Consider the following 144179-nt stretch of genomic DNA (forward strand, 5'->3'; position numbering starts at 1 on the left):
ATGTATGAGCTAATGAAGGTTAATGGAAAAAAAGAAGGAACAGCATCAAGGTAGACTGTAATTCAGAATGTTGTTTCATCTAATTTTTCTTAATTATTTAAAAAAATACTACTTCTACCATTTCTTTTATTTTGGAAAGAAAATAATGGAAATTCATTGCAAACATATCAGTGCCCTTATAGAATAATGGACCTTTTTCAATAACAAAAACTTCAGTGACACAGTAGCTTTTCAAACAAAAATGTATAAATTGATACCATACCTGCCATGGTTCCATTGTTTGCAAAGTAGCACAGCTGTGCCCTCTGAAGGGTCCTGTTCCTGGCTTGCAATGCAACATGTCATTAAGAGCATATGCGAGAGAATACACGGCCTTGTACACATTGTAGTCAGGCCTGAGATTAGAAAGATCAAAAAACTCAGTGTCCACATTTTCAATATGCTCCTGCCCAGTGCATAGCGCTCCTCCACCTTCCAGCCAGCCTGCAGGAGCTGGTGCAAATCTGCACTGAAATGTGAATTCCCAAAACTGATTTACCTGTAATGGAATAAAAGTATTGAGAGATAATAGAAAATATTTATTTATTTCATGTCTCATTCTCATTCATTTTAGATATACTTTCAAATTATATTTATTTCAGAATTATTACCAAATTATTGTTGTATCTTCCATTGTCACTTTGGTCTGGGTGTATTTTTAACAGGAATTCCCTCAGCCCTGGTAATTCGCCTCTGCGGATGGCAATGCCCAATGTGCCACGCAGGTACGGAGTGAGGTGGGCTGTTTGGAGCACTGATGCTGTTGTCCATGTTTCACTTGCAATCCATTGGCGACCTATCACATTCTGCTTCGCTACCTATGATAATAAATTTAGAATACAAAATTTATGTAGGTTCTCACTATAGCTATTAAGTTATCAAGTTATTGATATGAAGTTAGTTAAATAAACAATGTTTATTTTTCTTGCACATTTGGGGCATTTTGATAACATAAAACTGATTAAGTTTCATTGTGATGTTTCTGCTTTTTAATGTTATCAGTTTAATCTAATTATTAGAATACCTATTTTACCTTCAATGGCAGTCATTTTTGTCTAGACAAATAAAGTACAATGCTGCAATAAAAATTATCTATGTGAACATTTTTTTATTTCCAACCTCTTCCATTAGTTGAATCAAGTGTATCTCATGTGCAAACACTATGACCACACGAGCTGTTGATGTCTTTATCAAATGTACAATCCTCTTCAGTTCACTTGGGTCACTGTCCCAGGGCAAAATCTCTAAGTAGGCCAGACAACCATCACCAGATTTAGCCAGGTCAGATTGGAAGGATTGGGCAACATGGAGTCCGTAATCATCATCACTGACTAGAAGACCTATCCAAGTCCAGCCAAAGTGTTTTAGAATCTGAATCATAGCACGCACCTAAGTGGATATGAGATGAGTGTATTATTTTAAAAAAATTATAAATATACATCTGAAACCAATTAATGCAACCTCTATAATTTATCTTATTCATTAAATACATCAAAGTCATTAGAAATAATTTCAAAGTCCTTTCCTGAAACTATGGTATATTTCATTTAACTTGGTAATTATGTTTTACCTGGAAAGCATCACTTGGGATGGTTCTGAAAAAAGTTGGAAAACGCTGACGATCACTGAGGCAGGAGCATGTGGCAAAATAACTCACCTATTACAAATATACAAGAGACATATTAACACATCATACAAGTAAAAGCCAGTCCAAATGCTATTATAAGTACCGCCAAAATGTACCGCAGGGGATCAATACTACACTTAAATGAAATGCACAGTGCAAGCATAAAAATATGAAACTTAAAACTTACAATAGGTATATTGTATAAACTTAGCACACTGGAAATAGCAATAGAAAATGTTGAGTAGTGATCACCAACAAGCCCAAGGACTGGAGGGATCCCTGAACAGTTCTCCTGAAGCAGAAACTGCTCCTCCTGGCCACTGGCTAGTGATAAGGCACCGCTGAGTGCAACAACAAGGGCACCACAGTTGTCATAAAGACTGTATCCAAGAGTCACATTAGGTAGCAAATTTAAATTCTTGTTGATCTCTTCAATAGCAAATACCATAGTCATTGCATTCCTGAACCCTACAATATCAAAGCTAACAAACAAGCAAACGTTACGTCAGTATTGTTCACTAAAAGAGATCTGCAAACATGAAAACAAGCAGAGATATACAAAATGAACCCTAAAACGAGTGTATGTTAATACAAAATAAGAAGTGTAATTAATATTTTGACATATGTACGCTAAGATAGAGAAGTTATCTTGTATATAATTTAGATCTGTCATGAATATTTTGAATAGTTATTATTTGTACATGTCTCTGCTGATGTCATATTTGTGTGACACTTACCCAGTGCAGTGAGGCTGTTGAGGCTCTGAGGTAAATGTTCTCTCTGGGTAGACAGAAGTGTAATGGACCTCAAACAACCCACCCAGTACCACATCGCCAGGCTTGTGCATTTCATTGAGATGAAACTTTCTTTCTAACTTACAAGATAAAGAAAGTGAAGAAGACACAAAGCATAAAAAGAAAAAAGGGAAAAAAAGTAAGACCAAAGAGACACCTGTGAAAATATATGTGACCTGGAAGCCCCCCATAACTGATCTCCACCTTCAGTATCATTGTTTCTTTTATAAGGTCTCTCTACTTTATATGAGGGGTGTGTTATCCCTTTAACATGCTTTGCGTCATTGTTTAATTTTTTTCAGCACTCTCAAGGGTATGGCTGCAGACATGTCACCACACTGAAATAAATATGAATATATAAACATAGTCTGAATGCTGTGCTGTATTAATAAATGTATAAAAGCACTGAACCATATATTTTGTAAAATGTACTTTAAAGATTTTGTACTTTTGGATTTGGAAAATGAATGTCAATCTTGCTTAATATTCAAATACATTTTTGATGTGTTTAATGACAAATAGCCTAGCAGGGTCTTTTGTTTGAGTATATCCTATTTGTATGAATAAACCTACATATATGTACTGGTGCTATCACTATATTTGACTGTTTGACTATCAGGTATTTGTTTTAGTAGAGCATGTCACTTAGGAGGTAGAGCAGATCACCTACTCATCGGAAGGTTGATTTGATCCCTGTCTGTTTTAGTATGCTTGCAAAATACCCTTGGGCAATATACTAACCCCAAGTTCCTCCCTGATGCATCCACCGGAGTATGAATGAGTATGCATGTGAACTTTAGATGGAAGAGGCATGTTGTGTCTCTGTACCACTCTGAGCTTTGAGTGCTCAGAGTAGGAAAGCACTATTAGAACTATAAGAACCAGCCCATTTTCCTTTATCATTAGACAGATCGATATTTGGTTTAATTATCAGGAAGGGATATGTAACTGGTTCCATTTGCTTGTCTGTCAGTCAGTTTTTAGGGACATTTTCAAACTTAACAATGATATACTAGGCATTGGGGGACATGACTTCACTCTTCATTGTTAGAGTCCGAGGATAGAATTGACCTTGAAAAAACTTTCAAGAAAACAATGAGTTTCTTGAAAATTTTTTCACAGATAAAAAAAACCTTTACAACACACTTTTTTAAATACAACACCCAATGTATCACAATGATGCCACAATGTTTTGCAAAATTACCCACTGCATAAATATATCTTAAAATATCAATATACAAGCCAAATATACCAACAAACCAGTTCTGTGGTAAAGAAATTTAACTATTTAATATGTAATCATTCAAATCATAGGTCAAAGGTCAGACACCAGCAAAATAAAAACAACATAAAACAAAGTTTTAGCATAGACCTTGGCCTTCACGGAGAGTTGTGCTCTCTGAGTGCTCTGACTAACCATATCTTAAGAAAGAAAGGGGTTATTCTAAGTAAATACCATTCCTGTGGCAATGGAATCATTCAAGTTGATATGTCCTCATTTAATATTAACATTTTTCATTGCTGAAAATTTACATTTAAAATGGTGAAAATGAGTCACGTTTTGATATAGTCATCTTTTTCTAAAATCAAAGCATATGTGAATTCTGTGACAATAGGTTCTCTTCTTTGAAAAGCCTACACTGACAGATATATATCTGTCATCTATATCGATATATATAGATGTAGACCATAATAAGTGGGCTTGATAAAAGCTGTGAAGTATTCAACCAGTTAACTATTATAATATCATTAGAGACGTAAAACAAGAGGTCACTGCACTTAAAGAATCATGGGTGGAATTCATTAGAAGAATTCTGACCATGAAGATTGTAGATGTTTACATAACAAGCTAAGGAGCAGCCAAAATTGACACACAGCGCCAATAATGTTGTGCACTGAGAGATATTCAGAGACGTTTTCAATGATGTGGGAGATATGCATGGGTACTTGTTATAGTACAAATAAAGTACAAATAAACAATACTAATGTGTAAAACTGTATAAAAACATTTAAAGGACAAATTATGGCTGCATTAATATGAATATATTTTTGGTCATTATCCTACAGATGTTGGTTTTATGGCTTGGTGGTCTCTCGACCCATGATTGCCTTCTTTGTGTTTCGCTCTGGTTTCAGCAGAATTATGTAACATTTGGGTCCAAACAGTGCCACCAATAGCCCGAAACTTGAGGCCAAGATGGCAAATACTTCTACTGCATCTGCATATTTTCCAGGAGAATTTACATAAGCAGGGACAAAGGCCGCCCACACGGCACAGAAGATCAGCATGCTGAATGTGATGAATTTGGCCTCATTGAAATTATCTGGAAGATTCCTGGCTAGAAATGCTAGCAGAAAGCTAAGGAAAGCCAGCACACCAATGTAACCCAGTAACACTCCAAAGCCAATTGTAGACCCAACAGCACACTCATACACCACTTTGTCATTGTAGTATTGGGTGTTTTTATGTGGAGTTGGAGAGGAAGAGACAAGCCAGGCAGTGCAGATTGCAGCTTGAATGGAAGTAAGAACCAGAACTGTCCCTCTCTGCTGCATAGCACCAAACCACTTAAGATTGGTTCCCCCTCCTGGCTTGGAGGCTTTGAACACAGCCAAAACAACCATAGTTTTCACCAGGATACATGAGACACAAAGCACAAAGCTGATCCCAAATGCTGCATGTCTCAGTTGGCATGTCCAAAGTCTGGGTCTTCCGATGAATAACAGTGAACAAAGGAAACACAGCTTAAGTGACACTAAAAGCAGAAAGCTCAATTCTGAATTGTTTGCACGCACCATAGGTGTGCTGCGATGATATGTGAAAATTCCTAGAACAACAGTACAGATAAATGTGCCCAACAGTGAGGTGGTTGTCAAGCAGATTCCCAGGGGCTCATGGTAGGAGAGGAACTCTGTTCTCTTAAGAACACAGTGATCTCTCTGGGGGCTTGACCAGAAGTCCTCTGGACAACTGGTGCACTCTAAGGAATCTAAAAAAAATGGGAAGAATTGAGATTGATTTCTTCATTTGGTTTCACACTGTTTTGTCATATTATGAGTGTCTTGTACAATAAAATGGACAGTCAGTATTTTCATCTAGTAATATTTTCATTGATGTGTAACTGGAAACCACTCTCACAATAATTTTGACTTGGTGTTAATAAAAGCCACCATAGGACCGTACACTGCTAAACACAAAGAAACATCGCACATCTCATGCATTATAATGTCAAATGATACAAACCAGTGTTATTGCTGATCTTTCCCTCAGAGCAAGGGATGCAGTCATAGCAACACACAGGCTTTCCCCGCTTCCTTGCTATATGTGTTCCTGGAGGGCAGTTATTACTGCAAACTGATGTAGTTGGCTTAAGGGTAAAAATTATTATTTTTAAAAAGTTATTTAACACCAATTATACTTGTATTGTGTACTCTACTATCCTTTTGTTTGAAAGCAAATTGTATGAATAGGAGAATTTACCTCTTTTGATTTAAAGTTCCAGAAGATTTTGTTTTCATCAAGTGTGACTTCTTCACCTTTGAAAGCTGACATCTTAACCTCACCCACATTCTGAACTTTAGTGCTTCCATCAGGGAGCCACAGCCAGTTCATGATATCATAGATAGGTAAGGCATCACCATTCTCGTCAAAAAATACTTGATCACCAAATGGAGTTGTGAAATTGACTTTTTCCAAGTAATACATCAGCTATAAAAGTGATAGATAAAGGCTTATGAACTTTTTTCTTCTTTTATACACCAATTATTGGAGCAACCTGGAATTAAGTCTATTACTTAGTTCATCAATGTACAATCATACAGTAATTAATAATAAAACTTCTTGCTATTGTCTCTTTAAAGCAGCGAGACATGAAACTATATTATTAGTTGCTACACAATTATCTTTCTTCCATAAAGTTTTGGTAAAATATGAATGACTGGAGTATAAAATGACATCAAACCTGCCATGGCTCTAATTTTTGCAAAGTGGCACAGCTGTGCCCAATAAAAGGTCCTCTCCCTGGAACACAGTGCAGCATGTCATCAAGGGCATGTGCAAGAGCATACACAGCTTTATAAATATTATACTCAGGCCTGAGTTCAGTCACATCCAAAAGTTCAGTCTCAGCATTCCTAAGCTCTTCTTCTCCAGTGCAAAGTGTCCCACCATCTTCCAACCAGTCTGCTGAAAATCTACAGTGAAATGTATCTTCCCAAAACTGCTTCACCTAAAATGCACAACAACCAGAGAAACAAAAACAGGTCAACAAAAATAACCTACAGAAAATTTGACTTGAAGTTTATTAAGTTACCCTCTCACCATGTTGTTTGCACTATTCTGTTCTGCGGGATTAATTTTTAACAAGTAGTCTCTAAAGCCTGGTATTTCTCCTCGTCGGATGGCAATGCCTAGTGTTCCACCAAGGAATGGCATAAATTCAGGGGTATGGAGTCCACCAACTACTGTCCAAGCTTCACTGGCAATCCACTGCAAGCCTGTCACATTTTGTTTCACCACCTGTGGATTGCATTGCAGTTATGTTTTTACTCTCTTGTAATACATTACCTGCAATGTGTTTTATGATATTTTCCCTAACCTCTGTCATGAGATGAATCAGGTGTATTTGATGTGCAAACACAATGACAACACGAGCTGTGGATCTGGCCATCAGATCCACAATTTTCTTATATTCATTTGGATGATCTTCCCAAGGTAAAATCTCTGAGTAGGCCAAACAACCTCCACTTAATTGAAGAAAGTCAGACTTGAAGGATCTGGAAACATGGAGGCCATAATCATCATCACTGACTAGCAGACCTACCCATGTCCAGCCAAAGTGTTTTAGAATCTGAATCATAGCACGGACCTACATGAAAAGAGATTGAAGTTGTTAGTGTACATGTGTAAATATTCTTTTAGTGAAAATTTGCTTGTTCATGTCTAATATCAAAAAGTTAATTTAATGAAAGTTTAAAAAATAACATTAAATAAAAGTTAACTTCTCATGATAACACTTTTTACCTAAATACATTGTATTTTTATTTAAAGAAATACTTTTTGCAAATATGCAAAATTTTGCAAAAAGTATTTCTTTGACTGGTTTGGCTCATGTCTAAGTTTTCTGTCAGTAATTAACCTCAGATAAAAACTTAATTCTTATTGTGCAACTTTCTACCTGGAAAGCATCACTTGGGATTGTTCTAAAGAAGGATGGAAACCTCTGTCGATCACTCAGACAGGAGCAAGTGGCAAAATAACTCACCTGTCAAGAAGCATATATTATAAAATCCAATTGTGCAAATTGCAAGGGACATTCAGATAATTTTATTTAACAATGTAGATCAATTAAAATGCAGTATATCAGAAGCACACAAAAAAGTAGAATTGGGAAACTCACAATAGGAAGCTTGAATAAACCAAGAACACTTGAGGCAGCAATAGAAAATGTGGAGAAAGGATCACCCACAATCCCCACAACTGAAGGGGTCCCTGAACAGTTCTCCAGAAGCCAAAATTGCTCCTCTTGACCGCTGGCTAATGACAATGCTGCACTGAACCCAATCTCAAGTGTAGCACAATTGTCATAAAGGCTGTATCCCAGAGTCACATTAGGAAGTATCTTCAAATTCTTGTTTATCTCATCAATAGCAAAGGCCATGGTCATGGCATGTCTGAATCCAGGGGTGTCAAATCTAAAATACACAAAAAATGAAAAAGAGTAACTAAATTCTAAGCAATAATAGTAATGAGAGAATTTTGTCAGCTACATGGATGAGACTTACCCACGGCAGTTAGGCTGATCTGGCTCTGAGGTGAACGTCCGCTCAGGGAATACAGAACTGTAATGGACTTCAAATAACCCTCCCAGAATTACATCCCCAGGCCTGTGTATGCCATTGAGATTAAATTTATTTTGCAATTTACAGGATGAAGGTGGAAAGGAAGACTCCAGAAAAGAAGACAATAAAATCATTAACAGACAGATAAACATAAGCAAATATCTGACAAGAAAGCCCCCCATAACTGCCTCATTCTTTTTTATTTGTATTCATGGCTCCTTGATTTTATATAGAAGCCTATGTCAACCCCTTTCATCACTTTTTGATCCACACCCACCAGGGCATGGACAGTAATGTGGGATGGGCATAATAGAAATTTCATAATAACTGTGCTACATCAGCAGGTATTGTGAAAAATCCAAGCTCTTAGCAATATTACACATTTTATAAATAAGGTTAATTTTTAAAAACTGTTGCTTTGAAAATCAGAAGACTATTCTTAATCTACCTGTATTTCTTTGAAAATACATGCCAGTCACTGGTTATATAAATCCTATGATTTACAGTTCACAAGAAAATATAAGGCTCTCACCTTAGGTGGCACTTAGGTGGAAAGAGATCTTTAGAAAAAATTTTCTTGCATTGCCAAGGAAATGCACACTACATTGAATTTTGAAAATGATGACATACTTATTTTCAGTAAATTAAAAAAAATACTTTATTTACTACTACATTTACTGCAATTCCCCTATGCAAGGGCGTAGATTTGATTTTGGCATTGGTGGGGACAGATGATTCAACCATCGAACAGTGCCTTGTTTCTTTTTTTTCCCTTTTTCTCTTTGCTTCTTGATAAAAAAAGGAGAAATATACTTGCCTACATATCCTATTCTACATGCTTTTAAACCATTTAAAATTACAATTCATGGTTTTATATGTGAATTAGATAATGTTAAATTACTATTAAACAAATGGCTGACTAAGTATTTTAGACTTTAGTTTACTTCAGTCATATTCCATATAAATCAGGTATCATACAAAAATAAAAATGGCTTCAAATACAGTCATGACAATAAAAGAATATGACTTTGAGGACTTAACAACATTACTTCAGTTATACTGCACCAACATCTCTGATACATTAGCACTAAGGGAACACTGAATGACCTGGTGGTTTTTGTCCTTAAAACTACTCATCTAAGATTACCACAAAGTAAAAGATCTCTCAGCAAAATTATGCAACATTTTAGGCACCATTGCCCCGATCAGATCAGTGAGCTGAGATGTTTTATTCTAAACATGAACTACTGTTACAGCAACAGACATGGACTACTGGTGTCCCACACCACAACTCAATGTCCGCTATGTGAAGGAGCCAAACACATGCCTTCTCCTCTCGTTAACTGAGATAAACTGCTGGCATATTGGTTTTACATCTATACTGTCCAGTGTCTCCTGGTGGACATACAGCAGCATTGTTTAATCTCATTTGAGTCATTGTTGACCTTACCCATCTTTTTAGTCTTCTGAGAGCACTGAAGCTTCTTTTAGCCTCAGTACATGCGTTTTATCCTCAGATTAAAATTATTACTATGTGCTTGATGTAATAATAATGGATTGGATTTATATAGCGCTTTTCAAGGCACCCAAAGCGCTTTACAATACCACTATTCATTCACTCTCACATTCATACACTGGTGGAGGCAGCTACAGTTGTAGCCACAGCTGCCCTGGGGCAGACTGACAGAAGTGAGGCTGCCATATCGCGCCATCGGCCCCTCTGGCCAACACCAGTAGGTAAGTAGGGTAAAGTGTCTTGCCCAAGGACACAACGACCAGGACAGAGAGCCCAGGGATCAAACCGGCGACCTTCCGGTCACAGATGCGATTTCCAACCCCCTGAGCCACGGTCGCCCAACATGTACCTCACCTTTGGCCCTGGCTCTTCCCCTCTGACTGCACTAGGACATATTGCCACCTGATAAAATAACACATTGATTCGTGCCATATAAAAAGTGAGACATGTCAATTCAGATTCTTTGTCAAATATACACTAATAAATCAATTTACTTCAGCAGCCTAACAATTGTCATGATAATAAATACTAGTTAATCTATAGCACCAAATCATCAGTCAGTCGCCTGTGACCTCGCATCTTCACCTCTGTCTGAGCTACAACATGGCAGAGCTGCCTCTGTCACCTGATAAATAACAGTGAGACATTCCAAATACATGCAGTCACATATGTGCTTCAAATACAGTAATGAACCAATAAGTCATCATCCAATTTCACCTGTGATCTTGTATCACCATTATTTTCTATCACCTGACAAATAGGACATACCTGACAATAAGAATAAAATGTGGAGCTGCTTCAGTGTTTCTGTCAATTTGTGCAGATCTTGACTCATCAGTAATGTTTGTAGGGTGAGTGCATTTTTAAAACAATTTGTGTAAACTGCACTACAAGATGAAATATTTGCAAAATCATGACTACCTCATGATATTTTGTCTCAAAAATTAACCCTATGAATATGTCAGTACCATTAGGATGAAATTATTGTCTCACCAACATTTTAACGTTAGACATACAATTTTAACAGCCTCTGTAAACTAATATCCTGGCTTGCTCGAGGCTGCCGTTTTCTCTGACAGTTTCAATCAAAATTAGAAATGCTACTCTGAGACTGAGAGAACTAATGCATGTTGTGCAGTTACTTTCCAAAACACGTTATTCATGGTTACATTTTTAGACTGATGTGGGCCAAAGCCTAGCACAGCCTGTAACATTATTATGACGGACACATTTTATGAGTGAACTTGGCTTTAAGTGACTTACAGGTTTCTTTGAAAAATACTTTCTTATATCCAGGTTCTTCCTTTTTGCTGCCATCCTCCTCTCCTCCTCGCGGCGCAGGCTTGCCGCTGCTAAAACTAAACAGAGCTCCTTGAAAGGCACAACCAGTCACATTGGCCATATTTGTCACATGAGGTAGGACTCCAATAGAGAACGTAATTTAACTCTATCTGCACCGCTGGGTGAATGAGACGTTGACAGATCGTTTTTTCTTTCTATCAGGTTTGTTTTTCTTTACTCGAAGAGATCAAATTATTGGTGGGGACAATTCAATAATCGCTGGATATTGGTGGGGACATGTCCCTTCCGTCCATGCCAAATCTATGCCCTTGCCCCTTTGCAAAATAATCTAATCAAACTATAAAAATTCACCTCTCGCTCCTGGAGGCGGAATATCCTTCAAGCTTAGGACCTCTACCGGAGGCCTAGGAGCTTGAGGGTCTTGTGCAGTATCTTAGCTGTTTCTAAAACGACGCTCTTTTACCCAGCAATCTCAGATGTTTTTCCTGGGATCTGCTGGAGCCACTCACCAAGCTTGGGAGTCAGTGCTCCGATTATCACTGGGACCACTGTTACTCTGACCCTCCAAATCTTCTCGAGTTTGACACTTCTTCAGCTTCTTGTTCTTTCTTCTATGTTGCTTTCATTTTGGATCACTATGTCTGTCTTTAAAGCGGTCTTCTTCTGCTTGTCTACCACTACTATGTCCAGTTGGTTAGCCACCACCATTTTGTTTTTTGTTTTTTTGGGGGGGTTTTGGTTTTTGGTTTGTTTGGGGGCTTTTTGCCTTTCCCCGTGAAGCGGGGAGCCAGTTAGCAGGAGATAGCGCTGAATGGAAGTTTCTGTATACTCTTGGGGCACTTTTTCATAGTTGACACTATATGTGTTGAGATTGATATTTGTGTAATACTGTGTTGCACTTTACACTTTGATGACAACTTTGTGGTCCTACTAAGCGTTACTTGCATTTTGTGCATATGTGTTTTAAAAAGGACAAATGTGTAATGTGTTTGACCAAAAGCTGTGTTGGTTGCCATAAAGGTAATACTTTATTACATTTATACAATAAAGCATTAAAAAAAAAAACATTGGATTTTGAATTTTTGAAAAATATTTTCAGCCAACTTAAAAATTTGATTTAAGCTTTATTAAACAAACTAAAATTTCATTTTAGAGTCACTACAAAAAGTAATTTACACTAAACCACATTATTAGGTTAGCAAAGAGCAAAGAGCAAGTTGAAATGTCTTAATTTTAAGTTGGATTAATGCAAAATGTTTATTTGACAACAATTAATTTATTAAGTACATGTAACTTAAATCAGTTGTGTTAATCTAATGTATTAACTTCATTTCAAAGAACTTAATTAAATTTGGTGTTACCAATTGAAATAATTCAATTAAGTTGGTTCAACTATTTTCTTTTTTCAGTGTAGCCAGTGACACAACAAAAAGTAGTCTCGAGTTCTTGCCGTTCTGTCTGCCTGTAGTTTGGGGGTGGTAACCGGAGCTTAAACAGGCTTTGGCTCCTAAGGCAGTACAGAACATTTGCCGCAAGTGGGAGGTAAATGCACTGTAAAAAATCAAACTTGCAGTTGTTGAGCTTACAGTCATTTCTTTCACAATTCAACAATAAAAGTTCAGTTGGCCCATAAACTCAAATACATTAAGGGTTTCAACTAATCATTTAACGTTTTGGAGCAAAAGTTGGTCTCAGATGAAATTTATTGCTGGCAAAATGAATGAATTCAAGTTTTACATGAGTTGAAGCTGTTGGCGCCTTTCTGTGCCTGAGTACGCATGCGCATCTCATATTTTTGGATGCTACGGGGTCTACTTTGCGCTTTTGCAAGGACTGAAAGCCACCTGCCCGTCTGCCTTAATGAGAACGTGAGGCTTTTTATACCAGGAGCTGGATAGATCGTTCATCTCAAGTTTCTAAAGGCAAGTAATGTTTCTTTTATTATATCAGACAGTATATGTTTGAACAGTCTCAATTTGTCTTTTAGAAATATCACAACTGAAGTTCTTCGTATTTTTCCGAAACTTAGCATAGCATTACTTTCTTGGCTAAGAAGCCTTGTGGCTAATGGGTATGTGTTTACTATATCATTTAAGATTCCATGTCACAAACTACGTGCCATGTCACAAAGCAATGAAAATCCGACAAACTTCGCTACTAAAGAGGCGCGCTCATATCTGACAAGCCTCCGCGACACCCCCTATGCGTATTTCATGAAGTGCAGTCTGTGGCCGCCATACCACCGAACGAAACAAAATAGGCTGGCTCACTCATGACCAACGGCAGCAACCCCCCGCCGCTATTTAAATAAAATAAAATAAAGTTCGGGGGCGCCTGCTGCCATGTCATTTAATTTGTTCGAATCACATTTAGCCAATAAAATGTGTGCTTTAGTTTCTGTGTCAATGGGGTGGTGGAGTCCTCATGGCCAGCGAGCTCCACTACCCATATGGAAAAGATATATATAAATCTTATAAAGTTTGTATCTGTCTTGTGTGAAACTTGTATGAAAAGCATATAAGTGTGAAAACAGATATAAGATCCCTTGAAAAATTATATAATGAAACTTGTATGTTTTGGATACTTACTAAAACAATGTATGAAAGTAATGCGAAAGTGGCCACTTTCATGAGTAAATCATGTAAGCCTTATGTGATTTACTCATGAAAGTGGCCACTTTCATGAGTAATCACATATAAGTTTTTACTATTTCTTTTCTGTATGGGTAAATGAACTAAATGAAATATGAGATGTGACAATATCGTTTATATCGATATAGTCTGTTACATTATAATTATACTCGTGGAGCCGCAAGTTTGCCTCTCTTTCGTCCACTTTTGTCTCTACGCTGTGTTACTCCGCCTCTCTCCTTCACTGAACACAACTCCCCCTCCCCCATCGCTTCACCTGCAGGCAACGACAAGATGGACACGGCAGCTATCAAAGAGGAGCTGGTCGGTAAAAAGAAAACATTTGAAGATTACTATTTTAGTGCTGTCAGCGTAAAGTTAATGCCATAACTGCATTAACGGGGCAAATCTCCGTTAACTAGTCACCGCGGATCACCCCGTGCGTGGGGCTGGGTGGCGTTAGTGAGCTAACCGGGCTAACGCGTTGACGCACGGCCTAAAATCCTTTCATCTCAAAAATCGACAGTCGGCCTTATGTATGAATTCTGGTTGTGCTTACTGACCTCGAACCAATTTTATGTGGTACACAGCTTAAAAAAATATGTCAAAAAATGTTTTGGTACGACTTTGGTAAGCTATGAAGCTGCACTGCTTGATGGATTGTTGGAGCATTACGGCTACCGAGGAGCCTCGCAGAGTGATACTACTCTGCTTCAACGTAATATTACCATATTATGTGTGTAAGGACCATAAATGGCACCTGTAAGAGACACGGTTACAAAGAGGATTTCAAACTCCAGGCTGTCAGTTGCGCAGTAGAACTTGGAAACAGAGCAGCTGCGAAATCTGTCTTTGTTATTATGCTCAGCATCTTTTATTTTACATTTTGACTGCACAATTGTGAGCTTTTTGTTATGCACAAAACAACATTGTTTTGGTTTATTTATGGAGCACCATTAATAAATGCACTGATAATTTAAACAGATGCTTCAGGAGTTTTATCCCACTCATACTCTCAATCCAATGTTTGTCATTCTAAGTTGTAAAACCAATCACACAAAATTATCCTTGGCTTACATAATACATCCCAGTATACTGTTGGTGCATTCCATGTAGAATACAATTTGTTAATAATAAATTAAACATTTGATGTAATGTATGTTTTGTAAATTATTTGTTTTACTGTGTTTCACATGGCATTTTACAAGGCAGAATCAGCTCACTTTAGTGAGCCAAAAAAATTAGGACAGGAGAAAAAAAAATCCTAAGTAATGTCAGGAAGCTGGTATTTTATTTTAAAACTAATTGCTATTTTTATTTATTTAGAGAATTAAAAGCCAACTCCAGACCACTGCTTGTCCTGATTTTATGAGGGACTGATGAGGAGTTGGTAAGGAGAGGAATCAGAACAGGAGTGCCTGCCCCCTGCCCCAAACACATTATCAGGTAATGTAACTTTGGTAATTTGAGATTAATTCAGGTTTCTTTTGAATTGTTGACACTGTCCTCTCCTCTCTTCTCATTATAGCTTTTGTATGCAGTGCCAGTTCTGCTCTTTTGTCTGTTCAAGCCAAGAAGTACTCTTAAGACATCACCAGCTACGACATAGAAGAGGATTTCATTTGCCCTGTGTTTACAGTGACTGCGTCTGTTCGTTTAGGACACGAGGGGCATTGAAGTCTCACCTCAGCAGATCACACAACAGGGCTAAGAAAAGGCAGGAGATCTCAACATTTTTTTGTGATTTTTGTGAATTTAAGGAAAACTGCTCACAGCATACATTTATTTCACATATTTTAAGGCACTTAAAAAAAATCAGACTGTATCCTGTCCTTTCCAAAAATGTGACTATGCTACCAACAATTTATCAACCTTTACGTCACACACAAGCAGAAAGCACAAAAACTCAAAAGATATAAAAAACTGTATTAGACTGATTTCTCATGCAAATGCATGTCCTAGTGAAAGTAGCTCCCCTGATAAATCCTTAAATACCTCTCAGGAGCCAGAGACCAAGTGGTTCAGGTGTAGCATCAAGTGATAAAGAGGACAATGAGTTTGTAGATTACCAATGTCTTGAACATAAAATAGCTAGACTTTTTCTATGCATGCAAACATTGTTACATGTTTCTAAAAGTGCTTTGCAGAGAATTATTGAGGAAATTAGTGACATTTTAAAATTTTCTCAGGTTCATTCATTTCAAAGAATCAAAGAGGTGCTTGCTGAACAGAACATTGAGGCAGATGATGATGTAATTAAAAATATAAATGATGCACTTTTCAAAACCAACCCATTAATTATCTCAACAGAACCAAAAGGTGCATTATCTACTGATTACAAGAGAAATATTTATTTCAAGAATAATTTTCATGTAATTGAGCCTACAGAGTACATCTACAAAGCGAGAACTAGAAATACATTTGTTTATGTCTCAGTAAACCAGGTCTTGGAGAACTTATTGAAAGAGAAAAGTTTCTTTGAAAAGTTAGCATTTGATAAAGAAATTAGTGAAGGTTACAGATCATTTAGAGATGGGCAGTATTTCAAAAACAACAAGCTTTTAGGATTGCAAGATACTTGCATTAGTTTAGCTTTGTATATTGACGACTTTGAAATATGCAACCCTTTAGGAACATCTCGAAAAATTCATAAAATAACTGCTGTCTATTGGGTTGTACTCAACTTATCTGCAAGGTTTCGTTCTACATTACACTCAATACAGCTTGCTCTTCTTGGTAAAAGTGTAGACGTTAAACAGTTTGGGTATGATGCTTTTCTTTTTCCACTCATTGAGGATTTAAAATGTCTTGAAAGCACAGGGGTGTATGTTGAATCTTTAAATAGTTTTTTAAAGGGAACTGTATTTTGTGTCTGTGCAGATAACCTTGGGGCTCACAGCCTTGCAGGCTTTTTGGAGTCCTTTAATGTCGACAAATTTTGTCGATTTTGTAGTATTGATAAACATCAGATTGCAGCTCTTGATCCTACAGAATTTCCATTAAGAACTGTGGAACAGCATAACATTTTTCTAGAAGAGCTTGAGGATGGTCAAAGACAAAGTGTGTGTGGTGTCAAAGGTTCCTGTGCCTTAAGTGCGTTGTCCTATTTTCATCCAGTCACTGGATTTCCTCCAGATATATTACATGATTTCTTTGAAGGTGTTGTCCCTGTGGAATTGTGTTTGTGTCTTCAAGATTTAATCAGAAAGGGTTTTATTACATTTGAAGGACTAAACAAACGTATAAAATCATTTCCATATAAATTCTCTGATAAGCTCAACAAGCCACAACAAATTACAAAAGCCAGTTTTGGAACAGGAAGAGTGAGTGGCAATGGACATGAAAACTGGACACTTTTGCGTTTGCTGCCTTTTATCATTGGGACCCGTATACCAGAACATGAGCCATCATGGGAAGTATTGATGGACCTTAAGGAGCTTGTTGAAATTGTTGTCTCGACAACTCTATCAGAAGAAATATTGTCATACTTGGACACCAAAATATTGGATCATCGACGATTACTGATAGAGACTTTTCCTGATTTTAATTTGAAGCCAAAACACCACTATATTGAACATTATAGTCATCTTGTGCGTTGTTTTGGTCCCTTAGTTGATTTGTGGACTATTCGATTTGAATCTAAGCACAACTTTTTCAAGAAAACTGTGCATGATGTCCAATGTTTTAAGAATATACTACTAACACTTTCTTCAAAGCATCAACAAATGATGGCATACTTCTTAGATGGTCACAGTCTTTTTAAACCAAGTCTGCATGTTGATAATATTGACACAGTTGACATCTGTTTCTTGAATGAAAATCTTCAGAAGTGCTTGAAACTGAAATATCCACAGGTAAAAGCTGTGTCATTTGCTAAATGTGTTTATCTGTATGGGACCCAGTATGTTAAAGGCATGATCATTTCATCAGGACAACTGAGTGGACTACCTGAATTCTACAAGATACTGAACATTTTGGTAGACTCTGGGAAAGTGTCATTTGTTGCTACAAAGCTCTCCTCTTGGTTTATGGAACACTACAGATCATATCGGCTTGACAGCAGCTACAAAGATCTGGAAATACTTGACCCAGAAGATTTGAATGATTACCACCCTTTAGCTGAATACTGCGTAGATGGACAACTGATGGTGACACCTGTTACGTGCCTCCTGCATTGAAAGTGATGGTATGTATTATTCATAAATAGTTTTCAGTTGATTACTTTGAATTTGTCAATTATTTAGAATTGCGCCCTTTTTTTTTTTTTGGTTTGTCTTCACAGGCCCTGTTACTGCGAGTCCACGTCAGTCCAAAACTTATCAGAAAAATCCAACTGTCCACTGTTCCTGAATCTGTGAAGCAGCTTCAAGATGAACTACAAGCAAAGCTTGGACTTGAAGGTGACTTTGCAATACAATATGAAGACCCAGATTTTGGGAACGCACTTTGCAACCTGATGGATATTAAGGAGCTACCTGCTGGACGGGCAGTGTTGCACCTCATTTGGGAGGAAAATGCATCAGCCTCGCCACCACAGACTCCATCTGATCATAGCGCTATCTCATCTATTGATACAGCCAGTGTGAGTTCAGCATCTTCTTTCAGCCCATCCTCATCCACAAAGACCTACATGCGTAGCACTTCACAGTGGCCAAATCCATTTCCTATCCCAACCTTTTCCTATGATGTAGCGTTAAAACTTCGCAAGGGCAATGAGGTATATGAGAAAGCAGGGGCAAATTTAAGTGTAACAAGAGACATCAAGATGGAAATTCTAGACAAGCTGGCACAAGAAATGTTTGCAATCAAAGCGTACCCTGACAAGAATGAAATAACATCTGTTGCACAGGAGCTAGTTTCCAAACATCCCTGCCTCAAAGAGCCTGGCAATGGCACAGGATATGATGGTTGGGCAACAAGCATTAAGTTCAAGCTTGGCAACTACCGTTCCAAGCTAAGTCAAGCTGGATGTAGTGAAGTTGCAGTCAATCGAAAAAGAAGAGGGGAAGAAGATGACAGTGGCTCAAATAGATTTTCCTTAAAGAAACCAAAGCGAGGTGAAGTCAACTTTATCCCTGATGGCCCAGAAAACTACAATGATGAGTCTCTTGAAAATGAAAGATGCATTTTGGAAGATGAAATGAAGAAGAGGGATAAGAACATGGCACTCATCACCCAAAAGATGGACATCACATTCTCTCTCAAGAGGAAAGAAGTTGTGGAGATGCAGCCCTTGGTCAAGGAAATGCAGCTCAGATGGCCAGCTCTCTTCTTGAAAGAACAGGTAAGATAATCTCTTAAATATTTAAAGGAAAACTTCCGGGTTTTTTTCTTCTTCCCTTTTCCCCCAGTGTGGTCTTATTTCTAAAATGGAAAACGTTCATTTATTCACCCAGAAAAATTTCAAGGCATTTGGAGTTGTTAGAAAGAAATTTTAATCCCAATGTTACGAGTCAGTCGTTTTGCAAGAGAGAGCTGAGCCACGGTTATGGGGAAAGGATTCACTGAGACAACTAAGAAATGCCTGAATTAAGCCAAAAACCACTCTGGAGGGTTTTTAATCTAAGGAAATAACATTAAAATGTGTTTAAAAGCTCCAAAAAGTTGATTTTACATGATATAGGACCTTTAAAAGCATCTGTTTGTATCACTCCAATATCTTGTAGAAAAGGTTGAAGGCTCGCGATGAGCTAACAATGCTAGTGGTAAAATATAAAAAAATACTTGGCTCTAAAAATATGAAGCTAATTTTGGTATTACCAACAACTATTGAAGTGAAATCTATTTACTTGTCAACTTGCTGTGTATAATAACGGATTGCTTTTATTTCGCTCTTCTCTGGGCACCCAAAGCGCTTTACAATTCCACTACTCACTCACTCACTCTCACATTCACATATCGGTGCAGGGAAACCACAGTTGTAGCCACAGCTGCCCTGGGGTAGACTGACAGAAGTGACGCTGCCATATCGCGCCTCTGGCCAACACCAGTAAGCGGTAGGGTAAAGGGTCTTGCCCAAGGACACAACGACCAGGACAGAGAGAGCTGGGGATAGAACCAGCATCCTTCCGGTTACAGATGAGCTTCCCAACCCCCTGAACCACGGTCGCCGCAATGACTTGTCTTCACTGGGCATCTAGAATCTTTTGGTGCTGACCCTTATGTAACACAGTAAGGGGAATTGTTGAAAAGAATATATCAATGGGCCAATAGGCTCGACTATAGGAGCACAGGGGTGTGTTCAAATGAGACACAGAGACAAGAATGTAACTCAAAAGAACCAGCCAACTTTAGTGACATAAACCATAAGGTTGACAAGCACAGGTTAAAGACACTTTACAATGGTAGAAAGGAAACTTACAAAAATTAAAAGAAAAGTAAAACACAAACTACTAAAGCAATGACTTGGCCAAGTGTTATTTTTGGTTTTCAATGTTCGGGTTTCAATGCTCGGGTTTCAATGCTCGGGTGCACCCTAGTAACCTGACTCCTTAACTCTTATAGAAACAGATTACACAAATCCAATGCACATTCAAATGAAAATTTCACACTCTTTTCACATGTGGAGAATGCTCTACACAACAGCTCATTATTTAAAGTCCCAAATAAAAAATGTCCAAGGGGTAAAGTCCAAAAAATTCCCAGGGTGTGAAAGAGAATAGGGATGAGAGAATGTCAGTCAGTGGTCTTATGTATAACCAGCTGTGCGTGAAAGTGTGAGTGATACAGTCCTACCACACCGCAAGGTGCAGCAGATCATCAAGTGGAAAAGAAGCGAATCTCAGTCTCTCTAAGTCCAGGTGGGAAGGCTCGCCATCTATTTCACCGGAGGAATCCACCTCAGGAACAATTCAGCATACAAAAAAAAACTGACCTGTCAACAGACAGGGTCAGAAGAGCAATTCAAATATTAATTATGCTGTTCTAGCTATAATTCACAACTTAGGATTTTGTTTAAATCACATTCAACATAAATTTGCAATAAAAATACTCAATTTTGCAAAAATAAAACATCTCTCTTACATAAACTATGCATTAAACCAAGTAAAGTCAGTGCATATGCATATATGTCACATATGCGGCAATTATTAATCAAACAATTGAGATTAATTCAGTTTCTCAACAATAAAATGTGAAACAGACGTGAACTAACTGAGACATACAACATGTGCTCACCGATCTCAGCGCATCACGGCCGAAGACAATGGCATAGTGTCTCTCGGTCGGAAAATGCAGGGCTCTAAATAACGTAACAGGACATGTTGTTTTCTCTTTAATAACCGTAATACGACATGAAGGAACAATAAACATAAGTTGCGCTTCAAGTGTTACCTTGCTTCTGGAAGCAGATTGAGATGAACTTCCAGGCAGTTGATAGCAACCAGAGCTAACAAAGGCTAACAGTTTAGCTCCACGCGGTACTTTTTAAAGTCACCAGAAAAATGCAGCATTTGCCTGCTTACTCACTGTGGCTACTTTTAACATGAAAGGTAGCTGATAACCAGTGAACTTATGTGCAACACAGTTGGTTGCAACTTATATCTAATACTTTTTTTCCAGCTCAAAAGCTTCAGTCTCTCTTTTCTCCTGCCAGCACGCGACTACCTCCACACATAGCAGCAAACACAGAGCACGTAGGTGGGACATACAGCGGCAGACTGCTCTCCCATTGGTCAAAACATACTGGGACCTGTGCATTTCGATTGGTTGGGCAGGCTGTCCATCTCTCCTCATATCAGTCCTTAAAGTGGTACCCTCATTTTATGTGGGTTACACCCTCCCCTCTTGATGGTATGCCCGTCCCTGGGCATCTGCAGGGTGGCACTGAGTTACACTGCTTTGACCTTTCCAACATAATTACTAGTTGGATCTTCAAATCCATTTAAAGAGCTAGTCAATGCCTCACTTAGGCCTTGAAAAAGAGAATTCACCACCGTTATCAGAGGATTCCCAAGTGTCACATAATGCAGTCTCTTGGGCTTTGCTTGCAATCTGTTAGAACGACGAAGAGATGGCTCAGCATCTTGAAGTCCATTATTCTGGATCATCACAGGTTCAGGCTGTTCAGTAACAGGTCTGTTCACATCACTTAATCCTTCTTCACATGCTGCATCAGAGCTCATCCCATCATCTTGAGGAGCTTCCTCAGACTGCTGCAATTCTGAACTTTGAGGAAGTCCTTTGGCTGAGTCAAGCCCATGCAGTATGTTTGCTTCAGGTGAGTTGTCACGTTCAGGTGAGTTGTCACGTTCAGGTGAGTTGTCACGGTCAGGTGAGTTGTCACGGTCAGGTGAGTTGTCACGGTCAGGTACATCCTGAATCATTCCTTCACCTTCCTCTACAAGGGATTTAGTGGCAGGAGGATCAGGTGGAAGTGAAACTGTAGGCACCTCTGGTTCTGCTGATTGTCTGACCACACAAGGAGGTTTACTCAACTTGTGAGTTTCATGTACTGGGACATATACATCGGACTTTGATGTAATGAGAGGGCGAAATGTCCAATCAGATACATCATCCATATCAGAGGGAATTTCATCTTCACCCTCGACAACGGAACACTGCCTTGTTCTGGGTCTCCTGTTTGGATGGGTTTTGACTGTCTCGGGTTCTGCAGCTGCTGACAGAAATCCACATGGGAGAAGCAAGTCACGATGTAGAGTTCGCACAGGTCCATCTTTACCCTCAGGTTTAACTGTGTAGACCGGCATTTCTCCAGCTCGCTTAAGGACAATATAAACATCCGTTTCCCACTTATCTGCCAGCTTATGTTTTCCACGCAGCTTCACATTTCGTACAAGAACTCTGTCTCCACTCTGCAATGTTGATTCAACCACTCGTCGGTCAAATCTGGCTTTGTTGCGACCTGCATTCTTTTGTGCATTATTTGTGGCAATCCGGTAGCTTTCTTCCAAACGAGATTTTAGGTTACCGACGTACTGGGAATGAGTCTGCTTAGTAGCATTAGTGGGCAACCTAAAGATTAAGTCAATGGGCAGTCTTGGTTGCCTCCCAAACATCAATTCATAGGGGGAAAATCCAGTCACGTCACTCTTCGTACAATTATAAGCATGTACCAGAGACTTGACGAAGTCTCTCCAGTGGAGTTTATCTGACCGATCCAGTGTCCCAAGCATCTGGAGAAGAGTGCGGTTGAATCTCTCAACCGGATTCCCTCTAGGGTGGTAGGGGGTTGTACGCACTTTCTTCATGCCAGTAAGTTCACAGAGTTCCTTGATGGTCTTTGATTCAAAGTCAGGACCCTGATCACTAAGAAGCTTTTCGGGAAAACCATAATGGACAATGAAGTTGTCCCAGAGACACTTTGCTACAGTCTGTGCTCGTTGATTTGGAGTTGGCACTGCCACAGCATACTTTGTGAAATGGTCAGTTATGACCAATACATCTTTCGTGTTTGAGCGATCTGGCTCTATTGATAAAAAGTCCATGCACACTAGTTCGAGAGGTCTGCAGGTCTTAATGTTTATCAATGGAGCAGCTTTCTCTGGAGGCGTTTTTCGACGAATACATCGCTCACAAGATTTGACCATTTTTTCTATGGTCATGTGCATTTTCGGCCAATAAAATCTGGCCCTTGCCAAGTCTACTGTTCGTTCGACTCCAAGATGGCCCATATCATGATGAAGGCTTGTAAGTGCTGTGGCTCTTAGCTCCTCAGGGAGCACAAGCTGATATGAGGTGTTGGGACCATCTTGCCGCTTACGGTAGAGCACTCCGTTCTGTATTTCAAGCCGATTTAACTCTCTGAGTAACAGGGGAAGTTCTGGTAGCTCTAACCTAAGGCTGGGAGGTGGAGTTTCGCCAGTCTCCAAGAGTACAATCACTGCATTGATAGCAGGGTCCAATGTCTGCTTTTGCCTCAACTCCTTCTCAGAAATTGAGTGGACAATGGGAAGCCCATCCACTTGCTCCTGTTGGAAGCAGTCGGGAATAGCTGTGGACTGGTGAGTGAGGGATTCAACTAAGGTCAACCCAGAAGTGGTGGATCCAACATTAGCTACGGCTGAGGTGACCATATGGCGCTCACAAATAGCCTGAATTACATCCAAGGGAACAGTCTCTGGACTCTCAGGGTTGCTCAGATGGTACAGTGTGAACTGCCGGATTCTCTCACTCTCCTTCTTAGATGCATAATCATCCTCTGGTGGACTGTGAGGACGACGCGAGAGCGCATCAGCATCCATATTTTGTTTTCCCGCTCTGTACTGAAGACTAAATGAATAGGTGGAAAGACTGGACAGCCACCTATACCCTGTTGCATCAAGCTTTGCAGAGGTCAAGATGTATGTAAGAGGGTTGCTGTCAGTCACTACTACAAAGTCTGTACCATATAGGTAGTCAGAGAATTTTTCCGTGACTGCCCACTTAAGGGCCAAAAACTCCAGCTTATGGGCTGGGTACTTTCTCTCACTCTTTGAAAGACCACGACTTGCAAAAGCTATGACCCTGGACTGTCCATCTTGTACCTGATATAAGGCAGCACCAAGGCCAATGGTACTGGCGTCCGTATGTAAAACATATGGAAGCTGGGGGTCTGCAAATCCCAAGATTGGAGCGGAGGTTAGCTTTGCTATTATTTGGTCAAAGGCCTCCTGACATTGAGGTGTCCAACGCTGACCAAAAGGTTCCTTTGGGTTGCGATACTCTGAATTTGCGTGTGTCCTTGGCTTGTTGTTCCGCTTCCTAATTGGTGGGTAGCCCGAGGTTAGTTCGTTAAGTGGTCTGACAATGATAGAGTAGCCCTGAATAAACCTTCGATAATATCCAGCAAATCCTAAAAAGGACTGAAGTTCCTTAAGATTTGTGGGGATAGGCCAGGTCTTTAAGGCCTCAACTTTGTCAGGGTCAGTCTCTACTCCTCTTGCGGAAACAATGTGACCAAGGTATTTTACCGAGGTCTGAAAGAATTTGCACTTTTCTGGTGCCAGTTTCAAGCCATATGACATCAGTCGTTGCAGGACATGTTTCAAACGCTGTTCATGTTCCTCCAGGGATGATGAGAAGACAATCAGGTCATCAATGAACACCAGAACCTCTTTGAGATTCATATCTCCTACACACTTCTCCATCAATCTCTGGAACGTCGAAGGCGCATTTGTGATCCCCTGGGGCATCCTATTAAATTCCCAAAATCCAAGTGGGCAAACAAATGCGGTCTTATTCTTGTCCGCTTCCTCCATCTCGACCTGGTAGTATCCAGACTTGAGGTCTAGGACCGAAAACCACTTAGAACCTGCAAGAGCACTGAATGCATCTTCCAATTTTGGAAGGGCATAAGCGTCTTTGATGGTCTGCAGGTTCAGCTTTCTGTAGTCTACACACAGACGAACAGAGCCATTCTTTTTACGAACGACAACAATGGGGGAAGCAAACGGGGACTCAGATTCTCGTATAACACCAGAATCAAGGAGTTCCTGTAGATGTTGTCTCACAGCATCCACATCATTGGGGTGTATGGGACGTGCTCTCTGTTTAAAGGGTGTCGCATCACTGAGTTTGATATGGTGTTTGACTTTGTCAGTGTGTCCAAAGTCCAATTCGTTCTGAGAGAAGACATTTGGCATGTCGTTTAACATGTTTGTAACTCGCTCCTTCCATTCAGTGGGTAAGGGCGAATCTCCAAAATCAAAGCTCAGTTCTGAGGAAGACTTAGCTTGAAATTTAGAGCAGTCTGGTTCTCTGACAGTTTGCTCTTTGTGTAGCACTTGCAAGATAGCATTAACATCTGCCAAAGGTGTTTTGGGGGGTATGACAATGTCATGGTTGGTTTCATTTCTCACTACGACAGGGAGAAGACACTGACGTTTGCGTGGTAAAGTGACTGCAATTGCTGAAACTAGCAAGCCATTTGGTAGTGAAGAAGCTGAAGGATGTTCAAGGACAGCATCTCTTTGCATGTTCACGGGATTTACATTGACAGAGGCCTCCAGGACAACAGTCTGTCCTGCAGGAACGACTGCAGGCATCTTACCTGTCAGTTTTGCACAACCAAGGCTACCAGAGTTAAAGTTTCTTTGTCGCATCTCAAGTATTTGGAGAACTGCTTGATACCCATTAAACAAAGGCTGAAAGGGTGAAAGCTTCTGGTAATTAGCATAGAGGGCATCAAGGGTGTTTGTGCCTATGAGTACCTGCTCATGGGCTGTAGAGCGGAGATGGGGGATAACCAAGGCCAGAGTGTGAACATCAATATCAGAGCCTACAAACTCTTTAGGAAAGGTGATGGTAAGCTCAACATATCCTAAGTAAGGGACAGACTGGCCATTGGCACCCTCCACTTCAAGCAACTCATTTAAGGGATGAATGGTCAGATCTGCAAGATGTTCTTCATAAAAAGACTGGGGTACAGTTGTGACTTGTGAACCCGTGTCCAAAAGACAGTTTGTGTCTCTTCCTGCAATAGTTACTTGAGCTGTGGTCTTAGTTCCTACAAGGCCATGTGGAAATTTTGATCCTTCCACTTTAACGTTTTTAATGGCAGGTTTCAGGATTTTGGGACTGACATTGCAAGACTCCACTCCCATATGTCCCTCTATGGGAGTAGGCTTCAGTTTAAATGTGCCTCACTTCGAGAAGCATTAGAGGCTTCCCAAGCAGCCTGTTTTTCTTTCAGCTGTCTTTTCTTAGCTGCTACAAGGGAAGGGTTTGGCGCTTTATCACAAACTGAGACGACATGACCATCCTCCCCACACTGGAAACAGTACCATGGACGTGGTCTACTGTTAGCTTTAAATGTGGAGGGATGCTGACTGGCCACTTTTGGTTTCACACCGTGGCTGTCAGGTGTGACGGACCTCGCTTTTTGCTGCTTAGGTTGTTTCGTCTTATGATTCTCAGATACAAGACTGTTAAGCTGAATGCTGAGGTCAGCAACTTGTTGCTTTAGCGTCTCAAGATCAGATTTGTCCACCAGATTATTGGTGGGGTGAGCGAGTTGCACGTGTGACGTGGCGTGCTGCTTTCTAGAGTTTTGGGCAGACTTAGCATGACTAAAATGCTGCCTCATGCGGCTCAGTTTTGCAGCCTGTTTATCTTCTTCTGTCCTAAGAAGAAGCAGCAGCTCTGCAAAGGAAGGTGGGTTTTCTTTTTTTTGTTCTAGCTGAAGATCGATTATTAGTGCATTCTCCCAACAACCTCGAATGAACTGCTTTAAGAGCTGTTGGTTAAAATCATGAGCGGACACACCACCACGTCTCATGGCTCTACTTAATGCAGTGTGCAGCCTCTGCAGGAAAACAGAAGCTCTCTCTCCATCATTTTGAAATGTGCTCATGAACCTAGCATGCAGCTCATCACCATCTTCGACTGTTCCGTAGGCAGAGTCAAGCAACTCAAGATAGGCAGAGGGTCTAGACTGTGGACTCAGATGTTTGATCATCTCGGAAGCAGGAGGAAGCAGACTGTCAAGTATACGATGTGTGCAGTGCAGATCAGACACAGAAGGATCTCTAATAAGGATTTCAACACTAGCTCGCCACGTATCATAATCTGCCTCATGGCTAGGACGTGGGCTCTTGCCCGAATAAGCCCTGAGTCTACCAGATGATGCGAACTGGGGTGAGCTCTCATTGCTGCGCACTACATGCTCAACAACTACTCGCTGAACAGCAGTTGGATTAACATCAATTATGGGGCTAGAAGCGGCCCCAGAAGAAGCTGGAAGAGTCTGTGAGGGGCTGAAATCAGTCAGGTTTTCACTGAAATTGGGAGAGGTAAGAGATTTACTTGCGTTATTTGGTGATGTCAAAACTGTGGAGTCTAGAGGTACACCTGATTGAGGGTCCTCAGAAAATGAAACGTCTCCCTTGCTGGTTAAGTCTTTCTGTGGAAGTGGGCTCTGTACAGTTGAGGATTCTGGACCAGTTTGAGATGACTGGGAAATAGCACTTCCTGCCGATGAAACCAGATTTTTAAGTTCTTCCTTTAACATCTCCTCTAATGAATTTCCACTCAGTTTGGCAATTTCACGGAGCTGTTCCATGTACATTTTAGTGGCTTTGTTTCTGGCATCAAGGGAGTAAACACTTCCTAAGGCCTTTAACTCATACACGATGCCTGCTTGGGTTGTACTTGGAAGCCGCAGAGGTAACAGTGGCTCCAATGTGTGCATGGCAGTCTCATGTGTAAACTCGATGATCATGTGCTTATGGTAATCTGACTCAGGATCGCCTAGACGAAAGTAACGGTTGATGGAACCATATTTTTGGAGGAAAGTGGACACTTCCTCATCAGTCTCTGATCCTGTGATCCCACTAACAACTACAGAATTGGGAATTCTGACGGATTCACTTAGCACAACATCCATTTTCTCTCTAGAAGTTATAGCTCAGATTAAGCACTTTTAAACACCACACACAAATTGTCTAGCACTTAAACACACACAACCATGCTCCTGGCTGGCTCGCCAAAGCTCTCACTGTAACACAGTAAGGGGAATTGTTGAAAAGAATATATCAATGGGCCAATAGGCTCGACTATAGGAGCACAGGGGTGTGTTCAAATGAGACACAGAGACAAGAATGTAACTCAAAAGAACCAGCCAACTTTAGTGACATAAACCATAAGGTTGACAAGCACAGGTTAAAGACACTTTACAATGGTAGAAAGGAAACTTACAAAAATTAAAAGAAAAGTAAAACACAAACTACTAAAGCAATGACTTGGCCAAGTGTTATTTTTGGTTTTCAATGTTCGGGTTTCAATGCTCGGGTTTCAATGCTCGGGTGCACCCTAGTAACCTGACTCCTTAACTCTTATAGAAACAGATTACACAAATCCAATGCACATTCAAATGAAAATTTCACACTCTTTTCACATGTGGAGAATGCTCTACACAACAGCTCATTATTTAAAGTCCCAAATAAAAAATGTCCAAGGGGTAAAGTCCAAAAAATTCCCAGGGTGTGAAAGAGAATAGGGATGAGAGAATGTCAGTCAGTGGTCTTATGTATAACCAGCTGTGCGTGAAAGTGTGAGTGATACAGTCCTACCACACCGCAAGGTGCAGCAGATCATCAAGTGGAAAAGAAGCGAATCTCAGTCTCTCTAAGTCCAGGTGGGAAGGCTCGCCATCTATTTCACCGGAGGAATCCACCTCAGGAACAATTCAGCATACAAAAAAAAACTGACCTGTCAACAGACAGGGTCAGAAGAGCAATTCAAATATTAATTATGCTGTTCTAGCTATAATTCACAACTTAGGATTTTGTTTAAATCACATTCAACATAAATTTGCAATAAAAATACTCAATTTTGCAAAAATAAAACATCTCTCTTACATAAACTATGCATTAAACCAAGTAAAGTCAGTGCATATGCATATATGTCACATATGCGGCAATTATTAATCAAACAATTGAGATTAATTCAGTTTCTCAACAATAAAATGTGAAACAGACGTGAACTAACTGAGACATACAACATGTGCTCACCGATCTCAGCGCATCACGGCCGAAGACAATGGCATAGTGTCTCTCGGTCGGAAAATGCAGGGCTCTAAATAACGTAACAGGACATGTTGTTTTCTCTTTAATAACCGTAATACGACATGAAGGAACAATAAACATAAGTTGCGCTTCAAGTGTTACCTTGCTTCTGGAAGCAGATTGAGATGAACTTCCAGGCAGTTGATAGCAACCAGAGCTAACAAAGGCTAACAGTTTAGCTCCACGCGGTACTTTTTAAAGTCACCAGAAAAATGCAGCATTTGCCTGCTTACTCACTGTGGCTACTTTTAACATGAAAGGTAGCTGATAACCAGTGAACTTATGTGCAACACAGTTGGTTGCAACTTATATCTAATACTTTTTTTCCAGCTCAAAAGCTTCAGTCTCTCTTTTCTCCTGCCAGCACGCGACTACCTCCACACATAGCAGCAAACACAGAGCACGTAGGTGGGACATACAGCGGCAGACTGCTCTCCCATTGGTCAAAACATACTGGGACCTGTGCATTTCGATTGGTTGGGCAGGCTGTCCATCTCTCCTCATATCAGTCCTTAAAGTGGTACCCTCATTTTATGTGGGTTACACTTAGCAGGCAACAGCCATGAAACTCACAGAACAGGATTGAGAAAGTCACTTACGTGTTATGAAAGTATACAAATTTGACCACAGGATGTTATTCTTACTTCATTCCTACATAACTATAAAATTAATGGAATTTTTTCAATGAATTTAAAATACAATTTATTGATTTATTTCTTTTCTGCAATGCATCCTGTAACAATTGAAACCATTATTTTGTCTTATCAACATTTGATTAGGTATTCTATAGACTTACTGTAAGATCTGCCGATCAGATTTTTCTTGTTTTTTTTTTGTTGTTTTTTTTAATACGTCAGTTATAATTTGTACCACCACTACCACTAAAGGAAAAAAAAAATCCAATCAAGGCCTGACCAATAGATCAACCGAGACTAAATGTTTTGAAATTAAGCTCTTTTAACCAAATTTGAAAACAATGTGATTTTTATATAATGTACCTTTAAAAGTTTTCTTCTATATTTTTTTTTGTTGCTTTGTAGATTTGTGCGGAATTCTCACGCATTACCACCAAGGATCTCATGGGGACCTTCTTGACTGCCCTCGACACTTACTCAATTCGGCTGATTAAGCTGTATCGAATTAGAGAAGCTGCTTTCCGCAATGACATGGATTCCCTGTTGCAGAAGTTTGATGAACAGGTAATATATAAAAATGTATTTGTGTCTGGTTTATGAGGAACCTGAAGTTCCCACTGTAACGAAAGATACTTTATTAAATATTTACTAAATTGATGTAAAAATTGTTAGTTTTCAAAAAGTGTGTCCTGAATGGGATTATAAGCTAACAAGCAGCGCTGTGTTTGGCAGATTGCAGGTCATGACAGACAGTTCAACTCTCATCCCACTCATGGCACTTTTTGTTATAAATGTTGTAATAAGTGTGCTACATTTGTTGCACATCAAAATTACTTAAAAAATAAATAAATAAAAAAAATCTGACAAAAACATGACCAATTATCTGTAATAACTCATTTCAACATCTTATTTCTTAAGGCTGTATTTTGAGCAACAACACTTAATGTGTTTTAACCTCTGGGGGGTCCTAGAAAAATGCATACACTATTGGTCTTAGAGCCACAAATCAACCACGCCATAAAAAGTGCTATAAAAAGATTATATATTAATATTTTTTTCCACTTTAAATTAGCCAGTCTGTTAAAACTACTTCTCCCTGAAATATTCATACAAAGTTTTAATTATAGTTTCGTTGTTTTAAGGGTTAGGGTTAGGGTTAGCACCAACATGTATTTCGATCCACTTTTTTTTTTTTTCGCAGGAGCATAAAAAGCCCCCCAGGCGGCCAGCTGCTGGCAAGCTCCCCACAAAGACTGAAGGTGGAACGATCACGATCCCTTTAACCGTAATTAATCTGCAGTGAAAAATAGCGTTTATAATGGGTTTCAATGGGGCACAAATCGACCACTAAGACCAATAGTGTAAGTTTGTCTGTAGCTTAGCCACTGAAGCTAATTTCCGGAAGTCATACTGGAATTTTAATAGTAAATGTGACCAAACTTTTTTTTGCAGACAGGAATTTTATTCATTTCAGTGCATACATTCAGATTCAAGCATTCACACTGCAGTTTCTTCAGAAAATGCACTTTCTAGAAATTGGAGTGTTGATACCATTACTATTAAAAGACAAGTGGTGGAAAAATTTGTTTGAAAGTTGTTTGCTGTATGGAAACCAGATAGAAGTTGTTCACATCCTGCCATCTGATGTTTTGAATCTGTTTGTTAGTGACTATCTATCAAGATAGGTTTGATATTCTGTCTGACAACACCACCTTTAAAATTGGATGAGTAACATTTGTTACAAAAATTTGACTTTTTTTGTGTTTTTGGAAGGACTTTATTTGTGGCTGAATGTTGTCAGTATGTTAAAAATGGCTGATCTCAAAAGTCAACATTGTCAGTGGTGCAGTTGTGTTTGAACACAAAGTTATTTGAAAATCAACTGTGTAAACATTCATTGGTACAACAGGGAGCACCTCATGAAAACTATGAAAGATACTTTTTCTAAACTTTAGGAAATTGATTGGCAAAAAAAAAAATGTTGTGTAAACTTTAGGAAATACGTTGCCGAAACTAAAACTAATACCTTGTGTAAACTTTAGGAAATACGTTGCCGAAACTAAAACTAATACCTTGTGTAAACTTTAGGAAATACGTTGCAAAAACAATAAAATATGAGTTGAGAAAAAGGACAATTATTAATTTTGTCAACACAAAAACATTAGCTAAAGCAACTTATCTCCTAAACTTGAAATTATAAGTTATCCATCAGAACCTAAAAACGTAAATGCAGTCGGTTGCCTTGAGTTTTTAAGTTTTAGCACCGTTTTTTTTTTTACAGTGTGGGGGCCCCAGTCAGAAACAATCTCAGCCAGAATGCCATGTAATTTAAAAACATGTTCAACTAAAAGATGGCAATCTCGGACGCCGTGGGCAATTTTTCCAAGGCATTGAAATTGGCGGCTTTGAAGAAATGGACTATGATCATGAGTATGACTATATCTTTCCTGAAAAAGCTGTGAGTCCTGTGACAAGATCTAAGGCAATGTGCGATCACGGGCGATGGATGTGGGATGGATAGTGGTTGTAACAGACCAGCCTGGGGTTGATTTTGGGCTTTATTTCTAGATCAGACGGTGCAAACTGCCAGGTAGTCTCTTGCATATCTCTCTAATGTCTCCCACCAAAAATACCTCTTGAGTAGGGTGGCAGTCTTCCCACATACATACTGCGCCAACACACATTTAAAGTTTAGTGATAGCCTGAGTCACTGCCTGAGTCACTGATCATTTGCAGTATTACAGAGTCTGGCAGTCTTTGCATGATGTCCACGTCACTGTAAGTTTCTAGCTGACTCTCAGGTGTGACAGGTGTGCCAGCAGGAAAGAATAATAATAACCTGCATCCTGAGGTTTGTCATGCAGGATTAAAGGAGCCAGGCTTTGTTCACACAGCTAGGATTGTATTTTACACTGACCCTGGGTCAGTATAAGTATCATACAGTTTAAACGAAGCACTGAAACTTGCACATATTTATTACAGATGCACTGAAGCTAATCGAGATATTTGCTGTCAGTCTGTGGCTGCGATTAAACACTTTACTGGAAACTTTATTAACTAGTAACTTCATCAGTCATGACAGAAGCTAATATTTCTGTGCTAACATCGTTTAACCAGTAACAGCTTTACTCCAATATAGGCTAACGTTTACACCGCGTAAATTTAAGCTAGCACCATAAAGACGGTAAAACACGTAATAATATCTACAAATGCATCTTAAAGCTGTTATATTAGCACTCTTTGTATTACTAACATAACCACATTAACATTACTGACACTCGCTGACGTTTAATGGTCATTCTATAAATGCTGTCCGTTTAAATGGTCTTACCTGTAAACACTGCTGTATCCACCGGATTCCAGCCAGAGTGGATTCTGGAGTCTTCCAAGCTCCTGTTAGTGATCCTCCATCTGGATGGATGAGAACAACCTTCTGAACAATCTAGCAGGAGATGGCCCATATCTATGGGACTGATTTGTGCTAATAACGCCCATTGTATGGACTGATAACAGCCGAAGCGGGTGAATAAAGTCACCCAGTAGCTAGCTGTGCCATTACCCAGCATACATCACTCCCTCCATAAATGCAATAAACCATACAAAAGTATCGTTCTACCTGTTTTTCAGGTAGTTGTTTACATTATATAATTTATTGTGTTCAGTATACGTCACTACAAAGTGATTTCGGAAATATATAAATATACGGACAACAGGCTCTTCCGCGGCAATCTCTTCAATCGGAGGACCCTTCACGTCAATTCCCGACGCGAGGGGGGTACCCTGCGCGTCCATAAGTGCAGCAGAGGGAGCCTGACCATGCGTCACACGTTTGACGAGTTGGGAGTGAGAACGTGTTGGTATAGTGCACTCTATGTAGTATTTTGTATTGTATTAATTGCAGACTGGGATTTTTAATCAATTTAAAGGTTTTTAAGCATACCTGAAGTTTTGGTCTAAGCTGACTGATAAATCTGCTTCCCACTTTGCAATAGGAAGGGATATTGATTCATCTAATTTAGAAAGTGTTCTGTATATTTTAGATAATAATTTGGGGGATTTAAGAGTAAGAAAATGTACCGCACTTGGTGGTGTTTGTAATTCAACTTGACTGAGGTTAAATTTCTTTTTTACTATGGATTTAATTTGTTGATATTCTAAAAATCTTTTCTTGTTGATCCCATATTGTGTAACTAGTCTATCAAATGGAATAAATTCTGTTCCCTCTAATATATGTTCTAAGTATTTAATTCCTTTACAACTCCAATCTGGAAAATTAATCATATTATTGTTTTGTAATATGTCAGGGTTATTCCAGATAGGTGTACGTTTGCATGGGATTAATGAAGACTCCGTTATTTTTAGAAACTCCCACCATGCTGTCAGAAAAAAGCTGATGTTGATGCTTTTAAAACATTCATGTCTTTTGATGTTTGAGCTGATAAATGGTAGGTCTGAAATCTTTGCATAGTGCCTGTTCAACATCTAGCCAGGGCTCATCTAAGAAGGTATGTTTTAGCCATTCTGAGATGAACTGAAGCCTGTTGGCTAAGAAGAATTGGTGAAAATTAGGCAGATCTAATCCTCCTCTATCCTTGGTTCTTTGTAGCATTTTTAAACTGATACGCGGGGGTTTATCTTTCCAAAGGAATTTAGAAATATATGAATCCAGAGATCTGAACCAATCTTGTGATGGTTTGTTAGGGATCATTAAAAATAAGTAATTTATTTTTGGCAAGATCATGTTACGGATTCAAATATTGGGGATGGACACAAGAGGAAAAACCAAAATAACAACACTGGTCCGGCCAGGTTGAGTCAAACGATGATTTTAATGATCACACGCGTGGGAGATGGACACCGTACGCAGACAGCATCAGATCTCAAAATGGTGGAGCATTGATCAAACTCTTATAAGCCTCTAGTGGCCCCCACCTAATCATAAAAGCCTAAACATTCACATTCTTTCTCTCACACAGCGCCTAAGCTACGACCTTGGCTCCCTGTTTATCTGCTCCTGCTGAGATGGGGCAGAAAACCTCTCCAGTATGTTCTGTTCTCTTCTAATCAGACAAATAAGGCGATGACTTTCTGCGAACAGTATTTCTTATAACTCAGCAGTATAATGCATCATAAAACAATATCATTCATTCACAATAAATCAGCAGTCTAATGTAATGCAAATCAGTCTAACAAATGTAATAGTTATCACCTTCTTCTAATTCAGGAGAATAATGCAAACTAAAACTACATAATAATTCACAATCATTAATTAGGGGTCTAACATGGCATAAAAAAATATTGTAATCCTACAATCATCATTTTTATAGTGGCGACCCTTCGCATGAGTGATATGGGTAGAGATTTCCATCTAGTCAGATCGCCTTCTACTTTCTTTAGAAGTGGGATGTGCTTTAATTTAGTTAAGTCTAAAAGCTTAGGCGAAACATTAATACCTAAATATTTAATATTTCTAGATTGTAGTGGGGCAGAAGAAGACTTATGGAAGGAGCAGTTAATGGGAAGAACTGTAGATTTTGGCCAGTTAATTGAATAATCTGAAACTCTTGAAAACCAGTTTATTAGAGTAATTACCTCAGAGAGGTTGGTTTGTGAGTTTTGCAGAAAAAGCAACACATCATCTGCATAGAGACTGATTTTATGTTCTATGTTCTTACATTTTATGCCCTTAATTGTTGTAGCCTGTCTACGAGACTACTGTTGGGCGACTGTGTTTCCCTTTTTGCACCCGCGAAGGAAAACATGTGAACATGTGCTAGGGTCTCTCTCTCTCGCTTACAAACACAAATGATTGTCGATAGAGAGAGAGGCAAGCTCCTAGAAGCAAGCTGTCCCATCCTGGGCAGCAAGCTGATCCTTCTGTTAGAAGATTTTCTACATTATACATTATAACCAAATCTCTATAATACAATATAATCAAGTAGGCCTTATATTCTAACCAAGTATGCCTTATATTTTGTGTGTTCATATATTTACACATAACCAAGCCTATTGTTAAAGGAAAACTGATGCATTCCTTACCTAAGTGTCTGAGATGTTTGACAGCATGATATAATGATGCATTCTTTTCCTATAGTGTCTGTGATGTCAGATAAAGCATGATATACTTCTGTATTTTTATCCCAGTGTGTGAAAGATCAGATAAGCTGATTTAATGTTTAACCTCTTCCCTGACTGTTAAAAAGAGGAAGTACTATGTAACCCATTTTTGCCTGATAAATAAAGCAAGCAAGCCTGCGCTCAGTGTGTGTGTCTTCTCAGAGGCATTCACCCGTGCGCACGTTTTCTAATTACACTCTGAGTCGGTCTGCAGTTGTCTCATTTCTCTTACTTGTGTTTTGAACAAATGTCTACCCCTGACATTTAATTGGTCCTTCGTAGCCGGAGAACTGACTGTTATTTTTAACGTCTAGTTTTCCACAGACGGTCTTCATCGGATCCTGACGTCGTGACGCCTGCGCTGGAAAAGAGTCTGTGCACAGCAAAAGAAAATCCGGGAGCGTGAATTCGATCTCTGGTCAGCGTCTTATACAGGCCTTCACGGCTCCAGGACCCGATGAGCACCGGATCCAAAAACGCAGCGCCACAGTAAGGTGAATATGAAACACTGCATTCCATCAAGCGTTAAAATACGTTGATATTGAGATTTTCCTTTAAAATAGTGTAAACCTGGTTAGCGCCGACAGATCTCAGTCCAGAAGGGACTTAGGAGACAACAGGCAAGAGCGATATTCTAGAAATCGCTATTAAAAGTTCCGGTTGCTCTGGGTAGCAGCTGTAACGGAACGAGTTCCGGTCGCTCTGGGAGTGGCTGCAACGGAACAGGTTGAAGGTGTTACATGAAATAGGCCTACGGAAAATCTCAATAAAAATTATAAAAACGCGCTTTGTTTGTGTTGAAATAGAGGAGTGAGTTGTTTTTACGACCCAATAAGCGGTCGAACCACTTCTCAAACTGTTTTCCTGTGTACACTCACGTATTGGTTAAAGTGGAAAAAGGGTTGTGCTTCATCACGTAAAATCAATAACCGCTCTCTCGGATAGCGGGAGAGTAGAAGGCTGTTATTGAAAACCCATTCCCACTTTTTCATGCCAAAGAAGGTGTCACAGTTCTGACGTAATTAGTTCAAAATGGGTAATTCTAAAACTAAAGTAAAATTAACAGCAGATGAAGAAAAGCTTGAAAAAAACTGTCAAAATGCAGGAAGAGTCAGTGCAAATAGGTGGAGAAATCCACATAAAATTTATTGTCCAGCCTGGCAAGGCAAATGCAACCAAGAGTCAATAACTGCTTTAAAAGCTGCTTTGCAAAAATAACTATTTGAGGAAAAAAGTCAAAAGAAAAAAGCAAAACGTGTAGCAGAATGGCGACTTTTCAAAGCATGGGAGGCAGAAAATGATAAACGCAGTGCTAAACGTGCCCAAAAACAAGAAAATAAAGATAAACAGAAAGCTGCAGGAGAGGAAAAAAAAACCCCTCCTTATGCTCCTCAGCCCACACACACTGCAGCAGCAGCAGCTGCACAAAACCCTACGACAGCACTTCCTGTAATCTCTCCTCACAACCCTTTTGCTCCAGATCCCTATGCAGAGGCAAAACATCACCTTAATCTTATGACTAAACATAATCACTACAAAAAAGAAGGAACTGTAGGTCAGTTTCCAATGGTTGCCTTATCAAATCCTAGGTATGGGCAACCCAGTGGGCCCGTAGACGCCCAAGGAATCATACCAATAGATGGAGAACCTCTGATATACGCATTCCGACCCTGGTCCCATAAGGACAGAGAGAATGTGCTAAAAGATGTCCCACCCCTTAATGAAGGTTTTCAACAGTGGCGAAATGCAGTAGAGTTAATTCGTCGCGGTTGGGGTTTGAATGGTCATGAGATGCAGCAGGTTCTTCAAGATTTATTAGGTTTACGTTTTCCTAGAATCAGAGGAGCCTACACAGGAAACGACCAAAACGGTGATGTGCTAGGACCAGACACTCCTCTGTTAGATCAACAATTAAATGACTTGTACGGCAGAATAGAAGTCAATTTAGCCCCAAGGCCAGATTATGGAAAAATAGGAGAGTGCAAACAAAAAGAAGGAGAGACAGCATCAGACTATCTGGATCGCTTGCGTCCTGTTTTCGGGCAAAATTCAGGACTGAACCATGATCCTAATCCACAGTCTGCTTTCCAACAACAATTAAAAAATGCCTTCCTGAGTGGCCTAATGCCCAAAATAAAAACACATGTAGACAAACATTGGGTGACACAAAACACAGGCACTTTGCCTGACGCCCTGCAATATGCTGAGCATGCAGTTAAAGTGTATAAACAGAAAGAAAAAACAGAAGGAGTTTTCATGATTGACCCAGAGACAGGCTTTATAGCTTTCTCAGGACAACAAAAACACACAGCAGGTTTTAAGCCACGTAAGGGAAAGCAGAAAGTAGGACAAAGAAGAGACAAAAGAGATATACAATGTTATAACTGTGGTAAATACGGGCATTTTGCTCGAGACTGTAGAAGTGTAAGCCAGGAACAAGAAAGTGATGATGACAGGCGCAGACGCCGTGATGAATGACTAGCACGAGAGGAAGGAAGTGAAACAAGTGAAGGGGAAGTTTACAATATTGAACAACTACTGCTAGGATCAGAAGCAAAGCCAACAGTTATAGTACACGTGAATGGTGTCCCAGTAAAATTCCTTTGTGACACAGGAGCGTGTAGATCTGTCTTAACAGTAGAAGTCCCAAATGTAACTTTTTCAAAAGACACTTTAATTGTGAAATCAGCCTCAGGACATGTGACATTGCAACAGCTAACCGTTCCCCTCTTTATGTCACATAGAGAAAGTGGCCGTGGCTGCAAAAATCAGTGCATCTATGACCCATCTTGTCCACTAAATTTGTTAGGAAGAGATGCTTTAACAAAATTAAAAATAGGAGTTATTCCTGAAGAAAGTGGCATGCAAGCCAGACTCCTACTCTCTGAAAGTCAGAGCCAAACTGAAGACATTTTTGTTTGTGAAGGTTTAGGTGAGCCAAATTATTACTGGACCTTAGATTTACCAAAACTTGAACCTCTCGAGGCCAAAGCTAATGTGTACTTACCTGAGCACTCACACAGGCAGGACCCAGCAGAATACCACAACACCCTGTGGTATAAACATGTCCCAGGCCCAGACAAAATCTATGATCAGCAAGTGCACAGACTAGGACAACAAAAACTAGTCCTACAACATCTGTATGTAACACAGAGTGGCAATGCAGTATGCTCAGTGTTACAGACAGATGCAGTGCAACGCATAAATAAAATGTTGAACCCTCATGTATCTGTTGCACGCAACGACCAAACGCCTTGGTCTGAGTTAGGCACAGTGCTGAGAAATGTAGAAATGGACAGATATGACAAAACAGAGTGTGAGGGCTGGCAAAAAGGCCGTAGAACAGGGTGCATGAGACTCACGCTGTGTTGGCCGGTGACAGCCACACCGGCTACACATTTAGCCACAACAGAGCAAGATGAATGACAAGTGTTAACAGTTGAAACACATCCTGAACTAGAAAAGCTACCACAAACATTATGGTCTCAAGGACCCACAGATGTAGGCCTAATAAAAGAAGCAGATCCAGTAGTGGTGAAAACTACAACCACATATAGGCCTGTAAAACCACAATATCCCTTGAGTGCAGAGGCGAGAGAAGGAATTGGACCAGTCATAGCAGATATGCAAAAAGCAGGTATTCTCGTGAAAACTAATGAAGCCACGTGTAATACACCAATTTTTCCAGTAAAAAAAGCTAATACAGGAAAATATCGCCTAGTTCATGATCTAAGAGCAATAAACGAGGTAACAGAGCAAATACCTCCAGTGGTTGCAAACCCACACACAATTTTAAATCAAGTAACACCGAAAGAACAGTGGTTCTCTGTAATAGACTTGTCCAATGCTTTCTTCTCTGTGCCTCTACACCCTGACTCACAGAAGCTATTCGGATTCACCTTTAACAATCAAAAGTATACTTATACAAGGTTGCCTCAAGGATTCCAGAATAGCCCCACTCTTTATGCAGAGGCCTTGAGAAAATCAATGTCATCTTGCTCCCTCCCTGCTCCAGGGCAATTCCTGCTGTATGTAGATGATATATTGATTACAGGCCATACACAGGATGAGTGCAAAGCAAACACACTGATAGTTTTGCAACATCTCGCAGAGCAAGGCCATAAAGTATCACAGCATAAATTGCAGTTGTGGAGCCAGGAGGTGACATACCTTGGCCACAAACTAACAGGACAAGGCAGACAGCTGTTAGACAGCAGAAAAGTAGCTGTACAAAATGCTCCAAAGCCAATTACTAAACAACAAATGATGAGTTATTTAGGTCTGTGCAATTTCTGTAGATGCTGGATTCCAGAGTATGCACTGCTGGCCCAGCCACTACAGAACCTCATTTATGGTAAAGACCTAGCATTAAAAGACAAAATACAATGGACCCCAGAAGCAGAAAAAGCTTTTGTTGATTTAAAAATAGCATTGCAGACATGTACCGTCTTAGCATTACCAGACTATGAAAAACCGTTCATTCTCCATGTTGATGGTGCAGGAGGGTACATGAAAGCAGTGTTAACTCAAGCTTTTGGAGAAAAACAACGCCCATTAGCTTTCTACTCATGCAAACTTGACTCTGTAGCTGCTGGATTACCTACCTGTGTACAGGCATGCGCAGCAGCAGCAGAGGCAGTTAAAAAATGTGCAGACATTGTTTTGGGACATAAGTTGATCATCAAAGTCCCACATGCCGTGACCTCTATTTTGCTCCAAGCAAATCTCTCTTTCCTCACACATGCCAGACAACTTTCTTATGTGGGGATTTTACTTTCGCAATCACACATCACAATAGAGAAGTGTGGCCAGCTAAACCCAAGCACACTTTTGCCGACCCCTCTGGATGGAGAACAACATTGTTGTATTAAAAAATTAGAGGAAGACACAAAGCCTCGCAATGATATACATAGTTCCCCCCAGAGCAGTTTCAGTAATGTTTTTGTGGATGGCTCAGCGTCAAAAGATATTTACGGTAGAAATTGTGTGGGTTACGCGGTCACAACTGTTGATGCAGTGGTAGAAGCAAAAGCTCTCAGTTCCTCAAACTCTGCTCAAAGCGCAGAATTGACCGCAGTCATCAGAGCATGTACACTGTACGAAGGTCAAAGTGTCAATATACACACAGACAGCCAATATGTCTATTCAGCAGTTCATCATTTCGCAAAAATATGGCATAATAGAGGAATGACAACGTCCTCAGGCAACCCAGTTCAACATGCAAACCTTCTAAAAAAGCTATTAGAAGTAATAACGTTGCCAAAAGAATTAGCACTATGCAAATGTGCAGCTCATCAAAAGGATGACACAGAAATAACAAGAGGAAATAACTTTGCTGACAAAGCAGCCAAAGCAGCTGCAGAAAAACACATTGATGTTTTAACAACAGAAACCATAGATTTAATACCATTAGAAATACTAGCAGATGCACAGAAAACAGCATCGCTGAGTGAACAAAAATCTTGGTTGAAAGATGGAGCAGAATTAAAAGACAATCTCATGATGTGTAATGGCAAACCAATCCTTCCAAAAAATTTGCATAAAACTGCTGCATTAGTGACACACGGCAGAACGCATGTGTCATCCGGAGGGATGGTTTCTATACTCAATAAACAGTTCTATACAAAAATTTTTGAAAGTTCAGCAAAAGAGTTTATTAGAACATGTATGATTTGCCAAAAACACAATGCTCAAGGCAATTTAAGACCAAAACGAGGCCGGTTCCCTACACCGCCACACCCATTCCATACTATCCACATGGATTTTATAGAACTAAATGAATCTCAATCCTCCAAGTATGCACTTGTGATAATAGATGTATTTTCCAAGTGGCCAGAAATATACCCAGTGAAAAAAGCAGATGCAATCTCAGTAGCAAAATGTTTGTGCAACCATTTCATTCCAACATATGGCATTCCGTCTCTGATAAGATCAGACAATGGCACACATTTTGTAAATGAAGTAATAAGTAAAGTTTCTGAAGCTTTAGGCTTCAGCATAAAACATCATTGTTCTTATCATCCACAAAGTGCAGGATTAGTCGAGAGAACTAACGGCACAATTAAACAAAGATTGAGGAAATGTATGGAAGAAACTAAAAAACCATGGCCTGAATGTCTAAGCTTAGTTAAGTTATGGATGAGAATAACTCAAGGAGCAGGTGGTCTAACGCCATTTGAAATCATACATGGCAGACCCTTCCCTCTCCCCATAACTAGTGAGCCAATTAATAAATCTATTGCAGAAACAACAATGGCAGAATGGATGACAAAACTGTTTGAGAATAAAGAAGTGATTTTAAACAATCAACTGCCGAGTGATCTATCTCCAGTCTCTTGCAGGTTGAACCCCGGTGATTGGATTCTGATTAAAGTCCTCCAACGGAAAAATTGGAGTTCTCCACGGTGGGAGGGTCCCCATCAGGTGCTGCTTACTACACCGACAGCTTGCAAAATCGCTGAAAGACCTTCGTGGATCCATCAAAGTCACGTGAAGAAAGTGTTTGCACCACAATAAGACGCCGGTTCCCCCGACTCTCAAGTGATCCCCTGGTGAAGGAAAGGGCTGATTGGGTATACCCCGCCCTTTACCTTCTCGCCAGTGGTCTCCTCACTTGGAGCCCGGGTGTGCCTGGTCGCCCTGAAGAACAAACACATAATAAAGAGTGACCCATCCCACCAAAGAGAGGAACCAATGACAACACCGGGGACGCCTGGAATGCAGAGAGCCAGCATGATGAATCTAGAAGAAGAAGAGCCACCAGCCCCAGCCCCAAAGCTGTTATGCTTAAGTGCTTGTCACTTTCAACGGAAACGGTTCATGTGCCGCCTGATCTGTCTGGTGGCCGGTGTCATCTTAGGGGTGATGCTCTTCTGGCTGATACCTGGAAGAGCCCACAGAATAACACCAACTATTCCCCGTCTCAAGAGGTGGACCCATGACAACTCCCATCTAACTGAGATGACCCAAGATCACATTCACCCTTGGATGAACAATGCCTGGTACCGATACCTATACAACACCATAGAAGAAAAAGAATGTTATGTCTGTTCTCACATGCCTTCAACTTCAGTCTACCCCACCATATATGGTCGCATAATGGACAGTCACTGGCAAAGTGAATGTGCAGCAAGTTTTGCCAGCATTGGAAGACAACACTTTGCAATCGGCATGAAAGCTTCACTCCCAGGTGCAAAAGGCCTGAAGAAGGATGGAACCTGTGACGACAAATTCTGGGTAGATATGACAGTAAAAAACAGAAATGCTTCTGTCCCTTTCCCTGTTTTTATGACCCATACAGAGAAGTGGCATCCTCTGTGCTTCTACCAAGCGCCAGGGCAAGGACGCCACCCCCTGGGCCATACCAGCAACTGCAACGCAACCTATGGAGGAGTAGGGTATGGGACAGTCAACCTAAATCAACAGGTAAATGGCACCTATTGGGTACAAGGTATGGCATGGCTGTGCGGACAGCGTGCGTACTTTATGCTGCCACCCAACTGGTCAGGATGCTGTGCACCTATCTTCATTTCAGATCACACTTTTAAGATAACAGTGCACAACAAGACCAGAGTTAGGCGTGATGTAGAAATCAAGCCTCATGATTCAATCCTTGGAACAGACGTGCCAGAGAACTTCAAACTCTGGAACACCGGTGAAAAGGTAATCCACGCTCTGTTTCCTTGGACAGGAGTAGGAAAGCACGCACTACGAATAGAGACTTTAGACTATCGCTTTGGACTGTTTTTGAATGCTTCCACCCGCATTGACAAATCACAGAATGAAGAAATTGATGCAATCCGCATCACTGTCATGCAACACCGAGTAGCTTTGGACATTGTTCTCGCAGAGAAAGGAGGTCTCTGCGTACTGTTCAACAAGACATGTTGTACTTACATACCTGACAACATACACTCATTAAACATGACAAATGCTTTGAATGTTCTGAAACAACTAAGAGACGCTCAGCAACAGGACTACGTAACCGATGAGCAAGGCTGGTGGGACTGGTTGCTGAGCGGCTCCTGGAAATCTTTGCTGATTAAAGGCCTGTTGGCCCTATGTACTATGATGTTTCTATTTTGCATTTTTGCTGCTTGCATTATTCCTTGTTTGAGACGCATGGTGATGAGTATGTTTAATCGTACTTTAGGAAATTTTGTCTTGATCCAGAGGGATATGGAGGATCCCTTTCGCCAGTATGATATGCTAAATAGGGAAGACAGAGTAGAGAATGTCTATTATAGTCTTAACAGAGCTGATGTTTAGATACTTCACTGAATGACATGCAAGTTGAAAATGTGATTTAACAAGTGACTATGCATTGATATAAACATGTGAAATATATTAACAACAGGAGGGAAATGTTAGAAGATTTTCTACATTATACATTATAACCAAATCTCTATAATACAATATAATCAAGTAGGCCTTATATTCTAACCAAGTATGCCTTATATTTTGTGTGTTCATATATTTTCACATAACCAAGCCTATTGTTAAAGGAAAACTGATGCATTCCTTACCTAAGTGTCTGAGATGTTTGACAGCATGATATAATGATGCATTCTTTTCCTATAGTGTCTGTGATGTCAGATAAAGCATGATATACTTCTGTATTTTTATCCCAGTGTGTGAAAGATCAGATAAGCTGATTTAATGTTTAACCTCTTCCCTGACTGTTAAAAAGAGGAAGTACTATGTAACCCATTTTTGCCTGATAAATAAAGCAAGCAAGCCTGTGCTCAGTGTGTGTGTCTTCTCAGAGGCATTCATCCGTGCGCATGTTTTCTAATTACACTCTGAGTCGGTCTGCAGTTGTCTCATTTCTCTTACTTGTGTTTTGAACAAATGTCTACCCCTGACACTTCAAAGCACCGTTTAACGACTGCAGGAAATTTCCCTGCAGGTTAAATTCACCTGCCTCAGTGGCGGCGGTACAGAAATCAATCAAATAGAAATGAATACCACGGAGTGTGCATACAGTGCAGCTGCACTCCAGCAGTGTGAAGCAGTGTGACAGTTCAAATGTTTAGGAGGGAGATGTCGAGGAGAAAGAAACTGTTCCTGTGTCGGGTGGTCCTGGTCTGCAGGCTTCTAAACCGTCTGCCAGAGGGCAGCAGGTCAAGTCTGCTTGTGAGGGGTCTGTGATTATTTTCCCTGCCTGTTACACCAGTCCCCGGCCTCCTTCCTTCCACTTAGCATACAGCCTCAGAGTGCTGGATTTGGAGGATTTGGGGATTTGGGGTCTCCTCCTCTGGCCAGCTTACTATCCCAGGAGGGTACCTGATCATGGGCAGAGTGTAGGTGTTGATAGCCCGGATGTTGTTCTTACCGTTCAACTGACTCCTCGTGGAAGGCCTGACCCTCTACAGGTACTTGGTGGTTGCAATTTTTCTAGCAGTTCTGAGTGGTTTCCATTTGCCTGTGGGAAGATACTTGTAGCCGTCCTGTGGCTGATGATTGTTCCATTCCATAGTTGGTATCAGTATCCAGTCTTGTTAGTGATCTCACTGAGGGGGGTTTAGGCCTATGCAGAACAGCAGTGGGGACAGAGCTGTTCTGCATAGATCCCACACTTGATGGTGAAATTGGCCTCTAGTTTTACACGCCACGTCCCAATTGAGTTCCTGATGAAGGCTCTCAAGGTCCTGTTGATCTTGTACAGTTCTAGGCATTCCAGGATCCAGTTGTGGTACATTGAGTCATAGGCCTTCTTTGTCACGGTCTGTGTGGCAGACCGTGGGAGTGTAGGGAAGGAGGACCCAGGCGCGGTGCTCTATGTACAAGCAGTGCGTTTATTTACAGTGATGGACAGACATGACAATAAATCCCGTGCTCTCCCGACTCCCGTGACGTGTCCTCTTTGCAGTGCTAGTTCTCCTGTCTCCGCTTCTCCGTGATGAGCACCCCTGTGCTCGCTGTCCTCTCGTCTCCCCGTAACTCCTGGGGACATAAGAGAGAGGAAGCCGTCAGACACACAATAATGCAGCAGACTCAAACTAGGAACTGGTCGTGTCAGGGTCCTGGGTCAGAGTGACCCAGGATCCCTGAGCAGTTATGAATTATATTATTATTGTATTGATATTTGGTGTTGCTGTCCTTCTCCCTGTTTGCGCGTGTGTGTGTATATGTGTTTCTGCGGGCGCCTTCAGGCCTGGTGGGTGCGGCCCAGCTGGCGGACTGGCCGCACCCGAAGCCACACACCGGCTGCTGATCAGGCCTCGTCGGGGGAGCTACTTAGGAGAGTCTTGGAGCTCCCACTGACGCGGGATCATTGCTTGAGACTCCACGTTAGTCACCCAGTTGAGCTTGGTTAGTGTGTGTATGCCCGCGGTTGTATGTGTCCTGATGGCTGCTTCTATTGTGTTCCCAGGAGAGGTGTGGAGTGCCAGACAGCAGCAGCACGGGGGGTGCTGAGACACGGGAGCGGAGAGCACAAACACTGGGAGAAGACACGACATGGGAGTCTGGGGAAAGCACGGGGATTTATTGTTGTTTAGTTCCATACACTGTAAATAAACGCACTGATTATGTAACGGAGCGAAGGTGATTTTTTTTCAGTGTTTTTAAAGGAGGGGAACCTTGCTCCAAACGGACAGAGCAGTGGAGCCGCCAAGGGAACGCACACGAATAAAAACTGCATAGTTAAAATATAATTTATTATATTTAAATAGTTAAAAATCTAAAATGAATTAAAACAACCCTGGCCAGGGGACAACACAATAAAAATCAATAAAACACAACAGTAAAAGTCCAGTGGCGTCCGCCACGGTATAAAAGTCAAGAAGAATTAAAAATCCAGTGAAGCAGTGCAGGAGGGAAACCCGGCAGCATCCTCGCCTTCCTCTCCGCGTTCTGTGCACCGGTGCGCTAAAGAAAGGAAGGCAGCGGCAGTCACTACTCTTTTAGGCAGCTTTCATTCATTAAAAGGGGACAAGTCAAAAGACTTAACCCGGGTGGGCAGAGCTCTCAACTCCGCGCGCTGCTTCTTTGTAACCGCCAATCGGCACCGGCCCGCCTCGCCGCCTCTAATCTCCCGCAGTGCTTAATCTGGCCTCCTGTTGCTGCAGCAGTCGGACCGCTCGCTCCGCATCCCTGGTCGCTGACACTGTATCCTCCTGCCCTGCTTGACACCAAGCTCCACCAGTCCTATCTGTCACTGAGCACTCTCTGTAAATTACCACTCGCTCCTTTCCTCTCAGGTGTGTCCAATTAGTAAAACGGGAAAAGGGCGGAGTCTCTCCAGGACAAATTGACAGATGCAACCAAAACATGCAGTATAAATAAAACACTCCACAAGATATAACCAAAACATGCAATATAAAAAATAAATAAGCACACTTCACATTAAAACACAGCAAAGTAAAACAACATCCGTCCTCCCCTGGATGACATCTACACACAGAGCACCGCGCCTGGGTCCTCCTTTTCCTCACACCCCCCACGGTTTTCCTTGCCAAACCGTGACAGGTCGAGAGACTGACGGGAAGCCACGCAGTGATCCAGCGTCGGAGAGAGCTCCACCACACTCTCAAGTTGCTCCTCCGACAGGCCTGATCAGCTGCAGGTGTGTCAAGGTCTTCAGGTGTGGCCAATCACCTCCCAGGGCCACACCCACACACCTACATGCACATATGTCTACAAGCAGGGAGAACGAGGGACAGTGATACAAAATACATACATTATAATATTAGTCCATAACTGCTCAGCGTCCCTGGGTCGCTCAGACCCAGGACCCTGACATTCTTGTAGTCAATCCAGACAGGTTGCAAAACCACACAAATCCCAATGAAAGTTGAACAGAACACAACTGAAATAGAAAAAAACACAATTCCATGGATTACATTGCCCCCTTTTCCTGTTTCATATGTTAGGCTATGCCCTCTCTATTTTTGGTAATTCCACACCGGTGGAAACCCAAACAAAACATGCATTAAGAAGCCCTAATTCCTGTGTCTCAATCTCGTGGCCTATGTCACCGCTACTCGCGTCCGCATAATGAAGTGAAGAAATATTTTTTACAATTATTACTCAAAAATGTATTTAATATGAAGACAATAGTGTTACAGGCATAGCCCTAAAGAATGTAGCATCATGGGCAGTGTATTCCGTGCCGCAGGGAGAATGTACTGCTATACACGTTATGTGTCTGTGAGCGTGAGGGAGGGAGAAAAAGGAGAGTCAAAAAGTACAAGTTGTCACCGATCAGAAACGGGAGATGGAAATATAATAATAACCACAGCAGCCAAAAAGAGTGCCTGATGAGCCCAGTTGTAAGCAAGCTGCCAAGACTGGACTGTACACTGTGTTTGTGTTTTCCTCCGAAACAATAAGTTCTGTTGGAGCAGCGTTTCAATGCCTCTCTCTGTCTCTCGCTAGCAAAGTTGACCCAGACAACAAAGTAAAGCTAGTTCCCAGCTACGAGTCCGACACTGAACCCGACGTATTAGCCAGAGGTCCCTAACCCTAACCCTTAAATGCACCTTAGAACACACATGCATCAACACTACAATGAGCGGGTGGAGGGAGGTTTGGAGTCTTCTCTCACCCCGATTCTCTGCGGCCTGCTGGAGCGGGGGGGCTAGGAGGAGGAGTTGGCCGTCCGACTGCGGTCTGGAGTGTGGGGCCTCCCTGCTGCTGCTACGGAGTCCCGGCGGTCTGCCTCCCCCCACCGCAGGGAAAAGGGTAACACCACCTGGGTCTGGGTGCAGTTCCCCCCTCCAGGGGCAAGGGTACCTAGACCCGGTTTGTAGAGTACGCTTGGGGAGTGTGATCGTGTGTACAGCGTCACTTTATGTCTGTCTCCACGTTGGTTGAGTGTGGAGTAAGTGCATATGAGAGCATGAGGGTGGGAATGGATGTTTGTGTCTGTGTGTGCCTGTATGTCTGTGTCTATATGTCAGGTTGGGTGTCAAGCGCCACCTCTCTGGGGACATCTCAGGCCCTCCAAGGTTTGGAGGCCTATCTCCCCCTACTACCACTTCCCCTGCCAGTGGCGGACTCCCTCAGACATCGGTGCGTTGGTGGTTCTTTGAGTCCAGGGATGGGCGTCCAGGTACACACCGGCTCACTCCTTGGCGGCCGCTTATCGGGGCCTGGAGCCTGGGGCTCGCTCGGGCCACTTCGGAGGTGGGGTGCCCCCGGCCTCTCGGCCTGGGGCTCGGTCACTCAGGCACGGCTGGCTGCCGGCGGAGCTCACGGGCGCGTCACTGCAACTCCCCCTGGCTTCTGCTCCGCGGCTGCTGAGTGAGCCCTCATTTGGGACTCTCCTCAGCTCTTTCTGGGACAGTGGCGCGGCTGCCCCTCTGTTGGTCTTCCTTGGTCTCTTGTGTTCTGGGGGCCTCTGGATGTCTGGAGTTTTGATCTCCTCCATACCTGCTTCATGCCCTGGAGGACGGGGCTGTGGCCCCCCCACACCCTCTAGCAGATCATTACATGAAGGAACCTTTTAAAAAAACAAGCGCGTCCATGCTCACAGGTGTACACACGGGTGATCACACCCACAAACTACACCCTTTTTGGCTCCTACCTCAAAGCACACTGTGTTCTGTTGATCTTATGTGCTGCACAATAATGTTTAATATTTAGTATTTACTGTCATATTCCCATATATCATTGTGATGTTGTTTATTCTATTACTCTTGTTCTCTTCTGCTTGTTTTCTTTTTTCTTTCTCAGCAGGTGATCCAGGTGATTGATATATGCATTTTTTTTTCTGCCCATTCTGTTGGTTTTTGTCTTTTGCCCTTCTCCCCCGTCCCTCTTCTCAGCTGTTTCTCTTTCCCTCTTTCTTTCTCCCCTTCTTTCCCCCAGTCAAGTCTGTCCCGTATTCAGTAAGTGAAAAAAAAAAAAAAAAAAAAAAAAAAGCCAGAGGTCCCTTTACTACGGTTCGGAGCCGCGGACCTGTTTTATACGCACGGAATAGTTTTCTATACGAGATCGCTGCAAAAAGTGCAGCCTTACGTAATGTCCACCCTACTGTTATTCATTTTATATTAAGATTTAAAAATCTAGTTGGTATTGGTATGGTAAGTAGCCTTCAGTAATAGTAATAAATCACACAGCAATAGTACATTCATACATGTTTTTTTCCTTAGAAAGAAAATCAGCATAGACAAATTATTATTTTTTTCATATATTTCAAACCCTCACAAATGCAATCAGGCAAATAATAATAAATAATAGTAATACAAAGAATAACAAGTACAACAACATATTACAGTCATTTAATCATTAATGTAATAATTTAATTCTTGAAACACTTCTACAAAGCCAACATTTCAATATACTGGTTCTTCTTCAGGGAGGAAGCAATCCAGTATATACTATGGTTAAAAAAAAAAGAAGCAAGAATGCAAATACAAAGCAACAGTAATGCTAATACATATGCACTTAAAATAGTTTATTCATTTTAGTTAAGACTGCTGAAAACTGATACCTTATGACTTTGCCGTGCCACGACCAATTATTTCCTTTTTTGTGTTTCGCTCTGGTTTCAGCAGAATTATGTAACATTTTGGTCCAAACAGTGCCACCAATAGGCCAAAGCTTGAGGCCAAAATGGCAAATACCTCTACTGCATCTGCATATTTACCTGGAGAGTTGACATAAGCAGGAACAAAGGCCACCCACACGGCACAGAAGATCAGCATGCTGAAAGTGATGAGTTTGGCCTCGTTGAAGTTGTCTGGAAGATTCCTGGCTAGAAATGCTAGCAGAAAGCTAAGGATAGCCAGTACACCAATGTAACCCAGTAGCACTGCAAAGCCAATTGTAGACCCAACCACACACTCAAAAACTATTTTGTCATTGTAGTACTGAGTGTTTTTATAAGGAACTGGTGAGGAGGATATCAGCCAAGCAGTACATATAGCTGCTTGGATTGAAGTAAGAACTAATACTGTCCCTCTCTGCTGTACAGAACCAAACCACTTAAGATTGGTTCCCCCTCCTGGCTTTGAGGCTTTAAACACTGCCACAACAACCATTGTTTTCACCAGGATGCATGAGACACAAAGCACAAAGCTGATCCCAAATGCTGCATGTCTCAGTTGACATGTCCATAGCCTTGGTCGTCCGATGAATAACAGTGAACACAGGAAGCATAGTTTCAGTGATACTAAAAGCAGGAAGCTCAATTCTGAATTGTTGGCACGGACGATAGGTGTGCTGCGATAATGAGTGAAGATCCCCAAGACCACAGCACAGATAAATGTACCCAACAATGAAGCAGTTGTCAAGCAAATACCCAGAGGTTCATGGTAGGAGAGGAACTCTGTTTTCTTAGGAACACAGCGATCACGTTGAGGGCTTGACCAGAAGTCTTCGGGACAACTGGTGCACTCCAAAGAATCTAGTGTAAAGTGGAAGATACATTTTTTTGTATTTTCAGCATTCACCCTAGTGAACCAACTGCTTATATCAGAAACATTTTATGATACTAACCTGTTTCATTGCTGAACTTTCTTTCAGAACAACGCACACAGTCGAAACAGCACGCAGGTTGCCCATTTTTTCTAGCCATGCGAGTACCTGGGGGACAGCTTACACTGCACACTGACTGCACTGGCTGCAAGGTTAGTTATACCACATATATTGTACACAACATTATTGTATTGTACTGTGTCACACAGAACTATTTAAAAACAACATTAAACAGAAGTAACCTGTTTAGAGTCAGAGTTCCAGAAGATTTTGTCTTCATCAAGTCTGAGTTCTTCACCTTTCAAGGCTGTCTTCTTAACCACGCCCACATTCTGAACCTTCGTACTTCCATCAGGTAGCCATTGCCAATTCATGATATCATATATTGGCAAGGCATCACCATTTTCATCAAATGACACTTCATCTCCAAATGGAGTAGTGAAGTGAACTTTTTCCAAATAATGCATCAACTAAAAAAAATAAGATCAAGAGATTACCATTGAAAGGGACGTGAAAAGGAGACTTGATTATAGACTCAACTGATCATTCTTAATTCTCAACTGATTTTATTACAGCAACTAAGGATAGTTTAGTTTGGCATTGCAACTTGTGGAATAACAGAATTTGCAACATTGTTTTTTATTTCAATTTACTGAAATTAACAATCTTTAGTCACCACAATGTCTAGTCAAATGTGCAGTTATTCATTTTTATTTTGCAAATAAATTTGCTCATCTCACACATGTAAAATAACTATGTTCTAATGACAATGTTAATAAAATCTTGTGTTTCCAAAATCTGTCTTTAACACCAATTACTCACGTGAAAAAGAAGTTCACAGGAACACTCTTACTATTTCCATAGGAATTAAAAGGGTAAGTAGCAGAAAGGTATTGCTACTCACATGTACTTTATTAACTGATCATCAGCAAGTGTGACCACCTCTATATAAACAGAAGATTCAGGAGTTTGGTGTTCTAGAGCATTCACGTGTGTTAACACAATGCCAAATTCTTCCCAGGAGAGTGCGTCCCAGCAAGGTTGCCTGAAAGTCAGACTATGCACTGCTTACAGAATTTCCAAAAACCCAAGATCTACATTACAGATTCTACAAGATTAAATTATCATGTTAAATGTGTAAGTTTGTGACAGTACAATTTGAAGAAAGCTAAAGTGTTGCAATGGACGAAGTGCTGTACATAAACATACCTACAAAATCAAAATAACTAAAGCAATGTTGTTAAAAAAAGAGCCAGTCTTCTGCAAAAATGTGAGACATTGATAAATCATACAGAAATTGATTGCTCCAAGTTAATGCTACTAAAGGTGGTTCTCCAAGCTATTGAATCAAAAGAGAGAGGGCACACAATCTCTACTTTTAAAATTAGGCTTAAAACTGTCCTTTTTGCTAAAGCATATAGAGGGATGGATCAGGTGAACCCGAATCCTCCTGTAGTTATGCTGCAATTGGTCTAGGCTGGTGGGGGATTACCATAATGCAATGAGTGTTTTTTCTTCAGTCACATTTCTCACTCACTATGTGTTAGTAGACCTTTCTGCATTGAATCATACTTGTTATTAATCTCTGGCTCTCTTCCACACCATGTCTTTTGTCCTGTCTTCCTTCTCTCTCCCCAACCGGTTGCAGCAGATGGCCGCCCCTTGCTGAGCCTGGTTCTGCCTGAGGTTTCTTCCTATTAAAAGGGAGTTTTTCCTTCCCACTGTCACCAAAGTGCTTGCTCATATGGGGTCTGATTGTTGGGTTTTATTCTGTATGTATTATTGTAGGGTCTACCTTATAATATAAAGGGCCCTGATGCAACTGTTGTTGTGATTTGGCGCTATATAGATGAAACTGAACTGAATCGAATTGAAAGAGTGTACTTAGTTTTTCACAGTACTGTATAACGTCCCATTTAAACATTCTTTTTCACTTGAGTGTAAGAGCTGAATTTTACAACAATAAAAATAAATGTTAGTGTGTTAACCAATACCACACCTGCCATGGCTCTAATTTTTGCAAAGTAGCACAGCTGTTCCCACTGAAAGGCCCCCTCCCAGGTGCACAGCGTAGCATGTCATCAAGGGCATATGCAAGAGCATACACCGCCTTGTAAATATTATACTCAGGCCTGAGGTTAGAAACATCCAAAAACTCAGTCTCCATATTTGCTAGTTCTTCTTGTCCAGTGCAGAGTGCTCCCCCACCTTGTAACCAACCTGATGGAGGTGGAGCAAATCTACACTGAAAGGTGTATTCCCAAAACTGTCTTACCTGAAAAATATTTCAAACAGTCTTAAAAAAGATATTTTCATTTTTTTTTTTAATTTTGTGAGTACAAGTGTATTTTAAAGTTACAATCTTACCATGCTATTTCCATTGTTATTTCTGTCATAAATGTCAGGATGCATTTTCATTAGAAAATCCCTGAGCCCTGGTATTTCTCCTCGACGAATGGCAATGCCCAGAGTGCCACTCAGATATGGCATGTGTCGGGTTGTTTGGAGTACAGCTGCTGTTGTCCAGGCTTCACTAGCCATCCACTGCAGCCCTGTTACATTCTGCTTTATCACCTATTTAGAAATATAAGGAACAAAAAGAATCTGTACATAGTCTAGGATTGAATCATTACAAATCTTGAAATCATTACATACAGGGATGGAAATTGAGATCTCAGTAGTGGTAGGAAATGTTGGTTTACTAGCTATGCATTATGCTTATTGGTTCTTTTTTGCACATGTGCTACAACCAGCTGATTTTGGTTCATGTGACAGAGGAGGAAGATAGTGGCACAGTTTGATGAAAGTAATTTTCATATCCACTATGGACATTACTTTTATTTTTTTGTCCAAAAGGACATGAGCATGACGGTAAAGTGCAAACTTCAACCTGAGCAAAAACAACTGCCTCATCCTGCTAACACAACTTCAGATCTTTACAAGCATCTGCAAAGATAGCATGCTAATGCTAAACTAGCCAAGAATCAAGCATGATGTTAAAACTGAGGGAATGATGACCCCAGCCCAGCAAACAGACCTTGAACTTCAAAAGGTAACAAAACCAGTCACGAGCAGGCTGTAGCCTCCTATTCTATCTGTTCATGTTTCTAAAGTAGAATCTCTGTGGCAATGACTTTGAAGTCTCTTTGTGCTGTTTTCATCTTTGCTTTGTGTTGTGGGCTTTGTTTTCCTACCCGAAATACAAGGAGAAAGATTATATGTGTGTCCTAATTTGGATAAGGAGTTGTGCTGGTGTGTGGGGCTGTAGCCTAAAATGCTAATTATGAAACAGAGAAAAAACAGAGAAACGCAAAAGTAATGTAGCAAGTAGTATAACGAATTTCTTTCTCCTGAGAGTAATTAAGTAGCATACTACATTACTTTAAGAAAAGTGAGCTGGAAAATATATGTAATAAATTACTTTTTTTGACTAATGACCCCATCACTGATCACAACAAAGAATGGAAATACCTCCAGCATCCATAAATATTTGACCACACAGCATGCAATTCATTTGCATGAATATAATGTCTGTAATATAATTTACATCTCTAATTACTAAGCAAGAGGCGGCTGATGAATACAATTTGATTTAGATATACCTCCTCCATTAGTTGAATCATGTGGATTTGATGTGCAAAGACAATTACCACACGTGCTGTGGACTTCTTCATCACCTCAACAATCCTCCTTAGTTCAGCTGAGTTTTCACCCCAGGGCAAAATTTCTGAGTAGGCAAGACAACTTCCACCAGACTGAGCCAACGCTTGTCGAAATGATCTCGCTACATGGACTCCATAATCATCATCACTTACCAGCAGACCAGCCCACGTCCACCCAAAGTGTTTTAGAATTCGAATCATTGCATGAACCTACATAAAGACCAGTGAAATTCTTAGTTTAGGCTTGAATTATATTTCAGTGCAAACAATAAAATTACATAATCACAGTTTTTCTTTCTAATCAATTTGCACAATACGTAATCCAGAAAAAAATGAAAAATTGAAAAAAAAAACTGCGTTGTTTAGTTCGGGGTAACTTACATCAATTCACTTGCTGTAAAATACATTTGCTCTTTGTAGAAGAAAGTTTTACCTGAAAGGCATCACTTGGAATGGTTCTAAAGAAAGACGGAAACTTATGACGGTCACTTAGACAAGAGCATGTTGCAAAATAGCTCACCTATCAAAAAACACAATTGAAATCAAAACAGATTGATGCTGAGAAGCTGGAACTAATATACAATGTATATTTCCTATTTTTTCATTTTGTCATTTCTCACCCTAGTGAGAAACATTAACTTTAATACAGCATGCCAAAAGCACATGTAAAATACAGGACAGGAAACTTACAATTGGCATTTTAAATAAACCTATTACATCAGAGGTTGCAATAGAAAATGTTGAGAAGGAATCACCCACGATCCCTACAACTGGAGGGGTCCCCAAACAGTTCTCGTGAAGCAGAAACTTTTCCTCCCGACCACTGACTAATGATAATGCAGCACTGAATCCAATTACAAGTGTGGCACAGTTGTCATAAAGACTGTATCCAAGAGTCACATTAGGTAGCAGATTGGCGTTTTTGTTGATTTCATCAATAGCAAAGGCCATTGTCATGGCATGCCTGAATCCAGGAGGGTCAAACCTTGTAAAAAACAAAACAAAAAACCCCAAAAACTCAATATTGAAAATTAACAAAAGTATAAAAATCTGCACCAGTGTTTGCTTTCATGAATTGGTGCATTTAATGCATGAATATAGTACTTACCCTTGGCAACTCAACATGTTTGGCTCTGAGGTAAACGTTAGCTCAGGGAAAACAGAGGTGTAGTGAACTTCAAACAGCCCCCCCAAAATAACATCTCCAGGTTTGTGCATCCCATTAAGATAAAACTGTCTCCTTAACTTGCAGGTTGAGAAAAGAGACTCTGAGATGAAAAAGTGGGATGAGAAGTAAATCATGATCACATAGAAATACAAGAACTTCAGTGTGTCAAAAAATGGCCCCATAATGACTCTTTCTCTTTACACCACTTTTCTTATCTTAATTAATGCTTACCTCATTTTATATCTCCTCTGGTTTCTTTTTCATTGTAGTATAGCACCACCTACATGCATATTTTATGACAGGGCATCCACTTTCTAGGTACATATTAGCTCATTAGATAAAGAATACCCTAATGACAATGTCAACTTCTGGACAACTTCCAGACTATGCAAGATTTAGTGCAAGTAAAGTAGAGTAGTAAAGCAAGTAGTAGAATCAATAAATTCGGCATTACTAACTTAATATATTTTTTGCTGCTGCCCCTGCGGCATTTTTGTAGAGAAGACAAAGTTGCTATTTTTGTAAAAAAACAAAAACAAAAAACAATAAAGGCCATAAAAGTGCTGTCAAAATTAACACGTTAACAAAGATTAATCAGTGATAATTAAAAATAAATAAATAATGCAATTAATGCATCTGGAGCGCAGAATGACTCAAAATCCCTGAAACGTTTCTGTCAACGCATTTCAGGCAGTTTGTCCAAGAGTTACATTCGCACATGTGCAAATGGGCAGTAGGTCTGGCAGTGATGATAAATGCACATTGGCCCTCTTGATGGGAAATTTGAGTATTAAAAAAATAACAAGACTGAACAGTTGACTGACATAAAGTCGTATGCACATTGTGGAAGAAGGAATTTTCTTCTTCAGCTTAAAATATCACATTGACGCGATGCATACATTAGTCGGGCCTGCTGCTAGCACATTGGCTAACGCGTCACTCAGCTTGCAACGAACCACCTCACAGCGTATCGGGGGCTCAGTACGTCTACCTCGCAATTTTTGACTGACAGAAATGGCAAGTGGATTGCAACAAACTGCAGAGCTATTAATATCGTTGAGAAAACGCGGTTTAAATAGCTTTGGTTCTTATTACCATTATCTATTTGTTTCTTACTGTATTACTATTTATATTTCATTCCTGCACAGTTGGTGTGCAGCTTCCATAATTTCGCTGTGTATATGTACAGTGACACAAAGTGCTGTTCCATTCTATTTTATTCTATTCTTTTTCACAGAAAAACTACTGCTTATAAAAACATTATCAAAAACATAGAAGAAAATTGGCAATGTAAATAAATCAAGTTTCTTTACTTACTTGTCTACAGTTTTATCTTTAGTACTGTTAACACTATGGAGACCAAGACTCACGCGTAGACATGTATCTTGTTGATTGTATGTTAGGCTTATTCTGTACAGCTGGCTCTGAAGTCAGTGACCACTCAGAGAAATCTAAGGAGTACTGGCCATTATACATGCCCGTGGAACCTAAATCTCCAGTTCAGTCACCCATTCTTGCTGATGTTTGCTTCCATGTTTTTACTTTACTTTTTTTGTATAGCAACAACAACGCTGATCAGAGCACCTTAAATTGTGATTGTGATTCCAGATAAAGTAAGAGCAATTCTATCTGAGCAAGTACTGGCTGACACTGAAGAGAAAAGGTCTTTTTAACCAGAAGAGGAAAAACAGCAGAGAATATAATAGAAACAGTCATGGTTATGTTTTTCATTTTTGGTGTATATATTAGTATTAGCCTCTTTTTTTAAGTTGTTAGTATTTTAAGATGTGTTTTTGTGATTAGGCTATAATTCAAATGTCTTCAGTTGACAGTAAAAGATGAATTGCTCATATTTTATTTAATCGTGTTGTCCACTAGGTGGTAGTAGCAGAGTGAGACTTTACAATTATAGCTTCTTTTAATATTTCTTAGTAAATTTCCAGCATTAATTTGCCAAAGACTCTGTGTGGAAATATTGTACAGTTACATGACTGCAAACATGCCAACTTAGAACTCTCAACACATAAACTGAGCTAAATGTATTAAACATCAAATGAAGAAATACTGAATGATAAGATAACTTTAGGATATCTCCAAGCCTTATCGGGGACAAAGTTTTGTTTTGTTTTGTTTTGTTTTTTTAGCTAAATGAATCCAGCTAAACTCATAGTATCTGTCAAGGCTATTTGTAATATACACTCCTGTTTAGAGTAATGAATGACCTTTCAGACTTTTAATCAAAGACCACTGCGTAAGATCATGTCCTCTTGAAGGCGTAGAGCAGAGCCCTTTCTCTAAAACCCTATATAAATTCCACTTACACACATACCTGGCATCAGGGAGAGATGGCAGTCTCAGTTCTTTTAATTGGTCTGGTATCTGCTCTGTGTTTGTTTCAGCTGAACTCAGTTTTTGCCTTGGGTGTGTCTCTGGATAGTCTGAATCAAAGGAGTAGCTTTACAGGTGCTTGGGCTGGTACTGAAGCTTCTTCTGTGAAATGTAAGTTGCAGGGTAGCATTCATCTACCTGCATTCTCAATGGATGGGGACTTCATTATTGGGGGTGCTTTCTCTCTTCACTCCTACACGCAAACAGTGAGCCATGATTATACCATCATGCCTGAGCCAGTAAGATGCAAAGGGAGGTCAGTATGGAAAAAATTATGAACATGTTGCATGTATTGTAATGGTAATCTTTCTTGCTGTGTGTTATCTGTATGAAATTTCATCTTAACAAAATCTATGTAGCCTACAATTTTAACAGTGAGGTGACTGTCTGTCTGCAGCATAAATGCCGATGAGCTGCAGTTGTCACATGCAATGGTCTTTGCCATAGAAGAGATTAACAACAATACAGAGCTGCTGCCCGGAATCAGGCTTGGGTATCAGATCTATGACTCATGTGCATCAGTTTCCATGACAGTGCATTTGGCATTTCAGTTTTTGAATAGCTTGGACCTTGTGTTTCACACTGGCAAAAACTGCTCCCAGTCAGGTATGGTGATGGCTGTTGTTGGTGAGTCTGGGTCTACGCCATCCATCAGCATGTCACGGATCATCAGTCCCTTTAACATTCCTCAAGTAAATACTTTAATTTTTTTTTTCAAACTAGGTGTTTAAAATATGCATGCACATCTGCAGTTCTTATAGGATTACCTTGTCTTCTTTTGTTTTAGGTGAGCCCCTCTGCCACATGTACATGCTTGTCTAACAAGCAGCAGTACCCAAGTTTTTTCAGAACAATCCCCAGTGACCAGTTTCAAGCTGCTGCTCTAGCCAAGTTGATAAAACACTTTGACTGGACTTGGATAGGTGCTGTTCGGTCAGATTCGGATTATGGAAATAACGGCATAGCATCTTTTCTAGAAGCAGCACAGAGAGAGGGGATCTGTGTGGAATACTCTGTATCTTTCTATCGGACCCACCCACATAGCAGGATTCAGAAAGTAGCAGATGTTATCCGCAGGTTTCTATATGATGTGGGAATTTAGTTTCATTTATTTAATGTAATCTTTCATGATGTTATGAGACAGTCAAAAAAATTATTTTGTCTCTAAAGGTCAAAGGCTGTAGTTGTTGTGGCATTTGCATCTTCAGGAGACATGAAGATCCTGTTTGAGGAGTTATCACGTGAGCCTTTCCCACCTCGACAATGGATAGGCAGTGAGTCATGGGTGACCAACCCGGGATTAAGGAAGTACAGTTTTCTCGCTGGGACCATTGGATTTGGAATTCAGAAATCTGTAATCCCAGGTTTCAGAAACTTCCTGTTGAATCTCTCTTTTGCTCAAGTGGCTGTATCACCATTGCTTACTGAGTTCTGGGAGGATTCCTTCAACTGCACAATAAAAGAAAGTGAGAAACATTTTTCGTTTTTTGTTTTTCTTGGTTGTTAGAGTTTCTTGTAAAATGTCTGGTCTTAAAAAGGCCAGACATGTTCTTTTTTGTAATTTAAGCAATTTCAAATTCAACATAATCAAAAAGGTCCGTTACTGCAACAAATCATAATCTATATGTTTAACCTTTAGGTCAAGTTTAGGCAGTCAGCCAACACTATTACTGTGGCCCCTTTTCTCAAACGTGACTCTTTGTTTGTTGAGTGATATGTTCAAAAGATATGATGTTAAATGGATGAATTCAATTGTCTGTCATTTTGGTGCCTTTTTTATTTTTAGGTAATTCTGCAGGAAAGAAAGTATGTAATGGAACTGAAGATATAAAGACTCTCCAAACCCCGTACACTGATACATCTCAGCTTAGAATTAGTAACATGGTGTACAAGGCTGTGTATGCAATTGCACATGCCATTCATAATGCATTATGTCAGGGAAGAAATGTCACAGCTCAGTGTGACAAACTAACCAAATTACAGTCCAAGCAGGTCAGTAAAAACGAATCAGTCATTGCCAACATGTTTCACTGTCTCTAAGAAACGTTAAGTGAAACATTACTTTTAGTTGTTCAAATATTGTTTTGTTTTTTCTTTCCACTCCCTTTATGTCTCAATTCATCCTTACAGATTCTAACTGAGCTGAAGAAAGTAAATTTTTCCCGAAATGGATATGATGTGTCATTCGATACTAATGGGGATCCTGTGGCTATTTATGAGTTGGTTAACTGGCAGAAAACTATGGCTGGCATAACTGACATAGTGACTGTAGGGCTGTATGATGCATCACTGCCAGAGGGCCAGGAGTTCCAGATTAACAAAAACATCATCTGGATGGAGGGCAGCACGAAAGTAAAAAGTCAAATTAATGTAATCTTTTCAGTTTTATAGCAAACATTTACATATGTTACGCTGCCTTTTTATATTACACAGGTGCCAGTGTCAGTGTGCAGTGGGAGTTGTCCTCCAGGAACTCGTAAAGTGCTGCAAAAAGGAAAACCCATTTGCTGCTATGACTGTACCGCATGTCCTGAGGGAGAGATTAGTAATACTGCAGGTAAAGTAAAATGCTTGTCTGTGCATGTAAAATGTTTTTATGATGCAAATCTGCAACATCGAATACATTACAAGAATAAATTTGTAATCTATAAAGCCAAAATTACAAGAAGCACCTTAACTCATTTTTTTCTCCCATTCAGATTCTGCTGATTGTTTACCCTGCCACATGGAATTCCAGCCTAATGCAAAGAGAGACACTTGTATTCCTAAACCCATAGAGTTTCTTTCTTTTCAAGACATCCTAGGAATCATCCTGGCTACATTCTCAGTTCTTGGTGCTTGTCTGACTATTATCACAACTGCTATATTCTTACGTCACAGGACATCTCCAATTGTCCGAGCCAACAACTCTGAGCTGAGCTTCCTGCTGCTCATCTCACTGACTCTGTGTTTCTTATGTTCAATAACTTTCATTGGAGCGCCATCTGAGTGGTCCTGCATGCTGCGCCACACTGCATTTGGCATAACCTTTGTACTCTGTATCTCCTGTGTACTTGGGAAAACTATAGTGGTTTTAATGGCTTTTAAAGCCAGACTTCCAGGTAGTAATGTGATGAAATGGTTTGGTCCTCCACAACAAAGAATGACTGTTATGTCTTTCACCTTTATTCAAGTTTTAATATGTACTATTTGGTTGGTACTTAGCCCTCCATTCCCAATAAAAAATCTAACCGCATACAAGGAGAAAATCATCCTGGAATGTGCATTAGGCTCTGCTGTTGGCTTCTGGGCTGTGCTTGGTTACATTGGCCTACTTGCTGCCTTTTGCTTTGTTTTAGCTGTTTTAGCCCGCAAGTTACCTGATAATTTCAATGAAGCCAAGCTTATCACCTTCAGCATGCTGATATTTTGTGCAGTGTGGATCACCTTTATCCCAGCATATGTCAGCTCTCCTGGAAAGTTCACTGTGGTTGTGGAGATTTTTGCCATTCTGGCCTCCAGCTTTGGACTAATAATGTGTATATTTGCTCCAAAATGTTTTATCATATTGTTTAAGCCTGAGAAGAACACCAAGAAACATGTACTGAGCAAAAATTAATCATAATTTAGTGGTTTAGAAATTGTTAATGTTACAATTCAAAGTCAAAATTGCATATAATTGTAAATCAATTTCTGGATACTGGCTACACATAATAGACAACTGCCTGACTACACATATGCACCTACACAGACATACAAACTTCTGGTATTTTCTCTTAACAGGGTCTCTCACATGGTATTCATCATCAATACTTTCATTATTGTTTGCTATTATTACTGCTATCCATATTATTATTATATTATATCATGTCAGTGCTGACCGATTTGGTTTAAATGAGTCTCTCTGTGTTGGTGGGTGATTGGGGAGTGAACTGGGCATCTGCACTGCACCCTCAGCACTTTTGGTGACTTGCTCTAGACCCAACCGTTTCAAGTGGTTAAAAGGAAAGTCATAATTTAATAAAATCTCTTATCTCTGTATTTACATAATGATTGATTTATTTTTTCATTTATTTTTGCTACCTATACTTTGTAATGACACTACTATAACTGTTATTTCATATTATTATCATTATTATTGTTGTTATTATTGTTATCGTTATTATTATCATTATGGGCATTATTGCATTTGAGAGCATTTTTATTTCTTTATATAGTTTATGTAGTTTGCATTACTACATTAAATTATTTCATTTACCATTTCAACCAACACACAAACTGGACTGTACATAGTAAACAGATACTGGACTCACCTTAATAATGTTTTTGCACAACTTGCTTGTCTTTTTTGTCTGTTCACCTGTCCTTACTGGACCTGTTTGTCTTGTTTACCTCACAATAAAACTAAAAAAGAGGAATTCCACACCTTCAAAGCACATAACCGAGTTCTTCTTCTTTGTTATTTAGAAAACTTTTTCTGTGAAGTTATTATACATTTTTTAAATTATTGTTTGTATGTGTCAATTTATCAGAATCAGAATCAGAATGGGTTTATTGCCAGATGTTGAGGTTTACAACATTAGGAAATTGCTGCGGTGCTTCAGTGCAAACAATAAGAATTAAAGTGCTATGTAGAAAGAAAGATATGTGCATGAGATATACATGAGATATATACATGAGAATAAGAATTATGAGTGCTACGTAGAAAGATATATACATGAGTGCAGGTGGTGATCAGTGCCAAACATGAAATGATGCAGTGACACAGCGTAGGGTCATGTGTTAGTGGCGGGGACAGTCATGTGGTTATTGTTCATGTGTCCAACAGCAGAGGGGAAGAAACTGTTCTTATGGCGAGAGGTTCTGGTGCGAATGGACCGGAGCCTCCTGCCTGAGGGGAGCAGGTCAAACAGACTGTGTCCAGGGTGAGAAGGGTCAGCTGAGATCCGGGCTGCCCGCCGCAGTGTCCTGGAGGTGTACAGGTCCTGCAAAGATGGGAGTCTGCAGCCAATCACCTTCTCAGCAGAGCGCACAACACGCTGCAGTCTCTGTTTGTCCCTGATAGTGGCTCCAGCGTACCACACGGTGATGGAGGAGGTGAGGATGGACTCGATGATTGCAGTGTAGAATTGCATCATCGTCCGTGTTGGCAGGTTGAATTTCTTCAGCTGCCTCAGGAAGTACATCCTCTGCTGGGCTTTCTTGATGACGGAGGTGATGGTGGGCTCCCACTTCAGGTCCTGGGTGATGGTGGTACCCAGGAAGCGGAATGAGTCCACAGAGGTGATGGGGGTGTCAGTCAGGATGATGGGGGGGAGTGGGGCTGTGTGCTTCCTGAAGTCCACAATAATCTCCACTGTCTTCTGGGCATTCAGCACCAGATTGTTGTGGCTGCACCAAGACACCAGACGTTCAACCTCCCTCCTGTAGGCAGACTCGTCCCCGTCCGAGATGAGCCCAATGACGGTGGTGTCATCTGCGAACTTGATTAGCTTGACAGACTGGTGGGTGGAGGTGCAGCAGTTGGTGTACAGGGAGAAGAGCAGAGGAGAAAGAACACAGCCCTGAGGGGAGCCGGTGCTGATGGTCCGGGAGTCCGAGACATTCTTTCCCAGCCTTTCCCAGCCTCACATGCTGCTTCCTGTCCGTCAGGAAGTCAGTGATCCACCGGCAGATGGGATCAGGCACATTCATCTGGGAAAGCTTGTCTCGGAGATGGTCTGGAAGGATGGTGTTGAAGGCAGAGCTGAAGTCCACAAACAGGATCCTGGCGTAGGTTCCTGGGGAGTCCAGATGCTGCAGGATGAAGTGTAGGGCCATGTTGATGGCGTCGTCTACAGACCTGTTGGCTCTATATGCAAACTGCAGGGGGTCCAGGAGGGGGGCCGTGAGGGTCTTGAGATGGGAGAGAACTAGGCGCTCAAATGACTTCATGACCACAGATGTCAGAGCCACGGGTCTGTAGTCATTTAGTCCAGTGATCCTAGGTTTCTTGGGGACAGGGATTATGGTAGAGGACTTGAAGCAGGCAGGCACATGACATGCCTGCAGTGAGGAGTTGAAAATGCCAGAAAACACTGGGGCCAGCTCGTTTGCACAGTGTCTGAGGGTGGCAGGAGACACACCGTCTGGGCCGGGAGCTTTCCGAGCATTCAGACTCCTAAACTGCTTCCTCACATCTGCTTCATGAATATGAAGAGTTGTGGTCGGAGGAGGTGGTGTGAAATCCTCTTTTGTGTGGGGTGAGGGGGCGGGTGTTGCAGGTGAACAGTTTGAAGGTGGTGATGGCTCTATGGAGGGGGGAGAGGTGGGGGAATGAGTGTCCAAAGTGTCTCTATTGTTGGGGCCGTTGGAGGTGTGAAGGCTGCCTGATGGCTCGTCAAAACGGCAGTAGAAGTCGTTGAGGGTGTTGGCCAAGAGCAAGTCATCAGTGGAGTGGGGGGTTTTAGGCTTGTAGTTGGTGATATTCCTAAAACCTTTCCACACAGAGGCCGAGTCATTCTCTGAGATCTGCTGCTGCATCTTCTCAGAGTGCTGATGTTTGGCAATGTCCACTTCTTTAGTGAACCTGTACTTGGCCTCTCTGTAGCAGTCCCTGTCTCCGCTTCTGAACGCCTTTCTCTTTCCCAGCCACAGCTTTTTGAGTTTAGGAGTAAACCAGGGTTTGTCATTGTTATAACTCACCCTGGTGCGTGATGGCACAATGCTGTCCTCACAGAAGTGGATATAGGAGGAGACAGTGTCCGTAAACTCGTCCAAGCTGTTAGAAGCAGCCTTCAATGTGTCCCAGTCTGTGGTCTCTAAACACGTGCGAAGCTCCTCCGCAGCCTCGTTGCTCCACAGTTTTTTAGTCCTCACGACAGGTTTGGAGAGTTTCAGCCTCTGTCTGTACGCGGGGATTAGGTGGATCATGACGTGGTCAGAAAGTCCGAGTGAAGCGCGCGGCACCGCGCGATAGGCCCCGCTGATCGTGCTGTAACAGTGGTCCAATGTCCTCTCCTCTCTGGTCGGGCATTTAATATACTGCTTGTATTTCGGAAGCTCATGGCTCAGATTGGCTTTGTTAAAGTCCCCAAGAGCAATGATGAGAGAGTCCGGGAATGTCCGCTCCGTGTGGAGTATCTGCTCCGCGAGTGCACACTGAGCTGCTTGCGCATCCGCGTCTGGCGGGATGTAAACAGCGGCCAGGATGAATGAAGCAAACTCCCGCGGAGAATAAAACGGTTTGCAGTGAATAAAAAGATATTCCAGAGAGGGAGAGCAGTGCTGAGCAATCACTGTTACATCTGTGCACCAGCCACTATTGATGTAGAAGCAGACACCTCCACCTTTGGTTTTACCGGAGAGAGCGGCCCGCCGGTCCGCGCGCAGCAGATGAAAGCCCTCCAGCTTGAGCGCGCAGTCCGGGATGTCCTCACAGAGCCACGACTCCGTAAAACATAAGACACAGGAGGAGGCAAAGTCTCTGTTCATGCTTCTCATCAGGGCCAGTTCGTCTATCTTATGAATACGTAATTCAGAGTAATCAGAGTAGGGGTAGTAATAGTGAATATTGAAATAAATGTAAAGTCACATTTCACAATAACACAATAACAATATAATTCTGATTTATTTTTCAGTTGTTTCGTACAATGGAATCTAACATTTCCATTTGAATCAAACATGAGGTCCAAGACTGCAAATTTAAGTTTAAAGTGAACTGAGTGAGCTCTGTCATCTATACACATATCTCGCACCAATTTAATCATTTAGTTATGATGCAGTGGGAAGCACTAAGAAACACTGAGTCTTATTATTAATGCGGATGCTACGTTGACATGTAGACACTTAAATGTTCTTAAGCAAGGACACAGCATCACTGTCATCTCCCAAGCAGAAAAATACACCTGCTGTGCCAAAAAAAAAAAACTGTTTAGTAATGATGTCGAGGAATACAACATAATGTCTGCTGCGACAATGGTCCACATTCACAAACCCCACAATTACAATTTGCTCACTCAGAGAAAACATTAATTTAAAAAGTACATTTCAAAAAGTCTAGTTATAAAAGTTTTCAACTGTTGTTCAAAAACTGTTGTTCTGAAAAGTTGCCGAAGCAACATTTTCATTCATTATGAACAGGAACAAAATCCCAAATTATAGGATTTAATTAACAGCAGTTGGTAACAATATTTCAGTTTCATTAATTTCCTTCAAATATGCAGCTGGTAATCATGGTGAAATACCAGCAAGAACATAAAAGAAACAAAAAACAAAAATTAAAAAACATTATAAAGTAAATGGAACAATTAAAACATCAAGCCAGGTGTACTAAAACAGATTTTTCTCTTAAATTAAAAAAATAATAATAATAGAAGAACAGATTGGCAATTATAGCCCATCTGGAGGTTCATAAAGCGTAGAGTTCTTTTTTTTTTTTTTGGCTTGAGACTATGCTTTGCAATCATTACTTTAATCAAATAACATTAATGTGTATTGTATTGAACAAAGAACTAAATACAGAAAACAATAGAATTGCATATTATTGTCATTGTACATGTAAAATAAAATTGTAGGTGTGTCCCACCAACTGTGCATGGCATAAAAATATACATAGTATTAGAGCAAGAATAAATACATGCCGGAAAAAGGTAGAATGGTTTCTTCACAGAGAACAGCCCAAGTCGGGTGTGAAAAGGCACCCAAGCCTCCCAAGCCTCGTCAGCTGCCTGAAACTCATAGAGGAGCTCAACATCTTCATTGCTGGGTATGAGGTAACCCCTCTCCCCTAGACCCTGCTCCCCACTTCCCTTTCAACCAGCAGACCCCTCTCTCCCTCCAGGAACATGAAGTCAGAAGCACTCTGATGGGGCGACCGTGGCTCAGGGGGTTGGGAAGCGTATCTGTAACCGGAAGGTCGCCGGTTTGATCCCCGGGCTCTCTGTCCTGGTTGTTGTGTCCTTGGGCAAGACACTTTACCCTACCGCCTACTGGTGTTGGCCAGAAGGGCCGATGGCGCGATATGGCAGCCTCGCTTCTGTCAGTCTGCCCCAGGGCAGCTGTGGCTACAACTGTAGCTTGCCTCCACCAGTGTGTGAATGCGAGAGTGAATGAATAGTGGCATTGTAAAGCGCTTTGGGTGCCTTGAAAAGCGCTATATAAATCCAATCCATCATCATCTGAGCCCGGTGAATGCCAGAATAACTAATGGCCTTGATGGCATCCCAAGGGCTGTGGTCAAAGCCTGTGCGGAACAACTGGCAGGGATACTCACAAAGCTGTTCAACCTCTCCCTCACTCATGCCACCATTCCCAGCTGTATGAAGGCCACCACCATTCCCCAAAAAGACTGATATAGACAGCCTCAATGACTACGAAAATACAGCCCTCACATCTGTAGGCATGAAGTGTGTCGAGTGGATAGTGTCTCAAGGTCTCTTGCACCCTGCCAACCACCTGTTTGACCTGCTGCCCTCTGGCTGGCGCAGGGGTTAATCATGTCTCACACCTTCAGGCTCACAAACAGCTTTTTCCCCTGGGCCATTTGGACATCAACAAACACTATCTCTCCACACCCGACCGATGTCCACTCACCTCACCAATCTGGGCCATGGTCTGAGTAACCCTCATCACTCAGACCACTCACACATGGTCTCTATACTCAGACCAAGTCCTGTACTACTTCAAAGCACTGTGTTCTCCAATGCATACCTTTCTCTTGTTTTCTATATATCGCTCTTGATTGTATATATTTTTCCAGTTTATTGTTTATTACTACTATTTATTACTTATTACTATTATTTAGAAGAAAATTGGCAATGTAAATGAATCAAGTTTCTTTACTTACTTGTCTACCGTTTTATTTTTAGTACTGTTAACACAATGGAGACCAAGACTCATGCGTAGACATGTATCTTGTTGATTGTATGTTAAGCTTATTCTGTACAGCTGGCTCCGAAGTCAGTGACCACTCAGAGAAATCTAAGGAGTACTGGCCATTATACATGCCCGTGGAACCTAAATCTCCAGTTCAGTCACCCATTCTTGCTGATGTTTGCTTCCATGTTTTTACTTTACTTTTTTTGTATAGCAACAACAACGCTGATCAGAGCACCTTAAATTGTGATTGTGATTCCAGATAAAGTAAGAGCAATTCTATCTGAGCAAGTACTGGCTGACACTGAAGAGAAAAGGTCTTTTTAACCAGAAGAGGAAAAACAGCAGAGAATATAATAGAAACAGTCATGGTTATGTTTTTCATTTTTGGTGTATATATTAGTATTAGCCTCTTTTTTTAAGTTGTTAGTATTTTAAGATGTGTTTTTGTGATTAGGCTATATTTCAAATGTCTTCAGTTGACAGTAAAAGATGAATTGCTCATATTTTATTTAATCATGTTGTCCACTAGGTGGTAGTAGCAGAGTGAGACTTTACAATTATAGCTTCTTTTAATATTTCTTAGTAAATTTCCAGCATTAATTTGCCAAAGACTCTGTGTGGAAATATTGTACAGTTACATGACTGCAAACATGCCAACTTAGAACTCTCAACACATAAACTGAGCTAAATGTATTAAACATCAAATGAAGAAATACTGAATGATAAGATAACTTTAGGATATCTCCAAGCCTTATCGGGGACAAAGTTTTGTTTTGTTTTGTTTTGTTTTTTTAGCTAAATGAATCCAGCTAAACTCATAGTATCTGTCAAGGCTATTTGTAATATACTCTCCTGTTTAGAGTAATGAATGACCTTTCAGACTTTTAATCAAAGACCACTGCGTAAGATCATGTCCTCTTGAAGGCGTAGAGCAGAGCCCGTTCTCTAAAACCCTATATAAATACCACTTACACACATACCTGGCATCAGGGAGAGATGGCAGTCTCAGTTCTTTTAATTGGTCTGGTATCTGCTCTGTGTTTGTTTCAGCTGAACTCAGTTTTTGCCTTGGGTGTGTCTCTGGATAGTCTGAATCAAAGGAGTAGCTTTACAGGTGCTTGGGCTGGTACTGAAGCTTCTTCTGTGAAATGTAAGTTGCAGGGTAGCATTCATCTACCTGCATTCTCAATGGATGGGGACTTCATTATTGGGGGTGCTTTCTCTCTTCACTCCTACACGCAAACAGTGAGCCATGATTATACCATCATGCCTGAGCCAGTAAGATGCAAAGGGAGGTCAGTATGGAAAAAATTATGAACATGTTGCATGTATTGTAATGGTAATCTTTCTTGCTGTGTGTTATCTGTATGAAATTTCATCTTAACAAAATCTATGTAGCCTACAATTTTAACAGTGAGGTGACTGTCTGTCTGCAGCATAAATGCCGATGAGCTGCAGTTGTCACATGCAATGGTCTTTGCCATAGAAGAGATTAACAACAATACAGAGCTGCTGCCCGGAATCAGGCTTGGGTATCAGATCTATGACTCATGTGCATCAGTTTCCATGACAGTGCATTTGGCATTTCAGTTTTTGAATAGCTTGGACCTTGTGTTTCACACTGGCAAAAACTGCTCCCAGTCAGGTATGGTGATGGCTGTTGTTGGTGAGTCTGGGTCTACGCCATCCATCAGCATGTCACGAATCATCAGTCCCTTTAACATTCCTCAAGTAAATACTTTAATTGTTTTTTTCAAACTAGGTGTTTAAAATATGCATGCACATCTGCAGTTCTTATAGGATTACCTTGTCTTCTTTTGTTTTAGGTGAGCCCCTCTGCCACATGTGCATGCTTGTCTAACAAGCAGCAGTACCCAAGTTTTTTCAGAACAATCCCCAGTGACCAGTTTCAAGCTGGTGCGCTAGCTAAGCTGGTAAAACAGTTTGGCTGGACTTGGATAGGTGCTGTACGATCAGATACAGATTATGGAAATAACGGCATGGCATCTTTTCTAGAAGCAGCAAAGAAAGAGGGGATTTGTGTGGAATACTCTGTATCTTTCTATCGGACCCACCCACATAGCAGGATTCAGAAAGTAGCAGATGTTATCCGCAGGTTCTTACATCAAAGATTTTCACTCTGGGATTTATTTTTAATGATTTTTTACAAGGTTTTTTTGTTTGTTTGTTGGATTGATATACAAAAATAAGTTTCTGACTAAACATTTTACATACCGGGTAGCTTAAAAAAGTCTTCTAATAAGTTGTACTTTTTTCACAAGATCTACATCTATGGTAGTGGTGGCATTTGCACCATCTGGAGACATGAGGATCCTGCTGGCAGAACTTTCACGTGAGCCTTTTCCACCTCGACAATGGATAGGCAGTGAGTCATGGGTGACCAACCCGGGATTAAGGAAGTACAGTTTTCTCGCTGGGACCATTGGATTTGGAATTCAGAAATCTGTAATCCCAGGTTTCAGAAACTTCCTGTTGAATCTCTCTTTTGCTCAAGTGGCTGTATCACCATTGCTTACTGAGTTCTGGGAGGATTCCTTCAACTGCACAATAAAAGAAAGTGAGAAACATTTTTCGTTTTTTGTTTTTCTTGGTTGTTAGAGTTTCTTGTAAAATGTCTGGTCTTAAAAAGGCCAGACATGTTCTTTTTTGTAATTTAAGCAATTTCAAATTCAACATAATCAAAAAGGTCCGTTACTGCAACAAATCATAATCTATATGTTTAACCTTTAGGTCAAGTTTAGGCAGTCAGCCAACACTATTACTGTGGCCCCTTTTCTCAAACGTGACTCTTTGTTTGTTGAGTGATATGTTCAAAAGATATGATGTTAAATGGATGAATTCAATTGTCTGTCATTTTGGTGCCTTTTTTATTTTTAGGTAATTCTGCAGGAAAGAAAGTATGTAATGGAACTGAAGATATAAAGACTCTCCAAACCCCGTACACTGATACATCTCAGCTTAGAATTAGTAACATGGTGTACAAGGCTGTGTATGCAATTGCACATGCCATTCATAATGCATTATGTCAGGGAAGAAATGTCACAGCTCAGTGTGACAAACTAACCAAATTACAGTCCAAGCAGGTCAGTAAAAACGAATCAGTCATTGCCAACATGTTTCACTGTCTCTAAGAAACGTTAAGTGAAACATTACTTTTAGTTGTTCAAATATTGTTTTGTTTTTTCTTTCCACTCCCTTTATGTCTCAGTTCATCCTTACAGATTCTAACTGAGCTGAAGAAAGTAAATTTTTCCCGAAATGGATATGATGTGTCATTCGATACTAATGGGGATCCTGTGGCTATTTATGAGTTGGTTAACTGGCAGAAAACTATGGCTGGCATAACTGACATAGTGACTGTAGGGCTGTATGATGCATCACTGCCAGAGGGCCAGGAGTTCCAGATTAACAAAAACATCATCTGGATGGAGGGCAGCACGAAAGTAAAAAGTCAAATTAATGTAATCTTTTCAGTTTTATAGCAAACATTTACATATGTTACGCTGCCTTTTTATATTACACAGGTGCCAGTGTCAGTGTGCAGTGGGAGTTGTCCTCCAGGAACTCGTAAAGTGCTGCAAAAAGGAAAACCCATTTGCTGCTATGACTGTACCGCATGTCCTGAGGGAGAGATTAGTAATACTACAGGTAAAGTAAAATGCTTGTCTGTGCATGTAAAATGTTTTTATGATGCAAATCTGCAACATCGAATACATTACAAGAATAAATTTGTAATCTATAAAGCCAAAATTACAAGAAGCACCTTAACTCATTTTTTTCTCCCATTCAGATTCTGCTGATTGTTTACCCTGCCACATGGAATTCCAGCCTAATGCAAAGAGAGACACTTGTATTCCTAAACCCATAGAGTTTCTTTCTTTTCAAGACATCCTAGGAATCATCCTGGCTACATTCTCAGTTCTTGGTGCTTGTCTGACTATTATCACAACTGCTATATTCTTACGTCACAGGACATCTCCAATTGTCCGAGCCAACAACTCTGAGCTGAGCTTCCTGCTGCTCATCTCACTGACTCTGTGTTTCTTATGTTCAATAACTTTCATTGGAGCACCATCTGAGTGGTCCTGCATGCTGCGCCACACTGCATTTGGCATAACCTTTGTACTCTGTATCTCCTGTGTACTTGGGAAAACTATAGTGGTTTTAATGGCTTTTAAAGCCAGACTTCCAGGTAGTAATGTGATGAAATGGTTTGGTCCTCCACAACAAAGAATGACTGTTATGTCTTTCACCTTTATTCAAGTTTTAATATGTACGATTTGGTTGGTACTTAGCCCTCCATTCCCAATAAAAAATCTAACCGCATACAAGGAGAAAATCATCCTGGAATGTGCATTAGGCTCTGCTGTTGGCTTCTGGGCTGTGCTTGGTTACATTGGCCTACTTGCTTCCTTTTGCTTTGTTTTAGCTGTCTTAGCCCGCAAGTTACCTGATAATTTCAATGAAGCCAAGCTTATCACCTTCAGCATGCTGATATTTTGTGCAGTGTGGATCACCTTTATCCCAGCATATGTCAGCTCTCCTGGAAAGTTCACTGTGGTTGTGGAGATTTTTGCCATTCTGGCCTCCAGCTTTGGACTAATAATGTGTATATTTGCTCCAAAATGTTTTATCATATTGTTTAAGCCTGAGAAGAACACCAAGAAATATTTAATGTGCAAAAATTAATCATAGTATATCAGTTTTTTGGAAATGATTATTGTTGCAATTCCAAGTCGAAATTGGATATTTTATATGTCTTTCTAAATCAATTTCTGGATACTGACTACACATAACACATAACTACACATAACTGCCCAACTGCGCATATGCATGTGCACACATCGACACACACACACACACACACACACACACACACACACACACACACACACACACACACACACACACACACACACACACACAAAGTTCTGGTATTTTTTCCTAACAGTTACTCGTACATGGTTTTCATCAGCAATATTTTCATTATTGTTTGTTATTATCATTGTTATTATTATTGTTGTTGTTGTTGAGTGTTCCAAATTGTCCTACTCTGGAACACTCTGGGTTCCAGGGTATGTCACTAGATGGGTTGGGGCTGTGGTGGGACCTCTGGGTTGGCCTCGACCTCCATCCACTGTGCCCAATCTCTCCTACTATGAGCCAATTAATGACATTATTTTTTTTTATTGCATCACATCAGGAAACAATTTTTTTTAAGGAATAAATATTAATTATTAAAAAAACACGTGAAAAGATAACTGGAAAATTTCATCCCTCATTACTATGTCTTTGCTGTCTTTTTTTTTTTTTTTTTTTGCATCACAGAAGATTAGGGCTTTTAATATAACAAGAAATATGACAAGTAAATGAACAAGTAAATGAACAACTTTATTCAAGTTTTAATATGTACTATTTGGTTGGTCGTGAGCCCTCTAGTCCCAATAAAAAATCTAACAGCATACAAGGAGAAAATCATCCTGGAATGTGCATTAGGCTCTGCTGTAGGCTTCTGGGCTGTGATTTGAGAGCATTTTTTATTCTTTATATAGTTGAAAAAGTTTTCATGACTATCAAATTATTTCTTTTACCATTTCAATCAACACACATAATGCTCTATACATAGTTATGAGACTACACTATAATAATATATTTGATGAATTTGCTTGTCTTTTTTTTGTTTGTCTGTCCTTACTGATCATTTTTGTCTTATTTACCTCACAATAAAAATACAAAAAGTAAACTGCACACTTTCAAGCACATAGCAGAGTTGTTTACTTTTGTTACTGAGAAAACTTTTTTAAATAATTGTACATTTTTTATTGTTGTTGTACATGTTAATGTATGAATATGTAACTCAGTGTTAAGTGCATAAATAAATTTAAAATCACATTTCACAATAACACTATATAGCTCTGAATTATTTTTCAGTGGTTTCATACAATGAAATCTAACATTTCCATTTGTATCAAGCATCAAGTCCAAGACTGCAAATGTAAATTTAATGTGAGCTGAGTGAGCTCTGTCATCTATATATCAGTTATGCTATAGCAGTTTTCAACTGTTGTTCAAAAATTCCTGTTCTGACAAGTTACCAAAGCAATATTTTCAATACTTAATAACACCAACAAAATCCAAAATATTAGGATTTAATCTGCAGCATCTGGTAAAAATGTTTCAAACTTTCATTAATTTCATGCATGGCCAGTAGACGTGGCGAAAATAATCAGCATAATCAGAATCAGAATACTTTATTCATCCCGAGGGAAATTAGGGTTACAGCAGGCAGCATGCTAATGGCGCATGCGCACTTACAAAGGAACCTTCTGACCAACTTTACACAAACATCACATTGGGCAGACATGTCAGAAAGGTAGGCTGATAGGAAAAAACAACGAAAATACACTACATGAGGTAAGAGGAGGAGAAAAAAAAACTCCACTCAGACTGAGCTCCTAGTGGGAGAACAGTTTGATAACAGAAAAAACACCTCAGCACAAAAGCACATGACTATCAATACACCATAGAAACACAAGACAAGCAACAGGGGTGGGTAAAGGGTAAGAGAGAGCCGGTGTAGACAGCGCATCCGGTCCTGCAGCATCTGTGCTGGTCCAGTTGACTGCTATCTTCCCCGGTAGGGCACAAGCATCGAAGGCGTTGGAAAGGGAGGGGGAATGAGTGAGTGCTTATCAGTGTAAGTGTGTGTGTGTGCGTGTCCATAGTTTAGCTGAGACAGTGTCCTTCGGCCTATCAGGCTAAGTAAACAGTCCTCCAGCCAATCCAGGTGTCCTTGCATGGGATGGGAAGAATAGCCGTAACACAGTCATTATCAGGGAGTGATTGTTCGGCTCCAGCCTTGGGCCTGCAGCTGGCGCCGTGATGGGGATCCGCAATGTTTATGTTGGTTTTGTTAATTTCCATGCGAGCAGCCCAGGAGAATTTTTCAGGCTGCTCTTTAACACTCCGACACTGGCCTCTCGATCTCCCGTTGGAGAGTCACGAGCCTCCCCATGATAGTATCAAACTTCTGTTCCATGGTGTTATCGTTCTTTTGATTCTGAGACCTCATAACTGCAGTGATCCGTTCCGCGATGTTTTCCAATTGTCACTCAAGGGTCTCATTTTGAGCAGGCCTCTCTCTGATGTTTCCCCTCATACGCTCAATGGTGTTGTTTTGAGCCTTCACAGCAGCTGCAAGCGTCTCCAAGGTGTTGACCATATTACGTTCGTTGTGAGAGGTTGCGCCTCGTTCCATTTCGATTCCAGCGGGCAGCCTTGGGGGGGTTTGAACAGCCGGTTCCGCTCTCTTATTTCTCCGATAAACCAGGGCTAAGCCAACTCCGATCAGCATGAACCCTGTTATCATGGTTCCGAATAGATAGATATCTTCAGCGTCCTCAATCGACAGTCCCGCCAGGCACATGATCCTCCAGTTCTGCCACCCGTCCATCGTGTATCCGGCAGGGAAAGTCCCTCCAGGGCACTCAGGCTCTCCCGAGCCCAGATTTCTCGTTGAGAAAAGGGTGTCAATAGCATTCAGAGACCAGTTGATCAAATCCATAATTCTCTTTTAGGTTTTAGAGAACGACAAATACCAGCAAGAACATAAAACAAACAAACAAGAAAAACTATTGAATGGTGTACTGAAACATACATTTTTTGTTAAATTTACAGAAATTTGAAGAATAGATTGGCAATTTTAGGGACGGGAGGATCTGATGCTGTCAACTGAGGAGTGGTAAAAAGGCCAACGACAGCCACTGGTCCAGGTCATTCCTTTTCAGGACACTTGCCTGATGGGCCTTCATTAGTGTGGTTGGTCAAGGTGAGATTAATCGAGATGTGCGTGCCCAGAAACCTAAATGTGGAGACGGATTCCACCCATTCTCTATTTACGAGAGGAGACTCGTGAAATCCATGATGAGTTCTTTTGTTTTATGAACATTCAGCTTCAAGTTTTCTTTGGAGCACCAGCATGACAAATTCTCTATTTCCACTCTGTACACTGTCTCATCTCCATCAGAAGTGAGCCCAACCACAGTGGTTACAATGAGGTTGGTTGGGTGGATTGGTGTACAGCAGGGGTCGGCAACCCTAGGCACGCATGCCACAGCTGGCACTCAAAGGGTTAACTGATGGCACGACCATAGCTGGACTGGCCATCGGGCATACTGGGCATTTGCTCAGTGGGCCAATGATTTTCTTTTTTCTTTTTTTTTTGTAACGGTATGAAAGGTGGTGGATTGGCCAGATGCTGTCCGGTGTGTAAAAAATAACTCAGTTATTTGGTGGTGGCTATGGTGGTGCATCCACAGATTCAGTAACATTAGCAAGTGGTGGAGGCCAGCAGGTGGATGAGAGAAAGCGGAGGCAAGAGGAGAGACCCGAGGCAGCCGCCGGTCCGAGTGTCAGGTGAACTGAACTTCAGATAAGAAGTTATGACCTGCAGTCTATCTGGGTCAGATATAAACCAAGTTTAGGTGGAGTTTATTTTTGTTCTGCTGACTTTTTACAGTCTCGAGACACAATGCATTTTTGGGACTTTCAGGTGAATGGACCAATGTTTTATTTTCTGATCAAACCAGAAAGCTTTAATGAGCAGCTAGATTTGTCTTGCATTAACTGGCTGAGTTAATGCCAGTTAATGCGACATTACACATTAACATGTGTATCTCTGTATTAACAAACATGCTATATTGGTCCAGTTTATTTTTCTTATCGTTGTTGTGAGGAGACCATAAATAGCATTTGCATTTTCTGTTGTACAGTTCATTTGCTGTTATGGAGTTCTTGTTATGGATAAAAAGTGTCTTTTTTTGGTTTCAAAATAGCTGATAACTATCCGCTGATAGCTGCCAACATCTGAGAACAAATATAATTCTATAAAGTGGTTCTATATAGTGTGTAACTGTTAATATAGAACATTATTAAATTTATTGCTAATGCAATCATATGGCACATTGACTTCTGAGGAAATTTTAGATGGCACTCGTCATCAGAAAGGTTGCCTACCCCTGGTGTACAGCAATATACTGGGTGTACAGTACTGGGCTAAGAATGCAGGCCTGCAGGGATCCACTGCTGAGTGAGAGTTTGGTGGAGAGGTAGGGGATGAGTCTGACTGATCTGTCCCGTTGGTGAGGAAATCTTTGATCGAGGAGCGGGTGGCAGGGGGGATGTGAAGATGGTCCAGTTTGTTGATAAGGATGGGATTATGGTGTTTAACACTGAGCTGTAGTTCACAAAGAGCATCCTCACCTAGCTGTTCATGTTCTCCAGATGACTCAGCCCTCTGTGAAGGGTGATAATGATGGCATCCTCTATGTACTGAATTGCTCTATAAGCCTTTTTGTGTTATATATGCCATTTTGTTATGTTGTCCTGCAATGCACTGATAACTTTCAGGTGATGTCTGTTAGTTACAGGAACTAATAATTACAAGAACTAATAGATATCAGCTTCAGCCTGAACTGGGATTTTAATTTGGATAGGACTGACAGTATCCCACCCAAGATTGTGAGTGCACCATGGATTATTTTGGGGAAAAACAAACAACACAGATGGTGCAGGGAGAATAAACAAAAGCTGGCATGCAGAGCTGGCTATTATCTCCAGCTGCAAAACAGCAACACAAACAGCCCACTTCCAATCATCTTCCTCAGCAATGCCAGATCCCAGCAAACAAAACGGAAGAGCTACAGTCAGAGATTTACTACAACTGCTTTGTCCAGGAGTGTTGTCTACTGATTGTGACGGAATCTTGGCTCCATCCAAACATTCCTAATGCCTCAGTAGAGGTACAGTGGGGCAAAAAAGTATTTAGTCAGCCACCGATTGTGCAAGTTCCCCCACTTAAAATGATGACAGAGGTCAGTAATTTGCACCAGAGGTACACTTCAACTGTGAGAGACAGAATGTGAAAAAAAAATCCATGAATTCACATGGTAGGATTTGTAAAGAATTTATTCGTAAATTAGGGTGGAAAATAAGTATTTGGTCACCTCAAACAAGGAAAATCTCTGGCTCTCACAGACCTGTAACGTCTTCTGTAAGAAGCTTTTCTGTCCCCCACTCGTTACCTGTATGAATGGCACCTGTTTGAACTCATCATCTGTATAAAAGACACCTGTCCACAGCCTCAAACAGTCAGACTCCAAACTCCGCCATGGCCAAGACCAAAGAGCTTTCGAAGGACACCAGGAAAAGTATTGTAGACCTGCACCAGACTGGGAAGAGTGAATCTACAATAGGCAAGCAGCTTGGTGTGAAAAAATCAACTGTGGGAGCAATCATCAGAAAATGGAAGACATACAAGACCACTGATAATCTCCCTCGATCTGGGGCTCCACGCAAGATCTCATCCCGTGGGGTCAAAATGATCATGAGAACGGTGAGCAAAGATCCCAGAACCACACGGGACCTGGTGAATGACCTGCAGAGAGCTGGGACCAAAGTAACAAAGGTCACCATCAGTAACACACTACAACGGCAGGGAATCAAATCCCGCAGTGCCAGACGTGTTCCGCTGCTGAAGCCAGTGCATGTCCAGGCCCGTCTGAAGTTTGCCAGAGAGCACATGGATGATACAGCAGAGGATTGGGAGAATGTCATGTGGTCAGATGAAACCAAAGTAGAACTTTTTGGTATAAACTCAACTCGTCGTGTTTGGAGGAAGAAGAATACTGAGTTGCATCCCAAGAACACCATACCTACTGTGAAGCATGGGGGTGGAAACATCATGCTATGGGGCTGTTTTTCTGCCAAGGGGACAGGACGACTGATCCGTGTTAAGGACAGAATGAATGGGGCCATGTATCGTGAGATTTTGAGCCAAAACCTCCTTCCATCAGTGAGAACTTTGAAGATGAAACGAGGCTGGGTCTTTCAACATGACAATGACCCAAAACACACTGCCCGGGCAACAAAGGAGTGGCTCCGTAAGAAGCATTTGAAAGTCCTGGAGTGGCCTAGCCAGTCTCCAGACCTCAACCCCATAGAAAATCTGTGGCGGGAGTTGAAAGTCTGTGTTGCTCGGCGACAGCCCCAAAACATCACTGCTCTCGAGAAGATCTGCATGGAGGAATGGGCCAAAATACCAGCTACTGTGTGTGCAAACCTGGTAAAGACCTATAGTAAACGTTTGACCTCTGTTATTGCCAACAAAGGTTATGTTACAAAGTATTAAGTTGTATTTTTGTTATTGACCAAATACTTATTTTCCACCCTAATTTACGAATAAATTCCTTACAAATCCTACCATGTGGATTCATGGATTTTTTTTTCACATTCTGTCTCTCACAGTTGAAGTGTACCTCTGGTGCAAATTACTGACCTCTGTCATCATTTTAGGTGGGGGAACTTGCACAATCGGTGGCTGACTAAATACTTTTTTGCCCCACTGTACTTGGCCAGACATTACACCACCAGGACCACAACCAAGACTCCAGTAAGGGAAGGGTTGGTGGGCTCTATGCTTGTGTGCTTCAGGACTGGTGCCATAACAGTAGAATAAAAGACGGTCCCTGTTCACTGGACTTGGAGGCGATGTCCATTTAGCGCAGACCCTTTTCTCTACCCCACAAACTAACGATAGCCATAATTACCATTGTTTACATTCCTCCTCAATGCTAACGTTAGCGCAGCACTCAACCACATCTAACTTATTATCAGTAAACAGTAGAGAGTGCACATGTCCATATTGTTCCTGGGGACTTTAATAAGACATGTTTGAAATCTGTACTCCCCAATTCCACCAACTTGTTAAATGTCCTTCAAGGGGGAAATAGGGAACACTACGGTACTACGGTTATGGTACACTAGACCATGTGTACCGTAATATCCAGCATCATAAGTTGGCAAGTCACAGAGGTGGTCCTGCAGCCCAAAGAAACGGCATAACTCACTCTACTGTAGGGCCATAAACAGCAGAAGGCGGTGTAGGGGCTGTGTCCAGCGGCAGTCAGGGAAGAGGCCCTGGCTGTCCCATTTCTTGCTATCGAAGCTGGCTACTGGGAACACTGAATCAGTCTCCTAAAGAATGGCTGGACTCTGGTCTGAGTTGGATCAGGTGATGGGGGAGCATGCACTACAAGCCTGGTGCACCTAAAGAAATAATCTGGGTGCACTGGGACAGCCTGGCAGGTCCAAGGGACGCTAGGGACCCAAATGGTCCATGTTCTGCACCTCCATTGCTGAGGCAGCTCCAAAGAGCTGCAAGGTGCTTGGTGCCTGTTGTGGTGCTAACCCCTAATCCCTGAGTTAGATGGTGGTTACCAGAGAGGACGTCATCAAGGAGCCATCAAGCGCAAGGAGTCCTATTGGGCTTGGTTAGCCTGTGGGAGTTTAGGGGTAGCTGTGGAGTGTGGCTCGGGCAGTCGTTGAAGGAACAACTCGGGTGTTGGATGGGTTCAGTGAGGGTATAGAACAAGACTTTCAGACTGCCTTGAATAATTCTGGCAAACCAAAATCATCAGGTGGCTCAAGCAGGGAAACCGGTGCTCCACTCTGAACATGTACAGTCGATGTGGGGTGCTGCTGACATTCAACTGAGGTTATAGACAGGTGGCGAAAGGAATACTTCAAAGAACTTTCTGAATCCCACTAACATGCATTCTGTTGAGAAAGCAGAATATGCAGACAAGGAGGACGACCAGTGATGGGAATGACGGCGTTATACGTATTGGCGTTACTAACGGCGTTGCTAACGGCGTTACTTTTTTCAGTAACTAGTAATCTAACTAATTTCTATTTCTATTGTTACAACACTGTTACCACTACTAACAAGAAAATACAGTGCGGTCGTGTTACTATTTTTCAACAAACAGACGGTTGAAGCTGTGTTCAGCTTACTGCATCTTATATCAGTTGCATGGAAGTAGCTGACTACGTAAGTAATCTGGGCGCTACAGCTTTAACCAGCTCCCGCGTACGGCAATCACTTTCTGCCACTTTTTGGCACAACACCTGGAGCTAAGGGTGCAAAACAATCGCATGAGTGCTGCTGTTTGACTTAGGAAGAATAAAGTAGTCGTGGTAAGCCAATCACATGACCACTTCAAGATGACAAAGCAGCAATGTGATATATACCAGTTTTTAAATTGTGTTGATAGGCCACATAAAACCAGAGTCATGATAAACAATATATACGCGTTTTTTCGTCAATAGTTTCGTCACGTTTACTGTCTAAGGACAGCGCTAGCAAGCACTCTCTGCTTATGACCAAAAACAAAAAAAACCCTGCCAGATTTGTGAGGTTTAGCATGTTTGGAGTGTGTAGTTAATGTGTTGTCTCGTGTAGTTAGTGTGTAATGTTGTGGATAGTTTTGTGTTGTGTGTCAGAAAAAATGAGGTGACTGCTGTCTCCAGGTAGAGAACAGGAGTGATACACCTACCGCTTTCTGCCCTGCAGGTATCAGGCTGTGATGTTCTCCTTTATAGTGGACAGAAATATTTGGAGTGGCACAGATAATTTGTGTTGCATCATATTGAATGCGGAATACCTGATTGTTATGTAAATAGTTTGAAATGGTTATTTTAAAAAAGGGGTAAAAGGTAAATGGCTGCAAATAACTTTGTTGTTTGCAAAACTTGTGCATATGATTTTAAACTTGACAATTTATATTTGCATTTAAAGTTATGAAATATGGTTAATTAAACATGTTTGTGGTTGTTACAGTAGAAAATATAACTCTTTCTACTTGGGTTTTTTTTTTTGTCTGATTTTAGATCAATTGTGTTAATACAGTATGTCAAAATGAAAACATAACTGTAAATTCAGACATGTGAGGTTGTGCTGAAAAGCATGATACCAAACAAGGCAAATCAACAGTTTTTAAAGGTGTAATTTAGAGGTAAAATCAAAAGTAGTTGAAAATGGCCAATTATACCCTGGACCCCAGAGTTTATTAACTCCTTGGTTGCTAGACCCCTTGGATGTTTCCTAAAGGCTCCGGATTTTCTTGATGATCTTGATTGACATAACCTCGAGGAATATCAGAAAATCAGAAATCACATTTAAACACTTTTGCTCAGTAATGCAGATGTACCCATCAAGCAAAAACTGTACTGCCACTCTAAATTGTAAGGTGAAGGAATTCATTGAGGATATTATGCAGGATGATGTAAATTGTTTTGTTTTCATATTACAGGTTGCTTACAGGTTGTTTTGGGGGGGGGGGGGGGTTTCCTTTAATGACCTTGAAAATTAGTAGACAAAACTAAGACTTGTGTTTCTATATCATTAAGTTTGTGTTGTTAGACTTTACTTTCCATTTTACAAAATGCAAAAAGTAATAACCAAACAGCCTTTTGGTTATTAAAAATACAGTACCATACAAAATACCATACATACTATTTAACATAGTTACTTTTAAATAAAGAAAAAAATCTGGGGACATAAGGTATACCTTATGTCTGCTTATGTCCTAGGACATAAGCAGTAGAAATTATATTAAAGACTTATTTGAAGGCTATTACATAAGGGTATGTCCTTTTGAAAAAAAAAAAAACAACTTATATAAATGCCTATATAAATGAGTGTAAAAACCACTCATATGTAAACACCTGACATCAGGCAGGGATGAAGGTAGCAGGTCTTATAATTGGTCTGATATTGGCAGTGTATTTTTTTCAGTTAAAATCAGCTGCTGACTGGGCTGTGTGTCTAGATTGTCTGAATCAAAGGACTAGGCTTACTGGAGCTCGTCCTCGTACTGAGGCTTCATCTGTGACATGTAAGCTGCAGGGTAGCACTCGTCTACCTGCATTCTCAATGGATGGTGATTTTATCATTGGCGGATCGTTCTCCCTTCATGCCTACATGCACACAGTTTACAATAACTACACCAGCATGCCTGAGGCTGTGAAATGCAAAGGGAGGTCAGTAAAAGCAGTATGTGGGTGAGCAAAGATGAAAACAAAAACAAAAAGTTTCTCTCTCTGTCTATATATATATATATATAGATAGATATATATGTATGTGTGCATATGAATACAATGAAGATATGTGCATATCGTTATTGTATTAGCCTTTTGTCCTTTCACTTGATCAATCTTGAAATTAATCTTATTCTTTGTAGAATAATTCTAACAGTGACATAATTGTCTGCAGCATTGATACCCGTGAACTGCGCTTTTCACGTGCGATGGTCTTTGCCATAGAAGAGATCAATAACAGTACAGAACTACTACCTGGAATCAAGCTTGGATACCAGATCTATGATTCATGTGCGTTAGTACCTGTTGCAGTGCACGTGGCATTTCAGTTTTTGAATAGCCTGGACCCTACATTTTCAACTGGTAACAATTGTTCTCAGTCTGGTATGGTGATGGCTGTTGTCGGGGACTCTGGATCTTCACCTTCCATCAGTATCTCACGTCTCATCAGTCCATTTAACATTCCTCTTGTAAATAATTTGAATTTTTAGCATATTTTTTACATTTAAGATATGCATGTTCATGATTTTTGATTCTATAGCTCTTTCAGAGGTACAATATTTTATTTTATTTATGTATGTGTATATATATTTTTTGTATTTCTTAGGTGAGCTATTTTTCCACATGTGCATGTTTGTCTAACAAGCAGCAGTACCCAAATTTCTTCAGAACAATTCCCAGTGACCAGTTTCAAGCAGCTGCTCTAGCCAAGTTGATAAAACACTTTGGCTGGACTTGGATAGGTGCTGTTCGGTCAGATTCGGATTATGGAAATAATGGCATGGCTTCTTTTCTAGAAGCAGCTCAGAAAGAGGGGATCTGTGTGGAATACTCTTTATCTTTCTATCGGACAAACCCACAGAGCAGGATCCAAAAAGTAGCAGATGTTATCCGCAGGTTTCTATATCATAACATGTGAATTACTGTATGTGTGGAAATTAGCGTCCTTTTTTAAGTAAATTTTTATGTCATGTTATAATGCAGTAAAAAATGTTTTTAATGCATTATGTTGTATCTCAAGGTCTAAAGCTTTAGTTGTTGTGGCATTTGCATCTTTTGGAGACATGAAGATCCTGTTGGAGGAGCTTTCACGTGAGCCTTTCCCACCTCGCCAGTGGATAGGCAGTGAGTCATGGGTAACCAACACAGAATTAACGAGGTACAGTTTCTGTGCTGGGGCCATTGGATTTGGTATTCCGAAGTCTGCAATCCCAGGTCTCAGAGACTTCCTGCTGAATCTCTCTTTCTCTGAAATCACTGCTTCATCGGTGCTCACTGAGTTTTGGGAGGATGCATTCAACTGTAGACTGAAGAAAAGTAAGAAAGTTTTCTTGCTTACAGAAAACCCTTTGGTGTTACAAAGGCTAATGCTGCTTCATAAACCAAGACATCCTCATACTCTAACAATTCTGATGATGAATATGAGATTAACAAAGGTTGAATGTCTTTGATTTAATTACTTCGAAGGTTTAATTTGAGTGGCTTTGTTTGGATGGTATAGATTTTATGTATTTAAATCTATTACATTTAGAATTTTTCAGATTTGTCAAACAAAATGTAGGAAATCTAGATCAAACTTCAATGGTGAAAACATATGTTTATGTTTGTTCGTTTTTCTGTAGGTACTGCTACTGTAGACGAGAAAGTGTGCGATGGAACTGAAGACATACAAAACCTCAAAAGCCAATATACTGACACATCTCAGCTCAGAATTACTAACATGGTGTACAAGGCTGTGTATGCAATAGCACATGCCATTCATAATGCAGTGTGTCATGGAAAAAATGTCACAACTCAGTGTGACAAACTAACCAACTTAGAGCCCAAACAGGTAAGATTAAACAAAGGATGAATTGCGGTATTGTTATTAATTATTTAACTTTTAAACATTTTTCTTTCTTTCCCCTCCCTTTCTGTCTTAACTCATCCTTTCAGGTTTTAACTGAATTGCAGAAAGTAAATTTTTCCCAAAATGGTTATGATGTGTCTTTTAATGCTAATGGGGATCCTGTGGCTATTTATGACCTGGTAAACTGGCAAAAACACGAGAGTGGCATCACTGAGATAGTAACTGTAGGACTGTATGATGCGTCACTACCAGTGGGCAAGGAGTTTAGAATTAACAGAAATGTAACCTGGATGGAAAATAGCACAAACGTAAGTCTATGGACAAGAATCTAAATATTTAAATTTTGGAGCATGGAATCCTTACACTTATATAGCAAACATTTAAATCTATTATGGTTCGTTTATGTCGTTCACAGGTGCCAGTGTCAGTGTGCAGTGGCAGTTGTCCTCTAGGAACTCGGAAAGTAATGCAGAAAGGAAAACCCATCTGCTGTTATGACTGCATAGCATGTCCTGAAGGAGAGATCAGTAATATTACAGGTAAAATCTAATGTGTGTCCATGTATTTAAAATCGTTTTATACTGAAAAATACAATTTACAATGAATAAATTCCTAGCAGCCTCTCCTTTTTTTTTTCATTTAGATTCAACTGATTGTTTACCATGCCACAAAGAGTTCTGGCCTAATGCAAAGAGAGACACTTGTATCCCTAAACCTGTAGAGTTTCTTTCATTTCAAGACATCCTTGGAATCACCCTGGCTACATTCTCAATTCTAGGTGCCTTTCTTGCCATTATAACTGCGGCTATATTCTTTTATCACAGGACATCTCCAATTGTCCGAGCCAACAATTCTGAGCTGAGCTTCCTGCTGCTCATCTCTCTCACTCTGTGTTTTTTATGTTCATTAACTTTCATTGGAGCACCATCTGAGTGGTCCTGCATGCTGCGCCACACTGCATTTGGGATCACCTTTGTACTCTGTATCTCCTGTGTACTTGGGAAAACTATAGTGGTTTTAATAGCTTTTAAAGCAACACTTCCAGGTAGTAATGTGATGAAATGGTTTGGTCCTCTACAGCAAAGAATGACTGTTATGTCTTTCACCTTTATTCAAGTTTTAATATGTACAATTTGGTTGGTAGTGAGCCCTCCAGTCCCAATAAAAAATCTAACCACATACAAGGAGATAATCATATTGGAATGTGCATTAGGCTCTGCTGTTGGCTTCTGGGTTGTGCTCGGTTATATAGGCCTGCTTGCTGCCTTTTGCTTTGTTTTAGCTGTTTTAGCCCGCAAATTACCTGATAATTTCAATGAAGCCAAGCTTATCACCTTCAGCATGCTGATATTTTGTGCAGTGTGGATCACCTTTATCCCAGCATATGTCAGCTCCCCTGGGAAATTCACTGTGGTTGTGGAAATTTTTGCCATTCTGGCCTCCAGCTTTGGACTAATGCTGTGTATATTTGCTCCCAAGTGCTTTATCATGTTGTTTAAGCCTGAGAAGAACACGAAAAAATGTTTAATGAACAAAAACCAATCATAATGTATCAAAGCTTTGTTAATTATTGCTCTTCCTACAGCAGCAGCAAATTGTACGTATTCAGTGCACATAACAAAGATTTTCATTTTCTGATGTTATTTAAATAAAGGATTTCCATTATCCATTGTTTGCCAATTGTTGTTTAATGTGCAAATACTTCATTTAAGTGAATAAATAAATATAAGTTTACATTTCTTAATAAAACCAGATTGTTCTGAGGTAGTAGTTTGACACAGCTGCTGTTAATTATTCTATTTTACTACAAAGCAAGTTTAAAATTGCAGATGTCACTTTAATGTCAACTGCGTGAGCTTGGTGTTATGATTGTCTTATCCACCTATTTTTCACAATTTTAAACACACGTTCATGCAGTGTTCTCCTCGGAAATATGTGTCACTGAAATTCATGTTGATGCTACTTTGAGGTGTAGCCGACATATAAATGCATTTAATCAAGCACAAATGATTGGACCTCCCCAAGCAGACCAATAACCTACCAAGTAAGCCAGCAGGCCAAGATCGGAGTACTCTACTCTGGTGATATGGTATTATGAGGTGGGGTCATCCCATTTAGCCCTAACTATAAGCTTTATCAAACAGGAAACTTTAAAAGATTATCTGAAAGGTAGAGGGGTTGTCTGTCTTCTGAATCCAAACTGAAAGCTGTTTCCACAGAAAAGGGCCCTGAAAGCTGAAGGTTCTGTCTCCGATTCTACTTTTAAATAACTTAGAAACTGCAAATAAGCCTGTAGTCCAAGTGCAAAGCTGTTTATATGGGTGTTATGGTACTATGAGGTCTCTAAGATAAGTAAAACCTGATTATTCAACATCTTGTATTTAATGAGATGGATTTAACCCTGGCGACCTGTCCAGGGTGTACCCCGCCTCTTGCCCTATGACAGCTGGGATAGGCTCAAGCACCCCCGTGACCCTGAAAAGGATAAGCGGATGTGAATGGATGGATGGATGGATTTAAATTTGATTTGGATTTAACAGGAAGTCAATGTAGAGAAGCTAATATGTGATACTCTATTTCTTTTTTTTTTTTAAATTTATGTTTTATTAGTTTTCTTATTTATACAACATGTACAACAAAATCACCGTGGGGGGAAAAGCAAAGCAAAACAACAACAACAACAAAAGAAACAAAAGGACCAAAACAAAACCAAACATAACACAAAAACAAACAAACAAACAAAGAAATACAATGACATTATACAAAATCGGGCCTTCCGTTTTGGACATATTTCAACCATTTCAACCAATATTCTTCAAATGAGTCCGCCTGCCACTGTTACGGGTCCCAAGGATGAAGACCACGATGACAAATATGTTACCTGTAAAAGCCGGTGAAGAGCAGAGTAAGGAAGACACGATGTGTCTCTGCTTTCCTCCAGAATGTGTCTGTGTTAATAGGAAAATTGTACTTAGTAGTCAGTATAATCTTTTAATGATATAAGTTTGCATATGGTAGAATGCTGCATGTAATCATTTGTGTGTAGAAGTATATAGTTGGTGGCATATTGAAAGAATGTCTCATCCTAGGAGGTCTGTAACATTCTAGGGTGTTCACCCCCACATCCTGGGAGCATGAGAGAGGTCGTACCTTGTCTTATTGTTTTACGGTAGGATTAACGTAGCTATGTCAGTTTTAGTTTAAGTGCTTCTTTACATATAGATGAACTGTTGGATTTTCCAGACCAGCAGGTTAAGGGAAGTCGTTTATGGGGCCACACTCTAAGGAAGGAACTCAGCCTGTAAGGAACAAACGCTCACTGAAGTATAAATAAAGACAGGGGCAGTTTCTCAGTGCGAGTCTCAGTTTGGAGGCTGCCCTTGCTAGCAAGAAGTTCTGTGTGTTTCTCTTCTCTGAGTCTTTACTGAAGAAGTGTTTTAGAGTATATATCTTGACAGTCTGAGTCTGATTTACTTCACACAAATAAATGCTATATAAACACTAAACATGAGCTTTCAATATACACAGCAAATTCAAAAGTGTTAAATGTTTTGGTGTTAGTAGTCTTCTTGCAAAAGTAGAGTTAATTTTACTCTAAGCAGAGTCACATTCTTTTAATGTAACTCTGAGGTGTAAAATGATAGTAGTTAAAATCGAGTGTTAAAAATGAGTGTTTCTATGTCAAATCTGGAGGTGTTACAATGGAAACATTAACTCTTGACCTCTTAACTCTGAACTCCTACAGGGGCTATGACACCAATAGAGTAAATTCACAGACTCCGCCCCCAGCACCATAGGCTCCAATCAAAGCTGAAGTGAAGCAGTTTCAGAACATTTTGCTCTACATATTTGAGTTGTTTGCCATGCTTGGTAAGTCATTTTTTCAAAGATTGTTTCAATTATTATTATTAGCTTTTACTTCTGTGGCTCTTTGGAGTTGAGACCAAGCTGTGTGAAAGGCATTAGCCATGTTGCTCGGTGATAGCATAATATTCTGTTTTAGCTAGCTGAAAGGTATTGTTTGCGGGCAAATACCACAGCCTTGAAAAAAAGCTTGCATGTGAATTTTCAGTCAAATGTTTGGTCAAATACACCTAAAACAATGTCTAGAATGTGAAATGTTGGTATATTGGTGCTACTTGAAGCCTGAAAATGATCTCCCATAAAAAAAAATACTTTACACAAGTAATGGCTCAAAAAGGATTCCTTTTTTTTTTACTGTGCTGCAAATGATTACCGGATTATTTGTGCCATTAATTAGTGTCAACTAATTTTTATTCAATCTCCACATAGGATATGCTTGTGAAGATGGAATATTTAAACTCCCAGAGAGCAGCCATTTGGCTTTTCTACCTATAAAACCCGGAGAGCAGCCAAATGGCTGGTAGGCTTTTAGCTAAGCTTTAGCTTCAGCCAAGTGGAAGCTAAATTGGCTAGAATTCCCAGGTAACAACCTAATATACATATGAATGACTAGCCAATTTAGCTTCCACTTGGCTGAAGCTAAAGCTTAGCTAAAAGCCTACCAGCCATTTGGCTGCTCTCCGGGTTTTATAGGTAGAAAGGTAGAAGCCTGGCTTTGCAGGTGATATGGGGGAGAGCAGAAGTGCGTTGAAGTTCCACAAAGTGATGAATGAAGGACATGCATATTGTATCCGATTGTTCAGTCTGACATCACTAGCCATGTCTGGGTCTAAACTCCGCTGCAGGTCCATATATCAAACGATCACTATGACATTACTGAGAGTTGAAAAACTGTCTAAAGTCTTTCATCTTTAATAAAATGATCAGCGTTCTGCTCTACCAGGTGTAACAATTGAGTTTAACATCCAGGCATCCATGAAAACGGAATTTATGACATTTAACGGAGTTAGAAGTTAGCAGGGAGTTAGCTCGCTAGCTTCTATCTAAATACAATATAGCATGTCCTGACTGCGGGGTTTTGGAAACAAATTAAAACGTACAGCTCTGCTATCACTTCCAGCATAAATGAAGACAGAAAACTAAACAGCAGTGATGTTTGTAGGGTTACTGAAGTTGGGCTAGCTGGTATACAATGATGTGCTACGTGACCGCTAGCGACACAGCTATGTTAGCATAATATAAACAAGCTAACTTTTTTTCCACTCGATAAAAGTTAACGTGAGTGTTCTCGGTGGTCAGGAACAAATGTAATCGCATGGCAGGATGCTGTAAAAGGACCAAACTTCAGCCAGGAGAACAACTGAGATAATCCATCCACAATACGAGGTTAGTCATTCATATATTCATATTCAGGAAGAGCCTCAGTTGCAAGTATCTAAAAAAATCTTGATTTTCTAACCCAAATATTTTCTTAAGGTCCTGGAAACTCATCACTTTTCCATTTTTCAACAAGGTACTGTATGTGGTGAGACCTTTATTTGCCCATGTTTTGAATGTCGAGTCGATCTTACTAGGCAAAAATTCTGGGTCATATGCAAACCACTTAAGGACAATTCCACTTCTTTCCATCTTGAACAGTATCCAGGTTTACACCAGCCCACCAGATTTCTTATTTGTGTTGCACTGTAGTAGTCCTGTAGGCAAGGGAGGCCTAATCCTCCTTTATCCTTGGGAAGCTGAATTTTTATGAACTTAACTCTTGGCTTTTTACCCACCCATATAAATCTTGAGAGGATCATATCCCATTCTACAAAGTATCTATCAGGGTTTTCTATAGAAACAGACTGGAATAAGTACAGTATCTTTGGGAGCATATTCATTTTTATGATATCCACTCTAGAAGAGATGCTTAGATAAGGGGTTAATGACCATCTGCTAATATCTAGCATGATATCTTTTTTAAGTAGGGGGTAGTTGATTTCTTCCAAACTGGTTATATCCATTGATAAGTTTATGCCCAGATATTTGATAGTTCTTTTGTCACAGCTTAGTTTGTATTTGCTGAGCAGATTTATTATTTTTTATTTATTTTCATTTATTTATTTATTTTTTTTGGGGGGGGGGGGGGGGGGGGGGGGCTATAAAAGCTACTAAGAATTTGTGTTTTTTGTATATTCAATTTATATTGCGAGTATAGCCCATACTCCTTTACCACTGACATGAGCTCCATATGTGATTCAGTAGGTTTTGATAAGTAAACCAAGACATCATCTGCGAACAAGGCCAATTTCTGCTCACTTCCAGCAATATTAATCCCTTTTATTTTACCTTTCAAGCTTAAAAGCATCTGAAAGTTCACCGTTAATCTTTATTTTTGCAGTTGGGCTATTATACAAAGCCCTCAATATTGTAATAATGGACCCATTAAACCCAAATCTAAGCATTGCTTGCAATAAAAACTCCCATCTCACAGAGTCGAAAGCTTTTTCAGCATCTATCAATAATATATCTGGTATTTTATTTAAATATGTCTAATAATTTGCATTCATTAGCGTTCATTAGTCAAACCTCAGATGCAGGAGGAACAATACAGTTTTTGTTCTAGTTGCTGGATGAGCTCTTTATGCTTTCAAGGATATTTGAGGGTTTGTGCGAGTTTGCCCCACCATTCTACATGTGTTTTGTGGACTTGGAAAATGCACTAATCGCATCACATGGAGTGTATTTTGGGTTGTGCTTCTGGATTATATGGTGTCTGGCCCATTGTTATGAGACATTTGGTTCTTAGTTGCAACAGTTAACTTTCGTAATCACTTCCTACAAATCATCAACTTGTCTGCTACACCCCATTTCTAAAGGACTTCTCAAAGATGTTTTACCATTAGTTAATGCTTTAATCTTAAAGCCATGAAGCCAGATGACATGTATCAGTTAGTTAAACTGCAAGAATGTCTTAAAGACATAAAGACTTGGATGACCAAAATTCTAAGTTCCTTTTTCTAAATTCAGATAAAACTGAGGTTTTTGTACTTGGCCTTAACATTTCTGGAACATGGTGTTTAACCAGATACTTCCTGGAGTTCTTCGAGTTGCTTTTGACCTGTTTAAGACTATGCTTCCTCTTTACCGTCACCCAGCCAGCCTGTTTCCCTGGCTGCTTGGGATAGTCTGCTACAGGGGACTGGCTAGCTATGTGGTTTTCAAGGGTGCGAAGCCGAGTCTCCAATTCATTGATCATGGCCTCCAAAGTTAAAAATAGGTTACATTTATTCCAAGCAACATAATTGCTAGAGGCTGAGGAGTAACTAAACATCTGACACAATGAGCAGGAAAGTGCAGGAGGGACAGGTGAAGAGGCCATGCTGATAGCAAGGTGGCTACGAGCTAAAATATGTCCTTCAAAGTGCATCTTAAACAAATATGCAGGAGTGCATTTCTTACATTGGCATAATATTGTTAAGGTTCACATAATATTGAGGAAGGAGAGTACAAACAACCATGGTCCAGAATATCTTGGTCAAACAATTGATTTTAATGAATACACGCGTGGGAAGACCACTCTGTATGCAGACAGGAATTAATCTTCGACTTAATCAAAGCATACACAGATTTTTATAGCATCAGGGTTTGAATTAACGACGCCCCTTCATACGTCACAGACAGAATATATACACACGTCAAATCAAAACCACAATGACTTTTAACACAGTTTAAAAGAACGTTGTCTTCGTCTCGTCTGGAACACGAGCCCCACATCCTACCAGACGCTGTTCCTCTTTCCAGAGACAAACATGACCAACCTCTCACCTATAAATGAGTCTACTAATGTGTGTGTGTGTGTGTGTGTATGTGTTGACCTTACATGCCCTCTCATCTCACCCGTTGCACTTCTGACCTTTTACCAGACCAGAGGCTCATCCTTATGTGTAATAACCTAACTGAAACTATATGTACTATGTTGAATAAATGTTTTAATCAAGAACCTCTACTAAGAGCTTAGTAAAAGAATATAAAAGTATAACAGACAATTTGAATAACCTAGTAATTCAAATAGCCTCGTCTAACCTGCTCAGAATAACTTAGACTCTGCTTTCACTTCTGCAAACTCTCTGCAACTTCCTGTCAGGCTGCAACTTAGTCTTTCTAAAAGACACACACTGTTTAAACCTCTGAATACAATATCAATGCTGCAGATTATATTATTAATGCAATGGTAATGATGATGATTATTTAACAATAGCAGTAAAATAATTTCCCTGCTCCACAATATCTCTAAAATCAGAAACATCCTGTCCCAGAGTTATGTTGAAAAACTATGCCTCATAGTACCATATCATCCCAAAAGTGCAATTTGACTGCTGGCTAGGGATGGGTACCGATATCTGACATAAACGGTAGTAACCAGACCAAAAAGCAACGCACATTTCGGTGCTTTATTTCGGTGCTTTTTTTTTTCTTTCCTGAATTCCACCATGGCCGGTCCCAAGCCCGGATGAGAAAGGAGGAGGGTTGGGCGTTGGGCTAGCAACTCGACCCCATAAAAACTTTTACCGCTACGGAAACGACAAGAGAGAAATATCGATTACGAGATGTTAGCGGTAAAGAGCGCCGTCTGATGACTTGGAACGTCAGAACTTTAGTCCAGAGTGGACGGTTAGCACAAGTGCTGCGCGAGTTTGAGCGATACATGTTGGACATCTTGGGCCTGAGCGAGATAAGATGGACTGGAAATGGGCGAACGAGTGGCAGCCGCACTGGTCAGTTGGCGACCAGTCTCTGAACAACTGATCGTGGCAAGATTTATCTCCACCCATGAGAAAACCACTGTGATTGAAGTTTGTGCTCCGACCGAGGACGCCGATGACATGGACAAGGACGCCTTCTACGACGAGCTTCAAATGGTTCTGGACGAGGTGCACCGGCATGACATCGTCATACTCATGTGCGTTGTCAAATGGTTCTGGACGAGGTGCACCGGCATGACATCGTCATACTCATGTGCGACTTCAACGCAGAGATTGGACCTGATCGAAATGGCTTTGAGCAGATGATTGGCCCGCATGGATCGGCCGCGAATACAAATGACAATGGCCTGCGATTGACTAGTTTCTGTGCGGCAAACAATCTCTGCGTCGGGAACTCATACTTTCGTCATAAGCAAATTCACAAGAAGACGTGGAAAAGCCCTGGTGGTCTAACAGCAAATGAGATCGACTACATTTGCATATCGAGGCGATGGAGGTCAGCTACTGCTGACGTAGTCACTCGACGCGGCGCGGATGTTGGGTCTGACCACTATCTTGTTATGGCAAAGCTCCAGTTGCGGCTCAAACGAACAAGACAAGATGCTTGCCGCGTACGCCCTTTCGATGTTGCCAAGCTCAAGGATTGCGATTTCCGCAACCGATATAACGCTGAGATCCGAAATCGCTTTGCCATCTTGAATCAGTTACTAATTACTGATTACTTCCCCAAAAACGTAATCCCGTTACTTTACTGATTAGGGAGCAGCAGCCGTTCTTCTCTGGGCGAGTAGCTTAATGTTGTCTGTGTGTAATTTACGTTGAGTAGGCTAACCACGTTATTAAATTAATGCATGTAAGGTGAACTAGCAAACACAGTCATAGTTACATGCGGCTGTCTTCTTGTTTGATGGCAGATACTCCTTTAACCCTGGCCAAAAAGGCTAAAATTACCAAAGAAAAAGTGGACGAAATTCATAGGGCAGCGACAAAATTTATAGACAAAGATCTCCATCCATTTTCAACGGTGGAGTAACCATAAAACAAAAGACTGCTAAAAATAAAAACATAAGAGGTTTTTGGACAACGTTTGTGTTCTCCATTCTTTAAGCACCAGTTCTAGCACCGTTTGAGCACTGGCACCGTTTCAAAAGTACCGGTTTGGCACTAGTATTGGATAGAGATGGACCGATCCAATATTACGTATCGGTCCGATACTGACCTAAATTACTGGATCGGATATCGGAGAAAAATAAAAAATGTAATCCGATCCATTAAATATCACGAAAGCACCTCACAAAACCTGCAACACGCCGTAACTCACCTCAGAATGTTAGCACGTCGGAGCAGTATGCATCACGTGATAGAGCAGCACGTTTAAGCTTGATCAGCTGTTGTTAGAATGTATTTAATATTACTTTCTACTCGAGGATCTTTTTCTACGTAGCTGACGCTGGTAACTGTGCAGGGGCGGATATAGCAAAGTTTAGCCAGGGGGGCCGATAGGGCATTAACAGGGAAAAGGGGGCACAAAAACATACTTTTCTTTCTTATTCTCATTTAAAATGTCTAGCTTTTAATAAATAATTATCTGACACCCAAAGTTTTAATTTGATGCAAAATGAATAGAAGTCCATTACTGTATATAGTGACTATTAAGTCTAATATATATACCCTAGTAAGCTATAGTACTTTTTCCTTTGGGAAGGTACCATCTGTGCAGTCTGCAATTTTGTTGAAGAAAGATGTTGAATCTATTTAATATTTCTTGAAAAATAATTGATTTCTGTGCATTTCTGTGAAATTTTTTTTTGCATACAGGTATAACAGAATAGCTTTAGTGTAGTTGTTGTTTTAAACTTGAGTATGAACTTATACAAAATGCAGCAAGATATTTAAAAAACAGTTTTGTTGATTAAAAAACACTATATCGGATTCATATCGGTATCGGCAGATATCCAAATTTATGATATCGGTATCGGTATCGGACATAAAAAAGTGGTATCGTGCCATCTCTAGTATTGGATAAAACCTAAACGATACTCATCCCTACTGCTTGCTTGTGGTTCAATACACCTAGACTATTTTCAAGATTAGGCTTAAAACTTTACTTTTTGATAAAGCATATAGTTAGAACTGGATCAGGTGACCCCAAATCCTCCCTTAGTTAAACTGCAATAGGTCTCGGCTGCTTGAGCCTTCCCATGTTTCACGGAATGTTTCTTTTTCCTTCACATTTTTTACTCGCTGTATGTTTATACACTACTTTGCGCTGAATCGTTACTTGTTATTAATCTCTAGCTCTCTTTCACATATTGCCCCCCCCCCCCCCCCCACACACACACACACACACACCCACCCCCAGAGACTGGTTCTGCTGGAGGTTTCTTCCTGTTAAAAAGGAGCCTCTCCTTCACACTGTTGCCAGAGTGTGCTTGCTTAGAGAGGGGGTCATCTGCTTGTTTGGGTCTTTTCAGGGGTTTTTTGTATTATTGTAGGGTCTTTACCTTACAATATAAAGTGCCTTGAAGCAACTGGTAAAAAATGTAATGTAATGTAATGAATTGAACTGAACTGAACTGAACTGAACTGAACTGAATTGAATTGAAATGAATTGAATGGGCTGGAGACTGCTTGTTCAGTGTCTCAGACCTGGAGGAAAAAAAAGTCAAAATGAACTAATACTGAGTATGACATATCTATCACCCACCTGGCTCTCATTCAGAGTTTCTTTCTGACTTCTCTAATGGTAAGCTCTGTATCCAGGCTGACAAATACCAAAAGTTCTGTTGAAACAAATAATCTTTTAACGTTTTCTTGAAAAAAAAGTATGAATTATTTTGCAAATAGAATTTTAAGAATTAGAGAAAATTATTTTTTTTTAACAATCTCACAGGTTTATAATTATGTACAGCAAACAGATTTTCTCTCTTGAACTCCCTCCACAGCCGTGGCTCCAGGGTAAGGGTCCAGTAACACTGTGCAACTGAACTGCTTCCTCTCACCTCTGACCAATTTGCCTTGGAAGACCCTACCGGGGGGAGATAAAGCTCCCTGACAACATAGCCATTGGGATCACTGGAAACTATAAACCAGTCCACCACAATAAGGTGCCAATTCACTGAGATGTTTCTGGCGGGGCACAGCCCAAAGAAACGGCATGACCTGATCTCCTGTAGGCCCACCAACACCAAAGTGTCTCTTCATTAATTACTTTTTCATTTACTATGTACTTACACATTGCATTTAATCATTACTTAGTATTGGTCCCTGGCTGACAGTTTGTTTTTTGTCCTGCCTTCCTCCCATCACAGATGTTTTCCCCTCCCTGAACATAGCTCTGTCAGTTTTCTTTCTAGTAAAAAGGAGTTTTCACTCCCTGCTCTTTTAAATTGCTTGCTCATAGAGTGTTATTTTATTGTTGAGGTTTTCTTTTTTTATTGTCTTTACCTTACTATATAAAGTGCCTTAAGGTAACTGCTGGTGCTATATGAATAAAATTGAATTGAATTAAGTTTGGTTTATTAGGTTATTAACATGGAAAACTGAAACAGGCAATTTTCCATTTAATACTCCCGATTCTTATTATCAAACATGTAATAACAAATGTGATTACACATGAACTACGAAATTTGGTAACAAGCTTTATCATTGGTGGGATTGTTGGAAAGCAACAATTCTAGTACAATTATTGCTTTGGTTATTCTGTTTCTTCTTCTTCTTAATAATAATAATAATAATAATAATAATAATAACATCATTTGCCAGCTAGCCAGTCTCACACAGTTTGTTTTAGGCAAGCCATTCACACCTCAAAATAATCAGCTTGATCATGCGCTACATGATTCAATTCAGAACAACACAACCACAGCACAAAGTAGGGGACAAGTAGAAGTCACATCCATACACAATGGACCCCAGTCCAACACAATGCAATACAGAGTCTGGGATGTAAGGAGGCTCCTGCACTGTTTGGGTAGCATTTACTCCCTATTGTTGTGATATCCAGTAATAAAATGAGGTTACTTCTAGATTACTGTCACTAATTTGAAAAAAATCTTCCAAAGGCTACGTTATCACATTATAGCATATAGATTATCATATTGTTACTAAAATTACTCAAATAAAAATACTATATAACTATAATATATAAAATATAAAATTTTTGCCTCATAGACATTGTTATTTTACTTGCCATTCATGATCACTATTTATTATTTCACTAATTAAATTTCAGTTTCTTTAAATTTAAAAATCCATAGTTGATACTCCGCTTCCTGTTCAGTAACATCTTGATAATTTCATAGAAATAAATTGTAATTTTTTATTATTTTCTCCCTACTTAAAAATTAATACCCCACTATTATAATGTTAGTTCTAATTTGTAATATAAAGTCCAGCTGAAAATATTTTACAAGAAGAGAACACAGACATGGAAACACTGTAGAGGTTACACTCAAGACTTGATCAACCACCACTGGATAGGGGCACGCCCTCTTGAAGAAAACAAAAAAGAAAAAAAAACAGCCTTTGTCAAAATACCTATATAAACCAGTAAAACTCTCTTACACTCATATACAAACCACTGACATCAGGCAGGGATGGAGACAGCGGGTCTTACAATTGGTCTGATATTAGCAGTGTATTTTTTTCAGCTGAACTCAGTTATCGTGTTGGCTGTGTGCCTAGATTGTCTGAATTATAGGAATAGGTTTACAGCAGCTCATGCTGGTACACTGGTTTCATCTGTGAACTGTAAGCTCCAGGGTAGCACTCGTCTGCCAGCATTCTCAATGGATGGAGATTTTATTATTGGGGGATCATTCTCCCTTCATGCCTACATGGATACATTTTATAACAACTACTCTAGCATACCAAAGCCTGTGAAATGCAAAGGGAGGTCAGTAACAGTGAGATATGTGTGATAACAACATATTGGATTGTATAATGGGGGATTAAAGTTGACATGTATTGTGTTTAAAGGTGCTGAATTATCTCTGTGTCGCACCAAAAACAAATGTAAAGCAATAATGCTGGATAATTTGCAATTTTTCATTTAATTTTAAGTTTTATTCCAGTTTTAAAAGCTTCATAAATTAAAGTGTGTTAAGCAACAGTTTCATAAGTGTCAACCCAGAAAACAAAAGATAATTTCCAGTAGTTATCTGACAGTGGTTCAATCCTCCAAAATGTCCTTCATATGTAGCCTTGTAGCCTTAATTCTAACACTTGCTTGACTGTCTACAGCATTGACACCCGTGGGCTGCACTTCTCACGTGCAATGATCTTTGCCATAGAAGAGATTAATAACAACACAGACCTGCTACCTGGAATCAAGCTTGGATACCAGATCTATGATTCATGTGCATTAGTGCCTGTTGCAGTGCACGTGGCATTTCAGTTTCTAAATAGCTTCGACCCTGTGTTTTCCACTGGTAACAATTGTTCTCAGTCTGGTATGGTGATGGCTGTTGTCGGGGACTCTGGGTCTACACCATCCATCAGCATTTCACGTCTCATAAGTCCCTTTAACATTCCTCAAGTATGTATTTTTTTTAATTTTGGCACAAAATTTACATCTCCATAAAATTTGAATGCACAGTTATTTAATGAGTAGCACTGTTTTTTTGTTTTGTTTTAGGTTAGCCACTTTGCCACATGTGCTTGCTTGTCTGACAAGCAGCAGTACCCAAATTTCTTCAGAACAATTCCCAGTGACCAGTTTCAAGCTGAATCACTAGCCAAGCTGGTAAAACACTTTGGCTGGACTTGGATAGGTGCTGTTCGGTCAGATTCGGATTATGGAAATAATGGCATGGCTTCTTTTCTCCAAGCAGCACAGAAAGAGGGGATCTGTGTGGAATACTCTGTATCTTTCTATCGGACAGACCCACAGAGCAGAATTCAGAAAGTAGCAGATGTTATCCGCAGGTTTCTATATCACAGATATAACATGTGGATTATTGTATGTGTTGAAATTAGGTTCCTTTTTTAAGTAATATTTCATGTCATCATGAGACAGTCAAAAAATGTTTTTAATGCTTTATGTTGTATCTCAAGGTCTAAAGCTTTAGTTGTTGTGGCATTTGCATCTTTTGGAGACATGAAGATCCTGTTGGAGGAGCTTTCACGTGAGCCTTTCCCAACTCGCCAGTGGATAGGCAGTGAATCATGGGTAACCAACACAGAATTAACGAGGTTCAGTTTCTGTGCTGGGGCCATTGGATTTGGTATTCCGAAGTCTGCAATCCCAGGTCTCAGAGAATTCCTGCTGAATCTCTCTTTCTCTGAAGTGGCTGCTTCGTCAGTGCTCACTGAGTTTTGGGAGGATGCATTCAACTGTAGACTGAAAAAAAGTAAGAAAGTTTTCTTGCTTACAGAAAAACATCTAATTTGTCAGATTTATCAAAATAAAAAGTATGAAATCTAGATCAAAGTTCAGTGGTGAAAAGATATGTTTATGTTTGTTCATTTTTCTGTAGGTGCTGCTACTGTAGACGAGAAAGTTTGTGATGGAAATGAAGACATACAGAATCTCCAAAGCCAATACACTGACACGTCTCAGCTCAGAATTACTAACATGGTGTACAAGGCTGTGTATGCAATAGCACATGCCATTCATAATGCAGTGTGTCATGGAAAAAATGTCACAACTCAGTGTGACAAACTAACCAACTTAGAGCCCAAACAGGTAAGATTAAACGTATATGTTAATGTCATTGTCTTTTATTATTTCTGATCTCACATGGATGACGTGTAATATTACTATTAATTTTTAAAATATCAAACTTTTTTTATTTCTTTTCTTTCTGTCTTAACTCATCCTTTCAGGTTTTAACTGAACTGAAGAAAGTAAATTTTTCCCAAAATGGTTATGATGTGTCTTTTAATGCTAATGGGGATCCTGTGGCTATCTATGAGCTGGTAAACTGGCAAAACCACGAGAGTGGCAACACTGAGATAGTAACTGTAGGACTGTATGATGCGTCACTACCAGTGGGCAAGGAGTTTAGAATTAACAGAAACATAAACTGGATGGAAGATAGCACAAAAGTAATGAGTCAAGAATCTATATAATTAAATTCAATGAGTATGAAATCCTTATAGCTGTGCAGAAAATATTTACATCTATTACACTTCCTTTATGTCTTTGACAGGTGCCAGTGTCAGTGTGCACTGACAGTTGTCCTCCAGGAACTCGTAAAGTACTGCAGAAAGGAAAACCCATCTGCTGCTATGATTGTATACTGTGTCCTGAGGGAGAGATTAATAATATTACAGGTAAAACTGAATGATGATTATTATCAATATCTGTAAAATTGAATAAAATAAAAAAAGAATCTCTCTTTTTCTTTTTAAAAAAAATGTATTTCTTTGATTTAGATTCAGCTGACTGTTTACCCTGCCACAAAGAGTTCTGGCCTAACTCAAAGAGAGACACCTGTATCCCTAAACCCATAGAGTTTCTTTCATTTCAAGACATCCTTGGAATCATCCTGGCCACATTCTCAGTTCTGGGTGCCTTACTGGCCATTATCACCGCAGGTGTATTCTTTTATCACAGGACATCTCCAATTGTCCGAGCCAACAACTCTGAGCTGAGCTTCCTGCTGCTCATCTCTCTCACTCTGTGTTTTTTATGTTCATTAACTTTCATTGGAGCACCATCTGAGTGGTCCTGCATGCTGCGCCACACTGCATTTGGGATCACCTTTGTGCTCTGTATCTCCTGTGTACTTGGGAAAACTATAGTGGTTTTAATGGCTTTTAAAGCGACACTTCCAGGTAGTAATGTGATAAAATGGTTTGGTCCTCCACAACAAAGAATGACTGTTATGTGTTTCACCTTTATTCAGATTTTAATATGTACTATTTGGTTGGTAGTGAGCCCTCCCTTTGCAATAAAAAATCTAACCACATACAAGGAGAAAATCATCCTGGAATGTGCATTAGGCTCTGCTATTGGCTTCTGGGTTGTGCTCGGTTATATAGGCATACTTGCTGCCTTTTGCTTTGTTTTAGCTGTTTTAGCTCGCAAATTACCTGATAATTTCAATGAAGCCAAGCTTATCACCTTCAGCATGCTGATATTTTGTGCAGTGTGGATCACCTTTATCCCAGCATATGTCAGCTCTCCTGGAAAATTTACAGTGGTTGTGGAAATATTTGCCATTCTGGCCTCCAGCTTTGGACTAATGCTGTGTATATTTGCCCCAAAGTGTTTTATCATATTGTTTAAACCTGAGAAGAACACGAAAAAATATTTAATGAGCAAAAATCAGTCATAGTATATTAATAATTAAAAAATTCTTAATATTGCAATTGTGAACTGAAATTGTGCTTTTTGTACTTACATGCCAATAGTTAAATTATTTATTATTCATATGTGTAACTCTTTAATATGTGAATGTTTTATTGTGATTTAAGCACATAAATAAATGATGGTAATGGTGGTAATACATTTATTTATTTATTGGCGCCTTTAAAGACCCTCAAGGTCCCCTTAACCCTTTAGAGCCGGTCGGAGCAGGCACGCTCTGTTTTGCATAACTATTTTTAAATCCCGGTAGCTCTGCAACCACGTAAGCTAGCGCAATAATTATTTTTGCATATGAAACCGGAGGAGTTGTACTTACATCTTATGCCATCAGCTTGTCCTAGGTCACAGTTTCCTTCCACATATAGCTTTGCAAAAACTGCATAAAAAGCACTTGCAGGAACAAAAACATGATATTCCAGAAACACGCCTTGCCGATCCAATCAGCTGTTCATAACACTTCCTACGTTGGAACAGACGTCAGCGCGAACTTTTGCATGTCCGCCATTACCTGCCCGAAACCGGAAGTGATGTCATTTTCGTGGAAATGTAGTTCTTTTTTACCATCAGGGCCTGAGGGCCTAAACTGGTGTTTTTAAAAGTTATCTTTGACTTTATGACTTTCTGTGTCTTTTCTGGGATGCTTAGGACTCATATTGCATTGCTGTAAATAGTTTATTTTGATGCATATGCTGCTTTTTTGCAAATTTGCAGTATAATATTTATTTTCGTTTTTCCTGCAGTATATAAAAATTGGTGTATTTCAAAAATAAAACTATGAAGACACTCAAAATAAATTTCCTGTGGTAGGAAACTATTTTGTGCAACTTTTTTTTTATTTACAGTTTTGAGGGATAAGCCTCTTAAATTTCTCTAACTAGAAATTTATGTTAAAAAAGCAAAAACGATTTTCAATTTTTTTGTAGTTTATTGCACTTTTTTGCAATTTATGTAATTACTATGCACTTAATGAATATATATTATTAAAATCTGGGCTATAATTGTTGTATTGATGTATAGCAACTTGAAATGCTCCCAAAAATGGCACCACACCATGTAAAAATATAATATAAGCTCTGGCGGACTTGGTTCTATGGTAGGTCTTAAAGGGTTAATTAGTACAATAAAAACACAAGGTAAATGAAAAATAAAAAAACAAGTATGAAAGTATAAAAGCAAGTATAAAAGTAAACACGGTAAAAAATCGACTAAGATGGAATCATGATGTAGGGTATTCAGTTTTTAAATAGATGAGTTTTAAGACATGATTTAAGAGTGGAGAGAGCGTTTGTAGTCCGGAAACCTGATGGAAGTGCATTCCAAAGTCTCGGGCCAGAACAACTAAAGGCTCTGAGTAGTCAGGAGAGCAGGTGGAACAGACAAAAGGGAAGCTGAAGAAGACTGCAGTGTACAAGGGGGTGAGTATGTATGGAGAAGATCAGACAAATTTGGGGGAGCGAGGTTATGCAGTCGTGAGCTCTCAGAATTGGCTCTCTGAGCAAAAGAATGACAACACCACGGAACGCAAGTTTGATACCATCATGGGGAAGCTCGTGGTTCTCCAACGGGAGATTGAGAGACCAGTGTCAGAGTGTTAAAGAACAGCTTTGAAATTCTCATGAGTTGTTGCAAAAGAAAAATTACCATCATAATCCGGCTACCCCTTCGGCGCCAGCTGTGGGCTCAAGGCTAAGGCCGAACAAAAACTCCCTGATAACGACTGTGTTGAGTCTGTTCCTTCCCATTCCATGCAAGGCCACCTGGGTTGGCTGGAAGACTGTTTACTTAGCCTGGCAGGGCGAAGGGCACTATCTCAGCTGAACTATGGACACGCACACACATACATATACTGATACTGATAAGCACTCACTGACGCATCACCCTCCTCCCCGGATCCAACGCCACCTCCAACGCTTACCTCCCCTCTGATGTGGACATCGGGTCAACTGGAGGCGCAGTCAAAGATTGCAGCGGTCCCAGATCAGATGTACACACTGGAACACTTTCCCATGTTGCTTGTCTGTGTTTATTGTGTTATGGTGTGTTGATACCTGTGCATTCCTGTATTATCCTTTTGTGTTACACATTTCGATGTTTTTTTCCTCGCTACCTAGCCTGACCTGTCTCCCCAATGTGATGTTTGTGTATTGTACGCAGTGTTGGTCAAGTTACTTGAAAAAAGTAATCAGTAACTAATTACTGATTACTTCCCCAAAAAAGTAATCCCGTTACTTTACTGATTACTTATTTTCAAAAGTAATTAATTACTTAGTTACTTTTTAAAAACACGATTTACAACCTGAAGAGGTGATAAAGCGATAGATCTTTCAGCCCAATTCTACTTTTTCTACATAATCCATCATACAAAATGTAATCAAATGGAAAATTCTCTTTTTTTTAACTTGTTTTATCAGTTTTAATCTTTTAACTTTATGCATCAAGCAAAAATTTAATTATATGCAACATTCTCTGACTTGAATAAATTAGTTTAACATTTAAACCTATTTTCTGCACATTCCAGCACATAAAATAAAATATTTTTTGTGTTTACACTCACTCTTTCAAATAGATGCAAGTAAAACACAGCAGAAAATAAATAAAGTCAAAGACTCAGCGGTCCTGTTGCTCTATTTTCGCCTGTAAAGCAGTACAGCGGTAGGCAGAGGTTTACCCTGGTGCAGGTGTGCCGCGGTCAGTTGAAGAATCCACGAGTTTCTCTGTGAATTTCCCATTACGTCGTTGCGCACTCGGTGCTTGCTTGGAAGTTTAGGGGTTTTTTTTCGCTGGTTTTATCAGAATCAGAATCAGAAAGGGTTTTATTGCCAAATGTTGAGCGGGTTTACAACATTAGGAAATTGCTGCGGTGCTTCAGTGCAAACATACTGTTATAAATTAAGCTTAAATAGACATGAAAATAAAAATGAGAATAAGAATTAAAAGTGCTAAGTAGATAGATATATACATGATATATACATGAGTGCAGGTGGTGATCAGTGCCAAACATGGAATGATGCAGTGAACACAGCGTAGGGTCATGTGTTAGTGGTGGGAACAGTCATACGGTTATTGTTCATGTGTTCAACAGCAGAGGGGAAGAAACTGTTCTTATGGCGAGAGGTTCTGGTGCGAATGGACCGGAGCCTCCTGCCTGAGGGGAGCAGGTCAAACAGACTGTGTCCAGGGTGAGAAGGGTCAGCTGTGATCCGAGCTGCACGCCCCAGTGTCCTGGAGGTGTACAGGTCCTGCAGAGATGGAAGTCTGCAGCCAATCACCTTCTCAGCAGAGCGCACAACACGCTGCAGTCTCTGTTTGTCCCTGATAGTGGCTCCAGCGTACCACACGGTGATGGAGGAGGTGAGGATGGACTCGATGATTGCAGTGTAGAATTGCATCATCGTCCGTGTTGGCAGGTTGAATTTCTTCAGCTGCCTCAGGAAGTACATCCTCTGCTGGGCTTTCTTAATGACGGAGGTGATGGTGGGCTCCCACTTCAGGTCCTGGGTGATGGTGGTACCCAGGAAGCGGAATGAGTCCACAGAGGTGATGGGGGTGTCAGTCAGGATGATGGGGGGGAGTGGAGCTGTGTGCTTCCTGAAGTCCACAATAATCTCCACTGTCTTCTGGGCATTCAGCACCAGGTTGTTGTGGCTGCACCAGGACACCAGACGTTCAACCTCCCTCCTGTAGGCAGACTCATCCCCGTCCGAGATGAGTCCAATAACGGTGGTGTCATCTGCAAACTTGATTAGCTTGACAGACTGGTGGGTGGAGGTGCAGCAGTTGGTATACAGGGAGAAGAGCAGGGGAGAAAGAACACAGCCCTGAGGGGAGCCGGTGCTGATGGTCCGGGAGTCCGAGACATTCTTTCCCAGCTTCACATGCTGTTTCCTGTCCGTCAGGAAGTCAGTGATCCACCGGCAGATGGGATCAGGCACATTCATCTGGGAAAGCTTGCCTTGGAGATGGTCTGGAAGGATGGTATTGAAGGCAGAGCTGAAGTCCACAAACAGGATCCTGGCGTAGGTTCCTGGGGAGTCCAGATGCTGCAGGATGAAGTGTAGGGCCATGTTGATGGCGTCATCTACAGACCTGTTGGCTCTGTATGCAAACTGCAGGGGGTCCAGGAGGGGGACCATGAGGGTCTTGAGATAGGAGAGAACCAGGCGCTCAAAAGACTTCATGACCACAGATGTCAGAGCCACAGGTCTGTAGTCATTTAGTCCAGTGATCCTAGGTTTCTTGGGGACAGGGATTATGGTAGAGGACTTGAAGCAGGCAGGCACATGACATGCCTGCAGTGAGGAGTTGAAAATGCCAGAAAACACTGGGGCCAGCTCGTTTGCACAGTGTCTGAGGGTGGCAGGAGACACACCGTCTGGGCCGGGAGCTTTTTGAGCATTCAGACTCTTAAACTGCTTCCTCACACCTTCTTCATGAATATGAAGAGTTGTGGTGGGAGGAGGTGGTGTGAAATCCTCTTTTGTGTGGGGTGAGGAGGGGGGTGTTGTAGGTGAAGTGTTTGAAGGTGGTGATGGCTCTATGGAGGGGGTAGAGGTGGGGGAATGAGTGTCCAAAGTGTCTCTATTGTTGGGGCCGTTGCAGGTGTGAAGGCTGCCTGATGGCTCGTCAAAACGGCAGTAAAAGTCGTTGAGGGTGTTGGCCAAGAGCAAGTCATCAGTGGAGTGGGGGGTTTTAGGCTTGTAGTTGGTGATATTCCTAAAACCTTTCCACACAGAGGCCAAGTCATTCACTGAGATCTGCTGCTGCATCTTCTCAGAGTGCTGGTGTTTAGCAATGTCCACTTCTTTAGTGAACCTGTACTTGGCCTCTCTGTAGCAGTCCCTGTCTCCGCTTCTGAACGCCTTTCTCTTTTCCAGCCACAGCTTTTTGAGTTTAGGAGAAAACCAGGGTTTGTCATTGTTATAACTCACCCTGGTGTGTGATGGCACAATGCTGTCCTCACAGAAGTGGATATAGGAGGTGACAGTGTCCGTAAACCACCGTTATGGTGGTTTTATTTTTTTTTGTACAGTAGGAGACTAACACTGAATAAAACTAATTTATGATCTGAAAAATGCATGTCCAATACAGCACAGTTCTTCAGGATGACACCAGTGCAGCAGAGAAGATCCAAAATATGTCATTTGGAGTGTGTGCAAATAGCCATATATTGGTGTAAGTCGAAATTGTGCAGACAGGATATAAAATCTCTTGTGGATGAATTTGATGTGCTGTCCATGTCAATATCAAAATCTCCCAGCAGTAGTATATTTATTTGGAGATAAGAGTAGAATTTCAGAAAGATAGTCAGAAAAGTATGTTAAAAAGTCAAAGTTGGGTTTATGATAGATGGTAAATAGCAACTAAAAGTGTGGGAATTGGGCCATTAATTTGTTTGATAATGGATTGAATAGAGGAATAGGCAGGAGCAGAAAGACACGATACCTTATACCTCATCCGTGTGTCCAGACCCACATCCAGACACACGGGGTTGGCAGGTGTAAACAAATCCAGGCAGAGTGGTGATATTGAGTTTGGCGAAATCATTTGGACACTGCCAAGTCTCTGTTAGAAAGTCAAGTTGTAATTGGCCTCGCTAGAAGTGTGACTAGCTGTCCAAACAGCTCCGGTTCTGGCTCCGTTCCTCTTCACCATCTACACTGCAGACTTCTCCCACAATTCCACCCAGTGCTTCCTGCAGAAGTTCTCTGATGACTCTGCAATAGTCGGCCTCATCACTGATGGGGACGACAAGGAGTACAGAGGTCTGACCCAAGACTTTGTGGACTGGTGCCAGCTGAACTACCTCCAGATCAACGCCAGTAAAACCAAGGAACTGGTGGTAGACTTCCGCAGGCACAAGCATTCTCCACTGCAACCACTGAACATCCAAGGTATGGACATTGAGGCTGTGGACAGCTACAGGTACCTTGGTGTTCATCTGAACAATAGACTGGACTGGACTCATAACTCAGACGCCCTCTACAGGAAAGGGCAGAGCAGGCTGTACCTGCTGCGGAGACTCAGGTCGTTTGGAGTGGAGGGCCCACTCCTGAAGACCTTCTATGACTCTGTTGTGGCTTCTGCTATCTTTTATGGTGTGGTCTGCTGGGGCGGCAGCATCTCTGCTGGGGACAGGAAGAGACTGAACAGGGTGATCCGAAGGGCCAGCTCTGTTCTAGGATGCCCTCTGGACCCAGTGGAGGTGGTGAGTGACAGGAGAACGGCGGCTAAGCTGTCATCCCTGTTGGACAACGTCTCCCACCCCATGCAGCAGACTGTGACAGCACTGAGCAGCTCCTTCAGTGGGAGACTGCGGCACCCACGGTGTGGGTCAGAGAGATTTCGCAGGTCTTTCCTCCCCACTGCTGTCAGACTCCATAATAAAGACTTTAACTGATCAAGCACACACATCCATACATATGCAATAATACTAAGTGCAATAATCCTTTCTGTCATCGTTGTATTTTTACTCAGTTGTATATAGTATTTGTATTTGTATTCTATTTTTATCTTATTGTATATTTATTTTATTTTATTCTACTGTATATAGTATTTTATTTTATTCTATTCTGTACAGTTGTGTACTGTATTTATTCTTATTGTATTCTAATTTTTGCCTCATAACTTTTGCACTGTCCACTTCCTGCTGTGACAAAACAAATTTCCCACGTGTGGGACTAATAAAGGTTATCTTATCTTATCTTATCTTATCTTAAACATGAACCCAGGAACTAGATATTTGGCAAAGTCGGTTGGCTCGGGGCATGGTCACGGTGAGCACAATTGGATTTATATGGTGTCTGAACAAGAGGGGTAAAGTCTTTGTAGCTGGTGGATAGGGGCTTGTACAGTTCATTATGAGAAGCAGCACAGTTTGTTTTGTTTCCTCCTTTTACAGCAATTTCTTGAAAGGCAGGTGCAGGGTCTTTGTATTTAGTTTTTACTGGGGCTGTTGATTCTGCTGCACTGATAGCTGTTTGTTCCAAAACATACTCTGCAGTGTGTTCTTGGATCTCAGCTAGGGATGGGCCATAAGCTACACTGCGTGTTTTGAAGCCTAATTCAAGTAGACCAGCTTCTAAATAATTAGCTTCTGCTATGGCAGCTTCCTTCTCTTGTTCTGCTCTCAGTGCATCGAGAGTAGATTGTAAACGTGCTTGCTCAACTTTAATTTCTATTTCTCTCTTTGCATATGAGGCTCTTGCTTGAGCAGCTTCAGCCTTTGCTTTTGCTCTGTGCAGTTCAATGCTAGCTGACGAGCCTGCCTTTGATGGTGGTTTGTGGGAACGGACTGACCCTGTCTCGCTTTTTAAAAATTTATTTTCAGACATTTTAGATTTCTTGTATTTTGATTGCGTCCATATGTACTTTACTTGGCTTAATAGGATTGTCGTAGCTCCACGCAGTGGCTTCTGTAGCTTTGCTGCTTGCCGTGGTGCTGTCTTTTCGCTGTAATTGGCCTTGCTAGAAGTCTGACTAGCTATCCAAACAGCTAAACATGAACCCAGGAACTCCAGACAGTAGATGAGATCTTATGAAGTTTACTGGTTCTTTCATTTTGTGAAACTGCAACAATAAAGCATATATGGAAATGTACATTACTTATCTCTACTGTTAACAACAATATGTGCCTTAAACCAATGACCTAACAATGCGATTGAGAAGCTAGCATGACGATTAGCACCGTAAATTAGCATATGAACCGGCGATCTCATTTACATATGAATAGCGTATTGAAAATGTGCTAACTGTCATCTGTCAAACATAAAGACAACACTTGGAGTGTCTCATTGCTTTTTACCATTAAATACTTACAGACAATGCGTTAACAAACACCCAAAAGAGGTGGAGCGGCCATCTTGAAACAGCATAGCAAGAAAACATCAACTTCCTCTCTAACTCTTCTTCTACTGTCATAAAATATCGACTTAAAGCGGCCACTGGGTGGCGCATTTTACTAACATTTAAAACATAAAATTAACCAAACAGTAACATAACATAAGTGTCTGATTATTAAGAAGATCATAGACAAGTGGCCCCTTGCTGGAAAGCGATCGGACATTGAGCAGTCAAACAGAGACAGGATAGTCGCTGCTAGCATTGTAAGTCGACCTGGCAAGGCTAGCAAGCACACTACGGTTAGCAGTCCATCCACGAGGCTTCCTAGCAGAGCAGCGCTGAGATGACCACAGGGATGTATCGGGTTCCTGCTGTCGATCTTGTAGTTCTGCATGGATCCGCAGTGGACATACTTTCAACGAGGGTGCCAGACAATGTCTGTGTGGGGCAGTAAAGCTGGTGAAAGGGTCAAGAGGTGCTGGAAGCGTAAATGAGATACAATGATGCAGTGTATCTTATGGTGTGTTCACACCGAACGCGATGGACGCGAATAGAGCGTCAGGTTTACATGTAAAGTCAATGGAAAGGCGCGATGACACGCGATTGCGGGTCCCGCGAAAATTCGGAAGCAGATTTGCGTCGCCAAAACGCCAAAACGCGTGAAACGCGTGTCAGTGTAGCGCGTCTGGCGCGTTTGACTCGCGAATAAAACCACATGTGGGAGTTTTTGTGTTGCATTTTGTGCATACGCGCGTTTCGCGTCTACTGCTCGAGTTGGAAAAAGCTGAACTCCAGCGTCAAATCGCGCCGCGACAACCAATCAGGAGCCTGGTGACGTGGCTGTGACCTAGGTCAAAGGGGCAGATCCAGCCAAATCCCTTCATACTTCAATGGAGGGAAGGCTAATCAATGCGGTAGCAAACAACTCGGAGCTGTACGACACCAGCTGCTTTCTGTACCGAGACAGGAATAAAAAGGACCGAGCTTGGAGGAAGATATGTGAAGAGATCGGGCAACCTGGTAAGTTCTCTCTTGTAATTTCTTTCTTTTGAAAGTTTTTACTGACCCGGGGAAGCCGCACAAAAGCTAGCAAGCCACTGCTATTTTCCCACTGACGTACAAATACCGTTCTGCTTTTATGCATGTTGTCATTTAGGAATATATTTTATTGTTTATTAATAAACAGCACACAGTGGTCCCACTGTTCATCCGTCACTGCTTTGCTTTTTCGCTGATTTTTTATTGCACAGTACAGCATTGCATTCTGCAGCCTGATTGACAAATCTGCTCCGTGCCGTGTCTCCTGCGCTTGCCAAATTTATCACGTTTGGTTTTGATAACCATCACGTTCAATAGAAAAAACAGCACAAAAACACCCATAACTATGACCCTCATTCAGAAATAGACACCTGCACCGCGAGGGAAAAAGGCGCACGAAAGTGGCGGGCAGATGAAGACAAACCGCGGCATAATAATACTTTTACGTTTTGCAATCTACAAAGGTTTGCACTTTGAGAATCAATTGTGAAAACTGTGACCAATGTTCATGTGTGTGGGGAAAACAGTGTATAAAGTGCGTGACCAGGGGCTAGTTATTCTGAGAACCCCTGCTGCAATAAATGAGGGACCACTGTCTACTCTATGATTATTATATTCAACCTGTTAACATTTAATACTGTATTGATAGAACCAACTGATTCTGCAGCAGAGCCTCCCCAGTCCCTGAGCTCCTGCTGCTGCACCCACAGATATGTACAGCAAGCACTGATACCTTTTTAGTCGGTGGGATTGCCTTGTGATCACCTTTACTAAATATCTACAACCAATCTGGTTATATCCTGTTTTTGGTTTTGTTTTTTCAATGTTGAAATTAAAATCTAGTAGCAGTCTTCTCATTTCTTTGTGTTTTGTGCTGTTTTACAGGCCCACAGGGGAGGACGGCTCCGAGGCAGATGAGGGACGGGTCCCAGGACGGTCCATCGGCAGTGGAGCTGGCCATCCTGGTGTCCCTGAAGAGGCCACACCAGTCTCCAATGGAGCATTTCCTCCTCAGCCTTGTTCCTGCTCTGGAGAGCAGCTGGTCCTTTTTATTCCTGTCTCTCTGTAAATTCTTATATTTTATATATTTATGTTTAATGTTTTTCTGTTTGAGAATTTTAATATTATTTCAAATAAATTTTTATAATGACTAATGTCTCAGTTCTACTACACAGCAAATGTTGGCACACGACTTGACACATGTAGAATTTATTTCATATTATACTAATGACAAAATATACTAATACAGTGGGATGCAAAAGTTTGGGCAACCTTGTTAATAGACATTATTTTCCTGTATAAATCCTTGGTTGTTACAATAAAAAATGTCAGTTAAATATCATACAGGAGACACACACAGTGATATTTGAGAAGTGAAAAGAAGTTTACTGGATTTACAGAAAGTGTGCAATAATTGTTTAAACAAAATCAAGCAGGTGCATAAATTTGGGCACCACAAAAAAGAAATGAAATAAATATTTAGTGTATATCAATGTGTGTGTCTCCTATATGATATATGGGGTGCCTTTGTCTGGACGTGCTTCCCATCCAGAGCTGCACAGCACAGAGGAAAGTTCCAGCGTTCCTGGAATCCCTCTGTGATGGACTGCCAGTCTCCAGGTGAAGGCGCAGCCATGAAGTTGTCCACTAGACAGTCCCAGATGGCCGTCGCTGCCTGGGGGGTGATCTGGCTCACCGTGGACACACCGACTCTGTAACTGAATGCTTGGTCGTGAAGGAGTCCCCGGTGACAAGGAACCTGGACAAAATTGTTCAAAATCAGTATTATGTGTACTGCAGTTACAAAATACATTATTCAAATTCCAAAATACTTTTGTGATGTCAGATTTAAATCACAAAACTTAAATCTTACATAAAACATTTTGTAATTATAAGGATAATTACAAAATGTATATTAGGTAATGTCTAAAACAGTTGTGTTTTGTTTTAACTTTAACATATCATAATTTGATTGGTAGCAACTTTTACAACTACAGTGAGCCAATCACTCACAATTCCTAAACATGTCAATCAGGTAGGAATGAAGTAAGACATTAATAGAAATAAAGAGTTGTATGTTGACATGTAGCCCTTTCCTTGCTTAAATCATTAATATTTTTGAAAAATTAATCTGTGATAAGACATAGCTTATCAAGATAGAACCATGTAACTAAAGATGAACCAAACTGTTCACAGTTTTATCTAACTCTGTTTTAAGAAAGGCTGGTGACCCCTGCTATAGAGTCTGACAGCTGCAGGGATTATATACAAATATTCAACTATCCCTGAATCAAACCAGGTCTAAATAAAAAGGAGTGAGTATCACTACAAAGGTTAACTCAGTGGTCCTAATGCTACAGTTTGATATCAGCAAACACCGAGCGCATACATTGATAGGACACCACAGCCATGCTATCATCGCAAACACTGATAACAGCATAAATCGAATTAAATCGGGACTTGATGAGAGCTTCTGAGTATCACTAGAAATATTATAAACAGTCGTCTCTGTACCACAGTTTGCTATCAGTAAACACCGACAGCATTCACTGTTAGCATAGCACATCCATGTTAGCAGTGTATAAATGGATGGTTTAGCATATTAGCACAGGTATCAATAAAGGACTACTGTGGAGGTAAGCATCAACGACACAGCTCTCAGTTCTCACTCCTTCTTTATTCGTCTCCAACATCAACTGCGCATATCGCGCCACAAAACACAGGAACACACTTCCTATACACTGGGTGTGAGTGGAGCCCTCTAGTGGTCCACCACACTACCGTATTAAACACTTTTACTAACCTCAGGCAGACGGACAGGCGCTCTGCAGGTGGGATTGAGCGCCTGTAATTGGTGTCTAGGCGGGCGATGCTGGGACCGACGAGGGAAAGCAGGTCCTCAAACTGGCCGACGGTGATAGCGCTGGAATCGGCCGTCATCCAGGCGCAGCTCCTGGAGCAAATGGTGAAACTCACCAAACTGCTCACGCCTCTGGAGGACCTGATGGACCCAGGTACGGCGAGGACGTCTTTTACGCCGCTGCTCTGCTCTCCACAGTAAATAGAGAAGGGAGACTCTCTCTTCAAGCGCTAGCTCGACAGCTGCCATCTTGCAAAGATACCGGTCTGGCACAACTTCCTCCCACATTCCTCCCACATTTCCGGTTCACGCGGCGATGGATTTTTCTTGGACACGCGTTGAGACGCGAATGTGCACGTGTCAAATTAGGGGCGTTTGGGGCGTTTTGTTCGCGTCCATCGCGTTCGGTGTGAACACACCGTTAGAGTGGAGGAGACAGGCCTTGTATGTAAGGACTGCAGAACAAACCCAGCGAGAAGAGCCCGGAAGAACAGGACCTTAACAGTCATGATGGTATAATGTCTGAAAGCCGTCTGTCCGAAAGCAGCCCAGCGGCTAACAGCGGATGTTAACAGCTGATGCTAACATCTGATGCTAACAGCTGACAGTAAATATGTCCAGAAAAATGCCAGCCAAACAGGTAAAGAAGAGAAACACTTTACCTGGCCACCCCTACCAGCCCTGCTACTTGATCTAACTCACAATCAAGTCTTGATCAGTTGACAGTGCTACTCCTTTTCTCATCTGAATGTCCAAGACATCTGGCCACAGAGCTGATGATATCATTACAAAAATGATCATCAATCATCAAACTGTAGTGTTCTGTTTACAAGTGCACCTGTGGACACTCAAGCTTAAACATGGTGTTTGTTATGGGCAGACTATGGTTAGCACAGATATCCAATAACAAAACACCACTCAGTAAGGTAAGGATCTACTCCTCCCAGTCACACCTTTCCAGATCACACTGCCATTGCTCATGTAAGCATTTTAGTCCCCTAAAAGCACAATTGATGCCCTGGTAAGGGCACCTTCCCAGACCCTGGGACTCCCAAAAGGCCTAGTATTCTGAACTGCTGTTAAGCACAAAAGGGCAAACAACAGTCAGAACCAGGGAAAAACGTAATGTACAGGCACCGAAACAGGAGCATGCAAATATGCCACCCCTGCCCAGTTCCTTTCACTGGAACAGAATCCAACCTCTCTACAGGAGACAGACTGTAGATCCTGTGCATTGAGGTAAGCCTAAATGTATCCGTTGAGTATTTCTCAACTCAGGTTCAGAAAGCTGAACATTATTGTTAATGCTGACTTAAATTATTTTTTAGAGGGTTTTTTTTTTTCCATTGATATAAGATAAGTAAAGAGTGCTGCCATGTAGGGAAGGTGCTAAAGAACAGTAATTGGTTTGTTTTTGTTTTCCTTCATACCTCTTATTATGCAATCAGAGCAGGTTTTTGAAGACACAACATCTTATTTTTGCTTATCAATAAATTGTTTGAAAACTATGACTTGATGAGTTAGATTAGCATTTAATTTGTATAGCAACTTATTAATTATTTAGGTCCTAGTGGTTTAATATAAAATGACAACAATGCTGGATTCAAGATTAAAACACAGGCATTAGAAAATACAGACATGATTTTCTATGGATTACTATAGATATATTATTAACAAAAGTAGAAAAATCAGAAATGCATTTTGCATGTCTGATTTATAGTTAATACTCTGAAACTACCACAACTGTTTTCAGGTAAAAAAAAAAAAAAGCATTATAACAATATAATAGTGTCCAAATATCATGTATAAGACATTATATCATGAAACATTTGAGTCCAAATACTGCACAGAATTTCACGTTTCAACAGGTTAAAGTTCTCCACTAGTCCTGCATGCAGGTAGTCTTTATCCCTCAAGCTTGGGTCCTCTACCAGAGTCTTGGGAGACTGATGATCCTGTGAAGAATCTCTGTTGTTCTTAGGACTGCATTCTTCTAGACAGACATCTCAGATTTCATTTCTGAAACCTGCCGGAGCCACTGCCCCAATTTGGGAGGTCACTGGTGAAATGCTTTGATTACCACAGAGACCACCATTGCATTCTCCTTCCACATCTTCTCTAGCTCCTCTCTCAGCCTATGGTATTTCTAGAACTTTCTGTTTTGTGAGATATTCACTAAGCATATGATCAGTTGTGGCTATCTCCTTATGTATCAGCTGGGTAATAGTAGGGTCAAGCTTAGCAGACTTTCAGAAGGTACTTCATATAGTCTTAGTAACTGGCCAAAGAGGGGCCAGGTTTCCAGCTTAGCCATAATCTTCTGTCTCAGGTCAGCTGCTCTGGTATTCAACATGTCTTGGTATCCAATCTTGGAGTGTGTGTCATTTGTGGAAGATAACTTCACTTCTATGATCTGACTGCTCCACCTGCTGTTAACTCCAAGGGAAAGTCATTTTCACCTCAGAGGTATCTAGTTTTTACGTAATTGCATAAATAATAATAATAATAATAACAATAATAATAACTTTATCTATAAAGCGCTTTCAAATTGCTGTACAACTAAAGGGATAAATAAAATAAAAGCAATACATAGCAATACAGGTAAGAGACACAATACAAGTTAAAAACAATAAAAATTTAAAAACTAAAAGCCATAGAATTAAGACATATAGGATAAGGTGAACAAATGTGTCTTCAACTTAGTTTTAAAAACCTCCACAGAGCCTGCCTGCCGAATATCTTGAGGGATATGATTGATTGTATAATGTATCATTTTTTATATAAATACAAATCATATAAATTTCAATTTAATATTACTTATCTTAAAAGCAAAAACAAACAAAAAAGTGTTCATAACAAGTCATTTGAGTAATACCTTGGTGTGTAATTAATGGTACAATGTGTATTACCTCTGTATGTCCACATTATTACATCACTATTGAATAGTGCACAGTGCTTCCTGAAGTAGTTTATAAGAGGAGAACAGATAGATTAAAACAATAGTAATAGTAAGGCTATGCACACATTTCATATAAAATAAAGACTTACTCAAAGATGACCAAGAAAGGGGATGTCCTAGTGATCATTAAAAAAAATCTTGTCTGAAGAGCTATATAATCCAGTAAAAAAGCATTTCCACCCGTATACACACAACTGACATCAATGCGGGATGGATGATCTTATAATTTGTCTGGTATTGGCTGTGTGTTTGTTTCACCTGAACACAGCCTTGGCTGTGTGCCTAGATGATCTGAGTCAAAGGGCTATGCTTACAGGCGCCAAGGTTGGTACTGTGGAATCATCTGTGAATTGCAAGCTGCAGGGTAGCACACGTCCACCTGCATTCTCAAAGGATGGGGACTTCATTATTGGCGGCACTTTCTCCCTTCACTCTTACACGCAAACAGCTTATAATAAGTATACCAACATGCCTGCACCTGTGAAATGCAAAGGAAGGTTAGTAAGTGGAAGAAGAGGGTGCTACAAACACGTTGGACTATGTAAAATTAAAAATGTTTTCACATGTATGATGATTCATGGTATATAAGTATTTATAATATAATTCTTCTAACAATAGTAAGTCATTTAGATTTTTAAAATAGTGTTTTTGTGTTTTCAGAACTGAATTTTTTACTTATATTATAAATATTTAACAGTAAATTGTTATCTATAATTTTATATTGATTTCTGGTCAGGCAGTGATTTGATGTACCTAAACTAGCTGTTTGCAACATTATTGCCGCTGAGCTGAATTTATCACGTATAATATCTTTACCTGAATTGACAGTCAAAATTTTAAAATGACATGATTGTTTACAGCATTGACACTGTTGAGCTGCAATCCACAAGTTCGATGGTCTTTGCCATAGAAGAGATTAACAACAGCACAGACCTGCTGCCTGGAATTGAGCTTGGTTATCGGATCTATGATTCATGTGCATCAGTACCTGTGGCAGTGCATGTGGCATTTCAGTTTTTAAATAGATTGGAGGCTCAGTTTAACACTGGTAAAAACTGCTCTCAGTCTGGTGTGGTGATGGCTGTTGTTGGTGACTCTGGGTCTACGCCATCTATTACCATGTCACAACTTGTTAGTGCTTTTAACATTGCTCAGGTAAATATTTTGCCTTTCTAGAAAACGTATTTGTTGACTGTTCGCGTTTGTGCAGCTGTTTCAGAGTTATTCTATTTTATTTTTTGTGATTTAGGTGAGCCACTTTGCCACATGTGCATGCTTATCTGACAAGCAGCAGTACCCAAGTTTTTTCAGAACAATTCCCAGTGACCAGTTTCAAGCTGAAGCACTAGCCAAGCTGGTGAAAAACTTTGGCTGGACTTGGATAGGTGCTGTCCGGTCAGATTCAGATTATGGCAATAATGGCATGGCTTCTTTTCTCCAAGCAGCACAGAAAGAGGGGATCTGTGTGGAGTACTCTGTATCTTTCTATCGGACAAACCCACAGAGCAGATTTCAGAGAGTAGCAGATGTTATCCGCAGGTTTCTTTATCAAAGATAATTATTGTGCATTGACTTGTGTAATTACCTTTAAAATAAATGTTTGATCATGTGAAGACATTTAAAAAACATTTTCCTAATGCACTACATTGTCTCTCCAGGTCTACAGCTGTAGTTGTTGTGGCATTTGCATCTTTTGGAGACATGAAGATCCTGTTGGAGGAGCTATCACGTGACCCTTCCCCACCTCGCCAGTGGATAGGCAGTGAATCATGGGTAACAAGCACAGAATTAACACAGTACAGTTTCTGTGCTGGGGCCATTGGATTTGGTATTCCGAAGTCTGCAATCCCAGGTCTCAGAGACTTCCTGTTAAATCTGTCTCCCACTCAAGTGTCTGCCTCGCCAGTGTTTACTGAGTTCTGGGAGGATGCATTCAACTGCAGTCTGAAAAAAAGTAACAGTTTCATTTGCTTTTAAATCATTTTCCCAAAATTGTAGTGTTACAACAGCTACTGCTGCTCATGTTTTTTCCACTAATGGTAATGGTCAAATATGAAGTGAACGCAGGCATATGTCTGCATATATTCTCCCTTGATATAATGACTTTTCAGGTCAAGTTCCAGTGGTTTAGTTTAATTTTTCTTGTATATCAATATAATTTTATCCATTTACAAATGTAAGTCATTCTACTAAAATAATTTTCTAATATCTATGTAACAGGCCTGTAATCTAGTTTTACTTACAGGCTCGAAAACACTATTATCTGTGTTTTTGTAATTATAGCTCCTGCCATAGAGAAGAAAATGTGTGATGGAAATGAAGACATACAGAATCTCCAAAGCGAGTACACTGACACATCTCAGCTCAGAATTGCTAACATGGTGTATAAGGCTGTGTATGCAATAGCACATGCCATCCATAATGCAGTGTGTCAAAAAACAAATGCCATAGCAAAATGTGACAAACTAATCAAGTTACAGTCCAATCGGGTAAGCAGAACTGAACATGTTAATGCCAATGTCTTTCATAACTCCTAATATAACTTAGATAAAAAGAACTATCAATGTGTATTATTGCAATGTCCCATGTTCTTCTTTCTCTCTCTTACTGTCTTTACAGGTTTTAACTGAGCTGAAGAAAGTAAATTTTTCCCAAAATGGATATGATGTGTCATTTAATGCTAATGGGGATCCTGTGGCTATTTATGACTTGGTTAACTGGCAGAAAAGTGGGAGTGGCATCATTGAGATAGTAACTGTAGGGCTGTATGATGCCTCACTACGAGTGGGCCACGAGTTTAAGATTAACAGAAACATAACCTGGATGGAGGATAGCAGAAAAGTAATGATGAGAATCTGACTTATTAAACTCTGGTGAACAAGTTGCTGCTACTTTATATCTGTAATATTTATATCTGTTATGCTACCTTGTCTTGACAGGTGCCAGTGTCAGTCTGTACTAACAGTTGTCCTCCAGGAACTCGTAAAATGCTGCAAAAAGGAAAACCTATCTGCTGCTATGACTGTATAGCATGTCCTGAGGGAGAGATCAGTAATATAACAGGTAAAATCAAATGTTTCTCCATGCATTTAAAATCATTTTATACTGGAAAAAATACAATTTACAATGATTTAATTCCTAGTAGCCTCTTATTGTTAGGATGCCTGGGTCGTTGACCCAGGGTTTTGAGTTTATATATCATTTATCATTTCTATTCTTTGGTTTCTTCGTTAGAGTTATGTCTTATGGTTTATGTCTCTGTGTAATCCTTAGTTGCTATATCCTGTGTCCAGTCAGTGTCTGTCTGCCCTGGTCCCATGTCTTTGTTCCCTCTGTTGCAGTGCCTGCATGTGAGTCTGTGTCTTTAGTTCAGTCTGTATTATGTTTCCTGTTTTATTTTGAAGGTCCATGTCTGATGTTAATGTATCTGGTTTTGCGTCCCCTTGTCTCGTTAGGCCTGATTTGCCCCAGCTGTGTTTCCCTACTGTTACCCATTCCCTGATTGCTCCCCCTGTGTATTTAAGCCCTGTGTTTCTCTATGTCTGTGTTGTGATCTACCCCCATTTATGCTGTGTGTTCTGTCTTTATGCATGCCTGTGAAAGTTTATTTTGTATTTTCGGGTTTTGTTACGTTTTGCCATCCAGCAATAAAGCTGAGTTTTGAAGTATACCTTTGCCTGTCGAGGAGTCTGCACTTTGGGTCCTTTTCCTGCCTGCACACAGCTGTTACTTGACACTTATTGGGTTTTTTTCTCTCTTATTCAGATTCAGCTGACTGTTTACCCTGCCACAAAGAGTTCTGGCCTAATGCAAAGAGAGACACCTGTATCCCTAAGCCTGTAGAGTTTCTTTCATTTCAAGACATCCTAGGGATCATCCTGGCTACATTTTCAGTTCTTGGTGCTTGTCTGGCCATCATAATTGGGGCTGTATTCTTTTATCACAGGACAACTCCAATTGTCCGAGCCAACAATTCTGAGCTGAGCTTTCTGCTGCTCATCTCACTGACTCTGTGTTTCTTATGTTCATTAACTTTCATTGGAGCACCATCAGAGTGGTCCTGCATGCTGCGTCACACTGCGTTTGGCATAACCTTTGTACTCTGTATCTCCTGTGTACTTGGGAAAACTATAGTGGTTTTAATGGCTTTTAAAGCGACACTTCCAGGTAGCAATGTCATGAAATGGTTTGGTCCTCCACAGCAAAGAATGACTGTTGTGTCTTTCACCTTTATTCAAGTTTTAATATGTACTGTATGGTTGGTAGTGAGCCCTCCATTCCCAATTAAAAATCTAACCACATACAAGGAGAAAATCATCCTGGAATGTGCATTAGGCTCTGCTGTTGGCTTCTGGGCTGTGCTCGGTTACATAGGTCTGCTTGCTTCCTTTTGCTTCATTTTAGCTGTCTTAGCTCGCAAATTACCTGATAATTTCAATGAAGCCAAGCTTATCACTTTCAGCATGCTGATATTCTGTGCAGTGTGGATCACCTTTATCCCAGCATATGTCAGCTCTCCTGGGAAATTTACAGTGGTTGTGGAGATTTTTGCTATTCTGGCCTCCAGCTTTGGGCTAATAATATTTATATTTGCTCCAAAGTGTTTTATCATATTGTTTAAGCCTGCAAAGAACACTAAGAAATATTTAATGAACAAAAATCAGTCATAATATATTAATAATCTCAAAATGTTAATTTTCCAATCGTTCTTCATTCTGTAGTTAAATGAAATATTTACTACTTTTTTCTTAAATAAGTTCATATTCATATGCCATAATTTTTTCTGCATTTATTTATTTAGTGTATGAACATATATAATTGAAAGTTAATTGTATGAATAAATGTAAAGTCACATTGAAACAGTGTGTTGTTCTGAGTTATTTATTTGTATTTGTATTCTATTTTTATCTTATTGTATATTTATTTTATTTTATTCTACTGTATATAGTATTTTATTTTATTCTATTCTGTACAGTTGTGTACTGTATTTATTCTTATTGTATTCTAATTTTTGCCTCATAACTTTTGCACTGTCCACTTCCTGCTGTGACAAAACAAATTTCCCACGTGTGGGACTAATAAAGGTTATCTTATCTTATCTTATCTTATCTTATTTCTCAATGGTCTGATACAATTTCTTGTAACATTTTGATTTCTTTTAGCATTTGAATTTGTATCAGTCACCAAGCCACCAAGTGCAAATATAATTTTAATGTGAACTGAGTAAATTCGGTCATAGTATGAATAGTATAAATAGCCCAAAAAATTAACACTGTTTTGTTTTTTTCTAAATTATATTTAAAGATTGCCAATTTTAGGCCATCCAGGGATGTGATTTCAAGGCATGTTTTTTCGTGACTTAAGACTAGACTTTACTGTAATCAGTTTAATTAAATTCATGTTTACTGTCTTAGCCTGAAGAAAAATGATATTTTTTGGTGTGCATAAAGTGTAAAATTATAATATGCCTTCCCAGATTATCATTGACCCATCACCAAACCAGTCATGGTGAGCAATTTCACAGTCATACAACATTCTCCACAGTTTCTCCAGACCTTTTCACATTTATTACATGTACTCCGGGTGAACCTGCCGGAGTACACGTATGAAATGCACAGGGCGCTAGTGGTAGACCTGCCAATTCTAGTATTTTATGGCAAAAACCAAGTGGGTCCCCTTGATGCTGAGCTATGAGCACTGGGCCCAGTAGATTATATCAGACCCTTAGGCCACTGTCACGAAGTCTGCTTTTGATTATTTGGTCAGAAACATTCATAGTGGTGGTCTGTGAGGTAATTTTGTAGGCTGCTGCCTGTGCTCATCCCGTTTCTTATAGCACACAGGAACAGATAACGATCTTGATGATGGGTTAAAGACCTTCTATGGCCCTGTCCAGCTCTCTTAGAGTAACTGTCTGTGTCCTGGAATCTCCTGTTCTTTAGACTGTCTTGGGAGACGCAACAACCCTTCTGGCAATGGCAGGTATTGATGTACCATCCCGAAAGAGTAGGACAGGGGTCTCCACTCTAGTCCTTGAGAGCTACAGCCCCAGTGGCGTGTCTAGAAAATTTTTGTTGGGGAGGCCAGGTAGGGGCACAGATTTAGAGAAGGGTGGCAGATGTAATTGGCAGATAATGTTTAAAAAAATTCTACCAACCGTTAACCATAATTCAGTAACCCTATAAACCTAATAACCGAATGCACTTTTAACTCTTATTAGAATGAGATTTTAACCACTACGGTGCAAAGTTTTTAGATACTGCGTTGATAAAGTACAAGAGATACAATCAGTCAATGTTTATTCAGCAGTCAAGGACATCAATATTTGCATAGTATTTTTACTGACATGTAGTGCACATATGTTTTGGGCAAAAACATTTTTGAATATTAAACTACAAACATTTGTAACAAACAATTGACAAATTAGCCAATGGCAATGTAAAACTTTATGTGCCAATCAAAAAAAGAAGATAATCTTCTCACAAACTGGTGTTTGATTTTGAAACAGGAAAAAAGTGGGGAAACAAATGAAAAGACTATCATTTGAATAAAACCTGAAAGCAAGTAAATACTTTCTATGCTGCCTTATGGTAAACTTTGGTAATATTGATAAAGAACAACACTGGCTGATGATGAAATACAGTCAGCTGGCATGGTGACACTGCCAGTATTAACCTGCAGGGCTGGACTGGGACAGAAAATCGGGCATTTTGACTAGAGACTGGCCCACCAGGTATTAAAGCCATAAAGACTTTGAATGAAAACAAATGCTGTTGTGACAGTGATGTACACAGTCTTGTTGGTATATGTATGATTTCTATACATTTTACGTCAGATAAAAACTTTGGTTGTAAGATTTAGATAATTATTTAATAAAAGTGAGATATTTTAAATGAGAATAAGAAAGAAAAGTATTTCTTTGTGCCCACCTCTCCCTGTTAATGCCCTACCTGGCCCCCTGGCAAAACTTTACTAGACCCGCCCCTGCACAGTTACCAGCTGTCAGCTACATAAAAAAGGATCCTGGTGTTATTTGTCTCTCAGAAACAGTTCATAACTTCCCTTCAACTCATTCATGTCACCTAAAAGGTAAACCCGTTTCTCCATCACAGTACCAGTTATTGTAACTGACAGTAAAAAGTCAGCACAACGAAAATAAACTACACCTAAACTTGGTTTATATCTGACCCAGATAGACTGCAGGTCATAACTTCTTACCTGAAGTTCAGTTCACCTGACATTCGGACTGGTGGCCGCCTCGGGGCTCTCCTCCTGCCTCCCCTTCCCTCATCCACCTGGCCTCTGTGGAAGCTCCGCCATAACCACCTAAAAACAACTGAGTTATTTTTACACATCGACCTGCATCTGGCCAAACCACCACCTCTCATTGTTCATGCCATTACAAAAAAAAAATAAAAAATAAGTCACCGGGCATATGCCCGGTATGCCCGATGGCCAGTCCAGCTATGTTAACCTGCAACCAAATCTGCAGCTCCATACAGCATTGTTACGACTTAGATTATATATTATAACTCATAACTCTTGTGTTAGCTGCCCTCAGTAGCATACTGTCTGATATACAGTGGGGCAAAAAAGTATTTAGTCAGTCACCGATTGTGCAAGTTCCCCCACCTAAAATGATGACAGAGGTCAGTAATTTGCACCAGAGGTACACTTCAACTGTGAGAGACAGAATGTGAAAAAAAAATCCATGAATCCACATGGTAGGATTTGTAAAGAATTTATTCGTAAATCAGGGTGGAAAATAAGTATTTGGTCAATAACAAAAATACAACTCAATACTTTGTAACATAACCTTTGTTGGCAATAACAGAGGTCAAACGTTTACTATAGGTCTTTACCAGGTTTGCACACACACAGTAGCTGGTATTTTGGCCCATTCCTCCATGCAGATCTTCTCGAGAGCAGTGATGTTTTGGGGCTGTCGCTGAGCAACACGGACTTTCAACTCCCGCCACAGATTTTCTATGGGGTTGAGGTCTGGAGACTGGCTAGGCCACTCCAGGACTTTCAAATGCTTCTTACGGAGCCACTCCTTTGTTGCCCGGGCGGTGTGTTTTGGATCATTGTCATGTTGGAAGACCCAGCCTCGTTTCATCTTCAAAGTTCCCACTGATGGAAGGAGGTTTTGGCTCAAAATCTCACGATACATGGCCCCATTCATTCTGTCCTTAACACGGATCAGTCGTCCTGTCCCCTTGGCAGAAAAACAGCCCCATAGCATGATGTTTCCACCCCCATGCTTCACAGTAGGTATGGTGTTCTTGGGATGCAACTCAGTATTCTTCTTCCTCCAAACACGACGAGTTGAGTTTATACCAAAAAGTTCTACTTTGGTTTCATCTGACCACATGACATTCTCCCAATCCTCTGCTGTATCATCCATGTGCTCTCTGGCAAACTTCAGACGGGCCTGGACATGCACTGGCTTCAGCAGCGGAACACGTCTGGCACTGCAGGATTTGATTCCCTGCCGTTGTAGTGTGTTACTGATGGTGACCTTTGTTACTTTGGTCCCAGCTCTCTGCAGGTCATTCACCAGGTCCCCCCGTGTGGTTCTGGGATCTTTGCTCACCATTCTCATGATCATTTTGACCCCACGGGATCAGATCTTGCGTGGAGCGCCAGATCGAGGGAGATTATCAGTGGTCTTGTATGTCTTCTATTTTCTGATGATTTCTCCCACAGTTGATTTTTTCACACCAAGCTGCTTGCCTATTGTAGATTCACTCTTCCCAGTCTGGTGCAGGTCTACAATACTTTTCCTGGTGTCCTTCGAAAGCTCTTTGGTCTTGGCCATGGCGGAGTTTGGAGTCTGACTGTTTGAGGCTGTGGACAGGTGTCTTTTATACAGATGATGAGTTCAAACAGGTGCCATTCATACAGGTAACGAGTGGGGGACAGAAAAGCTTCTTACAGAAGACGTTACAGGTCTGTGAGAGCCAGAGATTTTCCTTGTTTGAGGTGACCAAATACTTATTTTCCACCCTAATTTACGAATAAATTCTTTACAAATCCTACCATGTGAATTCATGGATTTTTTTTTTCACATTCTGTCTCTCACAGTTGAAGTGTACCTCTGGTGCAAATTACTGACCTCTGTCATCATTTTAAGTGGGGGAACTTGCACAATCGGTGGCTGACTAAATACTTTTTTGCCCCATTGTATTCCACGGCTGCAATAATTCTTTAAGTGTTATTTTTTCCTTGGTATTCTAATTTCACCAAAGTTTACTAAACTCAACAAACTTAATATTACTTACCGGGACATTTATTCTGTCCTCATTTTCTTTTCCTGCAGTGCCGTCTTTCGTGCTTGGCTCTCCTACCTTTGCTAACGTGATGCACATAGCGCAGAAGCCGATGCTGCATTCACTTACACTCGGATATCTGAGCTTCACCGTGAAAACATAATCGGACATTTGATATTTGATTGAATTTTATTGTTTTGCCTTTGGGGTGGCACCTGGGGTGGCCAGTCTGGTTGGGGGGGTGGCCTGTGCCCCCCCAGGCCACCCCGCTGGACACGCCACTGTACAGCCCTGCACCTTTTAGATACATCCTTGTTCCAACAAACCTAATCAAATTATTGACTTGTTACGAGGCCTTTGCCAAATTTGATGGCATGCTGAAGAGGTAGCTCAACCATTTGATTCAGCTGTGTCGGAGTAGGGATGCATCTAAAGGCTGCAGGTAAGTAGCTCTCGAGTACTGAAGTTGGAGACTCTTGGAGTAGGACTACCTGTGCAACCTCTGTAGGGTTCTGGTATTACCTTATTCTACCAGTACTGACACTGACCGTAGCCAAATGCAAAGCAAGTGAAAAAGAAAAGCAGCCAGAAAGACAACCGAGTGGCAACCTGTAAAACCACTCCTGTTCTGTGAGTTGTCTTACTGTTGACAGTCTAGTGGACCTGTTGTTATTTCTAATGACACCAACCGAGTTAAAACTGATTAACAATCCCCTCTCCTACTATATGACCAGACCAATTTTCCAGAAATGTTTTATTCAGCAGTGTATATTGAGCTATTTGGCAAAGCTTTAATAATTTTTTTGCACGATGTTCATAAATTCCTCTTCTGACAAATGATCAAAATTCTTTCTCCATCCATCCAGCCATCCATCTTCTTCCGCTTATCTGGGGCCGGGTTGTGGCAGCAGTAGCCTAAGCCCAGACCTCGCTCTCCCTGGCCAACTTCGCCAGCTTGTTCGGGGGAAGACAAGGCGTTCCCTCTCACCAGATATCCAAACCGATATTATGACCAACAGCTCTTATAGCTGTGGAACCAGTAAACATGAGGTGATACTCAAAAGTAAAATTAAATAAACTCTAACAACAGCTTATCAAGCTTAAACGGGCTTCTGTTGTTTATCAAGGCTGACAAAAAAGTTAACATTTTGTACTAGTAAGTCTTTTGTAATGCCATGCAGAGGCATACTACAGTCACCAGGATGTCCTAGATCAGTGGTCCCCAACCTTTTTTGCGCCATGGATCGGTTTAATGTCAGACAATATTTTCACAGACCGGCCTTTAAGGTGTCCCGGATAAATACGACAAAATAAAATTATCCAAGACAAAAGCTGTGGTATTTTGTAACTATATTAAGCCTTAACTCTAGAGGCCCGGTACCAAATGACTCAAAGACCAGTACTGGTCTGTGGCCCAGGCGTTGGGGACCGCTGTCCTAGATCATAGTACGCGTTAATTGTGATTCATTAATTTCACAAAATAACACATAAAAAAATAACGTGTTCAATCGCGCTTTGTATTCCAAGCCGATTAAACTGATGCACACATCAGAGCTACAAAAATGGGAGAATCAGAAAGCGCGTTACCAGGACCGATCTGAGGCAAATTTCATTCAACCCCAGGTAGGCCAATTATGGATCTTCGGATCCACATTATGTCAGCAGCTATTCTCCACCGTGAACTATGTTAAAAACAAACACCGCTCACGCCTCACAGATGACAGCTTACAATCCTGCGTAAAGATGAAAGTGACTTTGTACAGCCCTGATTTGCAGACGCTGTGCGCATTTGGGATATGCGCAGAGGTTCAGGAGCATTACTTCCATTGTAAACATACCACGGCAGACCCGCTGCTTTTCAACATTTCTTTATTGACCACTTTTCACACATGGTTGCTGTACGCATACAGCCAGCTGTAGCTTTTCAGCTCACAGCCTGACAACACAACAGCAGAGAGAGCACAGACTTTAAGGCGGCGAGGCGTGATTGCAGGTGCCGCTCAGGTGCGTCCGACTCCCATGCAGCGGCACTGCAGACCACGCCCCGCCACACACATTAACCAGATAAAATACATATTTAGGCAGAATTTTGCAAATATCTACTTTTTTTTCGCAGCATAGTGCTTTTTTTCCCAATTACTTTTAAAAGTCAGGTCAAGGCTCCAAAAGTTCAAAGGCGATATGAGGGTGGCGGCTCACAACAGTTTTGTTTGCTACATGGATCCTTTTAGTTCAGCTGGGTGTCTTTCCTTTTGTTATATTTCTTTAAGAGTTCAAAATGTGTTAATTACATAAATAAAATGTAAATTTCTCTGTAGCACTTCATGGATTTCTTCTTCTTTTTTTTCTTTTCTTTTGCCTGTCCCCTTTGGTTCTTTAGCCGTCAGAATTGTTGTCTGAAGACCAACAAGGATACCCAATGGATTTATTTTGCCAAATGGATCATCATGGCATTGCCGTATTGGTCCATTTGATCGACCTTTGTTTTTATTATTTATTTAATTTTATTTTCAGTTGTTACAGACGGGACAGACATGAGTGAGGAATAGGAAAGGGAGAAAGAAAGAGGAAGGAAAAGAAAAACAGAAGGGGAGAGGGACAGTGAGAAAGGGGGAAAAAAAAATCAAAAAAAATCTCCTGGATCACCTGTTGAGAGAGAGAAAGAAGAGAAAACAAGCAAAAAAACCCAAAGCAACATACTAAACACAACACCATCGCATTAATCTAGCTAAGTGTAAACAGGAGTAAATACTAAATATTCAATGTTGTTGTGCAGCACGCAGGACAGACAGCGCACAATGTGCTTTGAAGTAGCAGCCAAGAAAGGTGTAATTTAAGTCTACGAACAGTGAACACCCGTGTGCATACCTGTGTGGATCAGCGCGCTTGTATTCAAATGGTTTCCACATGTAATGGTCTGCAAGAGGATGTAGAGAGCCATAGCCCTGTCCCCCAGGGCATGAAGCAGGCATGGAGGAGATCCAGGCCCCAGACATCCAGAGGCCCCAGAGTGCGAGAGCCCAAGGAGGACCACCGGAGGGGCATCCATGCCACCCTCATGGGAAGGGCTGAGGATCCCCAGACGAGGCGTCACCCAGTAGCCACCGAGCAGAAGCTAGAGGGGGCTGCACCCGCGTGCCCGCCGGCTCTGCCGGCAGCCAGCTGTGCCAGAGTGAACCGAGCCGCAGGCCCAGAGGCCGGAGGCCCGAGGGCCCCCCGCACCCCGGAGGAAGCCTGACCGAGCAACAGGCGCCAGGCCCCCCCAAGTAGCCACCGGGAGTGAGCCGGTACATACCTGAGTGCCCAGCCCCGGACACCAAGAACCACCAATGCACCGACCCCTGAGGGCATCAGTCACCGGCAGGGAGTTTGGTGAGGGGAGATAGGCCTTGGAGGGCCTGGGAGTTCCCAAAGAGGTGGAGTCTAAGACCCGACCTGACATAGACACAGACAAACAGGCATGTAAAGACACAAACATGCATTCCCACCCTCATGCACACATATACAAACACTCAGCACTCACCCAACGTAAGGATTGACATAAATGGACATGTACACACAATCACACTCCCCAAACATACTCTATACCCCGGGTCCAGGTACCCTCGCCCCCAGAGGGGGAAACGGCACCCAGACCCAAGAGATGTTACCCTTCCCCCCGGGGTGGAGGCAAGCAGACCGTCCCAGGCTCCGCAGCAGCAGGGAGGCCAATTGGACAGCCGCACTTCATGGATTTCATAAGCAACACACCTTAGTTGCTCTGTGGATTCTTTTAAAAAGCAGTTAAAAACTTTTCTGTTCAAACAAGCCTTTTGTTGATCTACGTATTTTATATACCTCCATCTCACCAGTCACCTCCACAAACATAAAACAATGAGGCTTTCCCAGGGCAGGCGATACATACAATCTCTCGCAATTCCTGCCGTCCTGCCGTGTGTATCACCAATCTCATTTTTCTCCCTTTAAAAGAACTAGCAAAACAGTGTTAAAAAAAAAATCAGGCCGAGGTTAACCCTTTAAAACCAGTCGGAGCGGGAACGCTCCGTTTTGAGTAACTATTTTTAAATCCCTGTAGAACTGGAACCACGTAAGCTAGCACAATAATTGTTTTTTGCACATGAAACCAGAGGAGTTGTACTTACATCTTATACCATCAGCTTGTCTTAAGTCACAGTTTCCTTCCACAAATGGCCTTGCAAAAACAGCATAAAAAGCACTAGTAGAGCAGTGGTAAACAAAATTCTCTTGCAAGCGCGTTTATTTTATGGTAACAGTTATTAAAGTGTTATTTACCATCATTTTCACAGTTAAGGTGCTTAATTGCTAGATGTAGCAATTTAAGGATAATTGCATTACTTTGCTAGAACAGATGCACTGCCAGAAAGTTTTTGGTGGTACCCTAAAATTTCCTTTCCAGGGCCCTATTTCAGGAAGCCGGTTTAGTGCAAACTCTGAGTAAGTATACGCTGAGTTAACGAAAACTCTGGGCTTTCGGTTTCACAAAGCGAGTTTAGATTAATTCTGAGTGAGTTACTATGACGACACACTCCGTGAAGCTAACCTGCCCCCTAGCAGGTTTACTTCAACTAACCCTGACCTTCTCCGCCTCTTTGTCGGAAACCTGACTGTAGGAAGTGTCAGACACTGCGTGCTCCTTCCTTGAAGAGCCAGTAGATGTTGAAGCCCAAATTCTCCGCAGAGCTCTCCGCCGGGAGAGAGTGATTAGAGCGCGTTTTATCATTTCCTGATGATTTCCTGTGTGAACGTTACCGTTTTTCAGCACAACCTATAATTTATTTGAATAACATCCTCAGGCCTAATATTGCTCATGTGACACATCGCGGACATTCTCTCAGTTCTGTACATATTATTTGTATTGCACTTCGGTTTTTTGCAAACGGGAGCTTTCTGTATAATATTGGTGACGCTGAGCACGTTTCCAAGGCTACCGTCTCTCGGGCAGTCAGGAATGTTACAGTTGCACTGAAACGTCTCCTGTACTCGTTTGTGGTGTTCCCCATTCATAGACCCACAAGATTTATCAAAGAGGGATGCCACAAAATTGCAGGTATCAGGATGAACAAAACTTAATCCATGATGTGGTGATACTTGAACTACTACTTAAATTTTACATTTATTTTCACGGTTCCCAGGCGTGATTGGCTGTATAGATGGCACTCACATTCCAATCATTGCTCCTTCAGTAAATGAAGGAGACTATGTGAACAGGAAGTCTTTCCACAGCATTAATGTACAGGTACATAGTTCCCTGTAGCATTTCAAACTAACAGATTATTTCATTATAGTAATGGATGCTAATTTGTGTTCTCTGCACTGTGAAGATCATATGTGATGCTGCCAACATTATCACAAATGTGGAAGCCAACTGCTCAGCCTCTGTGAGTGGTGGTGGTGGAGGACCCCCACCTGTTTTTCGGGCCTCCGCTTTTGTTCTGTTGGCTATAACGGGTCGCATATGAGCATACAGAGTAAGCAAATATGTACTTGTAATGTGCTCAGATAATTTCAATAAGTGCTTACAGAAAGAAAATTAATGTAGCCTCTAACTGCAATTGATTTACATAGGACAAACAGACCAAGCACTATGGCTCATAATACAATTACACCTTACCTGTTTGGACTATATTTTTATATTTCATTTTTACTTGCTGCCAGGAACGTTTGGGGCCTGTTGGGTTGCACCTGCGCTCACATCACATCACAAAATAAAATGTATGAAATAAAAAATAAAATATAATATAATAAAATAACTGTCACGGTCCGGGGCAGCGGCCGTGTGAAGAGTGGAAAGGAGGACTCAGATGCAGCACTTACTCAGATGTGAAGGTGATTTATTGACAATACTGAACATAAAGTGGAGATGGCAAAACAGAACTAAGGACGAACTAAACTGGGAGAAACTACACAAAGGGAGTGGCAAACCTGAACATGAAGGGAGAACAGCAGGGAGAGCACGCAGGGGATTCACCGGGTATGAACACAGACGACGCGACGAGGAGCAGAGGAAATCACACACTATAAGTACACAAAGAGACACTGGGAAATCACACAAAGGTGGGGGAAACAGCTGGACCTGATTAACCTGACGAGACAGGGGAACACTAACACCAGGGACCAACAGAGGGAGCACAAACCCAGAACCCAGTATCTAAAATCCCAAAACACAAACCATCCCAAAACAGCCCATGAATAATAAAGAGAATAATAACAATAAGGGACACAAACACAAAGTCACTCAGTCATGGCCGCAAGACCATGACAGTACCCCCCCCTCAAGGGCTGGCCCCAGACAGCCACAAAAAACACACCACCAGACCCGGGCGGGCGGCAGGGGGCCCAGGACGGAGGGACCGGGCCACGACCAAAACGGAGGCCCCAGAGTCCCAAACAAACGTTCACAAAAAAAAAAAAAAAACTCACAGGGGAGCAGAGTCCAAAACACAGTTCAGGTGGCCGGCCAGGGGCCCGATAACACAGGAGGCCAGGATGGGACAGTTCAGGAGGCCGGCCACGAAGAAGGCCGTGGAGGCGCACAAAAGGTTCAGGAGGCCGGCCGTGCGGAAGGCAACGGTGGCCACTCAGGCGAAGAGGGTCCGGGGGCCGGCCGTGCGGAAGGCAACGGCGGCCGCTCAGGCAATGGCGGTCCGGGGGCCGGCCGTGTGGAAGGCAACGGCGGCCAGTCAGGCAACGGCGCCCGGCCAGTAGCCCGGCCAGCGGTCCAGAAAACGGCCGTTTAGCTCAAGTTCAAGTTCAAGTTCAACTTTATTGTCACTTCAACCATATACAGTTTAAAAATACACAGTGAGGCGAAACAACGTTCCTCCAGGAACCAAGGTGCTCCAGACCCAAACGAGGCTGGGCCAGGCGAGGCTGAGGGCACGGAAGCCGGGACCGCAGCAGGCGGAGACGATGATGCAGACACGAAGGCTGGACCAGACGATGATGCAGACACGAAGGCTGGACCAGACGAGGATGCAGACACGAAGGCTGGACCAGGCGAGGCTGATGAGGATGCTGATGAGGATGCTGAAGCGGAAGCTGGACCAGGCGATGCTGATGAGGATGCTGAAGCGGAGGCTGGACCAGGCGCAGTGGGTGAAGATGAGGATGCTGTGGCCGAGGATGCGGGCACGAAGGCTGGACGAGACGAGGATGCAGACACGAAGGCTGGACCAGGCGATGCTGAAGCAGAAGCCGAAGCCGGACCAGGCGTGGATGAAGCTGGAGATGAAACCGGGCCAGGCGTGGATGAAACCGGGCCAGGCGTGGATGAAACCGGGCCAGGCGATGAAGAAGCTGTAGCTGAAGCCGGGCCGGGCGAGGACGAAGCTGTAGCTGAAGCTGGGCTAGGCGAAGCTGACGCTGTAGCTGAAGCTGGGCCAGGTGAAGCTGACGCTGTAGCTGAAGCTGGGCCAGGTGAGGATGAAGCTGGACCAGAATCAGGCGAGGATGAAGCCAAGGATGAAGCCGGACCAGGCGTGGATGAAACCGGGCCAGGCGAGGATGAAGCCGGACCAGGCGATGAAGAAGCTGTAGCTGAAGCCGGGCCAGGCGAAGCTGACGCTGAAGCTGAAGCTGAAGCTGGGCCAGGTGAGGATGAAGCTGGACCAGACGAGGCTGAAGCTGAAGCTGAAGCTGGGCCAGGTGAGGATGAAGCTGGACCAGAACCAGGCGAGGCTGAAGCTTCAGGCTGAGGCGTGGCAGTAGCAGGTGGTAGCGCTGCAGGTGATGATACTGCAGGAGGCGGCGCTGCAGCCACAGGTGGAGAAGCAGCCACAGGAGGCCGGACGGGCTCCTCGGGCCCCCCAGCCGACGTGGCAGCCGGTGTGGCATGAGGCCGGACGGGCTCCTCGGGCCCCCCAGCTAGCGAAACAGGAGGCTGGACGGGCTCCTCGGGCCCCCCAGCAGGCGAAACAGGAGGCTGGATGGGCTCCTCGGGCCCCCCAGCGAAAACAGCCGCAGAACCAGTGGGCACCGGGGCCCCCGGCACACATGAAACAAAACCAGTAGGCACGTGGGCCTCTGGCACATATGAAACAAAACCAGTAGGCACGTGGGCCTCCGGCACCACATGAAACAAAACCAGTAGGCACGTGGGCCTCTGGCACATATGAAACAAAACTAGGAGGCACGCGGGCCTCCGGCACGCATGAAAAAAAACCAGTAGGCACGTGGGCCTCTGGCACGCATGAAACAAAACCAGTAGGCACGTGGGCCTCTGGCACACACGAAACAAAACCAGTAGGCACGTGGGCCTCTGGCACACATACAGAGGGCTGCAGCTGCGCCGAGCACTGACCCTGCTCAGGCAGTGACAGCCCGGTGCAGTTCACAGCTGGCATCTTGGCCTCCAGGGGTCCAGAGTAAGCTGAGGGCAGAAACCCAGCCTCTGGGGAAGCCCCGGAGTGAGCAATAGTCTCTAATGTAGCCAGCTTTTGAGGAACAGATCCGTAGTGAAACAGTTTGTCTCCCTGCTCAGAAACAGCGGTGGAAAAACAGTGTGAAAATTGTGGCTTAAGGGAGGCTAATGGTTGAGCTACAGACTGGGAAGCTTGTGGCTGGACACAGAACTGAGCCGGAGAATGGCAATAAAGTCCTGGCTCAGAAGGAGCGGCAGAGACACAGTCTGTCAGTTTTGCAGCGGGTTTGTACACGCCCACTTGGGAAGGATCCGTTACCACGAAGGTAGGTAAGCGATCCATACAGTCTCCCATCCCGCTCTGAATAGCCCCAGAAAACAAAGTCCCGGAAACTGGGGAAAGCAATGCATCCCGCTGACTCACCGCATCGGGCTGCTCGAAAGTGAATGCAGACGGGGGGTGTAGTCCGAGGTCCAAAAGGAGAAACTCCCGCTCCCACGGACATAGCGAGCCTAGAAGCCATGGGAGACCGGTCACCAGACGCTGTAGCCGCCTCTCTATAGCGCGCTGGGACTCCCCGCCCGGGTTTTCCAGCCACAGGTCAATAAGCTCCTGTGTGGCATCGATTAGATTCTCCCGTAGCTCCTTGGACGGGTTAAGCGCTGCTGGGTCCATGTTGTGGTCGCGTCGTACTGTCACGGTCCGGGGCAGCGGCCGTGTGAAGAGTGGAAAGGAGGACTCAGATGCAGCACTTACTCAGATGTGAAGGTGATTTATTGACAATACTGAACATAAAGTGGAGATGGCAAAACAGAACTAAGGACGAACTAAACTGGGAGAAACTACACAAAGGGAGTGGCAAACCTGAACATGAAGGGAGAACAGCAGGGAGAGCACGCAGGGGATTCACCGGGTATGAACACAGACGACGCGACGAGGAGCAGAGGAAATCACACACTATAAGTACACAAAGAGACACTGGGAAATCACACACAGGTGGGGGAAACAGCTGGACCTGATTAACCTGACGAGACAGGGGAACACTAACACCAGGGACCAACAGAGGGAGCACAAACCCAGAACCCAGTATCTAAAATCCCAAAACACAAACCATCCCAAAACAGCCCATGAATAATAAAGAGAATAATAACAATAAGGGACACAAACACAAAGTCACTCAGTCATGGCCGCAAGACCATGACAATAACGTGTTAAATGGGTGGAAATCCCTAGATCAATGTTTAAATTAACACTCACGCATTGACTCTGTCGGCTTTGTTTTGCCATGCATGCTCCCTTTCTTTTTTTTTCCGCGCAATTTGCATGTTATCGGCATATGCTGCCATCAGAATTTCGGCCTCAAGCGCTGTAAAATACATTGACCGCGCCTTATTTCCCTCCGTCTCCATGGTGACTCGCTTAATCTGTGCTCCACTAATCAGGGCTTTATGTATCCTCGTGCGCGTGCTTAACTTGGGGTTAAAGCAACTCCGCGTTGACTGAACTAATTGTTATCAGCCTTTCTGAAACCGAATATTCCGAGTTGGACAGTTCGGGGTTACTCAACCCTGAGTATCGTTTTTCACTCTGAGTTTTCTAAACCGGCTTCCTGAAATAGGGCCCAGGACTTCAAGTATGTTGACATACACTTCACACAATAAGTGTGCTACACCAACTAAGTCTTATTCTGGCACCAGGCTGACTACAAACATTTCAGAACAGATATACCAGAATAGATTGCCATATGTATAAAAGGTAGCATATGTAGGTTAGACTAAACTTTTATGTTGTTTTAAGTAAACACCCTTAAACTTACAAGTTTCTTTCACCCACTGTTTTTCAATCCTCATGTTTCTTGCACTTTTTCTATTTCTGGAGCCAGAAGTCACCATACTTAGATGAAAAGGTGTATTGTAGCCGACTAGTAAACTGCTAGAATTTCACTCACTAGAAGCACAAACATATGTGTCAAATCCAGCCATGTATGTTCAAAATCTCCAGATGATATCAACAAAACATGTAGAAGGTTAGTTTGGTCACTGTAATTACAAAAGTGAGGCTACGGTTCTGTAATTGGATGGTTATAGCCATACAGTTGTTAGAAGGTGAAAACTATCCATGTGCTGTGTTGTAAACATCATTTTTAATGCTGTAGGGTTGAACATTTGCCTGTTTGGACTGACCACTGGAGAGACTGTTGGCTTCATTTTCAAACCCTTGAGGTTGCCGTTTGGTTCAGCACTATTAACTGCTCCTAGAAACTGCTATTGTAAATTATGTTTGATGGATGACCTCGAGAAACACAAAACAGCTTATAGGACATCAGGTCAATCCAGTTGTCCTGTTTATAAAGTTAATATACTGATATCAAGACATTAGATTTGACCATTAATGGGTAGAAACAGATACAAATAAAGAAATGTGAGACCTTAGATGTTTAATTCACTGACTGACCTTTGTTAAAACTTGCTTTTGCCGTAAATGATAACACTCCATTACTGCAAAGAGTAAAAGACAGACTATAATATAATCATCTTGCTTCGTAATTGTATGTGTGCGTTTTTTTTAAATATTATGCAGGCTATAAATTTTGTTCCCGGGGCCAGACATCTGAGCACTTTGCCAAGTTAGCAGTCATTTGCTGCTATGCAACAGAGAAAATATTTCTTGTTGCCTCTTAATGCACAGGGAGGGAAGACAACATTTACATTATGTAGAGATAATCACGGCTTCATCTGTTAACAGCACAACTTATTGATGTTGGGCAGGGACATCTATGATGTGTGTGGCGGAGCAGTAGCCAGTCTAATGGAAAAGTGTGAGCCTTTACTTCATAATAAATTTATTCCCAAACCCGGGTAATACTTGAGTGTCGGCTAATAAATCTAAACAAGAGAAACCTTTTAGAAACTGATGGAGTCCCTACTTCACTGCTTTCTATCAGCACTAACATGCAACACTTGGATTGGATTACAACGATGCTAATGTATTTTGGCTCTTCTTGTAGGATATATAAGAATGGGTTGATTTTGGTGGGAAGCGAAGTCTGGGATCTAATAAACAGCCTTCAAACTTCTAAGCTTATCAAAAATCTGAGCAGCTGTGGTCAGAAGACAAGGAAGTTGCGCTTTGGGCCTATTGATGGTCACTACAGCTTGCCAACGGTGGTTGGGAGGATGAAACGCAGCTGCTTCCTTCACATTCTGAAATGGTGAGGACTTGGTGGATGGATGTGAATTGGCTTGTGTGAGGTCCTGGGGGGGGGGGGGGGAGACTCAGATCACAGCTGCAGGGCAACAAGCCATCCACCCGCGTCTCTTTACTTCCTCGCTAGCATCTACGCCCGTTTCCTGCCTAAGTAACGGTATTGCACAGCTGATAATGACGCGTAAAATAATAGCTGCACACATGATGAAAACACTTGACCCCCGACCTAAAGGGGATTTACATCCGACCTGAGTACTCTACTTTCTGTGTGGCCTCAGGAAAGTGTGAAAGGAGACTGATTTGTGCGGGCTTTACTCAGGATGGGAGTGAGGAGCTGTGGTCACAACTCAATCTGTCCCATATGGGAGAGATTGGAAGGGATGAGCTGCATGAGGGGGATCCGTTTGTGAGGGTTTGTCTCATCAAATAGGAACAGGACTGCAGCAGATCAGTCATGCTAAATACCCCAGTAAACTGAAACATGTTTATTTCTTTTTTTTAAATCAATATTCATCATATAGCAATCCCAAGGAGTTAGACTTTGTGCAAGTGTTTAGTGACCCGCGTGTAACAACAGCTTTTATTGTTGACAGTATAAATAACAGCCAATAGCTAACAAGGAATTGGAGCCTCTAGAATCCAGTAGCTGCTGGGGTGCATTTATAGTTTTTTAACCTTTCCCAGACTTCCTTGATTATAATTTTGAGTAATACTACATTTATAATCAACAGCAGCTACCATTTTTTACCTCACTGCCTAAACACAAGACATGCACATGAACTTTTGGCTTATGAAGGTACTCACAGGTTTTCTTTGGATGCTCTTTCTTTCCAGTCCAAATCACACAACATCCATTCATTTTCTGAAACCCTTGCTCATATCCCAGCTGTCATGGGCTGAGAGGTTTTGGTTGGCAAAGATTCAGTTTAATTGTGCTAAGTAAGTTAGACAGGCAGCTGTCAGTCGGGGAACATTTATTCAAATAGTAAAATGACCAGTGTGTGTTCCCATCAGAGAAGAAAAAGAGAGAAAGAACAGGAAAAAAAAAAAAGGAATAGACGTCAGCGTGAACTATCGCGTGTCCACCATTACCTGGCCAAAACTGGAAGTGATGTCATTATTCGCACAAAATGTAGATTTTTACCTTTGGGGCCTTATAAGCCTGTACTGGTGTTTTTAAAAGTCATGTTACACTGCTGGAAATAGTTTATTTTGATGCACATGCTGGTTTTTTTGCAAATTTGCATTGTAATATTTTTTTTCCAACAGTATATAAAAATTGGTGTATCTCAAAAATAAAACTATGAAGACACTCAAAATAAATTTCCTGTTGAAAGAAACTATTTTGTGCAACTTTTTTGTATTTACAGTTTTGAGGGACAAACCTCTTAAATTTCTCTAACTAGAAATATATGTAAAAAAAACAAAAAACAAAAACGATTTTCTATTTTTTTGTAAATTGCACTTTGTTGCAATTTGTGTAGTTATTATAGACTTAATGCAGAAATATTATTAAAATTTGGGTTATAATGGTTATACTGATGTATAGCAACTTGGAATGCTCCCAAAAATGGCACTACAGCATGTAAAAATATAAAGATAACTCTGGCAGACTTGGTTCTATGGTAGGTCTTAAAGGGTTAACAGATTGATAGCATTTCTCACCAACAATGCTTCTTCTGGTAGCAGATGGGTGCATAAATTAGGAAACAACTATTAGTGCCAACTTTGACAAACAGATTAGTTCTGTGGTAAAAAAAAAAAAAAAAGTATATATTATTTTTATTTCCAGTTGAGATTGTTGGCCAAATTGAAAGTTTATCATTTGTATAATGACTTTGAAAGAATCAAATATTAGAGTTCTCTTATTAGATGCCATGATAAACACTTTGATACCATTCTCCTATTCTATTAGAGTTTATTTGCAAAGTCTCTGAGTACAACACACCTCAGTATTGCTGTCATTAGACAGAAGTGAGCTTCACTGACTCATCACATTAGAGATTTTACAAATAAATGGTAAATGGCCTGCATTTGTATAGCGCTTTTCTAGTCCATAGGACCCCAAAGCGCTTCACACTACATTCAGTCATTCACCCATTCACACACTGGCGATAGCAAGCTACATCGTAGCCACAGCTGCCCTGGGGCGCACTGACAGAGGAAAGGCTGCCGGACACAGGCGCCACCGGGCCCTCTGACCACCACCAGTAGGCAAACACGGGGTTAGTATCTTGCCCAAGGATATTTGGCATGCAGCCAGGGATCGAACCGCCGACCTTCTGATTAGTGGCTGACCTGCTCTGCCACCTGAGCTACAGCCACCCCTAAATGACATTTATAAGGCCATGCCAAATTATCTCGATCTGATTAAGTCCAGAATTTGACTTCAAAATCATCATTTTCCTTTTTTTGAGCATAAAATAGATTTGTTAGTGTGTTTCTGATAATTGTCCTGCTACATAATCTGACTGTACTTAAATTATAGAGCATGAGCATTTGCCTTCAGGATATCCAGTTTGGTATTCTTTGGACTTTGGTCAGCAGTTTTTTGTTGTTGTTTTTGCCTTGCGGCTCCCCCATGAATACCATTTTTGTCCAGTTTCTTTCTTGTTTTTGAATCACAAACATTCACCCTAACTGAGACAAATTCGGTAGGTAATTGGTTTTAAGGTTCATCCATTTGTGGATAATGGCTCTCACTAAGGGGAGGGCGATTACTTTTCCAGGGCCAGGAAACTTTGGATAGCTGTTTTTCCCTAAATAATTGGATGATGGTCAGTAAATCAATTACCCTAACCCTAACTGGAGGAAATGTTGAAACTTCTGAACCGTTTAAATAAAATAAATTAATTATCAGTCATAAATGAAATTTAATTTGTATCATCTTTTGCTACATCTGGCAATATTGTCCAATTTATTGCATAAAAGTTATTGTGCAAATTAATCAGGTTTTCCAGAAAAAAAAAAGACCTTAAAAAGTATCCCATCCATCTTTTCAAATAACTCCCTTAATTTGTAAATACATTTCTGTGTTTGCTATTAATCACAACAGAAATAATCTTAATTTGACAAAGTAACCAAAACTTTCCTATGCATATTGAATATGTAGAATTTCAGCTTAAAAATGGAATACTAGCTTGTTGTGAAAAGTCCAATATACTCTGATTAATTTTTGTTCATTAAACATTTCTTGGTGTTTTTCTCAGGCTTAAACAATATGATAAAACATTTTGGAACAAATATACACATTATTAGTCCAAAGCTGGAGGCCAGAATGGCAAAGATTTCTACAACTACAGCAAATTTCCCAGGTGAACTAACATATGCTGGGATAAAGGTGATCCACACTGCACAGAATATCAACATGCTGAAGGTGATAAACTTGGCTTCATTGAAATTATCAGGTAATTTGCGGGCTAAGGCGGCTAAAACAAAGCAAAACAAAGCAAGTAGCCCTATGTACCCGAGAACAGCCCAGAAGCCAACAGGAGAGCCTAATGCACATTCCAATATGATTTTCTCCTTGTATGTGGTTAGATTTTTTATTGGAAAAGGGGGACTGAATACTAACCAAAAAGAACATATTAAAACTTGAATAAATGTGAAAGACATAACAGTCATTCTCTGCTGTGGAGGACCAAACCATTTCATCACATTACTACCTGGAATTGTAGCTTTAAAGGCCATTAAAACCACTATAGTTTTCCCAAGTACACAGGAAATACAGAGAACAAAGTTGATACCAAATGCAGTGTGACGCAGCATGCAGGACCACTCAGATGGTGCTCCAATGAAAGTTAATGAACATAAGAAACACAGAGTCAGTGAGATGAGCAGCAGGAAGCTCAGCTCAGAATTGTTGGCTCGGACAATTGGAGATGTCCTGTGATAAAGGAATACAACTCCAGTGATAATGGCCAGACAGGCACCAATGACTGAGAATGTAGCCAAGGTGATTCCTAAGATGTCTTGAAAGGAAAGAAACTCTATAGGTTTAGGGATACAAGTGTCTCTCTTTGCATTAGGCCAGAATTCTTTGTGGCAGGGTAAACAGTCAGCTGAATCTGAATAAGAGAGAAAAAAAGTATATAGGCTCCTTGTAATTTCTGTAATTTTCATATGTTCACAATAAAAACATTTTACATGCATAGAATTTTTTTCATTTTACCTGTTGTATTACTGATCTCTCCCTCAGGACACGCTATACAGTCATAGCAGCAGATGGGTTTTCCTTTCTGCAGTACTTTACGAGTTCCTGGAGAACAACTGTCAGTGCACACTGACACTGGCACCTGTCAACACACAAAGGTGGCATAATAAATATAAATTATCTTGTTCAGTAGAGTTAGATTCTCATCCTTTGAGTCATTACTTTTCTGCTATCCTCCATCCAGGTTATATTTCTGTTAATCCAAAGTTCGTGGCCCACTGGTAGTGATGCATCATAAAGCCCTACAGTTATAATATCAATGATGCCACTTTCACTTTTCTGCCAGTTAACGAGCTCATAAATAGCCACAGGATCACCATTAGCATTAAATGACACATCATATCCATTTTGGGAAAAATTTACCTTTTTCAGTTCAGTTAAAATCTGTAAACATGAATAAAGAGAGAGGGTGGGAGAGAAAGGAAATAGATAAAATAGTGCAATAATCAATATTAATACAAAATTGAATTCAAGCAGGTGATGAGGGAAACTGCCATTAAGATATTTATTTCTTCTGACCTGTTTGGCCTGCAACTTGGTTAATGTGTCACACTGAGCTGTGACATTTGCTCCTCGACACATTGCATTATGAATGGCATGTGCTATTGCATACACAGCTTTGTACACCATGTTAGTAATTCTGAGCTGAGATGTGTCAGTGTACTGATTATGGAGACTGTTTATGTCTTCTTTTCCATCACATACCTTCTTGTCTGCAACAGTATCTAAAAATAAACAAAGACAGAACTGACATTTTAAACTCTGAAATTCAAACTAGTCTCAGATCTCTTTTATGTACTTTCCACTGTGACCAATATTCTGAAAACCATACGTGTGTGTGTGTGTGTGTGTGTGTGTGTGTGTGTGTGTGTGTGTGTGTGTGTGTGTGTGTGCGTGTGTGTATAATATTTAATTGAAAACTGCTAAGCTTATGGATCAACAGTGCACCTTGTAACACCAGAAGTTTGACAGGATCATTTAAACCTAGAAACATTCCTTACTGTTTTTAAGTGTGCAGTTGAATGAATCTTCCCAAAACTCAGTAAGTACTTGAGAAGCAGCCACTTCAGAGGGAGACAGATTCAACAAGAAGTCTCTTAGACCTGGAATTACTGACTTCGGAATCGCAAATCCAATGGCCCCAGCACATAAATGGAATCTCTTTAATTCTGAGTATGTTATCCATGACTCACTGCCTATCCATTGGCGTAGTGGGGAAGGCTCACGTGAAAGCTCCTCCAACAATATCTTCATGTCTCCTAAAGCTGCAAATGCCACCACAACTGTAGCTGTAGACCTGCTGAGACGACATAGTGCATTTGAAAAATGTTTTTGTGTCTTTTTACATCATCAAATGTTTATTTTAAAGATAATTAAACAAGTCAATGCACAATAATTATCTCTGATGAAGAAACCTGCGGATAACATCTGCCACTCTCTGAATTCTGCTCTGTGGGTCTGTCCGATAAAAAGATACAGAGTATTCCACACAGATCCCCTCTTTCTGTGCTGCTTGGAGAAAAGAAGCCATGCCCTTATTTCCATAATCCGAATCTGACCGAACAGCACCTATCCAAGTCCAGCCAAAGTGTTTCACTAGCTTGGCTAGTGCTTCAGCTTGAATCTGGTCACTGGGGACTGTTCTGAAAAAACTTGGGTACTGCTGCTTGTCAGACAAGCATGCACATGTGGCAAAGTGGCTCACCTAAACCAAAAGAAATAAAACAGTGTAGCTCAGAAAATACTGCAAACACAAATATCACATGGCATATTTTAAATACAAAAATGGACAGAAATTGGAAATTGGCATTTACCTGGGGAATGTTAAAAGAACTGATGACTTGTGACAAACTGATGGATGTCATAGACCCAGAGTCCCCAACAACGGCCATCACCATACCAGATTGTGAGCAATTGTTACCAATGAAAAACACAGGGTCGAAGCTATTTAGAAACTGAAATGCCACATGCACTGCCACAGCCACTGATGCACATGAGTCATAGATCTGATACCCGAGCCTAATTCCGGGCAGCAGCTCTGTGCTGTTGTTAATCTCTTCTATGGCAAAGATCATTGCACGTAATGATTGCAGATCATTAATCCTGCAGAAAGTTAACTCACTTTTAGAAATTAAACTACAGACTTAGGTTAAATGTCACAAGAAAACATTGTAGGAGTTGTGGGTTTTGAC

General features: G+C 41.0%; 11 protein-coding genes across 11 annotated transcripts in view; 6 read left to right on the forward strand and 5 right to left on the reverse strand.

The window, feature by feature from the left end:
• The window catches only part of LOC308400647 (vomeronasal type-2 receptor 1-like), a gene marked incomplete at its 3' end in the record, with an annotated part of 10407 nt that extends 7864 nt beyond the window's left edge, over positions 1-2543 (reverse strand). Inside the window, exons 1-7 of the mRNA XM_080888483.1 lie at positions 2404-2543; positions 1854-2148; positions 1610-1696; positions 1159-1428; positions 651-857; positions 263-538; positions 1-9 (exon numbers count right to left, since the gene is read on the reverse strand). The exon at positions 1-9 is cut by the window's left edge and continues 219 nt beyond it. Coding sequence (XP_080744609.1) covers positions 1-9; positions 263-538; positions 651-857; positions 1159-1428; positions 1610-1696; positions 1854-2148; positions 2404-2513 — 1254 coding nt within the window. The 5' untranslated portion in view covers positions 2514-2543. The remainder of the gene's footprint in view (positions 10-262; positions 539-650; positions 858-1158; positions 1429-1609; positions 1697-1853; positions 2149-2403) is intronic.
• Positions 2544-4536: 1993 nt separating this feature from the next.
• On the reverse strand, positions 4537-8483 carry LOC308400653 (extracellular calcium-sensing receptor-like; the record flags this gene model as incomplete). The annotated part of the gene is made up of 9 exons (XM_080888490.1): positions 4537-5450; positions 5705-5828; positions 5942-6169; positions 6423-6689; positions 6782-6979; positions 7059-7328; positions 7638-7724; positions 7860-8154; positions 8245-8483. The coding sequence occupies 9 exons, from the start codon at positions 8481-8483 to the stop codon at positions 4537-4539; spliced, it is 2622 nt and encodes an 873-aa protein (XP_080744616.1).
• Positions 8484-14008: 5525 nt separating this feature from the next.
• Positions 14009-43400, forward strand: LOC308401086 (uncharacterized protein; the record flags this gene model as incomplete). The annotated part of the gene is made up of 7 exons (XM_080889147.1): positions 14009-14073; positions 15076-15195; positions 15278-15466; positions 17792-17935; positions 18032-19033; positions 30293-30451; positions 43305-43400. Exons 4-7 carry the CDS (start codon positions 17933-17935, stop codon positions 43398-43400), a joined length of 1260 nt encoding a protein of 419 aa, XP_080745273.1. The 5' UTR covers positions 14009-14073; positions 15076-15195; positions 15278-15466; positions 17792-17932.
• LOC308400995 (uncharacterized protein) lies at positions 26315-29769 on the reverse strand (the record flags this gene model as incomplete). Its single annotated transcript, XM_080889062.1, has 2 exons — positions 29355-29769; positions 26315-29262 (listed from the first exon to the last, which is right to left on the reverse strand). Exon 2 carries the CDS (start codon positions 28070-28072, stop codon positions 26315-26317), a length of 1758 nt encoding a protein of 585 aa, XP_080745188.1. The 5' UTR covers positions 28073-29262; positions 29355-29769.
• A 7045-nt stretch (positions 43401-50445) lies between the features above and the next one.
• On the reverse strand, positions 50446-56343 carry LOC308401087 (extracellular calcium-sensing receptor-like; the record flags this gene model as incomplete). Its single annotated transcript, XM_080889148.1, has 9 exons — positions 56201-56343; positions 55783-56077; positions 55526-55612; positions 55033-55302; positions 53798-54004; positions 53430-53705; positions 51673-51900; positions 51452-51575; positions 50446-51359 (listed from the first exon to the last, which is right to left on the reverse strand). Exons 1-9 carry the CDS (start codon positions 56308-56310, stop codon positions 50446-50448), a joined length of 2511 nt encoding a protein of 836 aa, XP_080745274.1. The 5' UTR covers positions 56311-56343.
• A 2721-nt stretch (positions 56344-59064) lies between these two features.
• LOC308400671 (extracellular calcium-sensing receptor-like) lies at positions 59065-62246 on the forward strand (the record flags this gene model as incomplete). The annotated part of the gene is made up of 7 exons (XM_080888507.1): positions 59065-59340; positions 59436-59725; positions 59819-60114; positions 60435-60640; positions 60779-61000; positions 61082-61205; positions 61348-62246. The coding sequence occupies exons 1-7, from the start codon at positions 59080-59082 to the stop codon at positions 62244-62246; spliced, it is 2298 nt and encodes a 765-aa protein (XP_080744633.1). The 5' UTR covers positions 59065-59079.
• Positions 62247-69940: 7694 nt separating this feature from the next.
• Positions 69941-73195, forward strand: LOC308400669 (extracellular calcium-sensing receptor-like; the record flags this gene model as incomplete). Its single annotated transcript, XM_080888505.1, has 7 exons — positions 69941-70216; positions 70312-70601; positions 70768-71063; positions 71384-71589; positions 71728-71949; positions 72031-72154; positions 72297-73195. Exons 1-7 carry the CDS (start codon positions 69956-69958, stop codon positions 73193-73195), a joined length of 2298 nt encoding a protein of 765 aa, XP_080744631.1. The 5' UTR covers positions 69941-69955.
• A 10033-nt stretch (positions 73196-83228) lies between these two features.
• Positions 83229-86840, forward strand: LOC308400667 (extracellular calcium-sensing receptor-like; the record flags this gene model as incomplete). The annotated part of the gene is made up of 8 exons (XM_080888503.1): positions 83229-83386; positions 83619-83913; positions 84051-84340; positions 84465-84760; positions 85066-85274; positions 85379-85600; positions 85708-85831; positions 85936-86840. Exons 1-8 carry the CDS (start codon positions 83280-83282, stop codon positions 86838-86840), a joined length of 2448 nt encoding a protein of 815 aa, XP_080744629.1. The 5' UTR covers positions 83229-83279.
• A 12339-nt stretch (positions 86841-99179) lies between these two features.
• Positions 99180-102186, forward strand: LOC308400658 (extracellular calcium-sensing receptor-like; the record flags this gene model as incomplete). Its single annotated transcript, XM_080888495.1, has 7 exons — positions 99180-99440; positions 99540-99829; positions 99959-100254; positions 100381-100589; positions 100730-100951; positions 101056-101179; positions 101282-102186. The coding sequence occupies 7 exons, from the start codon at positions 99180-99182 to the stop codon at positions 102184-102186; spliced, it is 2307 nt and encodes a 768-aa protein (XP_080744621.1).
• A 15622-nt stretch (positions 102187-117808) lies between these two features.
• Positions 117809-121584, forward strand: LOC308400661 (extracellular calcium-sensing receptor-like; the record flags this gene model as incomplete). Its single annotated transcript, XM_080888497.1, has 7 exons — positions 117809-118069; positions 118164-118453; positions 118573-118868; positions 119198-119403; positions 119534-119755; positions 119854-119977; positions 120680-121584. The coding sequence occupies 7 exons, from the start codon at positions 117809-117811 to the stop codon at positions 121582-121584; spliced, it is 2304 nt and encodes a 767-aa protein (XP_080744623.1).
• Positions 121585-140942: 19358 nt separating this feature from the next.
• LOC308400663 (extracellular calcium-sensing receptor-like) lies at positions 140943-144062 on the reverse strand (the record flags this gene model as incomplete). The annotated part of the gene is made up of 7 exons (XM_080888499.1): positions 140943-141841; positions 141946-142069; positions 142150-142371; positions 142507-142712; positions 142989-143284; positions 143403-143692; positions 143802-144062. The coding sequence occupies 7 exons, from the start codon at positions 144060-144062 to the stop codon at positions 140943-140945; spliced, it is 2298 nt and encodes a 765-aa protein (XP_080744625.1).
• Positions 144063-144179: the final 117 nt, after the last annotated feature.

This window comes from Rhamphochromis sp. 'chilingali' (assembly GCF_963969265.1).
Source record: "Rhamphochromis sp. 'chilingali' genome assembly, chromosome: 8".
NCBI classification, from domain to species: domain Eukaryota; kingdom Metazoa; phylum Chordata; class Actinopteri; order Cichliformes; family Cichlidae; genus Rhamphochromis; species Rhamphochromis sp. 'chilingali'.